Source organism: Tachypleus tridentatus, chromosome 1 (genome assembly GCF_004210375.1).
Source record: "Tachypleus tridentatus isolate NWPU-2018 chromosome 1, ASM421037v1, whole genome shotgun sequence".
In the NCBI taxonomy this organism is placed as follows: Eukaryota; Metazoa; Arthropoda; class Merostomata; order Xiphosura; family Limulidae; genus Tachypleus; species Tachypleus tridentatus.
This window is the reverse complement of record NC_134825.1, coordinates 124,300,635-124,444,813: the sequence shown is the minus strand read 5'-3', so window position 1 is coordinate 124,444,813 and position 144,179 is coordinate 124,300,635. Positions and strand designations below refer to the sequence as shown.

The 144,179-nt window shown below is 32.8% G+C and overlaps 3 protein-coding genes across 9 annotated transcripts; 2 read left to right on the top strand and 1 right to left on the bottom strand.

Moving 5' to 3' along the window:
* The first annotated feature begins 39,101 nt into the window (after positions 1–39,101).
* On the top strand, positions 39,102–40,709 carry LOC143233112 (zinc finger BED domain-containing protein 5-like). The gene is made up of 2 exons (XM_076469036.1): positions 39,102–39,166; positions 40,139–40,709. Exons 1-2 carry the CDS (start codon positions 39,102–39,104, stop codon positions 40,707–40,709), a joined length of 636 nt encoding a protein of 211 aa, XP_076325151.1.
* A 54-nt stretch (positions 40,710–40,763) lies between these two features.
* On the top strand, positions 40,764–41,909 carry LOC143233110 (zinc finger BED domain-containing protein 5-like). The gene has a single exon (XM_076469025.1). It carries the CDS (start codon positions 40,764–40,766, stop codon positions 41,907–41,909), a length of 1,146 nt encoding a protein of 381 aa, XP_076325140.1.
* Positions 41,910–44,640: 2,731 nt separating this feature from the next.
* On the bottom strand, positions 44,641–117,268 carry LOC143222641 (uncharacterized). 7 transcript variants are annotated; one of them, XM_076449411.1, is made up of 10 exons: positions 117,097–117,251; positions 112,655–112,751; positions 112,357–112,496; positions 95,466–97,347; positions 72,847–73,442; positions 72,605–72,681; positions 65,382–65,461; positions 51,890–55,590; positions 50,691–50,831; positions 44,641–46,997 (listed from the first exon to the last, which is right to left on the bottom strand). In XM_076449411.1, the coding sequence occupies exons 4-10, from the start codon at positions 97,249–97,251 to the stop codon at positions 46,941–46,943; spliced, it is 6,438 nt and encodes a 2,145-aa protein (XP_076305526.1). In that variant the 5' UTR covers positions 97,252–97,347; positions 112,357–112,496; positions 112,655–112,751; positions 117,097–117,251; the 3' UTR covers positions 44,641–46,940. The 7 variants fall into 7 exon arrangements, with proteins under 7 accessions (XP_076305526.1, XP_076305536.1, XP_076305545.1 ...); XM_076449421.1 differs by lacking the exon at positions 112,655–112,751 and having other exon boundaries at positions 117,097–117,252; XM_076449430.1 differs by lacking the exon at positions 112,357–112,496.
* Positions 117,269–144,179: the final 26,911 nt, after the last annotated feature.

The window sequence follows — 144,179 nt, the reverse complement described above, 5'->3', positions numbered from 1 at the left end:
AAGTGTTTTCCTTCTCTATTTGTCACCTTTTTATTCTTTAACATAAAAACGTATAAAACTGTAACTTAAGGAGAACCGTGCGATGTAACTTATTCTTGTTACTGCCATGAACTTTACTAAATATCGTAAACAACAGAATTATAACATGAATTATACACTATCTTGTATGAAAGCTGATTTAATCTTGGTAATCCAAACATATTATGTTATTTGCAAATGTCGAAGGTTGTTAAACTGTTAGAGGAATTTATCTCTAAGATAAAAATTATACAAATTGTAAGATGGACAATACTGATATTTCATTACGGGCCTAAATTATTACACCTTCAAGAAGTTAGACTTTATACGACTTTGTGTATTGTATTTAAATGACAAATGTATCAATTCTAGATTAAACACAGGAAAAGTCACCTGGAAGTAGAAAATAGCTTCCTACTGAACCATCAAAATATTCTGAATACATATTTAGCTTTCTATAACGATATGCAAAGTGTAAGACTGCATAAGTTTGTTTTGATGCAAAATCATTCCAGAATTAATGTAGTGTGACCATACAGTTCGACTCAGTTGCAAATATTACTCTGTAATGATAGACAGTAAATCCATGTATATGTGATACCTTACAAGTCTTTACCTACATATATTGAAGATAACATACGAACTTTAAGCTGTAGGGTGGTGATGAGTGACGGTCAGCATAATGGAGGGGGATACAAGTAGTTTCGGTTCATATGTTTTATTACCTTTTAAAATAACAAAACTTTGATTACTTGCCCCTTACGTTGCGTTTATGGTAACGCACTTAAATATATATATATATGGCAGGCGTTATTACAGTGAGGTGTATGTCATTATTTTATAAACTAAGGAGTTTTACTGAATAATATTTTAGTATATCTTAAATTTTTGTTCACAAATGATTCAGTATGCTTCTTAAATAAGTAATTTTTTACATACATACATTGGGTTATGATGAAAAATAAGTTTTTTATATTAACTAGTGGTTTGTTAGAAACTAATACTTGTGGTATGTAACTTAATCACAAAATGCTTGATATTTATTTATACACTAAGAAGACCTGAACATTTAATTTATTTATTATTTTTATAACAGATGATGAATTTAACATAATTAAATCTAAACGCTAATGCTTGTGTATTTAAATTATGGTTGAGACATGAGGAAATCTCGTGCAACATGTGTAAAATATTTTGTCATAAACTAATAAACGTTTTAATTATTGTGTGATAAACGTTTAATCATTGTTTAGCCCTCTTTATGGCAAATTAAACACAATCACATTGAGACGTGTGTGTATGTGTCATGACTGTCTTGTAATATATTCTCTGTTTCATGGATGATCTATCACTAGTTCTTATTTATTAAACTGCTAAGGATATTTATTAATGACGGTTATTAATTAACTGTTTTCATGTAAATATATCCTTAATAGACGTGAATGTAGTTCACATTGCAAAATTGATAAAAAGTAATGAAAAATAATTAACAAAGAATTATTGTATCCAGAATTTTTTAATTATATTCGTGCTACTCAAAATCTTTAATCACTTGATTGGGTAAGATATAATCCTTTCAGGACAGAAAGTGTGATTAACTAATAAATTAGTTTCTAGACCTTGCCTTACAGGATACGGTAGGCTTAGGAGGGCATAAAATTTTTTACCTTCGGTGTATTAAACGCAGGGGGATTTTGAGACCTCTTTTATTGGAAAAAAAGTGCGTCTTATACACCGCAAAATAGAGGTAATCACTCAGTAGAGTGGTCTAGCAACACACTTCTGGAAGAAAAAATAGTACTATGACGTTGTCATCTCTGACCACACTTACTGCCCTATGACGACAATCTGTGACAACATAGCGGCCTAGCAATACGCCCCTAACGACACGCCACTTTTGACAAAGCTCGAAACCATAACCTCATCTTTGGTGACATCACCCCTCCCTTCAACACGCATGAGGTGTCATGTGACTGTGTGTCATGCAAGTGCTAGGCTTACTAATGAAAGTGATTCGAACCTACGACCTCTCAGATTCAGAGTCAAGCACCCTAACCAACTAGCCATGCCAGATAGAGTAAGTATAAAAAGAATGTGATTAGGTTAGTACAAAGTGAGAAAAGAAGTAGATAAAGATGTATGTTAGATTTAGTATTCACAGCAGGATTTTATTAACCATATGATTGTTATATAAAGCAATTTTATATTTCTTTACGATTAATATTAAATAGATATATGTGTGTGTGTGCATACATTTCTACCAAAGCAGTAATGGGATATTTGCAATGGGATAAACAGTATTTGTCACCAAATGACTGACTTTTATTTTAACAGTGTAACTGCAATTGACTCCTGGGATTTTAAATAATAGTATTTCGAAAAAAATATTTTAGCGAATGACAAAGGCCAAATAAAGAATAAGTAAATTCACACGTTCAACTCAGGCAAAAAACCTAGTGCGGTATCTCATAATCCTTAGGCCACTTATATCAACGGCTATTCCAAATAAGAAAGACAAGAAAAATAACCTCAAATCGTATCAGCTTGTACAAGTATCTGTTTCAACCATTCGAAATGAGTCTGCCGTGTTCGAGAAAGTAGACGCTAAAGCGTCAAACTGTTACAAATTCCTTTGAGATAGCCGTTGCTGTATGTAAGCTTTACTCCAGTAAAGTAATTAACATATGTTTACAATATTTCGACATCCGGCTTTCGAGGATGTCATGAATACATGCAGAACGTCTACATAGATGATAGAAAAAGTACCAGAATATGCCTTACTCCAAATATATTCTATACAAATTATGGAAGAGTGAAATTAACAGCTAAGGTGTAGTTGTTGTTTATGGCTGGCTGTCATTAGTATTTTCGTCATTTGGTAAAACTATTTCAAGTTATTATTCGTAACCAGATTTGGGTGATTTTGAGCTAAACTTTGAAAAACTGAAAAACAAATAGTTGTTTTTTAATTTCATGGTATTTTAAACATGTGGCTTTCATAAACTGTATTCCAATTTTGTTGTCGTAGAAACCACATGGAATGAACTGTAGTTGTTTTAAATAAAAGTATAAAGTTTGGAATGTGAAACACAACACGTTACAGTTAAACACGTCTTTGATAAATATGAATAAATATGGTTTTATATAAGTAAAACCAAACAACATAAAAAGTGTATATCACTAACACGCGTTTCTCCAGCTGTTTCAATCCACGGTTATGTGTCCTGCTGAATGAATTATAAAAAGCACAAAAATTTACTTATTCAGTAATTGTATACTCATTACCGCTGGTATTTAAACATTTGAACAAACGTTAGCTCTTGTTTAAAGTAATTCAGTCTCTCCTGATCACTTGTAACTGAAGTTTTATTATCTGTAGTTCAAAATCTTTACGATATCTAGCTTATATAAGGATGAAACAAAACATTTCTGTTATAAATGAGCAAATGAGATATAAAAATAACAAATGTATTTTTTTAAAAAACGAGAAACGGTTTTTCACTATAAACGGTTAGGAGATTATTCAAAAGCCATTTCTATATTTCTATACGATTGCAGTGTATTATTTAACACGACTGTACTTAAATATTAGGAAAGTTTTAGCATTTTTTAGATAACGTTAGTAAGGGGTATTGCACTCTTTGTTTGCTGCTAGTAACCTGATAATTGTTTAAAATCAACCAAACATTCATTTGAAAAACAGGTTCCGAATTCTCTGGACCTGTTTGAAACCAATTCTGTTTGCATAAAATCAAATAAAGAAAATATTAACTATTTTGATTTATCTCAAAGGAATTCAAGTTTATTTAGACCAATTATCTCCAGATTAACTAGAATTGATTGATTAAAACGATCGAATTACCATGAAACAGAGAAAACAAAACTCTTGATACCCTGTTTTTGTGTAAAATCGGTCCAAACGGTTTGTTAAAACAGAGCAAGTGTCGTCTTATAGTTAGTCAGGCAACAGACAGCAGATAATTATATATGTTTGTAACAACGCTTTAAACAGCTACACAGTTTGAACATTTGAGTACGATTATCTTTACTCAGCTGTAGCAGTTTCACTTGTGCGTACCCGCGATACAATGAAGTTAGCACTAACTGCAAAAGTTTAGAGCATTTTAGGGCGCTGGTTGGCTCTGTTGCAAGGCTATAGATTTCTGAACTGACAAACTGGGTCAAAGTTAATTTTATGTTTAATGTTGTGTGTGAACGCAAAGCTGCATAAAGGGCTATATGTGGGTATCGAACCAGATTGATAGCGTTTTAGCTCTCATTTTTGCCACTGAGCCAGTGGGGGTGACTGGTCGAACGCTTAACATACCATAAATTATTTCTCATTGTATAGGTGGCAGTCAGTTCTTAGCGCAGATGGGTGGTGCTGCTGATTGTCTATTTTGCCTTTGATCAGTTAGTTCAAAAGTAGAGACTGTGGCAGATAGAGTTAGTAGTTTTGGCATAAATATAAAATACTTGTACAAAATAGGGCATTCGTAGAAAATGTATAGGCATGTGTAAAGAAACATAAACTAATCATCGAATATTTCTTAAATTGCCAGCAAATGTCATTACATGAAACAATTAGTTAATTTGTTATAAATGGTTACCTGTATGATGATTGTTTTGATTGATATTCATACTTTGTTAGTTGTGTGTATACTGTTAGTTTTTAATTAATAGTTTTCATGATCTCAACGTTATAGTTAGTACATTTGTATTAAAACGTAAACAATGAAGTTGAATTTTTTAGACTATACATTTTATATATTATTATAAAATTAGATAGATTGTTTGTTTTTTAATTTCGCGCAAAGCTACGCGAGGGCTATCTGCACTAAACTATCTCCTAGTTTAGCAATATAATTATTAGAGAGAAAGGCAGCTAGTCACCACCATCCACCGCCAACTCTCGGGCTACTCTTTTACCAACGAATAGTGGGATTGACTGAAACATTATAACGCTTCCACGGCTGAAAGGGCGAGTATGTTTGGTGCGACGGGATTCAAACCATCGACCCTCACATGACGAATTCAGTGCCTTGACCACCTGGTCATGTTGGGCTTAAGTTAGATGGAAGGAAAGCAGTAATTTACTCAGAACAACATTGTTCACCCGTAACAGAAAACATACAATTGGAGAGTGTCAAAATTCAGTTTTTTTCAGCCAATTCAATAAATTCTACCGTTTCAGAAAGAAATATATAAGAAACGCATAAACAATACTAAAAAAAGGTATATTATCGCGTATTATCCGTTAACGTACGAATGAATTTTCTTAAGTAAGTTTCCGATATTAATATATTTCCTAACATGCCACCGACACAATTTACTGATACGTATACCAGAAAAAAAAATTCTGAAAAATTTAATATATTTTTTATAAGCTCTGGGTAATAATTTCTGACTATAGCCAGACAGAGTCTGAAAGTGTTAACAGATACCTGTTTGTTTTAATTAAGTAAATTAGTTAAGTATTCTTGGTCATAGCAGTCTTGATAAATGGAAAAAGAAATTACATCAACAATTAGTTTCAATAATAGCATCTATTTAGGAAAACTATGTTATATAAGCCCTGAAAAGAGGTCACACTTTATCTAATTACGAAGTGTAGGCAAGTAAAGAAATATTGTCCTTTCTCGTCTCCAAGAATAAACATAGTTTAATTATGTTTGAGCACCCTTAATTAATTTAATTTAATTTAGTATTTTTTGCATAATTCTAGCATATTTTTCTTTTGTATTGTTTTTTTTTATTTCGTTATGCATCCTGGTAATAAATAACCGTTTATCAAGACATAAACCTTATATTTTTAAATAAAAACATAAAAAAAAAATTCATGCGATACAAGGATATGTTTTCCCTCAAGGAATGAATACACTGAAATTATTAAATAATTGGATGAGTCTCTGTAGTATAGCTAGTTATAAACCAATTATGGTGAAGAAACGTATACTACACATTTCAATAATAGCCTATTGGATCATAGATTAAAAAGTAAAACACACCTAAATGCTTTGCATGATTGTAATTTTTGTTCAAACGGAAGAAACATCCATATTATCAGCCCAACGTGCATACAGATGTATCTAATAATGAAATATGTATATGTTTTCGTTGAATATGTTAGGCAACTCTAACCATTTACGATATTTATAAAAGCCTCTCATGGCATATTTAACACACGCCATTGAACATGCTTATTCCGTTAGACCTGTTCGAAAGATCAATTTGTGAAACCAAACAAAGTAAAGTATAATCAAGACTGCAAATAAGTCACGTTTATTTATTTAACATTGGAAGGAACTTGGGGCAAATTTGTTTTCCATTTGTATTCATGCTTCTGCTTTTGTGTGAATGGAGCTTAATTTGCTTCTTCAAACTCAAAAACAAAAACTGTAGAAAAGTATGTTCTGTTAGATTTTGCTTTCACCTCGGACAATGCTCTATTCTACTCTTCTTCTTTAGTCTTGAAGAATAATATTATCAAGGAATTGCTGGATGAACCCAACATGTGTTGTTATTTTTAATAAATTTTATGAAACAGTTATGAAACTCAGAACTTTTCCATTATGCTATACTGATATCAGGGAAATGAATTTGTAGAAAAGAGGCATAAAAGTCAAGATACATTTATTCTATTCAGTTTATTTAATAATAAGGATTATTTTTGGATGACTGTTTCTTGGAAAGTGAATTGACGTTGCCGTCAGCCACTTATAATAAACAACAACAACAAAACAAACTTTTATGTCATCAGAACAGACTCAGCTAAACCTATGACATGTTTAAAGTAGAAACGTACGTATATTTTTAATACTGGCTAGCATAGCCAATCAAATGACCTTAGGCTATAAAACTATATCCTCAAAATAAAAGAGCTCTTACGCTTTTATATGTATGTATACATAAAGTAACACATTAAATTGAATGGTTTAAAGAAAAACGCAAATCCAGAACTCTATTTTTAATAGCTTTAAAGTATTACTGAACGTAGTAATTTCTATTTAAACAATCTTTCATCTCCAAATTGAAGTGGTTCTAATGTGAATATAACGAATTAAAAAATTTTAGCTACTAGCATAAAATATAGATTTTATGTCTTATATTAATGACCTAAATATATATATATATGTTTACAGAAAGAGTAAGCCAGTGCAATTATTGAGGATTCTGTCTTACACGTGCTCCCAGCGGCGCAGCGGTATGTTTCTCGACTTACAATGCTACCAACTGGTTTCGAAACTCGTGGTGGGCAGAGAACACACAGTGTAGGTTTGTGCTTAACTACAAAAAAAAAAACAGTGTCATGCACTGTGTGTATATCCTTGACGCTTTATAGTACATACAATATTCTCCAGTGGTATAAGCTATTTAAAACTAGTTCTAGAATAGTCCTTTTTGGAATTACACGTGTGTGGAATATGTTACTTATTTTAGATAAAAATTATCATTTTGTTATGCAAATTTTCTGAGTCATTTTAGTATGAATATTATTCACTCAAATGACCAACCTCATAATCCTAAAATTAATGTAAATCACATTGTTTTTTATGCAAATGTCTCAATACATTTGTATTTAATTTTCATGATATTTTAAGCTCCGTTAGAAGAGAACATCATAATTTTAATTGTTTCAAGTTTCATGTTTTGAAGCATTCCACATATCATACTTTATGTAATAAAGAACATAATAATCTAACCTTTCTAACTATTTGCTTTTATGTCATTTCATTTATGGAAAGAGTTGATTACTTGCTTGTTTGTTGTCAAGTGAAAATCCTGTAAATAGGTCATTCGTACTGTGCACATCGCAAGGATCGAACCTTGCATTTTAGCTCTATATGAATCTCGCTAGCTTAGAAATTTACTCTGTTCCACTCATTATAATATTATATCTATATATTACGTTAACCAACAATGTTTATCATCTTCATAGCATTAGTCTTTGGTACAATAAAAATTATATTTTTATTCATCCTATTTGTTTCTCGATTTTTTTATGAAGAGACTATGTGGACGAACATGAAGCATGAATGTTTTTTTTTAAAAACGTAAGTTAATGTTCACAAGAAAAATTCAAAATTATGTACTTGGAATAAGAAGGAATCATTATTGGATTGTACTTATTTATTTATCTACATATTTCAGCATTAAAATTGTTTAATGGTATTATGATTTCATACTATACCACTTTAAAGTTGTATTTTAGTATTATTTTTATATCGATCTTCGCTAGTACAGCGGTAAGTGTATGAATTTACAACGCTAACAATCAAGGGCTCAATACACTCCGTGGTCTCAGCAAATATCCTGATGTGGCTTAACTATAAGAAAACACACTCATACATTTTAATTCTACCAAAGCGCCCCTCATGGGTAATTAGTAACTTTGAAAATATATGATGTAAAAAATTGAGCTTCACTAACGGCGGCGGGCACAGCTACAAAAGGAAAAAACTGCAATAACTATAAAATATCTTTTATTAAAGTATTACATTTTAAAACAAATAATAAGGAAATTCACACATAGTTTGACAACGTTTTCGGTCGTAGCATTAATACAATGAATTTTTGAAATCCATTTTTTTTCACCTTACAAAAGTATTAGCAACATTAATTTTCATAAAATATTACAGCTCATTTTCAAACCAGCACCTGTGATTTGAAGTGGGTGTTGTAAGTTTAATAAACAGAACAATATTAAAAGAGAAGTACACTATTAATATAATTCAAAATGTATTAGCACCTAGGCCTTAAATGATGGTCCTAGTACCTAAAGGAAGTGTTACATAAAAATTAAACATGACTTTCTTTAAATACGATGGTAATTACAATAACGAATAATTAACATGGGCATAGTATAATACTACCTAAAATTGCAGTGAGTAATGTCTGTCCATGGATGTGGTTTCTTTCATATGTTATAGTGCTGCAGCTTAATGAAATTTTTTTATCGTCAAAAACTAAAGGAAGAAATGAAAGCTGATTCCTATAAACTCATATGTTCCAAGCAGAGATCAATAAACTCAACGGATTGTGTTATAGATTGGCGGCTTCATGCCGGATATTTGTGTTTTTATGATAACAGTCCAACATTCCTGGTCTAACCAGTCTTATTCACCGATAAGCATAATTTACGTCATAATTTCCTGGAAATTCGGGAAAGAAAGACATATAAAATACTTTTTTGTCGTCCACATTATTAAACAAACTATTTGTACAACTAATATGTCTCTGCTACTTGTATCCTCACGAATTAATTAAAAACTGATTTCATGTAGAACATATTTGCGATAAGTGTCTCTGTTAGTTTTTTACCGTTTCTTTTAGAGATAAGAAGTAATTATTTAGGTTAAAGAAAGAAGACAAAATATTGTACTAATTTATTTGCTTCCGTAAAGTTTAACCTATCATGGAATATATCAGCTTTTGATTATATGATTATAATTATATGATTACAATATTTTTATACCACATATGTGATATTTTTACACTCAAACCGTATTTAAAAATTCAAAATATGATATAGTGAACAATAAAACAATAATAGATTTTAGATAGTATCCATAGAGTGTGACGTCGATAGTGCTTAAAGCTTCATATAGGTTGAAAATCAAGTATAATATTGAACTTAAACCTCGAATTTGCTGTCATTAGGTATTAAAGTTTCTTACATAAAACAACCAAGCTAACGTATATTTAATTTCGTAACGTACTCCTAATAAACTATTTCTAAAAGCTTCACTATTTCGTTACCACATTTCTATCCACCCATCCTTCACAACAATGGCAGAGTCCAATCCAAGAGATTTAAGAGTGACAACTAATTGAGTGCAATTTTTTTATTTAGTAAATTAGACGTGATGACACATTATGCATCACTTGGGCTATCACTTTTTAATTATTCAATATTTAGAGCATACTAGATGTACTTCCCGTAGGGTCCCCGAAAGTATTGTGTTTCAAAAGTAAATAAAACCAAAATTCAGAGTAACAAATATTCTTATTTCTTACTTTTGAAATTTATGTCATTCTGTGTTGTAGCCTACATAGTGTATAATTCTTCGTGTGATTCTAGGCATGCACATGTTTTGTTGACGTCACAACAGTACAAAATGCAACGTTAAGCGTCCTTATGTGATTACTTATTAGTGTCTACTGACTGACTGACAGACAAAATACTACTGAAATGAGGTTTGCTGGTGAAAAAAGGTGACTCCTCGGTCTTTGGCCCCCTTTGGGGGAAATTATCTTTTATCACAAGTACGTAACATACCCAGTTAAACAGTTGTTTTTATCCCATTATTTTTTTTGGTCCTTCGTAAAGGAAACTGCTAATGACTTTATCTTAATAGTGTCCATATTATTCGTACTTAATCTGTATATTTAATGTTTTATATAAAATGTTCTTGGATTTATATAAAATGCATCTGCTTACCGCGTGCTTTCGTCGAAGTGCATAGAAAAAATTAAAGCAACAAGAATTTTCTCTTTAATTAAAATATGACACGTCGAAAAAATATCTAAACATTATATGTAATAATTCTGAAACTTCTGATTTATAAATAAGAAATACACCAGTAGTTAGGGAGCTTGGCTTGCAATCTGAAGATTGCTGGTTCAAATCCCCATTCCATTAAATGTGATCGCCTATTCAGCCATGGGTCTACCATAATGTAGCGATAAATCCCACTCTTTATTTGTAAAAGAGTTAGCGGTGGGTGGTAATGACTAAATGCTTTCGCTATAGTCTTTCACTGCTAAATTAGGGACGGTCAGCGCAGATAGCTCTCTTACAATTTTGCGCGAATTAAAAATAAACGAACAATGAATGAAAATAAATTTGAACGAAATTTTCAAAATTTGAGCGAATTACATAAGAGTTTTAAACCAAGTGTATCGTTTTGATTTTTATATGTTTTCTAGTGTTTTAACATACACATAGTAAGGAAATAAGCATATTCTCAAGTCTAAGAAGATTTATTATTACAAAAAAAAATGCTGGTGATTTCGGTCTTACAGAAAATATGAATTATTTCAGTTGATTAAATAAGAAAGAGAACAATTTATTTTCTTGGCCTTTAATGTTTAAGTCAAGTTTCTTAAATGACTTATTGTTTGTTTTCTTTTTTTTGTTACATGAATAAATCCAAAATAAGACAGATGTTTAGTTCATTTTTCAGTCTACATTTTTAAAATAATCAAATCAGAAAGTGTCTAGTTTATTTAAAGATTCTCAACTTAACTTTATCTGTTTGATATGTTTTCTATAACCCATGATGTTATACAAATAAGTAGGTTCAATAAATCTAGATACAAAGCGATAAAAACCTTATAACTAGAGCACTTTCAAAAAAGGTGGAATTTTTTCTTCAGGGACAAACTGTTTTCCACTAAAGAAGAAAGGTCCACTTTTAAAAAGCTCTCAGGTTATACTGTTTTTATCATTTGCGTGTTTGTTTTTGTAATTCACGATTAAAGAAAGAAAGTACAAATATTTAGTACTTATGTAATTGTAAACAACATTTAAGTTGTTGTAAAGATAATTTTGATTATGAAATCACAGTAGTACAAAGAATTGTGTACGTTATGTTAAAACGATTTCCAACATGCAACTAAGCGAGTCACATAACAAGCATACCTGATATAAAATTGAGGTGGAACAAAATATATGAGACATTTAGCATTATTTTGCGTTTTGTAAATAAGACGATGCCATCAAAAACTGACCACTTTTGGGAAGAAAACGTAACAGTCTTTTCCAACGCAAAATATTAATTTACTCAGATCACAAACATGTGTTAGGATAGAGTTTTTGAAACTTCAAAATGGAAACTCCTGTGTAGTTAATGTTATTGTGGAACAACGTATAAAATGGATCAACCTGGTGAAATCTATCATTCAGAAAATGAGTACTAACAAGTCGTACCTTACTCATGATAAGTACAGTTTGGTATTGTTTAATAGTTTAGAATCTATGAACACAGTGAACAGTGGCAAAAGCCATTCATGTGATTCAGGAAACAACACACAAAATAATCGTGAAGTATTTCATTTTGGAAAAGCGACACAAGTCACGTTTATGCAAGTTACAAACCTCAAGCAATTGAAAAATACAACAGATATTTATGCTATTCCGTAAAACTTAACTTATTTTACGGAATACCTGAAGATTTTATTTTGCGATCGAACTGTTGAAACAGCTGCTGGAAAGCTCTTATCTTTGTACACCAGTTGATTTATGGAAGGCATGAAAGGAAGAAGGTCGTGCTTCAGACATGACAGCCTTGTGATGGAGCTTTTTGTAATGTAATCATCAAGATTCGCAATCGTTAGACACCGTGACTGTCTGCAGTAACGTGGACTTTAACAACATAGTGATGCTCTGAAATATTTCTAATATAATATACTTAACCTATTTACTATTTTAAATGTGTGTTTTTTCTTATAGCAAAGCCACATCGGGCTATCTGCTCAGCCCACCGAGGGGAATCGAACCCCTGATTTTAGCTACTATTTTAAATACAAGAATATCTGTGTGTACTTTAATGAACTACTCATGAATGTAAACAGTTCCACTGGAAGTGAATAAGTAAATTTACTAATAAAAATCAGTAATTATTCCAATAATATTAATTTTATATGAAATTTTAACTATTTATAGTTGGAGAATTTTCTGTAACTGAACCTTAATTAGCGAGTTTAACTCGTAACGAGGATTTCTTATTTCTACTTGTGCGAAAATTTAATATGACTAAGTCTTCCAATAATTTATACAGCATAGAACTCACTACTACCACCCTTATAAAGATTTATAAAAATAAAATACAAATTTTGGATGATTCTGTTTCTACTTTTAGAACTTAAATAACTTTAAGAGTAACTGCCTTCATACATCTGGCTGCAGACAGTGAAAGACGGTAGAAGGTGAGACGTTGTCGATTTAAGCACCCACCTATTCACCCTTGTTTTGATTTTCCATGATGGTCAACTTGTTTAATTTTAGCGTTTTGGATTTTGCTTGATAGATGGAATATTCCCAATTCTTTTTTGGATGCTATTAACACAAGCTTTAATCGTTGTGATTATAGATGACTAACCAGGAACGGAAATAAATGTATTAACTGATTACATATATATATATATATATTCATAAAGGAAGCAAGTCTTAATAATATCTTCTACCTCTATAAACTTTATCGAAAGAAATGTACTTAACGAATAAGAAAAAAATTGAAGGGAATGAAGTTCTTATGATCAAAATTCGTCCCTGCTAAAAATGGCAAACAGATTGATTGATAAACTGCTCATAAAGAGAAAAATGAGTATTGGTAGAGCGAAAATGAAAATCTACTTATCTGACTTGGATATAGTTACTGATTTGGAAAATAAATGATCCAATTCAATAACAAAAAAAAAATATGTCGATATAATTAAAGGCGTAATAAATTATATAGTATAATTAGATAGGGAAAATTAATTGTAAAAGAGGATATATTTTAAGCATAGTAGACTATTTCGTCTTACGTAATTTGTGTGGAAACAGGCGAAAAAATTAATGATTTTTTATCCTGAACTATATATTCTGCAGTTTACAAGCTTTTAGTAGTATACAAAACTATTTCGGTCCGGCATGGCTGGGTGGTTACGGTCGTAATCTAAGGGTCACATGTTCGAATCCTCGTCACACCAAACAAACTCGCCCTTTCAGCAGTAGGAGCGCTATTATGTTACAGTCAATCCCACTATTCATTCGTAAAAGGGTAGTTCAAAAGTTGGCGGTGGGTGGTGATTACTAGCTGCCTTCCCTCTAGTCTTACACTACAAAATTAGGGACGGCTAGCGCAGATAGTCCTCGTGTAATATTGCGTGAAATTAAAAAAAATACACAAATAAAACCGTTTCACTAACTGATAAACAGTTTGTCATTTTAGAAAAGAAGGTTTAAGATTTTAATTACTTTAATTAAAAAATACAAAATACAGTTTATTATCTGTCAAAAAGGGACAACTAAGGAAAAATATGTAAATATATGAAATTCAGAAAGGTTAGCCGAATTATATTTTAAAAGAAAAATACACAAGATCAGTAACGGACCAAAGAGTTAATAGGTGTTAATAGTAAATAGGTGGACATTATGAAAAATTTCGACGTTTTAATTTTATGATCTGTTCAAAATTGAAATGAAAAAAATAAAATAATGTTTTCTTAGGATACCGCTTAAATACAAGTTAAGAACGGCTAATAAAACCTGCAGTTTATGTAGTTTCTATCGCAAATATTAAGCCTAATTTTTGTGTTATTTAAAGAAAATTCTTTAAATCATTTTATGATCTGAAGTTTTGGTTTTTTTGTTTGTTTAAATTTCGCGCAAAGCGACACGAGAGCTATCTGCGCTATCCGTCCTTAATTTAGAAGTGTAAGACTAGGAGGAAGGCTGCTAGTCATCACCACCCACCGCCAACTCTTGAGTTACTCTTTTACCAACGAATAGTGGGAGTGACCGTTACATTATAACGCCACCACGGATGAAAGGGCAAGCATATTTGGTTCGACGGGAATTCAAACCCGCGACCCTCGGATTACGAGTCGAGTGCCTTAACCACCTGGCCATGCCAGGCCTATGATCTGAAGAAGGAATATATAGCGTATATTTTATAACTTACATATATAATTTTAGACAATATAAAAAACTACTATTTTACATTGTGTTTCACACGTCAAAGTGATTTGCTCAGCAATTGTAATGCTATTACGGAACAAAAATACATATTGTATATCTTTAAAGTAATGAGAATATATGGCAGAAAGTGAAGGTATAGAGATAAAAATATATTTGTATTTATTTTAAGGAATAAATAATTTCAAATTATAATGAAGCTTTTAAAGAAGAAAAAAAATATCAGTTTTAATTAATAGGTTTGAATAAGGTTAATTAATAAAACAAGCAGAAATTAAACACCGAAATATTTAGCGTCAATTTGTTTAAATAAAATTAAAATTACGATAGTATCAAAATATGTAGACATTATTAATCTATACCAGAGTTGTCAATTTCATTTACGAAAAATAGCAGCGCAACGTATCTTTTTCTTTGTTTATTTCACTCTAATGTTAATACAAAACGCAAGTTACCAAACATGATAAAGTAGGTTATAGGGGTCTAAAGTAAGTCATGATATCTGACCAAATGGATAAGGCGCCACAAACGAGAATGCCGATAAAATTATATCCGTAGGTGACATAGGCGGAATGTTATTCAGGGCGTTTTGCAAAATATAAAAAAGCCAATTAGATATATTTATATCCATATTCATATATATATATATATATATATATTAACCTTATTTATCCAACTGCAATTTTTGTTTATATATTTGTCTTTGAAAAGCGAAAAAATAAACGTGTATCTTACACCACCTGCTCCTTTTAAACGTTTGTCTTGTGGTACATCCCACAATGTAAGGAGATGCTAATTTAAACTCAGGTAATGTACTTATATGTTTGACTCCAGTATATTGCTCTAATAGTCATTTCCGTTTCGTATTTTTATTCAGCATGAAGAAAACTGTATCATGTTTCTTTGTTTTATAATTTTAGGGCAAAGTTGTACAAATTTCTGTCTGCCCAGAGCCATCCTCAATTTGAAATGATATATTAGAAGGTAGCTAATCAAGAGTATACATCGCCCCTTCTTGGACCACTATCTCTTGTTTGACTGAAACATGGGACATTAATGTCATTTATATAGGGCAACAAATGCCCCAGTATGCGGTACGTAATTTGTTGAGTTAAGAAACGCGAACATGAATCCTCAGAATTACACTTTGGATACTGCATCATGCAGCTCAAAGCTTGCATAAGACGTAAAAAAACAACAACAAAGTTAGTTGGCATATTATATTGTTTCTCAGTATAATTATTTACCCAAGGTGTGAACGTGAAAATCCTTCAACGAAATTTAACTGGGATGTTATTTTTACCTCAGCAGCCTAAGATAAGGAAAGTCACCACCACACGTTAGAAAAATGCATCCTAAACGTTTCTCTGTCTACCTAATAATTTTGGTTTGATTTGTGGGGAAAAAAAAAAAGTCACGTTAAAGACAAGAACTAGAAATGAAAAAGAATGCATTATTGAGGTAATCTCTTTGTTCAGCGTTAGGCATATTTTAATATAGAGTTGATATTAGTAAAGAAACATGATTACTGACAAGGATGTGCATATTATTGCTAAACAGAACTTTTGCTAGTCTCTTATATTAACTCACCTTGTGTATATAAAGTTTGTCCCCCAGTGGCTCAGCGGTATGTCTGCGGACTTACACGCTAAAATCCGGGTTTCGATACCCGTGGTGGGAAGAGCTCAGACAGCTCATTGTGTAGCTTTGTGTTTAATTCGAAACAGCAACAAGTATGTAAAGTTGTTTGTTTTTTCGCAAACAGCTTTAAAGCTAGTTAAGTACTTAGTAGGTGGACATTATGAAAATTTTTGAGCTTTTAATTTTATGATCTGTACAAAACTGAAGTGAAAATGAAGAAAATAACGTTTTATTAAGGTACAGTTTAAATGTTGAAAGGTAATCAAGCACTGGAACCAAATAGGCCTAACATTTGCAATAAGACGTGAACCATAAAAGTGTTTTTATAGTATTTTTATTTATTTTCTCCGCTAAGGTTTTCATATTAAAGGTGAGGCCTCTTGCGCAATGACTTTTGGGAAATAAAATAGTATTAAAATGGTATTTCAGATCTATCTTTTGTCTCCCACGAGCTACTGATCTTGGGCCACATTTCTGACTAGGAATTTAAATAGACAAATTAAGAGTAATGTTTAAAAAAGTCTGCTGTTTATGTGGTTTCTATCGAAAATTTTAAGCCTAACTTTTGTGGTATTTAAAGAAAATGTTTTAAATCAATTGTTGATTTGAAGAAGGAATATATGTAATATATTTCATAAATTACATATATAATTTTAGACGATATGAAAAACTAATATTTTACATTGCGTTTTACAAGTCAGAGTGTTTATAAGCAATTGTAATGGTATTATGGAACGAAAATACATAAAAGTAATAAGAATATATGGCAGAATATGATGTTATAGAGATAAACGTATATTGGTATTTTATTTTAAGGAATACATAATTTCAAATTCTGTTGAAGCGTTCAGAGAAAAATAAAATACCAATTTTAATTAATAGGCTTGAATGAGGTTAATCGATAAAACAACCCTAAATTATACACTGAAACGTTTGAATGCCAGTTTGCTTGAATTAAATTAAAATTACAACAGTATGAAACTGTAGAGAGAAAAACAATCCACTTGTACTATTCTCATATATTAACTCACGTTATATATGTGAGTTAGTTTGTTGTCTGTAAACAGTTTTAGATCTAGCAGGCAGACCCAGAATGGCCAAGGGATATATTTATTTAACTATTACACCACGGAAGTGAGGGATAACGCGCCCACTGGAACTTTCTTCTGTCACCTTCCTGAAGAAAAACGGTTGATATAGATCTTGCCCCACATACCTGTCATGTCTCACTATACAACTGCAATTGCTTTTTTCTTTTTAATTTGGTAAATTTAAGTCTTGTCTTGGAAGTCGACATTCTTGAAAGTTAAAGCGTGGGAAACAGTGAAAAAGAAAAATTTAGAGTTTGGGAAACAGTGATCAAGTTGTATTTATTGTCAAAAATTGATGCCTTATGTTTTACAGAGGAACTTAAGGCTTCAAGTAATATAATGTAATCGTGTGACTGTTTATTTGTTTGTTTTGAATTTTGCGCAAAGCTACTCGAGGGTTATCTGTGCTAGCCGCTCCTAATTTAGCAGTCTAAGACTAGAGGGAAGACAGCTAGTCATCACCACCCAACGCCAACTCTTGAGCTACTCTTTTATCAACGAATAGTGGGATTGACCGTCACATTATAACGCCTCCAAGGCTGAAAGGGCGAGCATATTTGGTGAGACCGGGATTCGAACCCACAACCCTCGAATTACGAGTCGAACGCCTTAACACACTTGGCCATGCCAGGCCTAAACTTGTTGTTTTTTGAATAAAGCACAAAGCTACTCAATGGGCTATCTGTGTCTGCCCACCACTGATATCGAACCCCGGTTTTTAGCGTTGTAAGTCCGCAGACATACCGCTGAGCTACTGGGGGGCATCGTGTGACTGAAGTATAGAAAATAAATATATTACAATTACATGTGTTTTACGGCTAAAGTCGAGAGGATAAGTTGATAACAATTAACAATTGGTTACATTGTATGATTTATGTCAGAGAAATAAATTACAAATATTTTATGGCTAAAGTCAAGATAAAAGAAATAAATGAATAAATATATTTTGCTTTTAAATGTTTATTATGACACAACATAATTTGAAACTTTTCTACTAATAACATTTAGACATTTAGTTTATAAAACTTATGATATAATTAATAATCTTTTTTATTTCTTCTCATATTATGGCTCGGCAAAAAAATAGTTTTTTATTATTTTTTCGTTCTCTCTTTCTTTTTTTGCCAAACACTTTACAATCGGTTGCAATTTCTTCATTTTATGACAGATCAAACCCAAATTTAGTGGAATTTTTTTCTGTTTTTTAATTTAGGCCTTTTTAAGAATTTTATGGAGTCAAAGGGAAAACAATACAAAAATATATATTTTGGGCTTCTGTGGTGATATATTTACAGCCAAAAGCAAGAAAACTGGCACTAACATAAATTTAATGCCCTAAACACAAGTACATTAAAAAGGTGGAATTGCTCATATTTAGTTGTTTTTCAGGGTGTTACAGCTCACAAAAATTATTATAACCTTTCTTTTTTAAGCTAATTTTGGGATTTGGCACAAGGAATCTTTTCCACAGGTCTTGCACACTGATAATCTTGGTTATTTTTGTAATTCTAGGGTTCAAAATGCCCCCAAAAGCATAATTATAGGGTCTTTTTTTTTACAGTTACTCCTACGTATTTCAGCAAATCTGCACGTGATGCAGTACAAAGATATTGTTTACTGGTCTTATGTATACATACGTGATAAAACGTGAGATACGCCAATTTTTGGTCATTAAAGGGGATCAAAAGGTCAAATAAACGCGTAATTTTAGGAAGTTAAGTCAATTACTTAGCCTTATTTCGACTAATCTACGTGGCATTTGGTACAAAAATAATCTTTGCAAGTCTCAAACAGAGATACAGACGAGTTTTTTTCAATTCATCACAAAGGAAAGTGCAGTTTTGGGTTTTCGGGAATATTCGTTTGTATATTAACCAACTTACAAGGGATTTGGTATAAAAATAGCTTCTTGCAGGTCCAAAACATTAATATAGACAGTTTACGATCTTTTGATGTTAAAATTGGCCATGTTGAGGTTGCGTGGTGAAGACATGTTGCATCGCGCGCGAATGTTGGCCTTTTTAAAAGTAATATGACATTTAAATAACATGTTGATAAAATTAACTTACAATGGAATTAAATTATAATTTCGAACAATGTTTGTACTGATTTACAAGTTCACGACATTTCACTAGGTTAACCTATACAGGTGATTTACATGATTTGCTCTTTAAATACGTAAAAACATTTTTAAAAATTCTTTACAACTGAGCTCTTTGTATATTCTAATTGGCAATTTAATTTGTTACATAATGTCAGTAAAATTTCTCGTTTTTGTAAATTTTCTACAAATAAAGTCAATGCGTGGCTATATTATTGGTATACTTTTTAGCTAATTATTGATTTGTGTTTTTATTTTCTGCGTTTTACCCCTAAAATGGTTTATGTATTATTCAAGGATAACATTGTATTTAGTGGTACACAGATTTCTAGCCTTCATAAAAAGTATATTCCACAAGACTTTCATTGATTTCTTAAACGTTTGACCACTGGTAAAATATGTCCCACTTAAGAAAAACTTTTTTCATACAAGCGTTAGACTAGTTCCTATATGCTTTATTTTTAGATAAATACACAAAAGATATATAGTTTTTGTCTGAACGTATATCAACAGATAGCCTAAATATAAAACAATGTTAAAATAACATGCTAGAATTCATTACTGTTTATGCCTTTTCTACTTCGTCTGCTTTGTCAGCTTCTTTCTATAGGTTAACGGTAGGTTTACAGACTTACAACGCTAAAATCCGAATTTCGTGTCCCCACAGCGACCAGAACGCAAATAGCTAGTCCTATATCTTTGTGCTAAAACAAAGAAACCAAATAAAACTAATGTTTTGTCAGCCTCCAAGTTGTACAAGCTTGATATCAGTTGATCTGGTTTTCATTATATAACAATTCGTCATAGCGTTTAATTTTTAAGTGTTACTATTGAAGATTGTGAGAAGAGAAAATTTTAATGTTACGATAAATTCATAATGAATAAAATTGATTGTTGTTTCTCGTGACAAGAAGAAGGTTTGTTTTTTTTGTAATTAAGCACCAAGCTACACAATAGGTTATCCGTGCTCCACCTATCACTAGTATTGAAATCCGGTTTCTACTGCTGGAAGTCCGCAGACATATCGCTGTGCCAATGGTATACATCAGTGGTTTCAAAACTTTATGTAGTAGAGTTCCGAACTCAGCATTATTCTTCTCGCAACCTCTCTTCATACTAAATAATTTTATAAGTGATAATAACAGCAAACATACTACTTAGTGGTTTCTTTGTCTCTCTTTAATCAGTGTTTTACTTAAGTACTATCAGGCAAATTTAAAGTGTTAAATTTTTTTTCCGTTCCATTCATTGTTACTTTTGGGTTCTCAGGGATCGTGTCCCACAGTTGGAAACCACTGGCATAAATATTTCCTTTGACACCATAATAAATAATACCATTCTTGCGTATCCTCCGATGTTGGTTATGAACAAATCGCCTTGATCAGCCGAGATCATTACTTTGAGCTGCACTTAATTATTTGATTATCTGGAATAATTAGTGGAACACCGCCTATGGGAACTAGGTGAAATTTAGATATATTTGCAGTTGCTTTGTAAGATGAGTTGTTATAGCGTTTGTCAGTACTTTCCAGTTAAACAACCAAAAATTTGTTTTAGGCTAAATATAGATGGCTTAATATGGAAACAGAGCTCTAGCGTCGAAACATGACTTCTTCCTTCTAATGAGATATTGTTACCTGAAACTTTTGGTAATAAAATGTACGTGAGTTAATAGTCTCCGTCTCTTTCACTTGACAGCTCTCTCTGTGCTAACCCAATTTTTGCTCTTTCTAGCATTTATCTCTTATTTAATTGTTAACTATGGAAAATATAGTTATTCTATCAGGAACAACGTTCATGTGTGGTATCAAACAACAGTTACAACGGTTACATTTCTTTTCTATTATTAAAATAAGGGTTCGATTCCTCTTGGTGGGCTCGGCAGATGGCCCAGTGTGGCTTTGCTATAAGAGAAACACACAAATACATACTATTAAAATAAAATGTATTTTTATAGTTAGGGTTTCGTTTTAATAATGAACAAAATATACTAATACAAATAATCCGTCTCCCCAGTGGCAAAACGGTATGTTTGCGGACTTACAATGCTAGAATCTAGGCTTTGATACCCGTTGTAGGCAGAATACAGATAACCCACTGTGATGTTTTGTGCTTAACTTAAAATGATAAACAAATAATTCTCTGTTTGGTGGTTAAGACGCTCAAGTCGCAGGATTGAAACATGTGTCTAGCATCTTGCTTTTTCATCCGTCTTTGCGGCCAATCCCAGTATTCTTTCATAATGAAATCACACGATTTGCCGATGGATGGTGTCAACTATTGTCTTATCTATCACTTCAAAATTAGTGACAGCTAGCGCAAACAGCTCCAAGTAGCTTTGCTAGAAAATTCAACAAATGGAGAAACAAACAAACAAATACACTGCTTGTCATGGATCAAAATATATGTCAACTAAGTCAAAGGCATGATGTACGTGAATAGATTACCGTTTTTTCTCCTTCAGGTCGTGATAGCCAACCAGATCAGTACTTGTAGAAAGGTGTCACTTTATTTATTCAGGCTTATTTACAAAATTCTCTGAGAAATCATCCTTTTTATTGTTTGTTTGTTAGTATGCACAAAGCTCGAGAATTTATTTTCCCTTTATTTTTTACTATCAAAAGTGATGACAGCTCAATGTAAACACGTCAATCATTGTCTCAACTATCAAATGTATTATAAATAATAAATAACTAAATATATTTCCAGTATCTAGTTTGATATCTTGTTCTCATTCAACACAAAATATTTTGTAAAGGTTTCGGAAGTAATGCATCTTTATAAACAGAGAGTTAAAATGTTGAATATAACTTATGAACTCGAAAACACGAATGCTGCACCAATAAATACCTACATTTTCACTTTCATTTTTAAGTCTATTCATCAGTTTTATAGTCGTCGATGTCATAAGTCCCTCCTCCAGTCATGCAGCAGTATATCTGTGAATACAACGCTGGAATCCGGGTTTCGATACCCGTAGTTAACAGAGCATAGATAGCCCCTTATGTTACTTTGTGTTTAACTTGAAACAAACAATGTCGTAAGTCACACGTACTGTTTATAATTCCCGATGCATTTTAATTCTAGAATATGTCTGAGATCTGATACATTTTTTTTTCCAAAGGATCTCGTAGAGTGGGAAGTAGTCTTTTGTAAACAAGTTTTTAAAAGGGTTATAAGTACATGTTTCTTATCTTTCATGTATGTCTTAAGGGTAAGTAAACTTCAGAGCTAGTATTAAATATAATTGGAACAGTTTTTTTCGTTAGAACATAAAATCAATTCAACGATGTCTTATAGCTGCAAAGTAATCGAATTCAAGGATATCGCGCACGTTTATAGTAGATAGCATTGGTGGAATTTGATCTTTAGTTAGTGAAATACCAAACGAGAAATGATATACTGTGGTTAGCGTTTGAAGTGTTCGCGACATATATTGTGAGTGAAGTTTAATTTCTTGGTTAGTTTAAACTGGCTTACGAGATTATTAGAACCTAATTTCCGGACTCCACTTTCTCTGCAAATACAAGTATCAGCTTGCACAAAAAAAAAAAAAAAAAGTGATATAACAGTGTTTGCTGACGAATCATTATAACTCACAGTAAAAAAAAATATTTGTCTGATAATATAAACCCTTACACTGCTGTTAAAACATGAGTTGTTTTTATTTTTTTCCGTTTAAACGTTATGTGGTATGTAATATAACAGCATTCTGGTGAAAGCCTTTGTGTTTAAAAAATGGTATTTATATATAAACAAAATATTTATGCTTAGAAATTAAAATTTCCAATCTGACGAGACCTTATGCACTCATGAGCTAAAATGTCAGGCCAGTGACCATTACGATTAAGGTTAATCAATAGTTTTAAGCTACTGACCAAATTGAGGGCAGACAGCCGGCAATGGTTTCTATTAATAGCTATATATGTATATATATCGAATAATAGTATCAACTGCCACTTTCATAACACACCCACAATTGGGAGTACAGACACGTTCAGCAATATCACGTCTAGGGATATAGATCGAAGGGTCCAGAGCTCTAGACTCTGTACATATCAATACTCCTTTCCTTCTTTAAAGTTATCAAAATGTCCTTGCGCTACTTTATATTCACTAAAATTTTAGTTTTGTTTGTTTGTTTGTTTTATAAACAGAAAATTATTCTTTGGAAATAAAATATTTGCTATGTCTTGACGTTGTGCATTATTGATTGAGTTACGCAAGCAAATGTCATTCCTTACAGGAACTGTCAAGCGTAAAAAAGGTCATAAACACGTAGATAAATGGCACAATATTAAGACTCTCGGATTACATATATCTTTGGCAATCTACGTTTCGACTAAAAATAATTATTTCCAAGAAGCCATGCATCTTATGTTGTTTATTTACATATTAATACACAAAGGAGTCTGTTTACATTGACAGGCAAACATTGAATCTTTTAAAACTAGATAACTCTTTATTAACCTGAAGATGACCCAGGAAGATCGAAACGTTGTTCTTTGATTGTCAATAAAAATTTTATTACTCAAACCAGCCGTTCTGAGATATAAACTAGACATATAGTTCCTTAAAATGACAAGTGATTTAGCTATCGCTTAAGTTTATTTGAAGCGTAATGCTATTTACAACAGTGATATTAAACTATTGATAAAATTTCGTATTATAATACACTATTGCTAAGCATAAAATACAGGTATTAGCATATATATATATATCAAATATGATTTTAGTTTTATCTTGAAACTTTGAATAATGACTTAAGTTGTATGAATGTGTTTTACTTTATATGAACTATGGGTGTGAATGTGTTTAATGGATGATTCTAGTTCTTGTTTTTATAATTAGAGAAAATTTTGATAAAATCTGAATAAAGAACATTAATCAACATTAATGAAACATCTAGCTGGCAAGAAGGACAGATAAGATCACACAAATTATGAAGTTGAACCAGTCTTAGTTTAGAAATGAAGCCCCTGGTCTAATACCTATCGTACCCAGGCTGAGGATCCAAAAATTCATTGTTTGTGTCCTGTTGGTACAAAACGTGTTTAACATTTTTGGAGCAATAGTTTTGCTGTAAAGGTTGCTGCAAATATCACTTTTGAGCCAAACAAGTGTACACCAAGCATTGATGAAAGATATTGTTGTCTCAAGCCATTCCCTCTAGTTCATCAGTTTACAATTAGCGAGGCCCGACGTGGCAAGGTGGATAAGGCATTCGAATAATAATCTGAGGGTCGCGGATTCGAATCCCTGTCATACCAAACGTGCTCGATCTTTGAGCCTTGGGGGCGTTATAATGTGACGGCCAATCCCACTATTTGTCGGTAAAAGAGTAGCCCAAAAGTTAGCGGTGGGTGATGATGACTAGCTGCCTTCCCTTTATTCTTAAATTGAAAAATTGGGGACGGCTAGCGCAGATAGCCTTCGTGTAGTTTCGCTCAAAATTCAAAACAAGCCAAACCAAAAACCAAAACAGCTAATAGCAGCTATTCACAGATATCTCTTGTGTAGCTTTAAGCAGAAATCTGAAACATACAAACTGTTTAAGAATTGGGATTTAAAAAATATGTATAATTAAACAATTAGAAATTTAATAAATTGAGAATTAAGTCTTTTATAAAAACTCGACTTACCAGATTTTGTAAATAAAAGACCCATTTAAAAGAAATATCTATCGTGTTTATTATTAGTATTGCAGCTACAATTATAAAATAAAAATATCAAGTACACATCTAATGGGATTAGTGAAAATGTCTACTGCAAAAATAGTAATATTTTTACTTTAAACATTCTGTTAATCAACATCTAAATAAGCTTAGGTTTCTTATTATATCAAGATGCTCTTTATGTTGCTACACTGCTATCATAACACTGGATGTTATTCTTAACATAAGCAGCTTTAACTCGTTATAATTGCATTAAAAACGCGTTTATGTTGCTTTTTATATATTTTCTACTAGCACATCATTTGTGTGGTTATTTTAACAAAGCTACACAAGATAACTATAATTTGATAAACTCATTAGAGTAGACTCCAAACAAGGCGCGGCGAAGATCCTCACCGAGTTCTTATGGCTCGCTAAATATCTTGAAGAATTATTATATATGTCACCACTAAACGTAGGTGTAGTTTCTAACCCTGTTATCACGCATGCTTCCCTTTCTTTTATTTATTTAGGATATAGCATGCATGTGACATAGGTCAATCACTTCATGGTTTCCGCAAGAACTTGATCATGGATTGTAAAGAACGTTTCATTTGATTGACTGGTTCCACGTTACTACGGTGATCCTACTTTCTAGTATCCGGTACAAGTAGAACACTGTGTTCCATGCATCCAGGTTGAATTATGTTTGTATTATGTGTAAAGGGGGGAGTGAACTTCAATAACAAAAACAAGTATTTGTTTTCGTATTTCCCATGGAACGACTTTATGTATTCTGGTAGTGTGTGTTTGGTGAGGTATTGAATTTAATGACTCAGTGTCTGAGTACATCATATTTATAGTCAATAAAAATACAATAATGTATTTCTATAGTTCCTATTATTGTTTGAAATTATTGAGATATTTCATAAATTGTGGTAATAAATATCTATATACTGATGATGCTAATTTAACGCTTGTGAAACGTTATCTATTTTAATAGTTCTTTTTTACATTTCTAGTTGCTTTGCATCCAATGTATTAGTTTACATCAATGTTAATAATTAGTATGGTAGGCCAGTTTCCTTTCTTCTGATAATTTTTTTTTTTTCATGTCCTCTTAGATCTTGTTTTAGAAAGATCAAATATTTAACACAGTAATATAACTTAGGGAATGTTGTTATTTTATTTTTTAACGAGTTCACTCTAATTTAAAACAAGTTTTATAGATCAGAAACTGTAATAATATGTGACATTGTTTAATATAATATAATAAAATAAAGTGATTGAAAATATTAAAAACTGGTTTGGAAATGTCAGACCTAGAATCATATTTGAAGTATTAATAATACACAGGGAATTCTTGAATTCAAACACAATCAAAAACACTTTTGTATTCATTGTAACTTGTATTCTTGGACACAAACTCGCATCTTAACAACAATTATAACTTATAAACTGTGACATTTGAAATATATGATTTCGTAAATCAATTTATCCACACTTTACCATCTGTAGTAATTTCACGTGCTTACATTGTCAACTATTAGACATTTTTTAAAAAAATTAGCGATTTGGATAACACATTGAAGTACTGTTAAAGAAAAACTGAAAAATTCACAGTTATTTTTCAAAACATTTTATCACTTATTGTAACTGGAAGAAAAGCAGATAGCGACTTAAAAGAGTGTTTTTATGTTCAGTTTTTGTATTTTGATGCTTGCTTGTTTAAAAATTCGCACAAAGCTACTCAAGGGCTATCTGTTATCTGTCCGTGATCATGTTGTTGTTCTCTGATAGTTGAAGGTTTTGTTTGTAAATAACCACAAAGCTACAAAATTGGCCATCTGTGCTCCGCTCACCACGGGTATCGAAACCAGGATTCTAGCGTTGTAAATCTGCAGACATACTGTTCTGTCACCGGAGGGGGCACTGTTAGTAGAACAACGCTGAAGGTTGAAATATCAAAAAGGTAGAAATATCAAATGAATCTCGTTAACATAAGATTCTGATGATGGCAGCTTATTGATTTCTACACAAATACAAAATGTGAAGCGCATAAGGGATAATAATAATATACTGAACTTCAAGAATATAACATTATATAAGTCTGTATATGTACTGGGAAATTAAATTTTGTGAATAAACCATTTTATAAATGACTAGAAACTACTCTTGAAGTGTACTAGCAGATATCTGTGTTTGTTAGACGTAATTTTATAAGAAGAGATTTGAGATTGATAGTAAAATTTCCAGAATCCTCGCATAATCACTTGACCATATTATTGTACACTATTGATTATGCTGTAATGATTGTATTTGAAGTACGTTTATAAGAGTCCACAATAATCTAATTACGTTCAGCCGTAAAGTAAATTATACATTTTACAGACTTTTCTATTATCTATTGTTTGAAGTATCTTGAAACAAAATTTCTGTTTTCATGCCTCATTTTGCTGAGATATTGCTTGAAAGACCCCGTTTATTCCATGTTATAATTATATAGGAATAATACTTTTTGTTCTTTCCCTATAACAAATGAATTTACTTTTTAACAAATGCTTTGACTAAAATAGCCTCAACATTTAGTTTATTATATATGTGCACAATATTACATATATCTAGCGATTTTAGCTACTTTATTCCTCAAGAAAAACAACGATGGTTTAGTGTACTTTAAACTTCCAGTGTAGTACGGGGAATCATAGTATAATGTATTGAATTTTTATGGCGTTTGTTTTGATATTCAACTAAGTAAAATGTACATACTTGTGTTGTAATATTAGCACTTTGTATACGAACATAAGCTACAGTTGCAATACTATTCATATTAAAGGTATATTTGAAAACATAATTAATTATAATATTGTCTAATTACACATACTGAAATTACAACAGTAATTATACTAATTTATACCAACTTTATGACATAAAAGGTTTTTCCTTGATTAGATACGAATTAGAACTGTACTTTTCTAAAAGCAGTATCAGGAGCTTATTGTTTCACAATTTCCTTTTCCGTATGAACTAATTGGAATAATCAGAAAACAACATTACAATTACTGTCTTTGAGTGTTCTATTCACCATGGTCTCTTTATGAAATCTAATATTTTGTGAGAATTCGAATCTTGTTATCTTTCTAAGGCTAGCTGAGTTCGTTACTAATACTAACGAAAGTATTTTGGTAAATATTGATCGAAGACATTTGAAAGTTATTCTTCATTTAATTGTTGAAAATCTGTTCTATAATTCTAGTATTTAATCCAAGATTAAAATTAAAGGATGTTTTTAAACACTTATTTCAAATTTTGATACTTGAATTATAACAGAATTACTGACATGCTAGAGATCTTTGAAATTATTAATGCCCTAAAGGCAAGTAAACTGTTTGTTTAAGCAAAATATACGTTAACAATAATCTTTGTCCTGGGAAATTAAATATAGTGATAAATAAAATTAAATAAAAATAATAAGTTCAACGATTGATTGAATGCACTGGATGATGGAACAGGATGGCATACGTTGATTTTTACAGACGAAAACTCCTTTATCGAATGTTCTTCACTAAAAGAAATCAATGAAACCAGAGGAAAGCTAAAACAAAACAAAAAGCAGACTCAGAAAAATAGAGTGTAATGGGTGAACTCAAATTAACGGTGATTAAACGTTGTAATTTAAATGTAATTAGAATACGTTGATTTGGTTTGATTCAGAAGGTCAAAACCAATATAACGATTCAAGATGGTTTCTAGGCTGTTCTAGAGCAAAAGCAGTACTGATTTCAAATATTCTAATTTGTCTGAAAAGTGTTGTCGTCTCTGACAGCTGGACCAATGAAATTCCATTAGGGGAAGTGGAAAGTCCTTAAGATTTCCTTATTTGTGAAAGAGAAAAACATACGTCATGAACCTGGTCTGTTCCCTGCTTTTAAGTATATATAAAACTAATTTATAAAATATTTACAACCATTGAGTTAGCACGGATGATGAGAGATGATATAACTTGAAGCTATATAATTAAACCAAAAAAAATAGTTTCATATTTCACAATTAAAACATTTACACAAGAGAATGCGATCCCGAAACTTCGTTTGCTTTTCAAGTATAAATTACTTTGTTAACCTTATACTTGCTCTAGTTCAACATGCACGTTTTTATAAATTCTGCTAATTCTATTTATCTTAATATCAGTATGTATGTTTTTGTGTTTTTCATTAATAATTTGTCTCTCAGATTTATATTTTAAAGTATATATTAGTATATATATATACACCCATTACATTTAGATTAAACAGACCCTTTATGAACATAGATTTTATCTCCACTGTTAGATTCGATAGATAGATTGGACAAAATATTTATGTAAAAACGGGTCGTTATGGTTAAGAACATTTTTTACGCGGAGGAGCGAACAACGTTTCGACCTTCTTTGGTCATCGTCAGGTTCACAAAGAAAGACAAATGTAACTGACCGAAAGCTGACCACATGTTTGAAAGAGGTTGTGTAACTGAGTGTCGGAATGTAGAGGGCATGCTTAATATATGTTTGAATATATAATTTTATATTATTTATTTTATTATTATTATTTATTTTAGTATTTTTAATATAGGTACGAAGGTGTTCCTTTGTATTGGTTTATTTTGGGCTTGAGTTGTTGTATAAGTAAGACTTCTTTAATTTTGCGTTTGTTTATGTTTGTTTCTATAATTAGTATTTGAGTGTTTTCTATGGTTATGTTGTGATTACTTGACTTGCAGTGTTCGAAAACGTGTGAAGGTGACTTTTTATGTTCTTTGAATCTGGTTTCCATTTTTCTACTTCTTTCTCCAATATAGAAGTCGTGGCAGTTATCACATTGTATTTTATAAATAATGTTGGTGTGGTGTTTGTCAGTGTAGTTTTTACATAGTATAGACTTCAGTTTTGTGTCTGGTTTTTGAATAAATTTGGTATAAATTGTAATGTCACCACCAACTCTTGGGCTACTCTTTTATCAACGAATAGTGGGATTGACCGTAATATTATAACGCTCCCACGGCTGAAAGGGCGAGCATGTTTGGTGCGACTGGGATTCGAACCCGCGACCCTTAAACGCCTTAACATGCTTGGCCATGCCGGGCCGTTTTGTCAGCTATCCTACCCTTTTGCACAGTATTACATAAACTAATAAAATTAAATTTATTTCATCATAGTTAATCTTCAAAAGGTTTCTGGTCAATTAAAATAATTCCTTCATTTAGGAGTTTCGTTTAGATACGAAATTTATACCAGCTTTTTGTTTTTGTTATGAAGCTGAGTGGTTGAGTGCTGAAAGATGGTGAACCATTAAAATACAACATGATAAACCCACGACAGAAAGTAATTTCCACATTCTCCTTATTTTTTCGTTATAGATTTGTAGTTTTGAGTGTGTGTGTGTGTGTGTATAATCAGCATTTCAGGTCTTGTTTTAGTCATTAATCACGAGGTTTCCTTCGATGGTAAAAATTGTCATCTGGACTGGATTATGACAGTCACAAATCCACCTCGAATACACACTTTATGTATACAGTAAGAAATATTTAAAGTCACGATATTGAATTCTGAAAACTTCATATATAAGCACTGAAAACTGTAATATTTCAATGCGATTTTCATCATAATTAGGTTCTACACTACCGCCAGTAGTCGTTCCTATATTAGTCAGTTATTGCTCTTTCAAATACTATTTTTTTCATGCAGAATGTTTTGTTATTATTATCATTAACTTATACAGAGTTAGATTAAACCTTCCATCTAGTATCTGTTTTCTGCACAATTCTGTGAAACTGATCAGGCAGGGTCTTATTTTACAGAACAGAAAAAATAGTTTAAGAAATCGTAAAAGAGGTGGAACAACGTTCCACTTTCCAGAAAAAACTGCCGCAGTCTTAATGTCTCAACAAATGTTGTTTCGCTCAAACTTTAGAAGTTATTATATGCTTTCGTTTAAATTATGTTTTAGTTCACATTATAAATATTGTCCAACGTTTCTACTAAAATAAATCAACTAATATTAAAGCACATATTTAATGATTGAAAAATTATTACATCACCCAGTTTTCTTTCACATTCTTTGTTCCTGTAATTGCTTACGAAGCTATAGAAGCTTTCTTCCTACTTATTTCTTTCCGCTGCCCGACACAGCGCTCACAATAGACTGGTTAAATTTAATCATTCTATCCATCTGAATTGTTGAAAATCTCTCTTTGCACAAAGAAACTGCTTTTTTTTTCTCCCTATAAAGTTAACTCAGAACCCTTGGTCATAGTAGCATCACAAACATGTTATAGCAAACAGGCTTCTAATCTGACTCTCACCAAGAACCTCTATTTACAACCAAAAATCAGTTGATGCAACACCCACACAAACTTTGAGGTTGATGGTATAATAAATATAGAGTACTGTATCATCTAAGAAATACATTTACATGTACATGCATTACAGCTTCAAAACATACAATTTTTTCGCAGAAAAGGTGTGAAACTTTGAGTAATGCTATAATTATCTGCACCACTGTAATCGTCTTGAAACATTCATAACTCTTATCTTTCAGGAAGGAAACTAAAAGGAAAATATCTTTAAACGCCAGAATAAAGTAAATGTCATGCAACGCTGTACAAGCCGCTTTGAAATAATTCATCGAGAGCAATACCTATAAAATCTGAATATTAGAGAATATGTTCCTTGTTTCATCAAAACTGTAACTACATACTTAATTAGTCTTAAAGGGATTAACTTTTAGTGAATCACTGTTAAACCTCAATAAAACATATTTTCTAGATCTTACAAACAGGGAACTTTTGAAAACGTGTGGATTTTTGTTTTGTAATTTATAAACGTAAGAGCACAGTGAAGGGAAGAAATACACGTATGTGAGTTATACAAATTTTTACGGTGACATTATCTGACATAAACCATTGATTTATAAGGATTACTATTATAAGAAAATATAAGTTTGATGAATGATTGAGTTCTACACAAATAGCAATATGCGTTTATCTCAATTACACTGCATGTAACGCTTCTCTATAGGCTGCTAAAATATTACCAGCAGGGCCTAATTTAAAGATAAAAAGTTAATTAACTAAGTAGAAAGTATCTAAAGTTTTAATTAAAGAAAATTACAGTATAAAGTGGATTATGTTTCATATAATACTTAAAATTTTATTTTTCATTTTTAATTAAGTACAAAAATACACAGTGGGCTATCTGTGCTCTGCCTTACAGGTAATTAAACCCTGTTTCTAGCATTGTAAGTCCGCAGACATACTGCTTTTTCACTGAGAAGCAATACTGAAAAAGTAAGATAAAATAAATCAGTGAAGTAACTGGTGTTGAATAAAATTTATAAGTTGTCTGTCTCTATAAGATGACCTAATTAATTATGATTTTTCTTGATGAATTATTATCGTCATTAGGATGACGATACTTGATTGAAACTTGGAAAAACATAAATTAGTTAAAATTCCATTCATAATTTTGATTCCCTTTAAATAAATTGAAAAATTAAATAACAAGAAACAATATTAGTTTTTTTAGTGAATGATATTTTTAATAAATTCATTTTGCAAGAAACGTTTTTATTTTATTTTTGAAGTTGATAAAAAGAAAGATCGAATGATAATTTAATTATCTTTTCTTTCCGATATTCTTTGGTATTCAGCCCAATGGAAAATTTATCATTTATATAGGGCATATTATAAAAAAAATTATATTTTACAAATCAGAAAAGTAGATAGACACCTGATAATACAGGCACAGTAAATAAAATTAGCTTAGTAACAGTTGAATTACCCCGACTAATTAAGCCTTTAAACTCATATAGATTATAGCTGTTATTAAGAACTGTTGCATTCTAAAACTTCAAAATCAAACCTCACTTGAAGCGCATGTGTGTTGTTTTTAAAAGATAACGGTGTTGGTGTTTAATATACTTTCATGTGATATAATATTTAATACTTCAGAATCTATACAGACAATGAGCTTGGATATCATTAGAATGATTAAAAATGACTAAAATCATGTAAAACAAAAGGAGTTAATTACGTAATAAATTTAAATTAATATAGCTTTCAAATTGTAATATATACATTTATTAACTAATCTTAGACAAATAGTAAAAACCAGATATTCATCAAGTAAAATGTAAATTATCGGGTGATACATAAATATTGTATTTATTCAATTAGTTGTTACTGAATTGGAATTAAGTAAAAACTCGTCTTGTATAGAGTCATACTGTAACGGAACTCTTGCTTATATGATACTGGAAAACCTTTTTATAACGCGATGTGTAACCCACAGCTTTGCGAAATGTTTATCCTGTTTACATGTATATTTGCAGTAGTTTCGCCTTTGTTTTCAATCAATGATTTTCTCCATTTCCAAGGTGCATGAATACGTCACACGCAGGTTTAATGCAGTGGCACCATCTATTTAAATATTATTGTCTTATCTGTTATATGTCCATGTAAATACTTTGTTGGGTGTGGATGAATCTTCGCCAAAATTGGTATGGAGGTTCATTAGGTCCATGGGGAAATACATACAAATTTTCAATTTTGCAATTTTCGGTTTTATTAGTGCTTTACGGTTTTTTTTTTTGCCATCACTTTGCCCCTGTCGATGGATCTTCACCAAATTTAGCATGAAGGTTTGTTGGGTCCATGACGGTATATGCAAAATTACAGTTTCACATTTTGTGTTTTTCTGTTTTAAGTAGCGTTTTAGGGTTTTAAAAAATATATATAAAAGAAATTACTTTCCATGTCTTAAGATAAACTTTTATTAATCATGGATTTGCATAACTTCCGTCCAGGGTATGGGTATCCTAGTTAGTTATATTAATTTCAAAATTAGAATAAAAAATCCTATAAGATGTAATAAGAGAGTTTAATTGAAATATTATTATACTCGTCTTACAATTCAAAGAATTGCCATAAATCATAGGATTAATATAGTCACAATGCTTAAATTATATAAAAGTAGATAGAAATGTGGAGCAAGTTTTTGGTCAGAAATTAACCAATTAATCAGGTCTTTATTTAACTTCAACAAACGTATGTATTGATTTAGATTTAGAGCCTTTTATTTCTTTTCCTGATTAATTAATTGACATGTGTTACAATTTCATTTTCAAAATAAATGTCATTCGTTTTCGTTCACTTAAAAACATAAAGATTACAGTATTGTGCAAAAGTGTTAAGACAGAATAATATTTTGTCATTGTTTCTATTTTATGGGGTAATTTTTCCATGTCATTGGTGAATGTAAATTTCAACACTATGGTAATGCTTCACTGGACCATCTTGACAAACGAATGAGCCAGGGTAAGAATACTTATTATTCTTTAAAACTCTTATATACTTGTACCAAGAGCATGTAATAAGGGTACCGCTTGAATAGCCCCCCTCCAGTAGCACAGCGGGATATCTGTGGACTTACACCTCTAGAAAAAAGGTTTAGATACCCGTGGTGGGCAGAGCACAGACAGTCTATTGTGTAGTTTGTGCTTAATACCAAACAAAATTCTTGAATGAACGTACTGATCAAATTTAGAGTCTGAAATAATTGCCATGGTACCCTATGCAGTGTTGTAACTATATAAAAAAAAAACTAACAAGAAGCTAGCATATGGTACCGGTATATGTTAGAATAAATCAATTTAATAGCACCTAGCAAATATATTTTGATAAAAACAATGTTTAACACTACATATTAAGTTTTTTTATATTGCTACGGCTCAAAAAGCGCAAACATTTGTCAGAAGAACAGAAAGCTCGCATAAAAACTTCACTTAAAGCTGGTTGGATTCTCCAACAAATTGCTGCAGACTTAAAATGCTCCTCAAACACTGTCAAGAACACACCAGATCGTGAGACCGAGACGGTTAAATCTGATAATAGTAAAGGAATAGATAGAACACATAATCTCAATGATAGTGATGTCTAGTATCTTCGTTCATGGAGGCTTCTGGATAGAAATAAGACTGCCACTGATCTCAAGCATAAGATAAACAACCATTTACTAAATGACAGAAAAGTTTTCAGATCTACAGTATCAAGAATACTTAAAGAAAATGGAATATTTGGTTGTGTAGGTGGTTAAAAAACCTCTACTTTGATCTCTAAGTATTTTCAGTATATGAAAATTGCAAAAAAATGCAAAAAACGGACTCTTAATAATTAAAAACAGGTGTTATGGACGGATGAATCCATGTTTGAAGTATTTGGTTCAACGTATATGTTGTAATTGGGTGTAAGAAAGATGAAACATGTTTTTCTCAATGCATAGCTCATATCATTAAGCATGGGGAAGGCAGTGTTATGGGTTGGAGGTGTGTTTTTGCTGAGGCGACAAAAATTTGATTGAATAATGAACTAGCACAAGTACCATTGGATATTCATCCGTCATGGTAAACCCAGTGGTTTGCATATTATTAGTAAAGGATTCTACTACTAAGAAGATAATGATCCAAACCCTCATCCAAGTTATGCAGAAACTACTTAGCTAAAAAAGAAGCCGTTGGAGTCATTAAAATGACGCAAAGTCCCCCACAGAGCCCCATTCTTAACTTGGATTTGATAAATCAAAAACTTAACAAATCAAAAGTAATTTTAATGGAGTGTATTAGAGACATTTTGAGAAAAATTCCAGAGCATACTTTGGTTAAATACGTTGCAACAATACCTGAAAGACTGTCTTCAGTTATTAAACCAAAAGGGAAACACACAAAATATTAACTGTTTGCTAAACTTTTACTAAGTTTATGTTGTACTAAATATGAAAATTAATACAATTTTGATGTTTCACGTGTGATTAAAACTTTCATTGTTCTTTGAAAGTAGCCTGAAATCTAATTTTTGACTTTGTCCTGACACTTTTGCAATGTACTGAAATGATTTGCGTTTTTTTTAAACGTTCTAGGTGGATATGTGAAATTAATGTAGATGTGTAATGTGATTCTTATAATAGTGAAAACTTTGTATAGACGTATAAAGTAATCTAGATTAGATTAATTCATTCCGCTGATTTATAGAACTGATAATAGAGAGCGCTATAGAAGTAAGTTGCTAGAATATAAAAGGCAGAATAATTTGCCACTGTTCTGCCGCGAGCAATGAAAGGTACAATGAGATGTAAAGTATGAAAGAATATATGGTGTGCGTGAAACGAAATCGTCAGAATGGCTGTAATAATAAGCATATTTTTGTAAGATCACTTTAATTGTGGGTCACCACAGCTATTATTTGTTTGTTTTTGAATTTCACGTAAAGCTGCTCTAAGGTTATCTGTGATAGCCATCCTTAATTTAGCAGTGTAAGACTAGGCGGAAGACAGATAATCATCACCAACCACCGCCAACTCTTGGGTTACTCTTTTACTAACGAATATGGAAATTGACCGTAACATAATAACGCTCCCACTGCTGATAGTGTGAACATGTTTGGTGTGACGGGGATTCAATCCTGTGACCATCAGATTACGAGGCGAGTCCCCTAATCACCGGGCCATGCAGGGCTCACAGCTGTTCATATCAGTACTTTAGTTAAAGATATCTGAATAGCCACTTCATTCACTCCTGACCACGACGTTCTCCAAGTGTCAGTCTCGATCATTATTGTTTATTGTACAGACCCATTGATCTGTACTTTATTTTAATTAAAGTTTTAACACCAATACCAGCTGTGTTGAGAATGCAGATGTTACCTGTCTCGAGTATGTCATACTAAATAATAATATAATATAATAATTGAAAAGCTTATAACTTTATTCTAAAAGACACAGCAATATTCTAACCTGAAACTATTTAACAGACTTATGTTTTAGCCATTATGCTACTGCTGTTAGAATGTTGTACCTATCGGTGATCTTTGTTACGAAAGAACCTGGAATTTCAGAATTCTTGACACAAGTAATCACTTTATCCAATCAAAACGTCAATAAATTGATTCGATTTTTACAGGCCGCTTGTTGTAGCTCAAAAATCCTGCTAAGTGTCACGTGTAATAATTAAACATTTTATGAATTAGCTATTAAATGTTATGCATTTATTACATATTCATTGTGTCAATGAAATCAGGAGAAACAATGATGACATTCAGTTTTGACTTTAATCGATCTGTAATACAAGCAAAAAAAATCCATAGTAATAATATGTATTATTTTATTTTGTGTATTGCAGTTTTCAATGTTCGCGAAAAGCATGTAATTGCAAATTAGCATCAATGTAAAAAAAAACGGAAAGTGAACAAGTCTTAGTTTCTGAACAAAAACAAAATAAAATTTATGCACTAAATGCTGATACAAAATATCTACTCTTGACGTCTGAGGAACGATGGCTTGTTCCTCGGCCCGGCATGGCCAAGCGCGTAAGGCGCGCGACTCGTAATCCGGGGTTCGCGCCCGCGTCGCGCTAAAATTGCTCACCCTCCCAGCCGTGGGGGCGTTATAATGTTACGGTCAATCCCACTATTCGTTGGTAAAAGAGTAGCCCAAGAGTTGGCGGTGGGTGGTGATGACTAGCTGCCTTCCCTCTAGTCTTACACTGCTAAATTAGGGACGGCTAGCACAGATAGCCCTCGAGTAGCTTTGTGCGAAATTCCAAAAAAAAAAACAAAAAACGCTTGTTCCTCAGATAATACGTACTGTTTTTTAAAAAATGTTTAGAGTTAATTTCACATGGGAAGAAATATCCTAGTACTTTTAATCTGTCCTCCGCTGGGACAGCGGTAAGTCTACGGATTTACAACGCTAAAATTAGGAGTTCGATTCCCCTCTGTAGACACAGCAGATAACCCGATTCGGCTTTGCTATACGAAAACACGCACACACACACACCTTTAAAACTGAAAAAGTTATTTATGGAAATTGCCATAATAGTTCCTAGAGAATTTATTATTAATTTAGTTGGTTTGTTTTTAATCAATAAATAGATATATCCTATTTTCATCGCCTATTGTCGTCAAATTCGAGCATGAAGTAAGATTAATGGAAAACACATATTAAAAATGAGTTTAAAATGTCAGCGAAAGTAAAATGTATTTTGCAATTAAAGCCATTTTCTGCAAGTATCAAGAACATTTATTTGAAAAATTAAAGATAATAGCTAATATATGAAACATTTCGAGTAATTTCTCCCTGCGAATAGAACTAGTACGGTGGTTTTGAGAAACCTTGCATTTAATACCGTCAATTTTTTTTTATTAAAATTGTAAATTGTTGCGGTAGATTCTTGTGTAATGAGTCATGAGGAAACAAGATAACAACTTAGGACTAATTATTCAAAAGGCTATGTTCAGTCAGACACGGGGAAAGAAGCTGTGTTGTTTTTCATAATGTGTTCATGTAGGTTTGGCACGAAACTATACATTTATTGAAGCAATAATCCTTAAAAGCTAACACCACTTATTATCTTACTATATTTGAAACTAGCTTTACGTTTTTTACAAACTATATTTCATAAGACACAAAAGCACTAAAATACAAACATGTGATTTAAAAAAAATATATCAAAAACAAAACGAAGGGAATCTTCATTAGCCATGACACTTGAAATTATTTTAAAAAGGATTAGAGTAAATTAATCTGTGAGGTCTTCCCATTCCCTTTTTTATTAGCTATATTTTTGTGCGACAGCAATAACAAACGAAGAGCACACTTATACCAAACAATAACAAACGAAGAGCACGCTTATACCCAATTTGATAGTATTATTCCTCACAATCTCTATGAGTCTACTCTCAAACTCAAATTCTTTCACGGAGGATTGGGTAATCTATCAGACCTTGGGCGTGCGCAAATAACCATTCGGAAACTTTTGACCTGCTGAGGCCAAAACTGTAATGAGATCTCAAATCGGTTAGGGAGTGACAGAACTTTGAGCTAAACCATGGATTCTCAACCGGGGTCCACATGGACCCTAGAGGTCCATGGAATATTTCTGGGGGTCCACAGGCAAAACATAACAAATTGGGGGTCCACAATGATATTTTGGTGGTCCATGAAGAAAACCAACTCAGAATGGTTTTTATTATTAAAAATTCAATTTCTACAGTAATTTTGGTTGGACGTGAAAATAGCTGAAGTAGACATTCAAACGAATTTGGATGTCTTTTCTAGATTTTGAAAAATTTCCAGAAAATCGCCTTGAAAGCAATAAAAAAAAAGAAAAAAAGAAGTGATAAGAGCTGGTTTTAAATATGTGCCTCAGGCAGTCGGTTCTTTTCCTATTATATTGTCTGTCTGACCTTCGCCCTCCCATACTAATCTCCTTAGGGAATTTATTCCAGAAATACTTCGATCTGTTAAACCCTTCTAGGAGAAAATCTATTAAAATGTCGACTTGACCTAAGCAGTTCACTTTAGTTTAACGTTGAACTCCATCGTGAAAAGGTAAGAGATATTAATAGTTCCTAGTACAGACATTATTTCGTTTTTTTTTTTAATTTCTGCATTTCAATAATGAAAAAATTATTTCCCAGTATAAAAGTATAAAAAGACTGAAGAGAAAAATGGCAATTTTTTCCCGTTTTGATACAAATTTCAAATATTAATTCATATCTTGGCAGTTATCTGATATAATTATCAGCTTTGAGGAAGTTAAAAATGTCAATGGTGACCCTAATGATAATAATGAATGACTTGTATAGTTTTTTTTTAATCATTCAAGTTATTTTAACTATAACATTTCTATTTACCAGTTTTACCTTGAACATTTACCATGCACTCTGTTTCTAAATATGTGTTTTATTTGTCGAAAATTTTCTAAACATGAATAGCGATATATATAGTTAGATATTATGAAATGCAATAATTGTATTACCAGCTGTATATATATTAATTATATATATATATATGTATGTATGTACGTATGTATGTATGTATGTATGTATATATATATATATATTTTTTTTTTTTTTTTTGCAGACATCCCATGGCTGCTCCAAGTGAAAAGAAGTGCCGACAGTACTCCGTTGAATATTTGTCTTACGGATTTATTCCAACACCACATAATGAAACGAAACCAATGTGCCTCATATGTATGGATGTACTTTCAAATGATAGTATGAAACCTTGTAAACTAAAAATCCATCTAGAAAAGAAGCACACAGGAGAGAAAGATAAACCAGTAGAATACTTTAAAAAACTTCGTGATGATTTCCAAGCTAGAAAAACAGTGTTTCAGTTGTTTAATAACAAAGTGTGTAAAATGAGTGATGGTTTACTGGCATCATATGAAATTAGCAAAATAATAGCAAAGGCAGGAAAACCCCATAATGTTGGTGAAACAGTAGTTCTACCAGCAGTGTCTGTTATAATTTCGTCAGTTATGAAACAAAATGCAAGTGAAATTACTAATTCCATCCCTTTAAGCAACTCTTCTGTGTCACGACGCATTGATGAAATGGCAGAGGATGTAGAAAAACAATTGATAGCCTATTTGCAAGTGAAACAGTTTACCCTTCAACTTGATGAATCCACTTTAAGAGATAATTAGGCCATTTTATTAGCATATGTTAGATTTAACAATGATGAAGGACTCAAAGAGGAAATGCTTTTTGCTAGAAGTCTTGTGACAGACAGAAAAGGTGAAACAATTTTTAATGAAGTTGTTACTTATTTCCAGGAAAACAATATTCCACTCAAAAATATAATCGCTTGTGCTACTGATAATGCACCATCTATGACAGGCAGATACAAAGGTTTTATTGCACATTTAAAAAAAGCTGTCCCGGAAGTATTTTGTATTCACTGCGTGATACACCGTCAACACTTAGTTGCAAAGAAAATGAGTGCACGTTTGCATGATGCCCTTACTGTCGTAGTTAACTATATTAAATCAAATTCTCTCCGAGACCGCCTTTTTCATAAATTATGTAAGCAAAATGGAGAAGAGTTTGAGCGGCTTGTATTACATACAGATGTGAGATGGCTATCAAAGGGGAATTGTCTTCAGCGTTTCATTGCACTTTGGGATTCTATTGTTTCCTTTCTTGCTAACACACAACTTGGAAAACAGCTGCTTGCAAATAAATGTGATGTGTTTTTCTTATCAGATATATTTGAAAAATTGAATTCACTTAATAAACAGCTCCAAGGAAAAGATTCCGATCTGATATCTAGTAAAAGTGCTATTGCTGCTTTTCTGAGAAAACTACAGTTGTATAAGAATAATATCAGGCGTCGTGCATTTGAACAGTTTCCTTGTTTGGCCTCTGTTAGCAGCGATTTGCAAGATGAAGATCTTGCATTATATGGTGAATATATGGAAAATATGCATGAAGATATGCAAACTCGGTTTAGTGATCTACTCATGATGGTTATACCGACTTGGGTTTCAATTCCTTTCGAAGTTAATGTTGCCGATATAGACATATCTTTGCAAGAGCCTCTCATCGAATTACAAAGTGATGAAATAATGCGTGCACAATTCAAAGATGGAAAGTACAATGTATGGAAGACAAATGATGTTGCTACAAAGTACCCTTTGCTCTGGAATAAATCACAGCTCTACGTTATTGCTTTTCCAACATCTTATCTTGTTGAATCTGGATTTAGTCGTGTTTCTCAACTGTTATCAAAAGCTCGCAATAGACTTGACATTGTGAAAAGAGGTGATCTTCGACTATCATTAACATCGATGGAACCAGATATAAAGAACCTCGCCGAGCAGCATCAACCACAGGGATCTCATTGAATAAATATGCCTATCTCTTTTTTTTTTTCTTATCACACACTTAACTTTAACTGGTTTATCAAAAATTTTAACCAGTGTACATAAATAAATGCTGCAGTGAATTCAATTGCCTGAAGAGCTCTGATTTCCATGGGCTTGACCATGGAAGAAACATTATAATATTGTAATACAAGATATTGGTAAAGAATTATTATCACAATAATTTTGATTATTATTATTATTACTAATTATCATTATTATTATAATTGTTGTAGAATACTTTATTTGCATTAAATTAGTTTTCATTTAAAAATAAAGCTTAATTATATACTATTTCTTTGATTATTAAAATCTCAAAATTTATATTAGTGAAAAATAGAATATTGTCTTCTTATGACCAATAGTTATGAAGGGGTCCACCAAGAAAAAAAGAAGGGAAAAGGGGTCCATGGGTAAAAAAAGGTTGAGAACCACTGAACTAAACGTTTGTACTTGAAAAAAACTCAGAGCCATTCTGTGAGCTGTTAGGCAACAGCTAATAAGCAGCGTCGCGTACAAAGATTGGACTAATAAAACTAATAAAAATAGGGGTATCTGTGAACGTAGAGCTTACATATCCATATGAATACAAACAATCTATTGGACTTAATCTATATTCACAAGATCCAGTTGTTAATAGGTATTTTTTTAGTCTGAGGTGTTATGGACATGTGCATAACTTGTTCAGTTATGATTTCATTTTCCACGTGAGGTTTACATATTGATAAAAAATCTAATAGATGGTGGTTCCCCGCTGCTGTCATTGTGAAATATATCATCCAAGGTCAGGAAAATGTCTCTGTTTCCTTTATATTTTAACATTAATAGAACTGTTATGTTATTTTGTTAATATGTATATAGTATTTAAAGGCCAAAATGGCACTATTTCTTATAAGTAACACAAATTCACGTGTTTGGATCATGTTAAAGTCAACTAAAAAGTTAAAGGTATTTTGTTTTGTGCTGAGAAAACATTTGCGCATTAAGGATTTTATTTTCAGTGAAAAATTGATAATTAATAAGTAATAACCTTCAGAATTTCAAGTCCTTTGCTGCAAGAAGTGATATCACTACATTATTACAAAAGCGGTTAATTTCCATATGATCGCAAGGAAGGAAAACAGTAAATCTTGGGATTTGTAACCTTAGAGTCGGAGGTTCGATTTTTCACAGTAGATAGTCAGATGTGGCTTTGCTATAACAAAACACAAAATTCAACATTACATAGGAAAACAATCACCTTTTGTTCTAAATTTGATCAATGAAAAATATTCGAGGTATACCGTTTATTCACATATTCACAGATGAAGAGAGTAAAAAGGTGTGCACGTCTTCACAATGTTCTTGGAGGATAATAAATGTATGCTGTTCTTTTTTTATGAAAAGATGATCTCATCCTAAAGATGCCGGTATCTGAAGTTATGAAGGGAGAGAAGTACATAGAGTGACGTGGGTATCTTATGAGGACCGTGGCGTCATGGTTCCATAAAGTTCGCAGACGGTGGATAGATTTGCGATGGATAATTCCAAAAGTTCTCACGAGGGATGATAGTTCTAAAGTGTGTCACTAGAGGAGGATAGTCCCAAGTTAGTGCACTGAAATCATTCAAGAGGCAGAGGCAGATATTTGTAATGCGGTTCGTGAGAAAATTACCATATGGTATGACGATGCGTTAATGTCAAACGATACAATATCTTTTTACTTTTAACACGATATTAATTTCTGCTTTATCATTTCAGTTAGCTTCAAGAAAAATAATAACAATGTATTTAAATTCGTGATATAGAATACTTCGCTGTTTACGTATGCACTAGATTCTCTTATAAATACATTCTGATAATGGACGATTCTCCTATAAATATATTACAAAAAAATGTCACATTTTTCTTATTAGCCTAATTTAATAAAACTCTAGATATTAACTCAACGCATTGTATGCAGATTCATACTTTAATTCAAGTTACAATATACGTAGATCTGTAACCGACTGTTTTCGTTGCTTTATACGTAAAACCTCAATCTATATAGCTAATATTGCTTGAATTATATGAACTGAAAGTAGCGCAGTATGCTTGCATTAAATTGTTTACAACCTGTTTAGCCCCATTTTCAGTTTTACATCTGCTTTTACCCACAATTTATACACTATATGAATATTTTTGTTCCAACTAAATGAAGTTAGGTTGATACCTTAATTTGCTAATGGCTTTTGTAAAGTTAATTTATTAAAGTTCATAACATATTCTAGGAACTTTGGACAAGTTTTTCATGTCTGTTATATTATGTATAGTTTTCTTCATGGCTTATACATATAAATACCAGAATATGAATTTAACTTACAGTCTACGCAAACAACTATTTATTCAATCTGTAATGGCATACGAAACGTTTGATTGCGTAATAATTAATATTTTAGGTGTTACAGTTTTACTATCGGTATAGCATAATCCATTATTTACTTATGCAATTACACATATTTTAGTTTAACTTACAATCTACACAAAGGTTGTTTTTGGTATCGACGTTAAACATTGAAAGTCTAAACTCTAGATATATATTTATCGTATACATAACATTAACTAACTGTAATACACAATGTATTGGTAAAAAAAAAAAAGGACTGTTTATCATGTTAACGTAAAGCATCCAAACTTTAGGTTAACCTTTGTTTAATTTATATATAAAAATAATACACTATGTCAAAACGGAAAATAAGCATTACATCTTCATTGTATTTATTATGACATATATGACTATGTTTGTTTATTCTTACATCTGGTTTTATCCATAAGTTGTTAAACTATACATGAACAATATATTTGATCCAACTAAATATAGTGACACTGACTTTCTACAATAGACTTCTAACAATTGACTTTCTGTAAACTTTACAAAAACGAATTTTTCTATTAAAATAGACTAAGCGAAAACATATGTGTTAGCCGTCCCTAATTTAGCAGTGTAAGACTAGAGGGAAGGCAGCTAGTCATCACCACCCACCGCCAACTCTTGGGCTACTCTTTTTACCAACGAATAGTGGGATTGACCGTCACATTATAACGCCCCCACGGCTCGGATGCGAACCCGCGACCCTCAGAGCACGAGTCGCACGCCTTACGCCCTTGGCCATGCCAGGCCTGAAAACAAACGCAACATTTATGATTTCATTTATGTTTTACTGTAACATCCAATAGAACACCACAACTATTACGATTCTCTGAATATCTTTTGGATTTACTTATATACAAATATTTTTGTCCAAGCCATTCCTTCACTTAATCTGTTTTAATATGCTGCTAGATGACTTATACATATCACAGTAGAAAGTAGACAGTTCATTCCAGGAATAGTGGCATCAAAAAATGAAAAGTTTGGCCTTGTACTAATGTCTTTCTGTATTATACTTCCGAGCCTTGTACTAATGTCTTTCTGTATGATACTTCCGAGCCTTGTACTAATGTCTTTCTGTATAATACTTCTGAGCCTTGTATTAATGTCTTTCTGTATAATACTTCCGAGCGGCAGCAAATTAAATCAAAACGTTTCTTTTTATACCTTTATCATTGAGAAAACAAAAGTTTTCACGTACACAAAAATTATGTTTATGATAAGGTTTAGAGAAAGCATGAACTTGAAAGCTGTGTAATTAATAGCATATCGAACCATCAACATTTCTGAGGGTGATTTTAAGATAAACTGTTTTCTCAACTCGTACCTCCTACAAGAAATATGGGATCAAATTTCACCACATAAATTAAGTGCCAGAATGAGCCTGTCATAAGCTGTAAGACACCACTCGATTTAGGAGAGCACGTTAAATTATCAAACTAGTGTCTGTCGAAGTCTCTGTATCAAACTTATATAAAAGTTTGAATTTTTAGAATAATTTTATCAGTTTATCATCATATATTTTATAGCATTTTTTACTTTGACATTTGGCATTTGATATATATATATATATATATGATATTCCGTTTTATACAAATATTCTTTCAACGTTATGACGGTCCGAGATTTATTATTGCTAATAACATCACCATTGAAATACCATTTGCTTCAGCTATTACTGTCATAGAAAAATATAAAGTTTAGAACATTTTGGTACGCCTTCACCCGACGATTTTCACAGTTCCAAAGGAAAGTTTTAAATCAGCGGATATAGAACTTTCTAAAAATGAAGATTCTGACAATATTGAGTCCAAGCTAATATTATTTAAAGTAACTGTACTGAAATTGGATGTAAAAGAAATATAATATAATAATTATAGATAACACATTGCCGTTTCTTATATTTTTAATTTCAGTATCCGGTTTAAAAAAAACAACTAGACAAACGAGTTGTCTATGACTAGATGAAAAAAATCACAAATTACAAACAAAATATTGTTTATATTATTTTTTGAGAAAGCAAAATAAAACACAAAACTGCAGACCTGTTGATTATGGCCTCAGATTATACTTACTACAAACAAAAAACAAGAATATATATATACGAATTCTTTAAAACTTAAAGGTTTCTGGTGATATCACATAACTTCTTTTTGTTTTCATGTTTCCTTGTATTTAAACAACACAAAACTAAACGAACACATTTAAAATAAATCAAGCGGTAGAGATGGCAGAACGATTTTTACACTGTTATAGTCATTAATTCTGAATAAAATATTCACACACAAAAAGGGATATTAAATTATCGTTAATTCTTCCCTTGGTAACAGCTACACTGGAATTTCCAATAATTTTGGTGAGCAAAACAAAAACAAACAAAACAAATCACATCAGTTTTGGTCTTATTCCTGTTTTGGAAAGTCCTCAGTTCTGGTCCTAAATAACTTTGTTAAGTGTTTGAACAGTTCACATACACCATCTTTTCGTGTACGCAGAAGAATTCTAGATTCACGAGTCTTTAACCCAAACACTCAAGCTTCACAGCAAGAATAACACACAATGCCTGTAGTTTAACATAACAAAACAGAAGGAAAGGCACCTACAAATGTTAAAAAACTTCATAGTCAAACGCAATGATTTAAATTCCTGCAGAACCTTGAGTGAGTAGGCCAATGTTTCACCTGAAAAAGAAGAAAATCCCGACATGAAAATATTATTAAGTGAGGTATATAAAAACAAACACACACACAAACAACAAAAATGTATACTTAGCTAAAGCAGAAAAATCGAATACTGTGGTTTAGTAAAAAAAAAAAGTAGGGCGAGCATCTCAATTGATGATCGTTTCTACAACACATGACGATGTGCCAGCTGTTACTTTCTTCTCAGACTGGCCCAGCATGGCAAATTGGTTAAGGCACTCGACTTGCAATCTGAGGATCACGGGTTCAAATTCCCGTCACACCAAGCATGATCGCCCTTTCAGCCGTGGGGGCGTTAAGTGTGAACGGTCAATCCCACTATTCGTTGGTAAAAGAGTAGCCCAAGAGTTGGCGGTGGGTGGTGATGACTAGTTGCCTTCTCTCTAGTCTTACGCTGCTAAATTAGGGACGGCTAGCGCTGATAGCCCTCGTGTAGCTTTGCGCGAAATGCAAAACAAACAAATAAACAAACGAATCTTCCCAGACTACACTGTATATGTTTTGTACTGTTTTGCGGTTGAGCCGTTTGTCATAACAGTGCAAAATAATTACGTATATTTCACTTTCCCTTGTGGATCGATGGTGGTTCAGTGTTTAGAGTATCTAACTATGAAGGATAAGGGTCCCTGGTTCGAGCCTCCGTTATCCCCTCTCTCCCAACCCCAAATTAAAAAAGAAGAAGAAACCATGCTCTAGATTTCCGGCATAGTGGTACGTTAGAAGAGTGAGAGTCAAATCGTTTTGTCGGACAGAAGTAGCTAGCCCAAAAGACGGCAATAGTTAACGTGAAAAAGCTACCTCTTATTTAAAAATTTTTGGCTGTTAGCGCATATAAATCTGTGTAGTTTTTGCAAAATTCAACAAACAAAAATTATTTTAAAATGTTGAACAGAAAAGAACGTTAATGTTTTTACAAGACTCAGATGAATCCAGGCGTATTTTTTTTTTTTATTGATCTAAGTGTCAAATAAAAAATCAAACAAATACAGTACTGTGCAAAGTCAAAAATGATATTTCCCGCTACTTTCCAAGAACACTGAAAGATAAATCAGAGGTAAAACACCAACATTCTACTGATCTTCATATTAAGTGCAACACGAACACAGCAGAAGTTCAGCAAACAGTTAATATTTTGTGTTCCCTTTTTCTTTAATAACTGAAAACAGTCTTTTATGCATTGTTACATCGTATTTAATCATAATGTCCTATGGAAGTATATTTGGAAGTAACGTTTCATTTGTCAAGTTTTTGATATAATAAATCCAGATTTTCTCAATTTGAATAACTCCAGCAGTTTCTTTCTTAGCTAAGTAATTTCTACATAGAGTAGATGAGTGTTTTGAGCTATTATATTCTTGGTAATAGAATTACCAATAATACTCAAATCACTGAGTATACCATTATTCCATCTATTTTGCAAATATATTTTGTCGCCTCAGCAGAAGAACACCCCCACTTCATGGTAGGCGCTATGCATAGAGGAAAGTATCTTTCACCTTTCTTCTACCGGAAGTACAACCTATATTTTGAACTACATATTTCAAACATGGACTCCTCTGTCCACAACACCCTTTTCCAATCACCAACAGTCCAGTTTTGTATTTTCTAGTAAATTTCAGTCACTTGATGATATTTGTATATCGATATTTTTTTAAATTGCTACACAACTAAATATTCCATTCTAATTGAGTCTTCTTGATACTGTAGATCTGGACACTTTTCTGTCATTTAGTAAACTGTCGTTTCTCTCATGCTTGAGATCAATGGCAGTCTTCCTTCTGTCCTGAAGACTACATAAACACAGGTACTTAACATCAGTATCATTGAGATTAGGTGTTCTGCCTCTTCCTTTACTATTTTCAAATTTGCCTATCTTGCTCTCAGGACCTTGGGTGTACTTGACAGTGTTTGGAGAGCATTTGTAGTGTGTAGCACCATGTAAAACTTTTATGCGAACACTCTGCTCTACTGACAAATATCTACGTTTTATTGTAGTCGTGGCATGACAACAAAACTTTCTGAGTGCTGTGAAATTGACTTCGAGCATATACCGGTACCACATGCTAGCTCCTTGCTCGATTGTTTCTATATAGTTAAGACACTGCATAGAGTACCATGACAGTTATTTCAAGCCCTAAATTTGATCAGTATGTTCATTCAAACCCATCCTTTATGACATTCCTTTGGTACAATGATTAGCATTCTCAGCTTGGCTCATCCTGTATCAACATGGATCAGTGAAACATTACTATAATGCTAAAATTTACATTCACTGATGGCATGGGATAATTAGCCCCATAAAATGGAAAGATTTACAAAATATTATCTTGTCCTTACGGTTTCGCACAGTACGGCAGATTGTACCTTTCCATAAATATATACCAAATAACAGTGAGTAACTTGCATTTCTTTTAAGTCAACATTTAAAATACAAATGGCTCTAAGTGTATACTAAACTATACTCAGGTTACTGAATAACACTTGAGAAAAATTATACATGCTTCTACCTCAGTGTAAATGAATATACTGGGTATTCTCGACATGGAAAATAAATTAATGGCCGAAACGTAATTACCAGTTAGTGGTTATTAGTTGCTAAATAATATTTATATTTAGGTGATCGTATAAGCTACTAACCATTACAACAAATTTTATCTTACGCGACTAATAATCAGTCGTGAGCTCTGATGTTGGGCGAAACGCCTGGTTGACACTGGATATGATAGGTGTATATTGGTTACTACATTCTTACAAGTTTTCTTTGCTTTTTTTATGTACCTTTTTAAAATGACGGATTGTGCATATGTTTTCTCACGATAATTTTTTGTTTGTTACTTTAAACAAGTTGAAATGATGAGGTCAAATAAATTCTCATACAAGAACATTTCAAATGTAATGCCAATTCATGATGAAAATACATATAAAGTAGTAGACAACACATATTTATTAGTGCTATGATGAAACCTCGCAGTATAACGCTAATATTGTAGATCAAACACTTTATTGGCTACATTGCATGTGTTGGGTATGTAACTAATGAAACCTTCAGCTCAATTCAGAATTTCGCAAGTCGAGTGAGAAGTAAATAAAAACAACAACAACAACAAAAACACGTTCATAGTGTTAACTAAATGCTATAAAATAACCATGGATTGCATTTGAAACTGAAACTAGTGTCCCTGAATTAATAAGATGGATTGAGTCATAAATGCTGTTTTTCTCATGCAAAATGACAGATCGTTAAAAAGGGTAAATGGAAATTGGAAATCTGCAATGCAATTGATATGGTAAATACATAAATACACACTTCACTTGTAATTATATCTGTAATATCGTTATATAAAAAGTTGAAATTTGTATAAACGTTTGCTGATTTTTCTTCGTTCAAATGAGATTTTTATTCTCCTTTTACGTAACCCATGAGACAGCGGTACATTTGTACACTTAGAACCCGAAAATCAGGGGTTCAGTTTTCTGCAATAGAAACAACACATAGCCCAATGTTGTTTTGCTCGGAAATAAAGTATCCCTTTTTATATACATTTTGATAAATCTAATGTTTGGTGTGATTTACTATTTTCCACATGTAGAATAATTAAGTTCTCTGTATACAGAGAAAGATTATAATGTAACACTGTAAGGTAACCGATGGTAATTTCTGAATTCACATACCTGGCAGGGCTCTCCACAGTACCAGTTTTGTTTACAGCCAGAACACATAAATATGGCCTTTTTACCACAGAACCCACAATGAGGATTTGACGATTGGCTTTGATGATTTGAATTAAAGATGCTATGATGTTTTTCCATTACCTAGGGCAATAGACACGGGATTATGAAGAAAATATACCTTTATTTATCTTTCTCTGATAAAAGAAATAAAATTCTAATTTTGTTAAATTTTGTTAGCATATCAGTTGTAGGACGTGTTTGATAATTAGTCGTTCGAAATTGTTTTAAAAATAAATACACAATCAATCGACACATTTGCAGTGACATTAAATACAAAAATAACAAAACAAATTAAACTCGAAATTTATTCGATGTTTTGTGGTTTAACTTCATGGACATTTTATTACAAAAACTATTATTACAAAGTTTATTCCTTCCACCTTTTAGTTCTGCCCTCTGCTCAGAATTTCTTCAGTTATTATCAAAATTAATGCCAAATATGCAGAATTTAGTCCAACTCAATATTCATAATTCTGTGTAATATATATTATTAGGCTTTCCTTTGTTTAAAAGTGTTCATTTGACTATCTCTTCGATTTGATTTTCAAATTTGTACTGAGAGGTGAAATTGCTATTGTTAGGGAAAAACTTTTTCTTTTAAAATAATATTTGAAGTCTTAATCAAACCCACTTTTCTATATACAATGATTTTATTTCGTAATGTTTTGTGGGCGGAAAGTACTTTTTGTGACTGATGTATCGCGATGCATTCGAGTGCCGAAGGCGCAGTATATCTGTAATGATAGTAAATATTTTATTACCAAAGAACGTTTTGCTGCTATGTCTAAAATGGTACATATTTTAAGATTACCTAACTTTTTCATACTCAAAGTTATCATCTAGAAATAACATACTCAAAATAATCTGTAGGAGAAGAATATTGAGTTTAGGGGAAACACACGCCCTGAAGAAAGAAAACCCACATATATATATGTTTGAGTATGTGTGTTTGTGTGTGTGCATTATGTACTCATTCAAATTAAGAACCATGTCATGAAAACAAAACTGTTCTATTGATTTACACTTAGAGAAAATATAAGTTCCAGAAACGATGCAATCGTGTCTTTTTACTTGAACCTTCGCAACATGCTTCATAATGTATTTATGACTTTGAGAAAAAACTGAACATTCTATTTTACCTTAGTATCTTTGGATAGGTATTCCAGTGACTGGGAAAGTGGATAATTAACCATCATCTGCTGTTGCGGCCACGCGCTTTGAAGTGGATTTTCACTTGACAACGCTTGTGGGTTTATTATGTTTGAAACGTCTCTATATTGTTGTACAGTGTGATGAGGAAACTGTTGAATTAGTGGACGGACATTCATTCTGGAGCGATTGGAACTCATCATTGGCATTAATCTCGTTAGCGATGACACATCTGGACTTCTGCAGTTATTCATGGTTACTTCGGATCGCTGTGTCACTGGCATTCGTGATCCAATGTTCTGATTTGATGTAATGAAATTTTGATTATATGATCTATGAAGATTCTCAGGAGACGTTCTTAATTTTTCTGTACTCTCTTGTCTAAAAGAATGCACAACTTTATTTGGTTCACCAAGTGGAGCAATTAACAGAGGGTTAATTGCAGTATGGTGTGGAAACATGTTTGGACGGACAGTTAGATTCTGGTTTCTATTTTCATTTTTATGTTCGTGTCGTTTAATGCTGTTTTGATGTTGTACATAATACCTTGAAAAGCACACATCTGGATTGTGTTTATTTGCAGAACAACCGGTTATCCTCTCACACACTTCGCAGTTTGTATTTTTTTGCTCTCCAATGAAGTTGCTCTGGAAACTCGGATGAGTTGAATAGAAATTAGAAAGTGAAGTCATGTGATTCCTGTAAAATGCATGGTGATCTAAGTTAGATATAGATGGTTGTTTTACACTTGACATTTCACTCAGATTAAATGAACTGTCCGTCACTGGAACCACAGCAGTCGCGCTTGGAAAAGTTATCTTTTTTTCTATTGGGTTTTTTCCTTCTTCTCTATTAGATGTCTGTTCATGCTTTGTCCATTTACTGGTGTTCAAGCAGCTGTTTAACACTGAATTTAAGTCATTTCCTATAGAAACAGGAGGAACCATCTGAGGCGACGTAGTAGAAGCATGTGGTTGAACGAGTGGTACTGGTTTAGAGTTCAAAGGGTTGATTTCGGTCGAAGATAACATATGACTGTAAACACCCTTTGTTTTTAAATCCCGAATAGACCAAGAGAGGTTTGAAGCATCGACAACCCTTTTGTCAGAATCTGATTCCCTACTGCTTATCGTGGCATTTGCAGTTATTAAATTACTAAGGGTGTCAGTGTCTGAGGTGTGATGATTCGTAAATCCACCTTTATTAAAAATAGCAGATTTTGTCTCCATGGAATGACTTTCTATATTAAAAACTGGGTTTTTTGGTTTCTCTTGAGCTTTTTCAGGGTGAAGATCCAATGCTTTATCAAGTGTATGGCTAGTCTCCTTTGTACACTTATCTATACTTAAGGTCTCGTTTTTAATAGGCTTATTGTTTCTATGCTCTAATTTTGGTGGTGAATCATGCAGTTTAGGGAAACACTGTTCTAACATAAGAAGCAACTTGTATTTCTCTTTACGTGTGCGAAGCAATTCTTTGTATTCATTTTCCCGTTGTTTAGCAAGATTATCTAAAATAATAAGTTCTTTTTTTCGAGTTTGCATTTCTTCTTTCAGAGAACGAAAACAGTGTCGTTCTTTTGTAACAAATGAACATTCATTTTGCCTCTTGTCAAAACTCGTTTCATATGTTTCAATGAAAAAGCTAGGCGAAGTAGATCTTTTGGGTGAATCATTAATGTTTATTGGAATATTTGGAGATTCTGCCAAACCAGACTCAGTTTGTGATTTTCTATTGACACTTTGTTTTTTATTTCTATGTTTCTGAGCAAGAGACTCAATTACCAGAATTTTCTTTGGTTCATCACTGCTTCCTACTAATCTGGTAATGCTTTGATTCTGTGAATTTTCAACGCAACTAACTGGCTTATCTTGCAAATTTTCGTTTTTGTCTGACCAATTTTCCACGATTTCACATGGAGCAAGTTTTGTATCTGAAGATGCCAATTTTAAAAAATGGTCATTGTTGTTTTGATGAGTGATTTCGGTTTTATCAATTTCAAAAATTACCTGGATTTCGTTGTCCTCAATTGCGTTTTCTATTTTTTCATTGTGCAACTGAGGTTTAAGAGAAGGTTTTGTTGTATCATCAATGCTATTTTCAGTTTTCTCCATACCAAATTTTGTTTCATCTTCTTGGTTTTCTGCTATTTCTCTTTCTCTGTCCATAGCATAATTTAAAAGTCGCTTTCTCTTCAGTGATAAATAACCTGCAGAATTTGAAGAATTAAGCGAATCCTTTTCCAAACGACACGCTTTTGACTTGTAAAAATTATTTTCTTTATGTCCAGAGATTTCTTTGCGTAAATGACAAATGTTATCCACTAAAGGATTACGGTGTTGATTAGCCAATTTTTCTGGTGTATTTATTGAATTATTTCTAGAAAACTGATCGTCACTGATTACGTGTTGTATTTCTTCGACACTAGTAAAAGAATTTATGGGTAAACCTTTACTATTTTCATCAAATGTTTGGATTGCTTGTAATTTCAATTCAATAGAATGGGCAGACATGTTTGGTACTTTTGGAGATAAGCTTGTAATATTACTAGTTCGACGCAATAACTGTACAGCAGAATCTTCCTGTTTATTCATATGTTCAGAAAGGACATCTGAATCCTTCCAAATAATACCTTTAGACTTCCCATCATGAACATTCCATTGTTGGTTAAACTGTTTCTGTTGATGTTCATTGCAAGCACTCGAATCTTCATTTGACTGGGAAAAATCACTATTATTCCGAGAGTCTGATCCTGACATTGCTTCTGAGTGATAATGCTTAGAAGTATGTTGATATGTCAAATTATTTCCTTGACTTTGGACTGGGCTACTAAGCTCTTTCCAAGACTGGTCGTTTTGGGGACTAGATTTTGATTCGAGAGTTTGATTTAAGGGACTAGATTTGGTAACTTGGAATCTACTGGAGTGTTGACCTGTTTTCTGTTTAGATTCAGAGAAGGTAATTTGTTTAAATGAAATATCATCGTGACTAGTAACTGGTGTTTTGAATTTATTTGAGTTAGCAAGAGTATGACTAGCAGTGTGCTCATTTTGCTGTAAAACAACAGAGCCTTTAGTACTTCCCTGAGCTACTACATCGTATGTAACTGAAGGGCAAATATATTCGTGAAGATGTCCTTTAGAATTATCTCGAGGTAAGTGGCCATCAAGATCTGTCGTCTTCACGAGTCGTTCTGAAGACAAGACTATATCTTTGGAAACTGTGTGATTTAACTTAGTATCGTTTTCCATTGTTTCTTTACTGTAATCAGTCAAATCGTCAGCAGTAGGGGCTTCAATTTTATTTGAACTTGGAAATGATGTAATACTCTTAACACTTGAACAATTTATGTAACTAGTATTTGAATCATGTTCATAGAGCCGTAAAGAACCCAATTTATGGCTTTCTCTTTCATAAACATCATCTTCTGTTAAACTGCTGTCTTTTGATCCAAACTGAGAATCGACCTTTTCTCCTTGTTTTGAAACTGAGTCTTGCACTGAGCACATAGTGTTTATTGAACCTCTCTTTCTTAAACTCTCGAAGCCATTGAATTCTTCTGTTGCTAATTTGGGAATGTAATACTCTGCTTCTGTAGGTTTTGTAAACGAGAAAAACGGTTTTCTTGAAATAAAAATGGGATCTATCTTAGGTCGGATGGATCGAAACTTGGAGGAACTGCTCCCTAAATCTGTAAAATCGTAAAAGAACCCATTAGCTTTATTCTTTTTTTTTTTTTGCAGTTGTTAAATCTACTCACTGCCAAGATCGATGGACTGAATGCAAAAAAATTCTACTCGCAATTACCACATATTTATTAAAGTAGTCTGGTAATTTACCTCATTGTGTCTTATAGCATTTCTGAACATATCTACTACGTTCATGCGCTTTAAAAACTTGCCATTTCAAAAAGCGCAATGTGCGTAAATAACCAATAAAACAATGTATATAGTTGTGCACATTAATTGTATCGAATAATAACAGATAAATAATTAAACAATTATAATGATTATAAGATACTTAGCTCAGCTAATAACTCACATTAGCTACGTCAACAAAAGATTAAGGTTGTCACAAGAACTACCAACCCACTAAGGTTGTCACAAGAACTAACAACCTACGTTGGTTACGTTACAAATGAGTAAGGTTGTAACAAGAATAATTTATTAAACTTATTAGTTTAAAATTGTCATTAAATATATATCTTATTTTCTTAAGCGATAAAACGTACTTAAAAAAGTAACAACTATTTTATTTTCGAGGATGAAAAAATAAAAATTCGAAATATCTTCAGCTTACGATAATGCTTATTTAATGAAGAAATATTTTGTATAGGAACTTTTCAATAGTGTCGCAAGTTTTTTACAAGTCTCATTTACTATTTTTAATCAGAAATTATGAAGAAAAGCACATCATATGATAATATTAGTCTAATCTTCCACTTAAAATGCATTTACTAAACTTACAATTGCTGAGGCAAAGTTACATTTTTATCAAAGTTAATAAATATTTACTAATTGAAAATAATTACTTATGACGAAAATAACATCACGTAAGGGGCCTTGCAAAGCCTGGTGGCTGGAGCGCTCCACTCATAATCTGCTAATTGCAAATTCGAATCCAGTCACCGAACATGTCTGCCAATTCAGCCCGTGTTGGTATTATAATGTGCGGGCAGAGCACGGGTAGCGCATTGTGTATCTTTGTGTTTAACTACAAGTAATAATATAATAATTGGTTGTGCAGAGTATTAGTAGCTGCTTTTGTTTTGATCATCACAATAGCTGACAAATCACAAAACATGTCTTTGAACGATATCACAGGCCTGCGATGGTTTTTACACATTCTACAGTAATTCCTGTAAGTTGAATCCGAAAATTATATTTATTTTTCACCATCACGAACAGATTTTTCACAAAAAATTTCATATTTACTTTCAAATACGTGAATTATTTTCATTGAAATCTGGTCACATTTTGTTATGCTTAAAATTTTGACAATCAATGGCTATAAATTTCTGTTAGCCAATCGCGGCGTGAGAGTCTTATCGATCGTTCTAGAGCCCAAATACAACAATAAAAAAAGCACGTTAACTGTGGTAAACGAAATAATACTTTGATCTAAGCAAGCGTATTTCCTTCCCGATTCGTAAAAAATCCTTACATGATAGAAAAACATGAATATTATTTTCGAAATCTATGTAGCTGAATTATGGAAATTTCGTTATTTAAACCAAAACAATTTTTAAGTGTATTTTAGCACTAGAGTTTTCTAACATTATAACTTTAGTTGTAATCAAATTGATATCGGGATATCTACTGTGTCCACCGAGCGAAATCGCACCCATGATTTTAACGTCGTAAATCCGTATTTTTACCGCTGTTCTAGTAGGGAACAGTTCTAATCGGCTCATTTCTTTTCTATCGCCAATATAGACTAGTCTGCAAAATCTGTAGATTTACCGCTGTTCCAGTAAGGAACAGTTCTAATCGGCTTACTTTTTTTTCCATTGACAATATAGACGAGTTTGCAAAATACCAGAAGGCACTAAATTTAAATAGATTGAAAAGACAGAAGGTCCAAAAACGTTAGACTCCAAGGAAAAGAGTACAAGAGAGCGTCTAAGGAGAAGGCACAGTAAAAATAAGATTCTATATTTTACGTTGAAACCAATTTAATTGTTTTAGATCATTCTGTGACTGACATTCGTGAATATGATTGATCAGGTCTCAACCAACCAAAGTCTAGAAACAAGTTTATGTACATTTATTCTTGTTCGTAAAAAGTGCTCAGAGTGTCCTAGATACCGTGAACAGGTTGTAAATCATTCTTACAGAGCAAGTCAAGGTTAAAAATGGAATAACATTAAGCAAATGTAGCCTCACTTTAGTGATACTTTCTACCAAAACTGAAACAATATTGGGAGTTTCATTGTGTTTTGTGATCGAACAATGATCTTATACAAAGTTTTCAATCAGTAAATGTCCTAGAGAAGTTTCCCTTATTCAAAGTTACTACAACAACGCAACGATTTTTTTATGATTATGAATGACTCACAATTTTAGATTAAAAACGGAGACAGCTGACCTAAAATAAAATTCAGTCTCTTCCTTAATAAAGCTTACAGAATCAATACTTTTTGTTTTTATTGAGTTTTCCAATTTAAACGTTGTGTTTTCAATGCAAGACAAGGAGTAGCTTTCAAAATGTAAAAGTGCAAATGAATTTCAAATGACTCTGGTTATTTAAATAAATTATATTTTTAAGCGTCCAGTCTTTAATTATATGCAACATCTGTTTCTGATAAGCATTGTAATATGCTAATATAAGCAAAATATCTTATTTCGTTGATGAGATTAAAATACATGAATTTATATATACCAGCATAAGAAACAAACACGATAAACATGTCAAGGTAACCTTCTTTATACAGTAATACAATATCTTTATCACATTATAATTACGAAACACGTAGTGTTGATAAAAACAAGGCCTCAAACGATTAAATAAGCAACTAGGGCCGTCCCATTTAGCCCAATTTATATTAATGAAATGAAGTAGATAGGAAAAGCTTGGCAGATTTACTGCAAATTACCGAACTAATTGAGCATTGACATTTTATCCTAACTTCCTACTCTCTAATTTACAGATCTAATTTATCTTGTTATTTTTAAGCAACGTGGATGAGATGTTATATTTCTTAATATCAAATTATAGGAGAGGCATAATTCGGTTATACTATTGAAGTATTAAGATCGTCATTGAAGTGATAGGGAAGTGCATTTTTTATTCAGAAAACACGTAGAGATAAGATTCATATTATAACTTGGTTTTTAGATCTTTCTAATTAATATTGTGAGATTATTAAAACATTCACAACTAGCCTCGGATGGTTACTGGAAAGTCGTTTGTGTCATTGTTGTAAGTTTGTAAGCGCTGAAGTGTTACCCGTCATTATGATTGTTCTTCAATAGTCGGTACTAGAGTTATTCTCTATGGTCCTAAAGTTAAATGGATAGAGAAGATATACCCAATTCCTACTGGCTTCTATCGCCGCAATTATATGTCCCGAGGTTACACCTCTTGCAGCTACTACCCAAGTGATCGAATTTTGTGTTCATGTACTTTTTTATAATTTTTATACATTTTTATAATGTGCACACACACACACACACAAATTGTTGTTCCCAATCTAAGATGACAATTTCTATATATCTTATCATCTTACCTTAGACTTATCTATGACCTGTGACTTCACAGGTTAAAAAGCCCTGAGTTATGTTGCATTTCAGTTAACTGTGGTGATCTGCAAATGAGACGATGCTTTAAAATTGTCACTTCTGGTAAGTTTATATCATAGGACTTTTCGACCAAAAGCTGAACTATTCTGTGATTAGAAATCCAAGTAAGGCACGAAATTTCAATGCTTCCCAGAAGGATATAACTGTTTGAATTGTATCGGTGAGACAATAGAGGGCGTAATTCCAAAAGAGAATAACAGTGTGTGTTTTCATATAGCAAAGCCACATCGGGCTATCTGCTGAGCCTATCGAGGGGAACCGAACCTCTGATTTTAACGTTGTAAATCCGAAGACTTATCGACGTACCAGCGGGGGACGTGAGTAACAGAGACTACTTCACGACCGGTCACCAATTACACATTGAAACAAATTTGGTTTGTTTTCTTTTGAATTTCGCGCAAAGCTACACGAGGGCTATCTGCGCTAGCCGTCCCTAATTTTGCAGTGTATGAGTAGAGAATAGGGAAGTAGAGTAGGGAAGGTAGCTAGTCACCATTACCCACCGCCAACTCTTTGGATACTTTTTTACCAATGATAGTGGGATTAACAGTTATATTATGAAAGGGCGAGCATGTTTGGTGTGACGGGGATTCAAACCCGCGACCCTCAGTCGAGTGCCTTAACCACCAGACCATGCCGGGTCGCTGAAAAAAGTGAAACAGCTTGTTACTGAAAATCATCAATCATTTGAAACCAATCCAAGAACGTATCTTGGAACTATATATGTGATAATTCATACACGACCATCACAAGAGGCTTGCATCCACAAGCTTCTACTGTTGTATCGAAGATAGACCAACTGTTTGAAGCTATGAAAGAGGTTTCTAGTATGGAAAAACCAAAGGATTTGATGAAGTTGGACGAAAAATATGGCTATATGTAAGTGTCTCTATCAAGATATACTATGTAAACACCATCATGCAGCGATAAAAAATATATTTCTACATAACGGTTATTAATAAGGCACAACTCCATCAAGACAAAGCACCTAAATATCATCATACAATCATAAAGCAAGTTTAGCCACATTTCTACAGGCTGGTTACCAATAAAGGATGGCTCCATCAAGACAAAGCATTTAAGCATCATCACATACAGCGTGTTGAGCCATATTTATAGACTTACTACCAATGAGACAGAGTTAGATAAAGACAAAACATCGAGACACTCGTCGAAGAAATGGAGTACGTTGTTCCACAAAACGCATAAATAAACAGGGATTCATGCTATAAAATTCTTGAACATTTTTAAGAGACTTATGCACAGTTAGGTATTTCAAAACTGTCCTTTGTAAGCCGTCGTTGGTGTTTGGATTATAGGCTTCAAAAAAGCACGTGAGCAAAATCAACTTCAACATATTATGCAAAAAAAAAAATTCTGCAAATGAAACTGCGCTAAAGAGCAATAGTTATAATAATTAGGCCAAACACATAGAACATCACTGGTGTGGAAGAAACAGTTCTAAAGCTTAGGAAGTGATTTTCAACTGTGAAACTTCCTTCTAACTATTTATACTTAGGCTTAGATTTAGGCTTAGATGTATTCAACTTACTGGTAAATCGTAAAACAGGATAAATACGTTGTTTTATTAAATAAATACAGTCTAAAATGTAGTTTATTCTCTCTTGGCATTTTAAAATTTACCTTATTAAATTCTTTTTTTTTAAGTTCTATATAATTGAAGATATACTTCATTACTTTTGTGTAAATACAAAGTAATGATAAGAAATAATATAGTTGATTTTTAAACGTTAGGTTTAATAGTAACCATGCTAACAAAAGGCTATTGGTATTTGGTATTAAGTATAAATACAATAGCTAAGACTAGTTCAGGAGTTAAGCGTTTATAGGTTTTTGGAATAATTGGTGCAATAAGTGGGTTTTATTTGGGAATTCGGGAGTGACATGTAATTTTTAAGAAAGCTTGTAATGAAGATGTGCAATTTTTATGTAGAGTTTGTACGTTGCAGAAGTATTCTATCGCAATTCCTTGTTAAGGCATCACAGGAGATTATAGGTGACTCCTTAACAAGGAATTGGGATAGAATAATTTGTGAGGTAAATAAGGAGAAAAGAATCAGATTATGCTATGCAGAAGCATAGGTGAAGGATATAATTAACAGAGCAGAAGATATTATACCTGGGTTAGCAGAGTTGCAGTTTATGTGGTGTATGTACGGGCTAATGATGTAGAAAAAGATTGGTGAGAGCTAATTAATAGGTATTATTGGTTGATAAAGGGATTTACGTAAAAGGCCATAGCTTGATTTTATCAGGAATAGTGCCAAGAATAAACTATGGGAATGAAGTTAAAAGTAGGTAACTAGGACTAAATGTTAGGCTTAGGCCTGTATGTAAAGATGAACAAATTGGCTGTTTGGACTTGTGGGATCCTTTTAGTAGAAGAAAGGAGCTTTTTAGAATGGGTGGTTTACAGTTAAGTAGGGTGGAGACTGGCTTGTTTGCTAATGCTATTAACCTAGTTTTAAGGGAAGTTTTAAAGTAGGACTTGCCAGAAAAAACTAAATGTGAAACGAATAAGAGGCAAAGAAGAGTAACATAGCAAATTATTATAAAAGTAGTTATAAGGATACACTTAATGGTTACTATTGTAATGCTAGAAGTATAAGAAATAAAATAGGTGACTTTAGAGCATTGGTAGGAATGGAGAATTATTACATAATGGTTATAAATGAAACATGGTTAAACACAGATCATTTTGATGACAGAAGTTTCTGTACAGAATTACAGGCTATTTAACAGAAATTGGGTATTAAAGAGGGGGAGGAATGACTTTATAAAATTTGAGTTACATTCTGTTGAATTTGAAGATTTAAAAGTTAATAGTTAGAATATGAAATCTTTTGAGTTTCTATTGGTGAATATAAAAGGAAAAAGCTGGAAATTTACAACAGACCACCAAATAATACTAATTACATTAGGGAGAAACATTACAGTGAGATTAAGATTTAACTTGTTTATGAAGTCATAATTATGGATAACTGTAATTTCAAGCATATAGATTGGGAAATGTACAGAAAAATCATGAGGGAGAAGTGGTTTTGAAAACTGTTCAAGATGGCTTTCTTCATCATTCAGTCAAGGAACCTACTAGAAACCGTGCTATTTTAGATTTATTGTTAACTTGAAACATAGAAGTGATCAAAAAGGTGGAAATTGGAGACATCTGGGTGCAAGTGATCACCACTATATTAGGTTCGATATTTTGCTGCACATGGAAATAAGGAATAATGATATTTTGGTTACAAATTTTGAAGGAATGTAACGAATTATCTGTTATGAATTGGGAAGCTAAGCTATTTTCAGACTGATCAGATGTGGAAAGGTTTTACAGATAAAATTTTGAATATGCAAGGTAAACATACTCCTTACAGAAAAAAATGGTAGCTGCAAGTAAAAAATCAGGTTTGCTCACAGAGTTTAACAGATGAAATTTGAAAATAGCACACTTTTTTAAATTTAAATTGATTGGTATGACGTAAGATTAAGGAAGAATATAGAAGACCAGGAAAGTTGGTGAAATAAGAAATTAGGTGTGTATGTGTTTTTCTTATAATAAAGCTGCATCGAGCTGTTTGCTGTGTCCACTGAGGGGAAACAAACCCCAAAATTAAGACGTTCAAAAAGATATCTGAGAAAATGTTGGTTAAAAATGTAAAAATAAACAGTAAGAATTTCTTTAAATATATTAAAGGTAAACAAAATATTAGAATAGGGGTAAGACCCTTGAGGGATGATAAAGTAAAGCTAGTATCACATTTGGGAGATGACTGTGTTGTTAAATTTTACTTTTTCTTCAGTTTTTACTAATAAAGGTTTAAGCAGTATTCTACATCTTGAACAGTTGATAAATGGGAAATGAGATCAAACAATGTGACTGAATTAATTTAGAGCTGGCTGAGAAAATATTAGGAAGTTTAAAGACCAATAAGGCTTGTATGTGAGAGAAAATTTGCCAAAGGGTTTAGAAGAAAGTTCAAGATAAGATGTGTGAGCCACTCACTACTATTTTTTTGCCAGTCCTTAAATATTGGGCAGGTACCAGAGTATTGAAAGTTAGCTAATGCAACTACTCTTTTCAAGGGAAGTGATAAAAATTGTTCCAATATTTACAGACCCATTAGTCTTACATTAGTTGTGGGAAAAGTTTTTGAATGTCCGTTAAAAGATATTTTGGAAAGTCAATTCACAAAGTTAGAATTTCATTGAATAAGCAACATGGTTTCCCTAGGGAATATCTTGCTTTATAAATATTGTGGTATTCTTTGAAAAGGTTACTGGTTTGTAGTTGAGAGTAAAGGTGTAGATTTGGTATATCGGAATTTTCCAAAAGCATTTGACAAGGTGGCACATAAAAAGCTTGTACAAAAATTATCTTTACAGGTATGAGGGATGATAAGTTAGTAAATTGGATAGATGACTGACTGCATGGAAAAAGCAGATTATTGTTGCAAATGAAGTTTAGTCAAATTGTATTAATGTTACATGTGGGGAACCTCATGGCTTAGTCTTATGACCTTTACTTTCTGATTTATATCAATTTACATGGATGAAAAATAGTCAATAAATGACTTAAACATGCAGATGATATTAAGGTTTTGGATGTTGCTTGCTCTGAAGAGAATGCTATTGTTTTACAAAATGATTTAGATTATTCAGTGAATTGGATAAATAAACGGCAGATATGTTTTAATTATAAAATATGCAAGATATTGCATGTATGTTATCATAATTTGGATAGGAACAACCTTAAAAGTGTTATGAAGGAAAGGGACCTTAGTGTAATAATTGATGAGCCCTAAGGCCATACAATCAGTGTGCTGTTGCTATTGAAAGGACAAATAGGATTTTAAGTTGTATCTGCAGAAATATTAAATATAAATGTAAAGAGGTTATAATTTCACTGTACAGATCATTAGTTTGACCAAATGTAGAAGGAATAACGTGTTCAGTCTTGGGCTTCTTACCTTTAAAAAAGACATTGAATTGTTGGAAATGGTTAAGAGAAGGATTACTAGAATGGTGCATTGGTTGAAAAAGTTATAATACGAGGAGAGGATGAAATCTCTCAGATTGTTTTCCCTTGATAAAAGGATGAGTTTGGCCACATCCGATTGACGTTTTAAGATTATAAAGGAAACTGATAGTTTTGATGCATCATATTTTTTTCATATTCAACAGTGAGAATAGTAAGACTAGGGGACACAAATATAAATTTTGATAGGGTTGGAGTCATCTTCAGCTAAGATACTTTCTCTTTAGCAGGGTTGCTGGACTTTTGAATGGGTTGCCTACAGATTTTGTAGAAGCAGTAAATATAAATGGGTTCAATAAAAAGCTGGATGTAGTTAGGGGCTGGAACAGCCAAGATGGACGAAGAGGTACCATATTGTTCTAAAATGCTGTGTTATATAAACACAAATATTTACTCGTATACATGCATATATGGAAGTTTATATATAACATTTGTAATATTCTAACTGCACAGCCCAGTATGGCAAGGTGGGTTAAGACTCGTAATCTGACTAGAGGGAAGGCAACTGGTTATCAACATTCACCGCCAACTCTTGGGCTACTCTTTTATTAACGAATAGTGGATTTGATCGTCACATTATAACGCCCACACGGCTGAAAGGGCGAACATCTTTGGTGTGACGGGGATTCGAACCCGCGATTCTCGGATTACGAGTCGAGTGCCTTAACCACCTGGCTATGTCGGGGCGACAGTTTATAACGTATTGTAGTTACTTGTACTGGGTAGATAGAATATGATGTATTAGTATCCTAATTTACGCATTTATGATGTATATTTGTTGATTTCTTTGAAAAAGGGAGGCTGAGGGTGAAGAGCAAACACGTTCTTAATATCTAGGGTTCATGCCCTTCAAATTTCGAAAAATACAGTTTTCCTCACGTGTCAGAAATAATAGCTTAAAAGTCATTAAGGAGTCAGAAGTTTATCATTTCACTTTGCTTTACTTTATTACAAGAACAACATTTATATTATTCGTTGGAACTTTCTTTCAAGATCAAGATAATAAATCGGTGACTATTATTAGAAAGAAAAAGCAGGTTAAGAATATGGATTCCAAAGGAGGTCGTGGAAAAAATATTAGACTCTTGTAAAATTATGTTTAAAATGAGAAACAAAAACCATTACCTTTATGTACAATTGATGTTTCTTGCTGAAGATCTTGATCTAGTGTTGAGATCATCGCTTGAAAATTATCCTTAGCATTCCTAAGTCAGGAAAATAATTGAATATAAATTTGCCAAGACAGTAAAATAGTTTGTTATAAATTTCCTAAGTCAGGAAGATACTTGAATTTAATTTTTGACTAATATTTACTTAGTTTAATTATATATATATTTGGTTAATATGTTGTTTAAGCCGTGTAGCAATTAAAAATAGAATTAAATGAGAAATTTCCACAAGCATGGTACAGAGATTGAAGTGGTAATTTAATGACTGAAATTTGTATAATTTAGAAAATATACACTGTCTTATAAACTGGCTCAAGATAAAAGAAATTCGACAACAAGAAAAAAGTCATAATTTTTGTTTTAAAAACAAAGTGTGACATATGCTGAGAAGAAATTATTAAGTACAGGAAACACATATGATCTTGTGTCACGACACAAAATTCATATTAATTCTTTATTTCTATTTCTGGTCCGGCATGGCCAGCTAGGTGGTTAGTACGCCGGACTCAAAATCTTAGGATCATGGGTTTGAATTCCCATCATACTAAATATGCTCGCCCTTTCTACCGTGGGGGTATTCTAATGTGACGATTAACCCATTATTCGTTAGTAAAAGAGTAGCCTAAGAGTTGACGGTGTGTGGTGACGACTAGCTGCTTTACTTCTAGTTTTTCTCTGATGAATTAAGGGCGACTAGCGCAGACAGCCCATGTGTAGCTTTGGGCGAAATTTATAAACAAACAATTTCTGTTTCTGTATTTTAGAATGGTTGATATGGGTATTAATACTTTTATTGATAAACAAAGAACAATGTTTCGACTTAGGTTGTTCTCTGCTTGTCAATAAAAATGTTAATACCCATACCAGTCGCTCTGAGATACATTTTTATTTCAAGTGGGTTTCTCGTCATCAAGAACTTCTGTTTCTCTTTTATTTTCGTTATCAATGCTATCATAATATGAGAAATATCTTTAAAATAAATACGTGCAATACAAGACAACTAATAATGCTTACTAACTTACTAATTATACTTAAAAACTGCATTTCGTCAAAGTGATTGTAGTTACTATCTCTTACATATGTTTGAAAGAGATAATACATGTAGTAGGTAATAATACAGCAAGCAAAACTGTTTTTATGTGAGCAAAATTGAGATAAATATTATGAAAATAAAGATTTTGATAAATAGGTGTACAGTCAACTTAGAAACATTTTGTTTTGTTCGGTGATTTCTTCTTACAATAATGTTTTTACTATATCTTTAATAACTGATTAATTATTTCTGTTGAAAAATTAGTGGTTCTTCTGTCTTCATAAATTGTTTTTAACTTTCATTTTGGGGAATAATTCATGATTCGCTTATATATGTACGTTCGTATACATATATATATAGACACACACATCTCTAATGCTACATAAATAAAAATACAAATATGCCCATTTCATAGACAGATAGAAAAGGGTGTTACAATTAAGAAGTTTGGTCACAAATAGACTGAATCTGTAGTATTATATTTATAGATAGTTTACCATGTGAAAACTTTTCCTTCGAAATGGAAAAAAAAAAAAAATAAACGAGGAAATATAACTGTAAATGTACCTGATATGGAAAGAAATTAAATAAAGAAGTTATGTTTAAGTTATAGAAACCAACGAATAAGAACGCTATTAATGCTTTTTTTTATAAGTAGAACTAATTTTTCTTCTACCTTGAGATGAACCAAAAACAAATGAAGTAACGTAAAAAAAAAGTGTTGTTGTTGTTTTGATTTAAGCATAAAAAGACACAATAGGCTATTTATGCTCTACCCACCACGGATATCGAAACCCGGCTTTTTGCGTTTTAAGTCCGCAGATATACCACTGTGAAACTGGGGGGAGGAATAAAGAGGATAAAATGATGTTTTTAGTTTAACGATGTATGTTGAAACTATTCTTCTATATATTAGCAGAAATTGTCGTATATTTACTCAAAAGTTTAAATCTGCGAGAAATACACAAGTAAACAATTAGATATCTAGCTAATTACATATATACTCCATCATTGTAGTTCAAAAGCTGGCCTCGTACTGTTTCCTTTAGAATGAACATAGACTGTGATCTAGATTATTGTCAAAGAATCCAGTATACTGCTCTGAACAATAGAAAAATATAAATAGAAGTAGCATATACACTGAGATAAGAGTTGCAACAGTGTGGGTCTAGACGTGAAGCCAAAAGCAATATTAGGTCACTTTAATGCACTCACTGTTTAAGTAACAATGTTGCAAAATACCAGTCGAATAGCATTGGACTGGTTGGAATTTTATTCTTGCCAACGTGTTTTTGTGATTCTATTACTGTTATGCAAAGTGATAGGATATCCTGTGCAATATTTTCACGTGAAGCACAAAATCATTATAGAAAATGTGGCCTTGCTTCTTGGTACTCAGCAAAATTTTAAAATATTATTGTAGCCTGTTGAATCTCAGGAAGTTAGAAAGGAGGTTAGTATTAGTAGGTACTATGTAAATTTCCTTATTTTGAAATAAATTCACTTTGAGCGTTTTTTTTTAACTGTGCGTTTTAGAATACTATGATTACCACTGAAATAAGCACAAACAATTTTACTATACAATTTCCCAGTAGAGTTTGAAAGCAAATTCGCTGTCTTTGTACATTTGTGGTATGAAACCATAAAATATGCATAAAGAAACTCTCAAACTGTAACCACATAAAAATGCAAAAACAAAACAATATGTTTTGAAAGGAAAAGCTACTATATATAGTAAAGCTACTTATGCCAATCCTATGCTTATTTTTAAAATCTTGCAAACTTTATTATGAGAAATAGAACAGATACTTAAGTGGACAGGCGAGTAATAATTTAAACAAAGCCTTTTATCCATTACGCGTCGTTAAAAATGCAAACATAATGGGAAAATTTGTTTTAAATTTCGCGCAAAGCTACTCGAGGGCTATCTGCGCTAGCTGTCCCTAATTTAGCAGTGTAAGACTAGAGGGAAGGCAGCTAGTCATCACCACCCACCGCCAACTCTTGGGCTACTCTTTTACCAACGAATAGTGGGATTGACCATGACATTATAACGCCCCCACGGCTGAAATGGCAAGCATGTTTGGTGCCACCGGGATTCGAGCCCGCGACCCTCTGATTACGAGTCGCACGCTTTCACATACATGGGATAAAATATAGATAAGTGAATTTTGTTATGACAGTAAATACTTTTTGTTTTATTCTCAAAATTTACTCAGGCCGACACCAGATAGCTGAAATTTATGTAGTTCATTCAAGTCACAAATTCTATGAGTCTATGAACTTAATGTTGGAGTTTATATATTTATATTCATATATTAAATTATATAATATGTATCACAAATAGAGTAAAAAATGAAAATGATTTTAATAAAATTACTATTTATTTGAAACATAACCATCTTCCCTAAAAGCATATATTTCTATAACTTTAGTCTAGTAAGAAGTATTCTGGTCAATTTCTTCCATGAGGAAGGAGTTACTAAGTATATTATGGTGATATTTGATCGTTAATATTTCTTTTATTAACGCATAGTCCACTGTTATTAAAATTATTTTTCCAATGAGAGTAATCTTTGGTTATAAATAAAGTTTAATATATCCTAATAAAGACAAGATATTTGTATCCAAAACGAAAAGACAAGTGTTACTTTGAAGCTACTTTGTCGAGCGTGGTCCGGCATGGCCAAGCGTGTTAAGGCGTGCGACTCGTAATCTGAGGGTCGTGGGTTCGCATCCCGGTCGCGCCAAACATGCTCACCCTCCCAGCCGTGGGGGCGTTATAATGTGACGGTCAATCCCACTATTCGTTGGTAAAAGAGTAGCCCAAGAGTTGGCGGTGGGTGGTGATGACTAGCTGCCTTCCCTCTGGTCTTACACTGCTAAATTAGGGACGGCTAGCACAGATAGCCCTCGAGTAGCTTTGTGCGAAATTCCAAAACAAACAAACTTTGTCGAGATCGATCGATATTTGTTCTTATATACAGACACAGTAAAAAATAAATACTTTCTATGTGAATAACGAATTTTGATTTCTAAAAACTGCAAAAAATTCTTAAGTAATTTGTCTTGGAATTCAAAAAAATTGTTTTCTAATACTTAAAAGAAACCGAAACCAAGTGACTGAATAGTGCTTCGAGTCACAAAATGCATGAATGTATCAACAGAATTTTGAAGATAATACACTTATATTCATGTACAAGTGAGTAAAAAAGGTCTGATACCGTAAACAATTCAATAATATATAGGCAGTAAAATGAACACAATAACAATGATGAGGAATTGTTTAGCAGTTAAAACTAAGTATACATCAAATAAAATTAATTAATCATAGTATTTTTTTTACGAATTTCATAAATAACTATTTAAATAAAACAATTAAAGTCAAGACATTTCTCAATAAAACATAAAGATACAATTTTTAAAGGAAAATGTTTGGTTTCATAGCATCGAACGTGCTCTAGATATTTCTTCCGTAATAAAAAACGCAAATGAATAATGAGACAAATAACCTGAAAATTAATCAAAGAAAAATGAAATAAAAGAACTGATTCCCCATCTTTCAGTTTACTATGTTTATATGAAATTCTGAAATTACACTAAACGCCAATAAGTTTAAACTTATTACAAATTCAATATATACTATCCCTAAAGTAGTCTCTATTGTACTTAATAAAGTTCCAGATGTTTTAGTCACTAAAATAATTAAATATTTCAAAACTTGTATTTTATATTTAATGATGCGAATCATTATCCGATAATAATTTTATTTTCATGTATTTCAGCATTTGCTGAAAAAGAATCAAAGATGTGGTTAGAGTTTTTAATAGTTTAACTGAACAGATTTCAGACATAAATACAATGACTTCTAGATATACGTTCATTAAAAATCAATGCAAAAATATATATCTATATTTGTATATCTAACTATAACATTACTTTTGGTGAACGGATACATAAACACATAAATAGGATTCCTACAGGAACCAATTTTTACTGAAACATGCGGCCAAGCATGGCCAGGTGATTAGGGCGCTCGACTCATATTCTGAGGGTCGTTGATTCGAATCCCCATCACACCAAATATGCCCGCACTTTCAGCCGTAGGGGCATTATAAATGTACGGTAAAAGTATTGGCGGTTGGTGGTGATGAATAGCTACCTACCTTTTCTCTAGCCTTACATAGATAGCCCCAAAAAAGAACTACTGAAATATGGTTCAGTGAATCTGAACTTCTATGAAAATACTTTTTTTGAAACACGTGCTTATACGCTTTTACTTTCTGTTATATTAATGATTTAATTTACATTAATAATTCAAATTTTGCTCTCGCTTAAATCTGTTATAAATAACTTGAATAGAAAAGAAGTGAAAACGGTAATCATGGAGCACGTTATTCAGGTTTAGACATAATTTTCCTAAAAGGCAGGGCGCAGTTAACCATTTTTTTAAGTAATTTTGTTTTTCATACATAAACTAAACATTCAATAAAATTTAGGGAATTATTAATTTATTATATATATTTTTGTAATAAACACTGTATATGATTAAAAATAAAGTTCTTATAAAAGATGTTGTTGTTTTGAATTAAGCACAAAGCTACACAATGGGCTATCTGTGCTCTACCCACCACGGGTATCGAAACCCGGTTTTTAGTGTTGTAAGTCCGCAGACATACCGCTGAGACAAGAGGGGGCCTTATAAAAGAAATGGTTATTTTTATTTCTATTTTGTGATCATAAGAGGACACTAATATTTCCAGGCTTTCAAAATCATATAAATACAAGCTTTAAATCTTGTGTGTATAACAAAAGTAGAAATTGAAGGTGGCTTTTAGCAACAAAATTTCTATATGATGTTAGTTTTAAAGTCTTAAACTTTTTAAGTTTGGTTTCTTTCGAATTTCGCGCAAAGCTGCACGAGGGCTATCTGCGCTAGCCGCCTCTAATTTAGGAGTGTAAGGACTAGAGGGAAGGTAGCTAGTCATCACCACCCACCCCAAATTCCTGGCTACTCTTTTACCAACGAATAGTGGGATTGACCGTCACATTATAACGCCCCAACGGCTAAAAGGGTATGTTTGGTGTGACGGGATTCAAACCCGCGATCCGTGGATTACGAGTTAAGTGCTTTATCTACCTGACCATGCAGGGCCTTTAAACCTTTTAAGAGTGACTAACATGTTCACAACTGGCTCCAAATTGTAATGCACCCATTACTAATAATTATACCATAATTATTTCAAAGCTTACTAACGTAAAAACTATAACAACAAAAGATAAAAGGATACCGATGTTATCAAGATGATTATGTTATATAATCACATCTGAGATAGAACTTTGATCTCATTGAACATACACCTTACTGCCTTATCGTGTAAACATACTCAAGTTACTTAGTTTTTTTTTAACTAAAATATGTCATTTGTAAGATTAAGTGAAATTAATATTTAGTTCTTTTAATCCTCGTTTCACTATGAATCGTTGAATGTAACCACAAACAGCATCACAGATCCTGGAATAATTTAAAAGGCCGTATCATAAATATGAGCTGGTAATCCAAAATAATTAAAGATTAGAAACAACAAATTGTGCTAACCATTAGTGTTTTATTGAACACAATAAACTTGTTAACGGTAAGCTATATTTTCTGACAAGTTTTCGTGGACAATAGCTTTGTGTAGAAAGTTGAGAGTAGGTTAGCAACACATTCAATATATTTTCATAAGCTATACAATCCTTGTGGAAATTTGACACTGCCAGCTTTATTTAAATATAGACGATCGCAAACTGCTTTACTGATAACAAGAAATGTGCTTAATTCTATTTGATTTCAATGTTTGCAATCTAACCTTAAATAACAGTACCACTGCTTCTTGAGTCTCATCATGGACTGACGAGAACCAGAATGGAATAGTATTTTGGGTTACAAAATAATCATAGCATAATGTAGCAAGTCACCATATTTGTATTTATACTGCCTTAGTATGTGTAAACTGCCAAGAAAGGTTTTTTCAAATAGCTTAACAATCCTTTATTGACTTTGATATGACAACAGATTAGAAAAGGAGCAGCAATAAGCATTTAAAACATCAGAAAGAAACAAATAAACTCTAAAAATAAACTGTAAATATAACTATACATACTTCGTTAAGACTTCATCCATATTAAGAGTTTTGGAGTTTGTAGGTTCCATTGGATTCATTGTCAGCTCCTGTTGAATCTAGAGAAGTGTGACATTTTAAATTATTATTTTAGAACATTTCATGTAATTTCTTCATTGTTACTGTCAACGATATAACCTAAATATAAATTGAACCTGCACCTTCTACGCTGAAATACGTATCATTTAACTTGCATAACTGTATTATAATTTTTTAAACTCTACCTTTAACACAGGACTTGGAGTGTGACGATATAATAAAGGAGGAGGAGAGATTATCGATTTTTCTTGCTTTTGATCATCAGATGGAACTGATTGGTCAGAAGGTTCATAAGGCAGTAGCTGATTGGCTGGTAGATTGCTACTTTTTTTTTCACAACCCGTTTGTGGAAGAACATCAGTTTCTTTATAAAAAGTTTGCCATTGTTCACTTGTGTTTTTTTCTTTATGATCACTCCCATTTTCAACTGTTTCCATAGATTTTTCGATATCCTTGAAGTTGCTTTTTGTATCATATGTTTTCATATATAAACTTCGACTTTGTGCTGCCCCAGATATGTTTTCGTCAAATTTGCTGTTGGAGATAACCTTTTTCTTGAGTACAGAGCTATTATCCATGGTTTTTACTGATTTTTCTGTTTTTGTTTCCTTTACTAGTTGAGAAGAACATGTTTGGGAACTGTTTTTTATTTTGTCTTCAAGCCAGTTAAATCTAGGTATTTCCCGAGCCAATCTTTTCAATGGGGCTTCGTCATCGTTCATTTGCCACCGTCGTTTTTTAGTTTTCATTGAAAGACTAGCTTGTTGGTCATGACTATGATCTGAAATTAGAAGACAGGGAAATAAATATTTATCATGAGTTAAAATAATGTCGTCATAAATTTATTTTCTTAATAGGTGTAAAAGTATATTACCTGTCGTTTTACAATAAAAGATCCAGTAGCTCTTTAACAGTTATGTAAATTTAGAAAAACCTCACATAAATTGGTGAATAGATAAGCTCGAAGTACGGTTGATGTTAGATCCATCCATATTTCACTTCATTAACACAAATTTTATACGTAATCGTTAGCAACTGATAACATAAACCTGAAGCAACTTGAGTTAACTCAATTTTCAAGTAGTATACACTGTTTTCTGTTTCATTAAAATGTCTTTTCTTTGCTCTCTCTCTCTCATTAAGTTATACATACTCGAAAATACATTTAATTATATATCAGTAACAGAAATTAAGAGAAAATATTGAGCTACGCAAAACGAACACCATGAATAATAAGGAATGAGCTTTCAACCAAAGGCCAAGTATATTAATAAACAGATTTGAAGTCAACATTTATATTTTTCATTTGTAAACCACCATGTCATTGGCCTAGCACCCATATTTATAAGACACGTGCAACTCTTCTACACTATACATACATAAAGAAAGATTATTGGAATTTATTGTATTTCAAGTGTGTAAAGTCAAAATTACTTATGTGAAATAAAATGTCCTTTTCGGTTTATTTTTATGCAAATCTACTACGTGTACTTTCCTATATATATATATATATATATATATATATATATATATACATATTCAAAATATTCATATTGAGAGTTAAAAGAAATGGGAAAATTCGTCTATTAACAGTCCTTGTTATCACCATTAAATTAAAATAGAAAATGTGTGTCATCCTAATTCCTAAAGGCGTTGTTGGTATTCCATCTATCAGATATGATCTAAACGCAGATGTCAAACTAGTTAGCAGCCATGGGAAATCAATTGGAGATTAGGAATTGAGAACTCGGGCCCACAACGTGTTAACTCCTATACCTTTCGCTGATTACAGCCAATCTTTAGACAAAGAACAGCGTTGTAGTGGGAGTAAACCACCCTATATTTTTAGTTTTAAGGCTCACAACCTCCAACCTTTTAATAATCATCACAAAATTATATTCAATAGTGGTAACTAGAACTAAAACCCTTAACTTAATAGTCGTATAATTGTTTAAGCTCCCACCCTCCTCTTTCCTTTAAAAATAAATTGTTCAAGTATAAACTGGGTTAGATGAGACAATCTAAATTATATGAAGTTGAATTTTGAAATCATTCCAGTGGCACAACAATACGTTTGCTGACTTACAACGCTAAAATCCGAATTTCGATATCTGTGGTGGGCAAAGCTCAAACAGCTCATTGTGTGTAATTACAAACATATAAACTTGGAATGACCTTAAGAAAAAGACAACCTCTTTGTGATTTCCCCGGAAATAAATTAACAAAAAATATTATTTAAATATATTATTATATTTATCATAAAAGTAGTTTTTTTAATTTGCCACTATTTATTAACACTATTTTTATATTGTTTGTTAATAATTGAAAAATTATCCATTAAGGAGTCAATATGTCTTTTTAATTGCGAAATAACATTTCGCTTTAATAGAATAAATGGAACTACACTATTGAGGACAGGCAAACCAATTATTGGAAAACTAAAATCACCTTTTTTTTTTTGTCAAAAACAGTAAACTGTATTACTTTTATTATTATTTCTTTCTATTGTAAGTTACTGTGGATATGTTTAATTTGAATCGAAATAGATCAGCAGAGTAAGGATTGATGTAACTATATAAGTTAGGGTTTATTACTTGCTCCAACAGTAAAGTATCAAAGAAATACACATAAAGTTAGCCATGTCTGTTGAAACATTAGCTTCCACTTGAATATTAACTATTTGTTTGAATAATTTTTATTAACAAATAATTTAACTGTTATGTATATAAAAATAAAGGTATATTTTTACTTTGATATTTAGTTAATTTAAATGTAGAATTAATTACTTCAATATTTATAACTTGATTAATTAAATAATTAAGAACCGTGATTAAATTTTTGAAATCTATTTGGATATACAATCGAGTAAAGTCATAAGTAGTAATCAAATTAACTGCTTTTAAATCATTCAAACTAGTTAAGCATTCCTGAATTGGAATATTATTTTCAATGATCAAAACTGGTGCTTTTTAAAATCGTTAAGTGTATTAGAATCGTTTAATAACAGTATATTTTTGAATAAACCACCAAGAATATTATTAAGTAGAATAGATACGGATTTGTTAAAGATGTTTAAATAGTATGTAATGAACCTAAATTGAACATCTGTTTTATGCAATTTTGGAATTGCATACAAAAATGCTAAATTAATACGAGTGAAATCTATATTTGTATTACATTTTTAATAGCTTCTTTTTAAATTAGTGTTCGCTATATTTTTAATTAATGTACTATGGTAAATAATTTACTTATATCAATCTCATTAACTAAAATTTGTGCATTTTTTTACATACGACTACGACTTGCTTTGTTAATACGACTAATGATACATTGTTCTTAGATTTTTTTATTTTATTTTTTTAAATAGCAAAAATAGTATCTATTTTATATCTAGATGAAATTAGTGTTTATAACCGTTTGTATAGAGCTAATAAAATAATTTCCATTCAATAAAAAAGCACGGTAGATAATTAGATTTTTTTCTAATTTTTATATTATAATCAACAATATTTGTTTCATTTTCAAGCATTTCAAGTTTTGTCTTACAAATCTAAATTAATTAACTATTTCTTTTAATTACGTTTAAGTCCTCATCTTTAATAACATCTAATTAGCTATAGCAGTATGCTTATAAAAATAATATGTAAAACCGTTATTGATACACTTACAAGGTAAATTATCCATTTCTTTGAGAGTAAGTTTTCGAGTGTGTGTACGTTTTCAGTAAAGCGACATCTAATTATCTGCGGTGTCCAGCGAGGGAAATCCATCCCCCGATTTAAGCGTTGTAAATGCGAAGACTCACTGTTGTCTCAGCGTGAGACTTATGATACGGAATATTGTTTTCTATAATTAGAAATGAGAAGTCCTAGTTCTTTATTGTACGTAAAACTAACTGTAAGTTTGTAATGATTTAATGGAAAAAAATTCTTATTCAACACGTTGGTGAATTAAGGGAAGTAGAGAAACAGTATTGAATACTTTATATTCTTTATTAGTTTCCGTGAATTTATCTCATTTTAGCAGAATTTTCGTAAATATTTATACTTAACTCGTTAATATCAATGTATTTAAATTCGAGATATATATATTTTGACAAATATTTCAGTTTTTTAACATTTAATTCAAATAACTGTTTCCTTATGAATTTCAAAATATTAACAGATTTATCAAATGAGAATCTACGTTGTTATAAAAGTACTCAAAATTATTTCATTTTTGTATTTTTATCTTTATCACTTTTATTATATTTACAAATGTTATAAATAACATTTTGAAATAAACATATAATACTAGCAATTTTTTCTGAAGACTATGCAGTTTTATCTTTAAAATCCCCGTTTAAACCTTAAGGAAAAGTTTTTTTAATAATAGTATATTTTGTGTCCGTTAATAAATAAATATTACATACTCTTTAAAATAGCAGCTTTATCATTAGCAACTGATTTGTGACTATAATATAAATCACTTTCACGAATCAGCCCCCAAATATAGTCAGTCTCCCATCATATTTTCGTTATACGCTCCTTGGTAGCGGCGCTCAAAGTCCAGTATATCTTGACGGAAGCGCTCGCCTTGCTCCTCTGAGTATGTTTCCATGTTCTCCTTGAATTTATCAAGATAAGCGTTAAGAATATGGACTTTCAGAGACATCCTGTACCCCTTTTGCCGTAGGTCTTCACCAGAGCCTTAACCAGTTCCATATAGTTTTCGGCCTTGTGATTGCCTCAAAAAAACCCAAACCACTGGAACAAAGCTGCCCAAGCTTTTTTCCCTTCCTACTGAGCTTCTTGGGGAATTTTGTGCACTCCAGGATCTTCTTTATTTGTAGTCCAACAAAAACATCAGCTCTGACCTTTGTCTCAGACAGTTTAGGAAAGAAGTCTCGAAGGTACTTGAAGGCTGCCAGACCCCTTATCAAGAGCTGTGACAAATTGTTTCATAATACCCAATTTTATGTGCAATGGTGGAAACAACAACTTCTGAAGGTTCACTAGTGGCTCACACTTGACATTGTGCCTCCCCACAGAGAACTCAATCTGTTGTAGCCAGTGCTTCCTGTTGTAGTGCGCTGCGGTGTTCCTCCTGTCCCAAGGACAAAGATAACAGGGAAACTTGATAAAGCCTCCTTGAAGACCCATAAGAAATGCCACCATTCTGAAGACTCCGATAACCTACCAGCCATACTCATCATATTTCAAATCTTCCAGCAAAGTCTTGACTTTGTTGTATTTCTCACTGAGGTGCACCGAATGAGCCAGGGGAAGAGACGGGTACTTATTCCCGTTATGAAGCAGCACAGCTTTGAGGCTTCAAGATGAGCTATCAATGAAGATACGCCACTTGTTCGGGTTACAGGCAATTCCAATTGCCTTGCACAGACCGGATACATTGTGGCAGAAGCGGAGCCCATCTTGAAGAGTGAAGAAGCTTGAAAAATGTCGGTTATGCTTCCTCTGGCTTGTGACTTGTACAATTTAATCTAACAAATCCCTTAAGCCTAGCTGTAAAATGCTCGGCATTCGACTTTGTTAGACCAATATCTCTGATCCAGTTATTGAGGTCTCTTTGGTTGTGGTAGTATGGGCTTCTCTCACCAGCTACACTTCTGAAATTGTAATCTGGATCTTCAACGTCTACCTCTTCTTCTGATGTGCTGCTCTCTTCTGAAGATGGCTGCTTTCTCTCTGGCGGAGTGGGTACATTGAACTCAGGGCAGTGTGGCACTTGGACGATGGATGGTGGGAGGTCCGGATAGCAGATGTATTCTTGCTAGCTCGACGTTTGGAAGGGTCCACCACGCAGAAGCAGCAACTGCTTGAGTGGTCAGTGGGTTCACGCCAAATTCTTGGAATAGCGAACTTCGTGGCTTTCTTTTTCCCTTCTGTACCATCATGCAAAAGAGCAAAATAAAATTGTTATTATGAAGAATAAATTTATTTCATTCGCAACTAATGTGTAAGAGGTTCATGCAAATTATTTTATATGTGATATTTTTTTCTATACTATTGGAAGTTTAAAAAAAATTAATTAAAAGATATTTAAATTTTTAAATATCTAAAGGTCTAAAATTTGTATAATATAAAATCTTGCTATTCAAGCAAGCAAAAATTGTCCGTCTTACCTTCTAGAGTTTTTTTTTTTTTTGCAGTGCTCGCAGGTAAAATGACGTGCCCAGGGTTTGTCTTGATCCCGGAAAGACATGCCGAAATATGCCTTGTAGACTTTACATATTTTAGCGGATGCTGTCACAGAGTACTTTTTCGCTCTTGTCTTGATAAATTGACCACATACATAGGAGAATGCTTCTGGAGAACGCTTGCAGTTTCTTGTTGCTATCTTTGATAAAATCAGATAGGTCTAGGTGTTCACTTAGGCAGCTAAAACTAAACTGAAGCGATGAGTGGTGAGTTGTGAGTGATATAAATATTACTATGAAAAGGTCTAGAAAATTCTAAAAGGTTCTTGAGGTTTCTTGTAAGTTCGACAAAATTATCTATCAGCTACTCAGTACTGAATCTACCTGAAATATTCTGGAAAATGGATAAATTTAAAAATTTCATTACTCAGGTCACAAAAACAATGTTTGAAGAGAAAAACAGGTCTCTTTTTACTTTAGGCACAAGCAATTGGGAAATAACACTTTCTGCCCAGTAACAAGAAAAAGTAAAAATTTTGTTATATTGTGTAATCTTTTTATATGGTGGTATATTCTGAGGTAAATACTGAAAATCCGTAACAGTCGAACTATTCAGACAACTTAGAGTATTTCATGTAACCTTTAAACAGATTAAAGTGATATATTTAGAATTCTGATAAGTAGCTAGTCAATTCATGTAACTTATAGTACTAGAACTATTTATTTATTCATACAATTTACGTGGGGGGACAAAAAGTGGTTTCCCTTGAAAATATTGTTAATTTGTTATATCTTGTATTAGATAATAGAAAAATATGTTAAACTATATGTTTTAAAACACACTCGATGAGATCTGTATAAATATGATCTTAAATCCTAATTTTAACACTAGATTTCTCATATACCTGAACGTTTGATTATTTTAGTTACATTTTATCATAAAAAGTGCTGTGTTCCTGGTGTAGTTTCTGAGATCTTCTCATTCAAGTTAGCCTAACAAAATGATCAAAGAAGTTTCGCTACAATGGTGGAGTCGTCCAAAGATATGTTAGTAATAAGAGAATTGATGTTATAGAATGGCCAGGTCAATCACCTGATATCAATCTAATTGAAAATTTGTTAGTTGAGTTCAACTGGTTAAAGAAAGATCGCAAGCTAAACACGGAAGATGAACTTTTAGATATATTCAAAGAAGGATGGCAGTCAATCACTCAGGAATATCCGCACAAACTCACTTATAGTATGCCACGTCGTTGTGAACTAGCACTGAAATTCAAGGAAATGCCGACTAAATATTATAATGTGTTATTTTGAGTTTCATTTTTTACGTTCGATTATTGCAGATAAACTTCTTTGATAATTTTATAGGCTAATTGGAACACGAAGGTCTAAGAAACTACAGCAGGTACAAAACACTTTTTCCGAGAATATGTAACTAAACTCATGAAAAGTTGAGGTATTTATGAAAACCAGTGTTAGAATTAGGATTCGTGATCATTTTGTACAGATCTTGTCGAGTGAGTTCGAAAACATAGTTTTACATATTTTTTTCTGTTATGAAATAAAAGATGAAACAAATTAGCAATACTTTCAAGGGGACTACTCTTTTGCGCACCTCCTATATATTTATATTATGTTGCATAGATTTACTGACCAATCACTTATCTTCGAGTCACATATGTGATTATTAAATAGAAGTCTCATGTGCATACCACTAACTTGTGGAGGTAATTGTATTATCTATGTGAGTGCTTTACTCTGTTATAGTTGTAGCATTAACTCATTATTATGTTCTAATTGATTAACTTCGTAGCACGAAAAGCACGACAACATAAATTTAAGCTTGTGTTAGTTATAAGATAAAATGCATCAGTTGAAAGGATCATTTTTACCAAGCTTTCTTTGGCAATGTTTATTTTCTAACTTTGATTTACGTTCATGTCAGAAGTAGACCAGTACAAAGCATTTATTTAAAGTTTATTAAAGCTAAAAAAGTTTGAAGTGAGTTATCCCTTTCTTTTTATTTTACTGGACAATATAACTGTAATAATGTTTCATGAAAAGTAAAAACAGTTAGGACTGTGTCTTAACAATGAAATCTTGAAATAAATAATTAATTTTTCGCTAACAACAGTCTAAACAGACAGTATGAGTCTTTGTGGGCACCATAAACATCGTACCAGCTTGTGATACAGATTACTTAGCGTCGTAAAGACAAGAGAATTAAACCTCGCACCAGTTATTACAAGTGAAGCTTTATTGCGTCAAAAATACAAAAACCACACATCACCTATATTTGAATGACTGAAACGTTAACGTTCTTTCACAACATGCATTCAGTTCTATCTTATGTAAACACATGTTGTACAGTGATGATAAAAATCATGGCTTTGGTATGTAGTTATTGATTTGTCGACATAGAAATGTCATAATAATTACATTATGTTACCATAGAAATGTGTGTTGCTTTAATAAACATTGGACAAAGCTCCCTGCTTTACTGTTCTTAAAACTTGTTTAATTTCCAGGCAAGTTTTATTTGCGTCATCACAGGAAAACGTTTTGAACATTAACTTGTGAACGTAAATGAGCGGCGAATTTTTCTATAAAAAAGTATATTTTCTGTAACTACTATAGTTTTCCCATTTCGTTTTTTTCTCCAAGAAATAATTCGTTACCAAGTATATTTAACGTTTTATGATGAGATGGTATATAACAATAAACGTTACTATCTTATATTGAACGCCCATAAGGAAACTAGTTGCATAATTTTCACATTTGTATTCATTGGTATACATTTTGCAGATCCATTTAAGCTTTCCTTTTACTGAAAGCGTTTCACGAGTTAACATAAGATATTGGTATATAAATTGATTTCTATAGGTACTGTGAAATTGTAACTTATATTTACTAAAACAACTTACGATAAATTGTGTAGCGATGTATAAATAGCATAAATAAGCTTAGTGAAGTATGCATAGCTGGAATGGTTCGGTAGATGCTCTGGCAAATTTCCTGATAAACGACATTCATATTTTAAATACATTCAAAAGACTAGCTGGTAGTGTTACCTGAACAAACACTTGTAGTGCAATTTCATATATTTGTGATGTATACGGCAGTTTTGGCTTTTAGCAAACTAAATTACACACGAGTAAAAAGAAATATAAAGTGTTTAAAAGAGGCACGCCGTTCATTCTAAATGTTAAACATGCTTTGAAGAAGAATTTGTTTTTTTCTTTATGAGAATATTTACGCTGACCTACCCGAGAGCTGTTTGCGCACATACGTCGCTAATTTTGAAATGACAAACTAGAAGGTGTGTGTTTTCTTATAGCAAAGTCACATTGGGCTATCTGCTAAGCCCACCGAGGGGAAGCGAACCCCTGATTTTAGCGTTATAAATCTGAAGTCATACCGCTGTATTAGCGGGAGGCCAAACTAGACGGACGGTAGTCAATTCATCTCTTGAGTTGCTCATCCCTGACCAAAGAGTGGGGTTTAGTCACCATGCTTACATATAAATCACGACCTCAATCAATCAGTCAGCGAACACAAAGTGATTAACACGTTTTTACTGTAAAAGCACGCGGCCATAAATCTGGAAGAAAATACGTTTCTTTTATAGTAAATCCACATCGCTCTCTTTACTGTGCCTACCGAGGGAAATCGAATCACGGATTTTAGCGTTACAGTTCCGTAGACTTACCGTTGTCCCACCGGGATAACCTGAAGAAAAGGAAGCAGAGACCAAACAGAACTCGTGCGTGTTTTCAGTCTGCCATATTCTTAACTATCTAAATTCTCCACTGTATAGGGAAAATCTAAATTTAACACTTGAACTTTTTAGATCCTACACCACATAACTAAACTCTAATACTTCAATTATGCAGGTACTTCGCAATATAGCAAACATCTAAGCTTGACTCTTCAATAATCTAATTATCCGTCGTATAGAAAAAAACTATACTCAACACTTCAACCATCTTGATTCCCCATCACATAAGGAAACTCTAAACTTAACACTTATAATTATCGTATGTTATGAATTTCCAGATTTTCATTTTGTTGTTTGAAATGGTTATTATGAAGGAGTTTTGCAGTGTTCTTAATATATTTCAATTAGATTTTCAAACACAAATATTGACACTCGCGATGGAATGGATTTCGAACCCACAGTCCTGCTTGCAAGATAAATTAATATATCAGACTTCAATTGCAAGTGTTTCAGTGTTTGTTAGAGTTTACAGCATTCTTAACTTCCTGTAAAAGCTTAAAACAGTTCTAATTACTTGATACCATATTAAATTTAGCTCACTTTCTATCCCTATAAGAAGTAAAACGATAAATTAACACAGTGTAAGAATAATCTCAGTTAATGAATGAACGTCAATCAGACCTACGACATTCTAGCTCGATAGTTGGTTAAAATATCGCTCTCAACAAGGAGGGGGGACGGTGATTGGAATTCCATTTGGTCTGAGAACTATAATGTCATTGTTGTTTGAAGTTATCCAGAAAGCTATACAATGGGCAATTTTTGCTCTGCCAATAACGGTTATCGAACCCAGCTTCTAGCACTACAAGTCCATAGACATACCATCGTGCCATTAGAAGCAGGAGAACTTCACTTTTAACAGGCTCTTCGGATACAATAAACAGGCAATACATTTATAAAACAAGCACATAAAAGTACTTAACTACTTCGAAACTACTGAAGACATATGCAAGCCTACATGTTGGAACGGTAGTAAAGAAGAAGGGGTGGAAAGAACTGATTAATTTGATGGTTAAGAGTGTGTGTTTTCTTATGGCAAAGCTCAACCCACCGAGGGGAATCAAACCCCTGATTTTAGCGTTGTAAATCCGGAGACATACCGCTGTACTAGCGGGGGTCACTAGTCAGATAAGACATTTGTACTTTTTGGCAGTAGTACCACTGAGAAACATAACAATTTAGTTGTTTATTGAAATTATTAGAAGTTTCAACTAAATTATACTTTTACAAAAATCTTGGTGTTAAGTCACTGTACATTATTGAAACATCTTATTAGTGAAATACACAAATATTACAATTATTTAAAGTATAAATAACCATATTTGTTTTTATTTTTCACAGCATCTATTACCTATGGTTCTAATAAGGTCTAAAGAGTGAAAGTAACAAATAAATATTGCAAGATATAAGCTTTTATTCATAAAATATTATTGAGTGGCTGTGTGTGTCTTTCTTAAAGGAAAGTCACATCGGTCTATTTGCTGTGTCCTCCAAGAGGAATCGAGCCCCTGATGTTAACGTTGCAAATCCGAAGACTTACCGTTGTCCCAGAGGGAAGAAATCTTATTGAAACATCAAGAGTATATCCATCACCCATACACCAATTACATACATCTGTATAAATATACGTAAATATGTGTATGTGTGAGTGTATCTGTTCCACTTTTCTTGATCAGTCAACACGAACCTCAACACAATGATACAGAAAGCCATGGGAAAGGTCATGGGGTAGGGTGAAAGTTAGATCCACCATTTAATTTCATATCTAATTTCAGAAAAACTACAAACGTTTTATATCCATCTCTCAGGATTAGAAAAAAAACACACTATGTAACCACTACTTATAGGATTCTTTAAAACAGTATATTTTTATTTTCAGGATTAGTACCTTTGGGTAATTTTAATGCACTTTTGATGTTAATTATGCTAAGAAAAAATTCCTATTTCTATCCTTTGCTTAAAACGAGTTTTTATTTCAACCATCCAATTGACATGTATTCCAACCAGTAAGTCTACAAAGTTTATATCTCATAACTTAAATAACCACTTTTGTTTTGATATCTTGTGATATTTTATCACCTGCGTACACTGTAGCTTATATCTTATCAAAACATTTTGAATGTCCATGAAAATACAGAAATCAGAATAAATAGATCAGCCATATAAAGATGTGATATCGAAACAAAGAGCAAACCCTGTGAAGATGTGATATAAAGGTGGGTAAATTAAACACAAAAATCTCGGTCGTACTTGGTCCCAAATATGAATTGCAACTGGAAAAAGAAACAAAATCAGTATAAAAAAAGGGACAAAGTTTCCCCCACTTCCATTTGTTTAAGTTTCTTCTCTAAAACAGATATGAATATACTGTTTTGAATATAAGAGTTGAGGTTATTTACAGTTGATAAAAAATACAATTGTAGAATTTCAGCGTTTATAACAGCTATGATGTAACAACAGCTTCTACCAAAGTTGTATCCTTGTATTTAAAATAATAAAAATGATAGTTTATTTTTGTAACATGGTTAGAGTGTTAGCGTCACCTATGTGAATGTATATGAAAAATTATACTAATTCTTAAACAACTACTTCTTCTGTCATTAATAAATAACCATTACTCATCTGAAATCTCTCTCAGCAACTGAGCCGCTTATCATATTATTTTCAAAATTTTCGCAGAGGCTGTGTTACTGCAAACTCTAATTTGTTCCCTCAGTTAGTACTTAAAATATATAAAAAAAAAAACAATGTAATTACTTAGAAATCAATAAAACTAGAAATCTGTTGCAACTTAAGAAGTTATATTGATTCTATCTTAAAGTCTACATGAAAATAATAAGTGATGTATTATTTATTCAGAGTGTCGTCAGGAGAAATAAATGATAGTAGTTACGCAAGGAAGCCAGCTATCCACTATTCGGAACTTGAATCTCACGAGCCTGAAACACAACTTTAACTGAGCGTTTGCGACGTGATATTTAAATTTTTTTTACTTGAAATTTAAACGATTCTAGAAATTAAAGAATTAGAATTCGTGAGATAAAAAAGTCATCTATGAACACGTCAAGCCTAAAACAGGATACTAAATAACCATTTTTTTCTAATATTACTGAAAATAAAACATTTTAAGAATACTTAGTGAACATGCATAAAGTTTGTTTGTTTGGAATTTTCGCGCAAAGCTACACAAAGACTATCTGTGTTAGTCATCCCTAATTTAGCAGTGTAATACCAGAGAAAATACATTTATTCATCTCCACCCACCGCCAACTCTTTTAGCAATGAATAGTGAGATTGGCAGTCACATTATAACACCCCCACGACTAAAAGAGCGACCACTTTTGATGTAATGGGGATTTGAACATGCAGATTAAGAGTTGAGTGGCCTAACCATCCACTTGGCTATGCCAGACCTAACACCCATTTCAAGTAAACCAGATTAAACACTTCAGGAAATGTTTAACTTTTACAAGTTTGAATTTGTTTATCCACTCTTATGAAATTGCGAATATAATTAAAAACAAAATTCGTGGTGATGATAAACCCGCTTGAAGTAAAAATGTATTCTCAAGAGAGCTGGTATGGGCATTAAAACTTTAAATAAAATAAAGTACAGATAACGTTTTGACCTTTTTAGGTCATCTTAGGTTAACCTTCAGTTAACCCTCCGAAATAGATATCTCATATGAATACATTTATTCATCTCCACCCACCGCCAACTCTTTTAGCAATGAATAGTGAGATTGGCAGTCACATTATAACACCCCCACGACTAAAAGAGCGACCACTTTTGATGTAATGGGGATTTGAACCTGCAGATTAAGAGTTGAGTGGTTAAAAGTGGTTTTCGTAGAGAATGAATCAAATAGTTATATTTTTAATAGAAAATACTGATTGCGATGATGATACAACTACACAATTACATGTTTGGATGGAGTAGCTTGATTTTGAAGACCATTAGTCATAGAAAGAAAAGGCTAGATCTACATGAGGTATGACTATAAGGTATATATAGAAAAAGTATATTTAAATCACAAGTGGTTCCAGTCAGCTATCACAGAAAGTTGAATCACCGTGTGAATTTAAGTTGAGTGTTGCAGGGTGAATCCCACGCAGATGATTAAGAAGGTACAGCCAAATATTTAAATGTGTTAGATAATTGTAGAGGAACATAAGCTGTTCAAAATATTAAAATAGATCAAGATTATGATAAATTCGGTCTTTCCTTTTGCTTGAACCAAATACAAAATATTAGGATTTATTCAGTGATGTCGAGAAAACCCACTTGTAGAGAAAAATATATATGTAACTGACCGGTCAGTTACCTCTTTCTTTCTTTGTGAACCTGACGATGACCGAAGAAGGTCGAAACGTTGTTCGCTCCTCTACGTAAAACATTTTCTCAACCCAAACGATCTATTTTTACATATATATTAGGTTTTATTGTTTGTTTCATTAATTTCGCACAAAGCTACACGAGAGCTGTCTGCGCTAGACGTTCCTAATACAACAATGAAAGAACAGAGGGAAGACAACTAGTCATCACTACCCACCGCCAACTGTTGGGCTATTCTTTTACCAACGAATAGTGGGATTGATTGTCACATTATAACACCCCACGGCTGAAAGAAGCAGCATGTTAAGTGTGAAGGGGATTCGAACCCGCTACCCTTATATTGCGATTCAAATGCCTTAATCACCAGGGCATGCCGGGCCTTTGGTTTTATGGTATTGAGTGTAAACTATCATTGTCTGCATACACAAAGAAACGAGTCCCTGATGTTCATAGAAACATGTTTAAAAGTGACCATGGTTGATAAGGCAGCTACTTTGACGAGTTTTTATAACGTTACTTCATTTCAATCTCTCGAAAGAACTGGTAAGACATCAGGGCGTCACACCCACCTTTTGGGCAAAGAGAGTGAACATTTATTCTGAAAGAGATGTGCATAAAATATTGAATGCAGAATATTTTACCTGAGATAGCAAGGAGATTTAGTAATAATAACTGTGTGAGACAATGTGAAGAAGATTTTGATAATAAGCTAAAGTAAATTTTTCTTTTTTAGCTCAATAAAGTTTGCAAAATAATGTGCAAAAGCCATTCAACTCTACGTTGTCTGTTGACGTTGCTCCGACGAGCAATTAGCTCAATACCAGATTTCATCGTGCTGACTGGTTTACGAAGTGAAAAGTCTTAACTGAACATTATCAGTTGTTCATAAAATGCCTTTTATAATATACGACCTTAGAAATGGTGGATCATTAGACTTTTTGTAATTTTTTAAAAATAATTTATTATTAACTAAGATACAATTTATTATTTCAATATAATTAAATAATTATATGTGCAATGTGTTAGATCCTGCATCCCCAGTGGCACAGCAATATGTCTGAGGACTCCCACCTCCAGAAATCGAGTTTCGATACCCCTAGTGGGTGGAGCGCACAAATAGCCAATTGTGAACTTCTGTGTATAAAATTCAAATAAACAAAAAAATTAGATTATTTCTAATTATGTAAAAACTAACAATATGATAAAAGTTGACCTTCGTTGAATTACAGTAATGACGTCTGTCACATTTTATATGGCATTGACTTTCTATGATCCCATAGTAAATATTTATTTTGTCTAAAATTACTATAATTTTATTTTGAATAACTATTAAGCACCAATGCTTTTCAAAGTATAATTACTTAAAATAAAATAAAAACTAACTATTTCAAGTTAGAATTTAACGTCATTATTCTTAAATTAGAATATTTTGTAAAGGTTGCTCTTATTATCTATTGAAAACTGTTGTCAGGTTATTCACTATATAGATTTACGTTTATAAGTAATTAATACGATGTTTATATACCTTGTGGTGTTTCTTATTGCATGAGAAGTAATAAAATATATCTTGATCAAGCTGGAGTATGAATCACTCAAACTTTTCTCTTTCTTGCTATAACTGCTTTGTAGTAATATGACGCAGTTAGAAATAAACAAATTCAGTATTCCGAAAAGTGTTTCATTTCAAAACCTAAGTTTAAAGGTGGTCCAGTTCAGTCTACACTTTGATCAATGTGTGTTATTAAGTTACAATAGTTTCGAAGAATTCCACTCCTCATCATCCCTAATCAAGGCTTATCCAATATTACGTAACAGGGCCCCCAGTAGCACAGCGGTGTGTCTACGAACTTACAACGATCAAAACTGGAGTTCAATACCTGTGGTGGGTAGAACACAGATTGTGTTGCTTTGTGCTCAATTTCAAACAAACAAATATTAAATAACAGATCTTTTTAGAAGCCCATCAAATGTTTAATAATCAGAAGATGTTTAGTGCAAACCAACAACTTTGGGTAGGATGAGACCAATTAGGTAACTTCAGATTTACTAAGAAAAGAACTTAATTCTTTATGTGTGTGTGTTAGGGGGTATTTTGAAGTTTGTTTATCCCAGGTATGTCTGCATGGATTATCTATATAAGAAGTTTGCACTTTCTTAACTTTTTGGCTCAGAATTAGTATAAACTGATTTAGCTAACTCTTTATTTTCTATTCTTTCATCATTACCCCTCGATACGGATTCCTGTATATGGTGAAAAGACCTCCAAGAGAAAGGTTCTGCCTGTACTTATGAAATTTTAATTGCAATTTTGATGACATTAAGGCTTTGATTGAGTTTTACCATCCTGTATGTCTCTCTTATAGGAGCTGTTCCTGAAATCTGCCAATGCTGTCATCTTTTATTATAAAGGAAAGACAGATTGTGTGATAGACAGTTAATTAAATGGGGATGTGGTGCTCTTGGTTGAACAGCATGCATCTAGTCTGAATGCGCCACCTAATACGTACTGGAAGTTGTTGTTATTCGTGCCTTAATTGGTAATATCATCACAATTGTTCCCTCTACCTGTAACTGGCAGAAGGTTATGATCAAGCACACACTTATGGTCTAATTGAGCTGGTGACTTTTCTCTTCTTCTTCGTGAAATGTTTTAAAGGATATAGCCCAATCTGGGGTGGTGCTGATATTAATAGGAAGAGTAGTTCATGGATTGTATGCTTTAAAATCCCAACCATCCTTTCTTCTATTCAGGATCATATAGATATTTTTACACCCCAAATCAGTCTTTAACTGCCAATGATATATCTATTTATTTTCCATCATTTCTTTCTTGTTCTTCATGAGGAGTAAGCATTATTCCGAGAGCACTGTCCTATTATTTTAAGGGAGTTTGGCATAGCACATGAGTCATATGACTATGTAGAACCTAGAGCAGGATGACTGACTTTCCTTCACTAGTCTGTTGGAATTTCATCCTACTGTCGACAACTTCCCTAATATTAATCATTGTGCAAAGGCAGAAATTGATTGTATTGTCCAAACGACTGTTTGTATAACCCCTAAATATTTGACACATTTGCTATGGCATACTCATCAACGGTAGATCCCTGACTGCCAATGGGCAAGAAAGGCTCGGAAATTGGCTTAAGATAATTGTAGCAATTGTAGAGAGGCTAATGTCTATCTTACGGAGGTCAGATGTCAAAGCCAAAAGAAATATTAAATTAAGTTCACTTTCAATATTTTTCGATCACAAATTGCAAGGTCGTTTTGGACTAGATTCGAAAATCTAATGAGAATTTATTCTCTCTTCCTCTTTTGAACTTGGATTTCCATGGTGAGGAGTTGCTGATTTACAAAATATTGCCCACTCTCATGTGGAATATTTTACACACATTCCAGCACTTTCACTTTTTCCTTCCCCTACTTTTCTGGCCATTAAGTTATGGGATAAAAATCATGAATACCTATGAAATAGTAGTCTTCATTAATTTAAATGATAATTTACATTGGCGGAACTTAAGGTTATGCTATATCAATCTAACAGTACATCAGTTGGAGTTGATGATATTCACCAGGATATGCGATGCTATTTTCCTGTTGCCTCTCTTGTTTTGTGTTTTTGTTATTGCTTCAAACCAATTTGGAAACGGGAGAATTTTCCACATGCGTGGTATAGGGATATATTTTCATCCCTTTTTCAGAAATCGAGGAGGATCCCAATATTTCTTCTAATTATGGACCAACTGCTTTAACTAATTGTCACTACAGAATTATAGAGAGGAGTGTTAATTATTATCTTGTTTGGTTCGTGGAGTTAATCTCCTCTATTCCTACAAATGTGTCTTCCACAGGGAGTGCTTTATATTCGACTTGAAACATCGATCCTAAAAGCCTTCCTCAAGAGGGAGCATCCTTTTTCGATTTTTTTACCTTCAGTTGGTGTGTGACACTACACTAAGGTTTCGCATTTTATAAGTTAGATGATCATTCACTCATTTTTATTTATAAGTTTTTAAATGACAAGTAACTTCATGTCTGTGTGGGCTCAGTATTGCCACGATTCTTCACGCACGTGGAGTCACTTAGGTCTGTGTCTTGAGTGTCACATTTTTTCAGTATTAAGATAAATATTATTACAGAACACTTTTTCTAGCGTTACAAACAGTGTCTATATCGGTGACTTTCAGATTTCCTGTTCGTCGCTGTATATGAAATTCATCGAGTGGCAACAACAGTCTGCCCTTACCTGTTTCTTAGAGTGGACCATAGCAAAATGTTTTATGTTCTTGTTATTTATATTTATTTTTACCATTACCAGGGAATGCACCTTGATCCAAAGCCTGCCTAGGTAGCGTCATTATCCATGAGGTGGCTGAAACGAATTTCTTATGGTTTTTCTTTGACTGTAAACTTACATTTATTTCAGACATTAAGCAGCTTCATGTCATGTGTACAAATTAATGACCATCCTCCATGTCTCCGCTTCCGTTTATTAGGGTGAGAATAAACGTTCATTGTTAAATGTCTATCGTGATTTTATTTGCCGTAACTGGACTATGAATTCAAGATTTATGTTTCAGTCAGAAACTCTGCTTTGAAGATCTTGGGACCTGTTTATTATCAGAAGTCCTGATTTTGCACGAGGATTTTTCACACTTTTCTGGTCTAGCATTTGCACATTAAGTCCTTTGAGCTATCACTTTGGTTGTGCTTTTTGCAAACAGGCGGTCTGCTATTCCTACATTTGGCCTTTGTATTCAGTCACAGTTAACCAAATTAGGTCTGATATTGGATAATACTGCTGAAGGCAATGGTGAACCTACACACCATGACTTGTTACCATCCTCACTTGTGACCTATCTACGAGGTATCTAAAGAGGTCCGATAACACTCATGATTGGAAGTAATGACTTCTCTTTAATTACCACCTAGACAACCAATTTTTCGCTTACATTTTTATGGACAGCTCGAAGTCAGACGACAGCTGGCCTCTGCCATAGTTTGCCGTACCTCTGCCGCTGCTCTCTGGATCCTCTCCACAGATATTATGTACATTGTAGAGTTATATGCCCTTTCACTTGTCTTGGATTATGTTGAAGTTAACATAACTTCATACAATAACAGCACAATCTTTACTCACTCACTTAGCCCTTGAATTGCTCAACATAATTTTTCATTTGATTCTCTTGAACATACAGAAGAACCTGCCAACTTCTGTTTATCGTACATCTCCGTTCATTTTGTTTTTCGATTTTTGGCCATGTTGGTATTTTTGCGGAAGATATGGTTACCACCAATTTCACAACCCTGCCAATCCCTTATGCGGAATTCAGGTCTATCGTCAAGGCGAAGCTTCACGCCAGTTGGCAGTTGATTTGGGGCGAACAACATCACAACAAACTTCTTCTGTTCATCCTTTTCTTGTTTGGCCGTCTAGTTGACATCAGAATCTGATAGAGCTATTTTGTGTCTTGGCTCCGTATTGACCATAGTTTCTTTTCTCATCTTTTACATGGGTCTAGCTAACCAATGTGTGTCCTTTCTAAAGCTCAGGACATAATTGTCCACATTTTATTTTCGCACTGTTGTTACGATTATCAAAATCAGGTATCATTTTCATCATATTCTGTCTCGAGGTTTGTTTTTTACTTTTTGACGTTCAAGAGTGTCACTGGCGACGATCCAGATTAGACGTATTTTTATCTTTTTTGCAGACTAGTGGCCTTTTTAATTCTAGTTAATTTTCAATATTGTTTCAAAACTAGAACATTTAGGATAAAAACACAATAACTAAATAAGAAGTATGAGAAAATATAGAAAAATAAAATAGTAGGATATTCTTTTATTTTTCTACATTTTTGCATATTTTTTATTTAGTTATTTTTTTTCCACATTGATAGACTGTTTGGTGTTGTTATTCCTGGTGCTTTGCGCCATAAAATCTTCAATAACTAACCATTCAAGTTCATCACTGTATCTCATAAAAATCAACAAGCTACCAAACTTTAGGACTAATTTTCTGTTAGTCTTTTGGAGCATAGAATGCCACTGTTCAAATAATAACATTTATCTTTTTTGTTATTATTTCAGCTTTCACAACATGAATAGTATATTTACTAAACATTGCTATACATAATAACTTCTAATGTTTATTGCATCAGGCGATACGAGTACTAGTGAACTACTTGGCTTTAGGTACGTAGGTTGTGAAATACAACTTATGTTAATGCGCCAAAACATGGGGTATGAAAATTATTGACAGAAAAAAAATACAAAGCTTGAAGCTCATTAAAAGGACAAGACAATTTAATATTGATCAAATTGGTGTTGTAACTACCTTTGTGACAAACATAGTGAACGTCTGAACCTCAAACACTTTTTATCATTTATGAAGGGAAAACGACTGTAACGACAAAAAGTATAAATCTTTAAGGTATATACTGACTAGAAACAAACAAAAATATTAAACAGGAATGTCTTCTGTGACGCCAAAATCTGAACAAGGTAAAAAAAAACCTAGTTTTCTGATAACAGCAAGCATCGAATCAGCGATAAGTTTGAGAGCTAATAACTAAAAATCCGGTTTTGAGAACCGTGTGGACAGAGGACGGATGGTCTCTTTCTGTAGTTTTGTATTTAACAGTAAATAATATATTCTTTTCCATAAAAAGTTTTACAATATTAAGCTGTTTTAACAAAATTTTACAAGCTTTTAGTATAGCTGAATCCATGCAAGAATCTGATATTAACAGACGATTCAGTAATTAACTAATGAGTTAATTTTCCGTGTTAGGGTTCTGGTACTAAATGTAGAAAACTGTAGCAACGTCACATTGGTATGATACAAATTGTATGCTAGAAATTCAATAACATGTGTCTGACTATAAAAAGACAATTTTGTTGTACTTCTTTGCTGAGTAAAGTGAATCACACCTGAACTTCTTAAACGTAAAACAAATGATAAACTAATAATGTTTGTTATAAAACATCTTTCATAAGATTAAAGGTGTTCTATAAATGAGAGGTAGTTTCATGTTTTAACTTCACGTGATTACTGTTTTAACTTAAGAATAACCCGAGATTTTCAAATTCGTTTTTTCTTAAAATATTCACCATATTGTATGATTTCACGTATTTATTCAATAAATTACGAAGAAATTGTTTGTTTGTAATTAAGCACGAAGCTACACAATGGGCTGAAATTATAAATATGTTACAAATTATTACCCCTTATCTAACTTATTGATATTAATTTGAAATTTGTTCGAAAGATGACCACATACACTTACTTTTTCAGTGGTGTGATTGTTTGTTTTTGAATTTCGCACAAAGCTACTCGAGGGCTATCTGTGCTAGCCGTCCCTAATTGAACTGTGTAAGACTAGAGGGAAGGCAGCTAGTCATCACCACCCACCGCCAACTCTTGGGCTACTCTTTTACCAACGAATAGTGGGATTGACCGTCACATTATAACACCCCCACGACTGAAAGGGCGAGCATGTTTGGTGCGACCGGGATTCGAACCCGCGACCCTCAGATTACGAGTCGAATGCCTTAACTCACCTGGCCATGCCGGGCCTCCAAAATTATAGAAAAACTAAAACTCAATATTGTAACCTACACAACTTATTTGAATCAAAACTATGATGTGACTTACATTATTTGTTGTTCGTGGAACAAGAGATCCCATTATTGATCCCACTTGTTATCGGATAATGTTTAAGCTTTTAACTTGGTTTTGGAAGTCATCCAGAAATTTGTCACATAAATCAATTATTAGCTAAGAACACAATACAAGGAGTGGTCTTCGACAGCATAACTGTAGTGTCCCAGAAAAACTATGAATTAAGTTGTAATCACGTGAACTTAATCAAATTTGTATACAAGAAGAAAAACGTTCACACGTTCAAAGTCATCCCTCCTATATTTATGAAATGAAACTCTTCGACAAAGAAAGCTATAGTGATAAAGCTGGGTACATCATCTCCTATAACCTTTAATAACACAATAAACAACAATTTGTAGTTGAAGAAGGCTCACAAGCTTAAATTTCGCAATATTTAACAGTTGTTATTAGAAAAACAGGTCAAAGAAACTGGAATCGCAGCGCCTAATTTGATGCATCTGTAACGGTATTTTTAATTCTTAAACGTGACCTAAAAACTCAGCATCTTCGTATAGTGCACTATCTATGGAACGTTTGTCAAGACTGACTTCGCCATATTATTTTATAAACTGGTACTGCTGCAACTACAGTTTTGACAATAACGCTAATAATCATGGCAGACCTTCTCAGTACGATCAAAGATGGTGTGGTACGAAAGACAACAGATTTTTTTTAAAATGTTTCTATAGAATGCATTAGTCATCACTATACGGTTAGCTAAAAAAAAAAGCCAATTTCTTCTGACTTTTACGTTTAATATGCTTATGCAAATAATACCATGTTTTGATTTAGCCTCCAAAGTAACTGCGACAGACTACCTGTCTACAAGTAAACCTTGTTTGTTTAAAAAAAATTAATGTACATTTTAATGTATTGTCGTACCTGGAGATAAGCCTTGAGAAGCTACTTTATTTCCTCTTTTGCGGTGTTTTCTTTCTCTTCGTAAACCTTGAGAAGATCTCTTCTGAAGGAAATGAGTCTCAACAGAAAAACTCTTGTCATTCTGTGTTATACTAGAAAGATCCAGTGATGTTGACTGAGGCTTAGCTTCTTTTGGGCTATGTGTCAATTTTATACTTTCAATAGATTCCTCATCGCTTGCCAGAGTTTTCTTGCGTGAGCATGTTGCTGTCAAAGAAAAATTTATTTCTTTTTCTAACTTTTGAAACACTGCTCTCATACGAGATGCTTTTGATGTATATTTTCTTTCTGACTTCAGGCTACTGGATGATAGTTTGGTATCTTTAAGATTTCCTTTACCTCCTATTTTTCTTTCATACGTTTCATCAGTATGTACTTCATCATTTGTATCGAACAATACAATTTTAATGGGTTTAACCTCTTCATGCACATTATTCTCGTGTGTGGCAAGTGAATCTAAAACAGTATTTGTTCTTTTCTGAGTAATCTTATCTCCACTATCAAATCTTTGTCCGCTCGAAATACCTAATTCTGAGCGCTTTCTATACTTGGAACACACTGCTGTTTTTTTTCTTATTTCTTTCATAAAAGGCGTCAGATTTCTCGATTTATTTCTACGACTCTTTTTGTGCGCTTTGTCCATGTTGTCAAGTAAACAGTCTAATAAAAAATCGTCAGAATAATTCACTACTCGGTGACATTTTCGTCTGCTTCTCAAGTGTTTTCTACTGTTGAGTTTTGGTAATAGGCATTTATCAAAGTTATTTGAATGGTTATCTTTTGCCACAGACCTTTCATATATTGGACCTCTGAACCGAAATTCCGAGTCTGACACTTTGTCCACTGAACAACTGACCCCTGACACTGGAATGTTTTCAGTAGGTAGAGAACATTCTGATAGCATCGTACTAGTTGTTACACTGGAGGTTTTCTTAGAAGGTGAACTCTGGGAAACTTTACTTGCTGTGTGGTTATTACTTTCAATTGCTTCTAACAATGAGAAGAAAGGCTCAACAACGTTACTGTCTACAATATTTGAATTGAAATAACTTGCGTTGTCTGACTGATTGCCTTTTATAGGTTTGTTGTCATAGAAATTATCTTTAGCATTCCATCGCGCCTCTGAAATGACTAATGGTAATGCTTGGTCTTCGTTCTCATCCACTGATGAAGTTGGTGAACAAACTGGAACAATGTCATTTGTATCGGATCTGTCCAATGCACTTTCTGACATCATTTCTACTTCAATTTTTTGAGGTAAAAACATATTAGAATCTTTTGCTACATTTTCAGAAAAGTGCATCTTGTCTGGAGATGAAAATTGAAAGTTTTCTGCAGTTTTTGTGCTGTTGTTATTATTTATTTCCACAGAATTCATGCAGATTTTATCGAAAAATAACTGTCCAAATTTTTCACTATCCAAACGCGTTAATAAAACAATTGGGTGTCGCTGAAGGCACTCGGTTACTTTAACAGCTTCATCTTGTGTCTCCAGAATTTCGCTGTTAGTCCTAAAGACTGTTTTTGTGATGACATAGTCTTGCTTGAGACAGTTTGTTATCAAATTGTCACCTGCGTATTTTTCTTTATTGATTTGAAATTTGCCATTTTGATACTCCAATATTTTGTTGAATTCTAATTTAGAAATTGAGTCATTAAGAACACAAATGGGCCCATCCTTCACAGAAGAAATTCTAAAGTTCTCTTGTGCATTTAGGTAAGACCTGTCGATGAAATCTTGTTTCATTCCGTATGCTGGTTTTGTTTATTTTTCTTCTCGTGAGTGCTGCAGTTCTAGAAACACATGACCTCCTCTTACGTCACATTCACAGACGTTTTAGTCCTAAGAAAAAATAAAAATATATATTTAAAAAAAGAAAAAACAATTTAAATAAATGTGGAAATAATTGATGTAATTAAGCTATATTTCTAATACGCTTCATTTAAAACTGTACTGAAGGCAGTGTGTATCGATAAGATTAAATTTTAAGTTTTAAATCTTCATATAAAAAAGTGAGTGAACTGTAACTTCAAATCTTACCGTTAAGTTTGTTTATTGAATTTCGAGCAAAGCGACCTGAAAGCCGCCTGCTGTAGTCGACCCTAATTTAAAAGTAATAGATTAGAGGGAAAGCAGCTACTCAATACTACCTTCGTTTCTTAGTCTGGTCTTTACCAACGAAATTAGGTCTGCTTGTCACATTATAAACATGAGGCTGAGAGATCGAGCATGTTAGGTAACGGAATTTGAAGCCGTGGCCAGCAGGTTGTAATTCGAGTGCCCTAGCCACCAGGTCATAATGGGCTCGTAATTGTTATCTGTATGAAATATCGGTAGGGGTAAGAAAAGATGATTTCATTATTTTTCAAAACCTTAAAGATTTATAGTTGTTAATAATTCTTAAGAAGTTTATATTATTTTACAATGACGTGTAAGTGCCTCGCTGTCAAATCGCCATTTTAAATTCATAAAGCGCTAATGGAAATCATTTTAACATTTGTGTTATAAGTATTTTTTAAAAGTAAAGCACCACTTTAACTATCGTACTAATGTAGTTTAGTTTTTTGCTCTACATCACTAGAAATATGGACCAGTTTGCACATCGGACATTTACTTAAGTTACAATATAAAGAAATTTATTTTAGTCAAAATATTTTATATTTATTCATACATTTTAGAGGTCCGTCCTATAGATCTTGCACCATGAGAAGAAACTGTTTACTAAATAATTAAAACCTATGGTTGTAATAAATGTTTTGGCACGTACCTAAAACGCTTAGGAGCGATAAATTTCGATTACTCAACGGCCAAGAAATTAACCAACGTGACTCCTCACGAAGATTTCTTGGATATTCACAAAATACTCATAATTTTAAAAAATGCAATTGAGGAAGTGTTTGTATACTTCTGTTCAGACCTCTTCGTTTTCATCGTGTAATAATTCTAAGCTTTGCTTCCACAGCAAAAAGTACAATGGCCAATATATTATACGTATTTGTTACTTGAAGATGGCGCATTGTATGTTTATGTGTTGTTGGTTTTACTTGGCGTTTTGTTACGTTGTACATGTGTAACAGATAGTACTTTCGCAGCTAGACTCGGCATGGCCAAGTGTGTTAAGGTGTGCGACTCGTGATCTGAGGGTCGCGAGTTCGCATCCCCGTTGCGCCAAACATGCTCGCCCTTTCAGCCGTGGGGGCGTTATAATGTGACGGTCAATCCCACTATTCATTGGTAAAAGAGTAGCCCAAGAGTTGGCGGTAAGTGGTGATGACTAGCTGCCTTCCCTCTAGTCTTACACTACTAAATTAGGGACGGCTAGCACAGATAGCCCTCGAGTAGCTTTGTGCGAAATTCAAAAACAAACAAACAAACTTTCGCAGCTGGTGTTACCTCTCTGTACTAAAGTGCTGAAAATATAATTCATATGATATTTTGGACTAAGCAATAACTTGTTCTAATGCATCTACAGGACCTAAGTAGCTTTTAAAAAATAAACACCATGTTTATATAATATATTTTTATTATTGAGAAAAAATATAATAATGTGAGTTGTACTTACAAACTTATATCAAACGCAGACAGCTGCATATACACATCATTAACAGCGTATGATCGCTAGGCCGAGCGTTAAAATTAGGGCATTGTATTGAAATCACAACTTCAAAAATAGCGCGTAGCGTATGTGTTCTGTCACAACTGATGTTGTAAAGCAATTCAAAGTGTTTCGCTGAACAGAAAAACCGTGGCAATGCCAGGCCTTTTCCAAACAACACTTTTATTCATGTTTTTTCTTTAAATTCTGAATGTAGGTTTGAACTTTTGCAATATTGGGCATCTGAGCTGCCCACCAGCGTGGCCGAATTCACATCAGTTTCCAAGTGAAGGGAGTAAAATCCCCCCTCATCCAAATTCCTCACAACACACAGTGGTAGACAACATGTTGCGCAATACAAGATTTGGTTCCTCATCAATATAAAAGCCGTTTACTCTGCACGCTTATCGAGCATACACACTTAAACTATTTTGTACAACATTTAGTATGCTCTACCTTAAAACGCAATATATTTATGGCCAAACATTATTAAGAAATAAGTTCGTCTGGTAGAAAGATGCTTTGTTATTGTTTTTTGGTTAACAGATCAAGACTATTCTAATATTAAATTTACGATTTTGGCTGAAAAAGAAATTTAAAAGTTCAGCATGTTCTTGCAGTCAGCACTTGTTACTGGTAACTAAAGTATTATATACCGTCTTCTGGAAACAGAATAACGTTGTAGGTTAAATAGTCCAAAAATATTGTTTGCATAATGAAGCAACTTACGAGGTCGTTTATGTAACATCTTGTGTGAGAAACAATGATTGCGCGTAAGCTGTAACTATGACAACTTAAAGAAAATTGTTCACATTATGAAGCAATTTATGAAATGGTTTATGTAGCATCTTGTGTAAAAAACAATGAATGCGCAGTAGCTGTAACTATGACCATTTAAAGATTATTATTTTCATAATAAAGTAACTCATGAGGTTGTTTATGTAACAATAAATGCGCAAAAGGTGTAACTATGTCCATTTCATTAGCTCTGTTCAGCTTCACTAAATTCTGAGAATAATTTTACAAACGGAGTAGAAACTTCTTGATGGCCAGTAAACTTCATACTCAGAAATACAAAAATTATAAATATATGTCTGATAACTTCACCACATAAATATGTAAATGTTCGTAGAATTCCGCATTCAAGCGTCAGTAGTTTCAGATTGCTGGGGTGTACAAAGTCATTTTTATTACTCCTCAAAGCTGCACTTCTGTTTCCATTGTTAGAATCTCACAGCTGATGGTCTCATTATGCGAAATGAGAACGGAACCTATTTGAAACACACCTGTTTTAATTACTAACCTTACATCAAACTCACTAAATTGTAATTTATTCGAACCTCTCCTTTAAGCATTTATTTACACAATTAGTCTGGGATAGATCATATTTATTTGCAACGTGTTCGCTACAATTTATAAGTGTCCACCGCGCTAAGCTCTATTTAACCTTGTAAACTTTTTTCATATTTTTTGTTCTATTCAAGAACGTTTAACAGTTCCATGTGATGAATATGTAGACCTCAGCAGTCTTTGTGTTCAATACGTTCAAAAATCCTTACAGCCTTCCCTTATTCACTGATGCCTACTTTTATCTTTATTTCACCTTTTGGTGAAAATGAGTTTCTGTATTCAAAGTTCTGTTATTGTTTTTTATGGGTTTTATAAATTTACAAAGATTTCTAGGTGCATCACCTATTCATTTCCAGCAACAGAAAGTACACTTTCAATTTTTAATCAGTACTGCTCTTGAACACCAGATTAATTTTCTCATGCAGATTTCTTTTCTTTCTTTTTTTAATTTCGCGCAAAGCTACGTGAGGACTATCTGCATTAGCCGTTCCTAACTTAGCAAACTGGAGGGAAGGCAGCTAGCTAGTCATCACTGTCCACAGCCAATTCTTAGGTTAATCTTTTTTTACCAACGAACAGTGGGATTAACCGTCATATTAGAAAGCCCTCACGGCCGGGCCCCTCATATAGATAAACCTATTTAATCTAAAATACGAAGTCTTTAACCTTATATAGGATTTTATTGACGATGTTTAAATGTTTAGAATTAGGAAACGAAAACAAAACAAACATTTTCTATAAATATCAGTACACCGAATCTCACAACATAGACGATAGGATCATTAAGAGTTTTCGTTTGTAGGGCTTTTAGAACTTTACACAGCATGCTTAACTAGTAACCATCATAATTTGAGCTATTTACAAATTCGAATCAAGTCTGTATTTTTACAATATTCCCTAGCAAGTTTAGCAGTTTCACAGACATAAATAAATAAGTAGGCCAAGGGATTCTCAAGGCTGTCGGGAAGACGTTCCTCCTTTCACTGGATGCGTCAGAAGAGTTGCAAATCCACTGTTGTTTTTGTTTTTTTATGTGAACGAAAAATTATTCCACGATGAAAGTTCATATACTTTTAAAAGGCAGTTTTTACCTATATACACACACATTTTGACGTGTTTTTTGTTTTTTTATGTCGTAAAACATATACAAAAGATAATTTTTTCCACAGCGCTAAATTTGTTTTTATGGAATTACGTCATCTCACTTCAATAATTATAGTTGAACGTAGATTAAATGTCTCTGTCCATGCCATTAAGCTTGCTTACTTTACTTGTTCAACTTGATTACGGTCACAGCCCCTCTTGAATCGTGCATGAAATTCTGACGTCTAAAATAACTGAGCATATTTTTTGTATGTTTATGCGTTTTCTTATAGCAAAGCCACATCGGGCTATCTGCCGAGTCCGCCGAGGGGATCGAACCCCTGATTTAAGCGTTGTAAATCCGCAGAGTTACAGCATATTTCATGAGCAAACCGTTCTGTTATTTTTACATACGTATATAAACGTCTAGTGGAAAATACGTTAATGATCCGAGTGAAAGATGTTCAAGGTAACAACAGTACAGTCTGCAAAATTCGTCCGGATCTTTCATCGATAATTAAAACAGTGTTTTTTATGACTTTTAATCTAGCTATCAAATGTGGTTATGACTAGCTGCCTTCCCTGTAGTCTTACACTGGAAAATTAGAAACGGAGAGCCCTTGTGTAGCTTTGCGCGAAATTCCAAACAAAGAGAACAACTCAAATAACATGTTCTAAAGCTTTTTTTTATTGACAGCCAAATTAGTTTTATTTATAAAAGTTCTGATATTTACATTTAGCAACAACAATACATGTTCAGTTTATTTCATTTATTTATTTTCTTACATTGCGTACACTGTCATCTGTAACGGGAAATTGTGCTAATGAAAGGCACTAGGTGAGAAATTATGTTAGCAATATAAATCACTTTTTTTAACTAAGTATCATACATGTATGAGCTCATACAGTCTAACATTACAGATTATTGATATTTTACAGTATAATCTGAATTAGGCTACTGTTATTAATCGCGTCATTAAAACTACAACAAACACTGATATCAATCGGCCAGAGTTGTAATACACAATTTGATAAATAACAGGAAAAAATATTAGTTTTTACGAAATAAACTGTATCTTCTCAAACTTCTTAAGATAAACAGTTTATAAAATAAAAATATCAAATGCTACTTACTACACGTGATATTTTTATTCTATAAATTGTTAAATAATATGAGGTTAAAGACGTAAATTTCTCTGCTATTGACACACCTATATCTTATACACTATACACGATGATATATAACTGAAACATAAGTTATCAATACTCAGACAACTTATTCTAAAATTGTTATAATTAGATCGATCCAATAGTATCAGCAACATAAGTTCAAGCACTAATATAAAGGTTACACAATAAAGATAGTCCGATGTGGCTTTGCTATAAGAAAACACACACACAATAAAACCAAAGTCTAAATTCGTTGAATATTTTGAATGATTTAATGTGTAAAAATGAGTCAAAGCTGAAAGCGTTTAAAATTTTTTAAAGCATGTTTAACCTACGATATTTTGAATTATTACCACACTGAAAATCACTGCAATGGTTTACACACTCTTGCGAACCCTGGGTGTGTCTTATCTAATACATTAGAATAGCAAGTCTACATTACCATGGTTAACTCATTTTTTACGTATTGTGATTTATCCTGGAATAATTTCCAAATTTTATGTTACGTATTACAATTTAAAATAGCCTGAGAATGAGTTAAACTTCATTTAGATTCAGAAGTTAATTAAATATAGAGACGTATCATATTTATAATGTTGCCAACTACACTGACACACGCAATTTTCTTTCGTAATACAAATATTTTTAATATACAAACAATAATACAATTTATAATAACAGTTATTACGAAAAACGATTTATATACAAAAGTTAATAAACTTATAAACAGTATTAAGTCTTCCATTGGAACTGAATATTTTATCTACGGTTCACGATGAGCAAATAAATTTCAAGTTGACATCGGCAAAATTCACTTAACGGCTATCTAGCTTGCTCTCAATGTTCAAACGTGAGTTTTTTACAGCCAAAGTTATACAATATCTTCGTAGAAATATAACGTACGATGTTAATCCAGCGAGGTTAAACGGTTTGTAATGCTCGAAAACTATAAATGTTTTTGGTCAAATATCTATAGTTTTCCGATTAGTAAGCGTTAATCACACTGAGATTTATATTATACCAACTGTAGCAAACTTACAATATATCGGTCTCTCGGCACGTATGTCTATAAACGTTGAAGGCGAGGTTCTAGAGCATTTGTATGACGACAATACGCTAGGGCTTTCGCAAGACACATTATTGATTCTCACAGTAGAGAATCATCTATATACTTAGAGAATAGACAGGAATTTCGAAATACAGATTTAATAATGTAAGTTACGTGCATTTCTAAATATAAATTTAACTTACACAAACGTCGATATTAAAATAAATATATGATAGCAAATCTGTTACAAATTAGATTTTAAAAAATGAAGAACATAATGTGTTACATCGGATTTGCTATCAAGCAGCTGTTAATCTTCAAGTGCTATACAAGCTAGTAAAGATAATCTAATGCCAACGCTTGGTATACTTCAAGTGAGTATTACACTGTCATAATTATAACGCACTTAACCCCTTACGCATGGAAATAACAGACCTTTCGGATCCACAGTCTGACTTCTGAACTTTATCAGATTAATAATGACTGATCAAAAACATAATATACCGAAATTACTATAGAAAGTTTTAAAGTGAAAGACGCAGAGGTAAAATACATATAGACAACTTCCGTATGTAATCATATTAACTGCAGCCTATCAGACTGTAATATTATTTGAACAAATCTATCACGGTACATTGCAAGTGTAGAGACAATAAGTAATTAAAATCGTGTAGTCACTCACTGATACGAAGTCGCATTTTTATGAATAAGGTTCACGAGACGCATAATATAGAATGTATTAAATATTTAAAAATTTCCACCAAATTTACGAAGAACTGGTTTGGAAGACACGCAACCTGCGCTGTGTGACGATATTCCTCACGTATATATTTTCACAGAAAATATTTTTAAACCACTGTGTTCAAAGTTTTTCTAGTTGTCACATTGCCTGAAGCACTTTCACATTTTGAAATGAAAGTAATCACTTTACATTTAAAACTGACACAAAGTATATTTAGAGTGAATGCGCTAAATTTATTCAATGAACACATCAAACTCGCATGTTTTCAGTCACTCAAGCACCCCATCTGACGCTGAATAAACATAATTTCTACAACAGAGAAACATCTTTTTAGACGTGTTATAAGAGCTCGTAGAATAGCTAGCTCTTTGTTTTCCAAGAACAAACTTCTAGCTTAAGGCTTCGTCGATTTGAGAAATAGTTTTGATCTCAGGAGGTCAAACCCTTTCGAGTAATATATTTGACCATGGTTAATTTACTCTAATCCTGCCTAAAGGAATTTCAATTTGAGGGTAGGCTGGTAAAGATATCGGTGAGTAATAAAATCGGACTTGTTATACGCCTGTCTTATGCTTGGTGTTGCTGGCGCACAAAAAAAATGTATCTAATAAAAAGGGGAGGATATATCAATGTTTAATTTGTTCTATTCCTGCCTAAGAGAATTTCAAGTGCCGCAGCTGTTGATAATTCCCTCTTATTTCATCTTACTCTTTAAGATCGAAAAATTCTGACTGATTCAATTAATGTTTTAATAATCCATAATTCAAATAAATATTATTGCTAACTCAAACAGCAGAATGGTAACCTTGTTTGTTGAATTTCGTGCCAAGCTGCACGATCGCTACTTGCACTAACCGTAATTAAATATGAAGTGACAGACTAGAGGAGCCGATCAGCAAATTAAATATTTTGTTACTCTCACAACGTATAAACTATTTGTGAATATACTATAGGCGTCAATTTCCTACGTTAACTGCCGTGAGTGTATTACTCAACAGAAGAGATATCCGTAGAGTAATTTTTAAAACTTTATTTTTAATTTGTACTTTCAGATGTAATGTATATGCTCCTATGGTCACAATTACACCCCATAGTTAGCGTACAACTGGATTAGAGTAAAAACAGTTAGTCAACACCACCCACCACCAATACTTTAACTGCACTTATACTGACTGGTGAAATATATTACACTTGTATAAAATGGGATTGATGATTAAAGAAGTGCTTCGGCATACTAAAAAAGCTTTTCAGATGTGTTCTATTAGATACAATATTTCACTTATTAACACTATTGGCCAATACTTACTACTAATAAATATAATAGGAAAATTCGTAATATGAAACGTACAAGTTTCAGTTTTCAAAGGTGTTTTAAATGTATTTTATTATATAATTACAAACTGCATCACAGATGTTACCAAATTTAAAACAGACCAAATACAAAACAAATTACGTTTCTGCCAAAGAACCACCATGAAGTAATGATTATATATCGGTCGTTGTAGACATGTTCATGTACATATATGTAATTTACTCATAGTTCACAACCTTTACTGAAAACTTATTCACGCTAGATAAAATGGTAAGTGTCGTGATAATAAAGAATTGTTTCACTATTTATTGTGCGGCAACTGAATTAACTTAATCTAATTCAGGATATTTCTGTGACCACTGGATGTCGATTCAAGCATATTAAAATACATGTGCGTGTTTGTTTGAGCAAAGCCACATCGGGCTATGTGCTGAGCCCACCGAGGGGAATCGAAACCCTGATTTTAGCGTTCTAAATCCGTAGACCTAGCCCTGTACTGGTCACTGGACTAGTTTTAGATGTTAAAGATATTAAAAAGCAGTCGTGAGATATATATCAGAAAAGCTGCTGCTTATGTTAAATTACCTAGTTTCCAGCATCTGTGCCTTACTTCGTCATACAAATAAACATGACGACACATACGCACACAAATAACACGATCGACAATCCGATGTTCGACTCTTAGATAACGGTTTTTTACTAACTTTTCCAAATCAATTTTATCTGAAAAACATAACATTTTCTTAAAATATAGAAGTAAGTTACGAATTTGATGTGAAATGAATATTTGTTCGACAACCAGCACTATTCTTCTCTAATCTTTATATTGCCTAGTCAATCTGGTATATCTTTATATTACCTAATAAATCTGGTATAACTCGCATTCTTTTTGTAATCTATTTGACAGTTATTTAGTTCTATAAACAATCTTTGTTATATGTTTCCGCCCCTCCCAAACCACTAGATAAAATGCAAACTTTAAGAAACCAAGGTTCGATACTCGCGATGAACAGCGCGAAGACAACCAAATGTGTAGCTTTTCCCTTGAAAAAGTAACACCAAAGAAACAAATGAACCCATATTGTTCATGTATTTTAAAGGAAACGTGTGTCGATTGAAGTACTTATAACAACGTACGCTACAGTTCCCGCTAAACAAAATCCAATTTAAATCCTGTAGTTGTGCTCTGGAAGAAAATTCTGATTTAGTTTTTTTGAAGCGATCTATGAATATCAAACAGGCGAATTTAAAGAGCGACCTCTCGGAAGATTCCTCCATTTTAAATTTAGTGGAAGAAAGATCGATCGATTAAGTAAATTGAATTTTTTGACGGAGAAATGAGGAAAACAAGTCTGTGGTAAACTGAAATATATATATATCACACGTAACAAAAGTGTTTCTTTCAGGTTTTAAATAGGAATTAACATTTTAGTATAACGTTTCTTATAGCAATAATATAATAAGCTCACTGTTTCTGTAAACAACGTATGAATTATATAGAACTCTCACGAGGTTGGAAGAGAATTATATCAACAAAAGTTTAATGCTTTCAAATTATCTTCGTGTCACAAACAGAGAAAGCTTTATAATAGCTAAATCCTTGTTTATTCTAGTTTGATTCAAATTCGAAACGTTTGGCGTAACTGCAGAAATAATAATAATAACTCTTAAAACAAGTTTATTACTGGTTCTATCTTTATTTGTCCCTTACTGAGAATTTCAATGAATATTTAAACACTTGAGCGTTACACCAACTAATAATGAGTGAGAAAAAAATGCATTTGAAACGGCTTTGATATCTTTACAATTTCATTAGTTGTTAATGATTTCAATAAGTATATAAAACATAAAACTTTTTATCAGTAAAAATAATAACTCTTGTTTGCATTACTCTGCTTATTGCGAATATTGAAAACATATTTTTAGCGTCAAGCCTTCGGGTTTACCCGCGAGCCAAAGCGAGAATACAATGAGATGGATAGTTTAAAGAGCTTTAATGCTTACAATCTATTTTTCCAATAAACATTTAATGTGTTGTTGTTGTTGTTAACCACAAACCTGTACAATCGGTTCTTTCCCACTACAGATATCAAAACCCGAATTTTAAGAACGTACACCTGCAGACCTATCACTTGTTTGTTTTTTATTCCTGCGGAAAGCTACACGAAGGCAACCTGCGCCAGCCGTCTCTAATTTAGCAGCGTAACACTGGAGGGAAGATAAGGAGTCATTACCACTCACTGCTTTTTTAATAAACGAATAGTAGGATTGATTGCCAAATAATAACGTCCAAACGGCTGAAAGGGAAAGCATGTTTAGTGTGACGGGGATTCGAACGCGTAACTCTCAAATTAGAAGTCGAGCGTCTTAACCACCTGGCCAGATTTACCGCTGAGACAAATAAACTTATTAGTAACATGGCATTTCTTTATTTTTAATTAAGAACGACACTTAATGACAGTTAACAATATAGACTGTCGGTATAATGTTCCTAGTCTTAACTTTAAATGCGCTTATTTACTTAATTAGTTTATCTGTCTTTGTACTTCGTTTTAAGATGCTTTCTTTGATGAAGCAACAATAACTATAAAGTCCTCAGTTTCTGTAAGCAAAAAAAATTTTTTACCTATTTTTACTTTAAATAATATGCTAAAATACTTTACAGAGTTATCCATGACAGCTCGGCTCTTTGATGTATTTAATATAACTATTCTATAGTTAATAGGTTATTATCTTATGAAAAAAAAATTTAATAATTATTTTGAGCAATGTTAATGAAATAGCTGTACCATATCTGTGTATCTACTTTTTATGTCTCATTTGTGAATCATTCAAATGCTTTAAAAAGTCCTAGATGGCCTTGGACTGAAAATACCGAAGGCAACCAAATAACTTATACAACTGATAGTTGAATCAGTTTGAATTTTTTAATCAGTTATCGAAGTTCGAAAATCTTATATTGTATAAATAATATGTATGATAAAGTAACAGGTGATCTGTTTTCCGAGGAATACGGGTGGTAAATCAAACATTGACCAAATTAAAATTATTCACGTAGGGATTTAACTGTATCGCTTTGATAAAAGGATATATATGATTAAAATCATTTCTATTTACAAATTTAGCCTTCTCATAACACTAATACACACACACACACACACACACACACACATCGTTTTGATATAAGAATGACTCGCTGTGGGCAGAGCACAGTTAGCCTATTGTGTAGCTTTGTGCTTAATTCAAAACACCATAAGAACGACTACGTTTAAATCGCTCATATATATATATTTAACTTTCTGAAACCACGTCATACTAAAATACACACACTGTACGCACCTTTTATTAAAAAGGTGCTTCATATAAGATAAGACTAAGTACGTTTCGTTCATTAGTCTATGTGTATGTGTGTGTAAATATAGTTTTAACAAAAGACTATTACCTTATTCACAAAAGCATTTAAAAGCCAGACTTAACAGATGTAAATGATTTAAGTAGAGATTCACCTCATCACTACGTTTAGAATAATGTTTATGGGGCTCATTGGATTTCAAGCTTCAAATGCAATCTTAAAACTGGAAACAAAGCTCTCCCCGTATTTTTATTATGTATGGAATTAATTAGGATGATGTGTTATAGTGACTTCATTTATCTATAGATTTCAAATTAAAATATTAATAATTTTAAATGATTGTGGCACAGTAGGAGGATACCAATTCAAAACAATCTATTTATAAACATTCTTACGTAATAATACATAGATTTCCTTCAAAATATTTTTTTAAAGTTTTCAGTGCTCATTGAAAGATAGAAACCATTTTCAAAAAAGATCAAAACATCTTCAGAGATGATTTTGTGTTGTTTTTATCTTTCCCGATGTTATGGCTTACGCCTTTAACTTATGACGTCAGGTACAATAATAAAAAAAAGTAATAATAATAATCAGCTATTGAAGTTGTTTGTTGTGTTCCTTGAAAATACTGATTGTGATTTTTTAATTTATTTGGAATTTTTTTTGTTTAAAATTAAGCACACACAAAGCTAAACAATGAGTTGTAAGCCCGCAGACATACCGCTGCATTTCGAAAATATAAAGTTTATCAGCATAAAAGAAAACTACAAAAAATCGAAAAAAAGTACAATAGATTCTAAGAAATAATGCATTTAATATTTCACCCATATACAAGTTTTATTGGTTCAATTTGTCTTGAATTTGGCCCGACACGGTGAGTTAATTAGGGCGCTCGTCTCACAATCTGAGGGTCGTGGGTTCGAATCCCAGTCACATGGAACATGCCTGCCCTTTCAGCCGTGGGAGCGTTATAACATTACAATCAATCCTACTATTCGTTGATAAAAGAGTAGCCCAAGAGTTGGCGGTGGGTGGTGATGACTAGCTGCATTCCCTCTGGTCTCACACTTCTAAATTAGGGACGACTAGCGCAAACAGCCCTCGTGTAGCTTTGCGCGAAATTCAAAACAAACAAACTGTCTTGAATTCAAGGTAAATCTATTCGAAGACTAACTGCACTAGTCGTTCCTACTTTAACAGTCACAAATAAGGGGAAAAAAAAGCCACAACACAACACCAGTTCTTGTGCTATTCTATTTCCCAATAACAAACAGTGGGACTGATAAACACGTTATAATGCCTCCATTGTTGACAGGACGAGCTTGTTACGGAGAGAGATTCGAACCCACAACCAGCAGTTTGCGAGTGAAACGCCTTAACCACCAGGCCATGCGAGGACTTACATCCTGTTTAACGAGAAGAGAAGTTTTTACACTTTTGAACACAAAATTTGCATTTTTCACTATTCTTCAAATCTAATTTGTTATTATTTTATTTTAAAGTTGAATAAACTTAGTCATTTCATTAAGTTCTCTCAGTCGTTATTTAAGCCGGAATCCTAAAAACTAATGTAGTTTTATACAGCGGGGCAAAAACTCTTAACGTCAAAGTACCTAAACACTAAATAGTTTCTTCTAACTCGTTAAATTTAATGACTACAATTTTTTTTTTCACGTAGAATGAACACCACCTGACATTTTTTTTTAAATTAAACTACAAGTTTAAATAACGAAAAGTTCACTATGCCTTGTACTCAAAAATATTTATTGTATTATATTTGAGTATATAGCATATATATATATATATATCTGAGCCTAAAATGGATTTGGTTTGTTTTGAGTTTCGCGCAAAGCTACATGAAATATGTTTCCTTTAACATCTTTTGTTGGTGTTGTTCTTGTTATAATACGTGTTTTTATTCCCTTTTTTTCTTTCCATAAACCTGTTTATTTCACAGTAACATTCACATATAATGATATCGTTATCTATTAATAAGATCTTCTGAATGAAAGTAAAGACGAGTGAATAATAATCTATCAATAACACTATATCTGATATATTTAGTCCCGACGACAACTTTCGAATAATACCAGCACTTCCACTTTGTTTCTTTGTATTGAAGTTCGTGCAAAGCTACACGAAGCCTATCTGCACTAGCAGTCCCTCATTTAGCAGTGCAAGATAAAAGGGAAGGCAGCATCACCAACCATCGCCAACACTTAGGCTACTATTTTACTAACGAATAGTGGGATTTGTCATCGCCTTATAACGCCCCCACGGGGAAAGGGCGAACATGTTTGGTGTAATGGGGATTCGAAGACGCAACCTTCAGGTTACGAATCAAAGAGCCCTAACCACCTGCCCATTCCGAGCCATTCCATGACGGCTGTGACACAAGAAACAGTACAATCGTTGAGACGCTATTTATAGTAAATGTTAGCCTAAGTTCAGCGCTTTACTAAAATCGCGCATTGTTAGACAAAACTTTAAGTAATATAATTACTAACTTTATACAGTCGTGCAACTTATAGTTCCAGAAGAGGAAGCTCCGGAAATGGATGATTTCGAAAATGGAAAGAGAAATGTAAAATATGGATGTAAAGTCCCTGGTATACTGGATAGCCACTACAAATATTTGCTTGTACATTCATTCTAGCTATGCAAATAGTATACTAAACACACTATGTCCTAATATATTATTCTATTAATATTCATTGCTATTACACACATAACACAATGCGCAAAAAATGTAAATTTGCCATGGATAAAACAATAAAACGTATAATGACAAAAATAAGGCCTCATTGTTAGTGTAGTGTTAAGTCAGACAGTGACACAATTATTAAAACTCCATACTTCAAGTGAACGTCCACCAGTTATTTAATTTGATTTCCAGAACGAGTCCTGTGTTAAATACCGAGGTTCAGAAAGTTAATTGAGTAAACGAAAAGAGATGTAATTTTGGTGTTCAGTTTCCTAACTGAACATCCTAAACAACGTGTCAGTACTAAACGCTACTCAGTTCTGCGAAGTTAAAGGGTGGATGTACTAAAATGTAGAAAAAATAAGTGTAATAAATATTAATTTTACTGTTAGAACTTGGACTTTCTTGTGCAGTTTGATATTTGCATGCCTGTAATTCGTCGCGTGATAAACTCCATTGTGGTCGCCTGTTCATCACTATACGTTATATACTTACGTGAATGAATATTGAAGAAATTTCTTATTTAAACGTCTTATCTGTGACGTATATCTTTCCCTTCTTCGAGATATATTTTAAATGCAAGATAATCATTTATTTTCGAGAGTGTACAGCTGTAGCAAAGGTGTTGCGTCTCCCTAGAATTTTAGGAATGAGACATTATTAAAATAACATTATGTATATAATTTGAAGATTTCATTTAACAACTTTTCAAAACAAGAAAATTATAAAGTTACAACGTAACAGTCCACTTAGTACTAGCAGTGCATTCCTTGGTATTTTAAAACTTACTTACCCCTTCTAGGCATGGACTCAACGAGGCGCTAAATGCGAGTTATCTATCCTTCAGATTTCTTTGTATTGTCTTTAATCATCAGATTTAATTCGACATTCTGAAATACAATTAGATAAGCCTAAGATAGTGTAAAATATTTGGTCATAGCCATTGGATGAGACACGTCATTGAAGACAGCGAACTTTATATACATTCTTTCGTTAAAAATATACGTGCATTCGATGTTGTATGTAACGTTAAATAATACAAATATGCAAAAATTGAGTTTGTTCGGCATGTTATACGAAGCACATCAAAATATATTTTGTTGATTATTATGTAATGTGTGTGGAGATATATATATTAAAGTTTTATGTGAAACATAATTTATCATCTACGACACGTTACTTCATTCTGTTGAATATTCAAATATTGCTTAGTTGTAGTGCGTTTTGAATTTTGTATCAAAGTGTTCGTCCACTTGCCAACACGTTCCTATCTATCTTTATAGGTCAAAAACTATAAATTTACATAAATTCACAGTGCTGTGAATGAAAAACAAATTATCAAAATAAAGACAAACTCAGCCAATAAAAAAACGTTAATTATTTGTTTTAATCATAAATAATACATTTTAACAGTCTTTACAGCTGGAGAACCTTTTAAAAATCTTTACGTGCTTTTCTCTAAGGAGGTCTTGAACTAAAAATCAAATTTCATTATCCCCCCATCATGCACACGTGGCGATATGACACATTAAAATTAAAATGTTCTCCCAATGTTTACAACGATGTCTCTTGGATCACCATTGTAAATCATTTTATTCGACAAAAAAGTGGTATACAATCACTGATGATAAATGTGGATATGTGAAATGGAAAATGTTCTATTATTTAGCCCATTAATAATGAAGCTTAGATTAAATGAATACTGTGGTTCTTGTTTATAACTTTTTAAATCACTTCCTATCTTAGAAACGTTTCTCCACAATAATGGGAAGGTGTTTCAACTGAAAATAAATTATCTAAATATAAAAAAAAACAGCCTTACAGAATCATGGAATATTTGTTTTACTCGTGAAAAAAAATCATTTTAACAGCGTGAAAAACATATATTGAACCTCTGATAGATTTTGAAAATAAATAGAAACTTCTCCATTGCAATTGTGTTTGTAATTATGCACAAAGATACACAAAGAGTTATCTGTTCTTGATGACGAGAAACCCACTTGAAATAAAAATGTATCTTTCCTTACCAATAACGGTGTTAATACACATAACAGCCGTTCTGAGATACACGAGTTATCTATTCCTTACTGTTGTGCCACCGGGGTCAATGCACATATATATATATATATCATTGTTCTCATTATCAGAAAAATTATACTAGCGAAATCTGTATCTAATAACACTATGTAACCGGAAATTAAATACCAGTTAAAGCCAGACAATAACTACATTCAATTGACTTACTACACAGTCCATTTAGATACAACAATGCAGCAAGGTTATTATTTACTATTCTAATCGATAAAAGAGTATTTTACTTTTACAAGTATCTCGTGTTCACAAAAAAAAATTGTTGTCACTTGTTTTGAACATTCGACACATACTTCTATAATGAAACAAGCTTTTCTAATTTGTTTTGAACCCTCTCTGCCTGTCCATTCGCCAAACTCCCATTCATTTTCTATTCACTCAATCTTCGTCTACTTATATTTCACGTGAACAAAAACCATAAGTTTAAATATATCTTGTGATATCGTATACCGTTTCGTTAGCGGCTGAGCTTGTAACCTTACTTTATATTGTGTCACATTGAAGGAGTATAACTTGAAGTAAGTATTATCTAGTGTGACGTTACAGCCAATAAAAGAGCGCTCGTTTTACTGCTGATAAGTCTTTTAGTTGTTTATTTACAAACATTTAACAGTACATTATAGACTCTGTATAATACTGTGATTTTGAGAGGTTTTTTATTCAGTGTGTAATTAGGCTTTTGAACAGTTTAATGCCTCCCCTCCCTTATTAACAGGCGAAACATACCCAAAATCATACAGATCATAAGTATATTACCTATATATTGTATTAATTCAAGGATAGAACTTCAGAGGGCAGGACTATCAATATCAAAAAGATCAAAGCAATTTTTTTCCAGACGTTTCTTCACTTACTTATTATTAATAATACACTAGAAAACGAAGACACTAAATCCTAATATTATTGTTTTGGTCTCTTGTAAATATACCCGTTTTTTCATTTCTATAGATATTCACTATATACCCATAAACATGAGGAGACAAGTCATACCCTTCACTTATTACACTGAAACTTATTTTTTTTCAATATTCATAATAACGATATTAATAAACAAAAAAAATATCTCGAAAATTATTTGAAAAAATGGAAGACGTGGTGGTTATTTTAATAACATTCGTATTTTTACAAATAGCTATAATCTGTATATGTTGCTGTGGTTTTGAGACACTCAAATAGAAATGAGGCGTAAATTTATTTGTTATGATTCATATAGGCACTTCCTGAAATTTTGTATCCGTTTTCTAGGTACTTCACCTGGCACTCATATATTTATATATATATCCGATAAAAAGTCGAAATCAGACTTAATTTCATCTTGCAACTTTGCTAACATCTAAAGAGCTAATATCGCAGGTTTTTTATGTCATAGATCCAACTGTCACGAATTTTCAATGTTATGAACATTGTACTTACTTGATTCGCGCCGGTTGTTAAGTAACAAATCTCAGAATTTAGGGCTGATAAAGTTCAAAGGAATTTACTATTTTCTGTTTAGACCAAGAATTTTCGAACACGACGAATTCACATTCTTAGTTGGGAAGGACAGGTAGAATTTCACTTAATATATGCTATGCATAATTTATTATAATATTTGGTTCAACTGATTTTTATTCGTACCATAACTTTTTCATAAAGAAAAAATTTATCTAAGAAAAAAAAACAACGAAGAAAAGCGTAAACTGGCTTCCATGTAAACTTTTGTTTGTGTGTGTGTTTTCTTATAGCAAAACCACATCAGGCTATCCGTTGAGCTTACTGAGGGAAATCAAACCCTTAATTTTACTCTTGTAAATCCGTAGACTTACCAGTATACTAGCGGAGTGCACTTTTATACTTAATAATATCTCTAAAACCTGTGTCCTAAATACTCGAACAAAATAAACACAAACAACTTATTTTCATTTGTCTCACAACGATTAATATTTTTATTGTTTTAATGCCCAAGTGTGATGACGCAGATTTTTCAGTTTTGGTAAACTGTATTTCTACGATCAAGTGTAGTATTTAATAGGTTCCGGAATAACAACAATTCTGGTATCAAGTTTTTAGTAAAAAACACACAGTAAACAATTAAACCTGATACATTGTATACTGAGCAAACCTAATATATTAGCGATCCCTTTACATCAGTGGAACATTAACTCATATTTGAAAAATGTATCAGCAGTACATGTGTAGTGGAAGGATTTCACAATGTCCCGTGACCAAGTTAAAAAAAAAAAAAAAAAGAAAGGAAAGCAGTCTTGTATTAAACTCGCCTTCTTATAGATATGCACAGAGGTGTAGTACATAATGTAAATTAATAAAAATAAAACAAGTGCAAGTCCATACTCACCAGCATACTAGTAAAATACAGCAAAAATAAATGATGTAATACGGGTGTTGGAAAGTCAAGGACAATACAGAGTGCGAGTATACTGAAGTGATATATGTTTTCTTGGCCGAATGCCTAAACACAAATAAACATACATATCTATACATACACACTGTGTGTTGTATGTAAACGCCTGAAAAAGTATATTTGCTGATAATATAAAAAATTAAACAACGTACATTGATGACATATACTTGCGTTCTTATGAAACTGTTTCACTTTCGGACAAATAAAGACATTAACGATATAGTAAACAAAGAAAAACACGCAAAAAGCAAAATCAAACGCTTTATTCTAAAATACATTGATTTACGCTTGAGTTCCAGATGTTGTATTATAAATAAAAGTAACATAAAATATTTTTGAAAACAACCTCTGATACCAAATAGGTTTGCAATATGCCTAAATAATACACTTATTAAATACAATAAATTTCCCTACTAAATACTCATGAACATGTTCATCTCCAACAGATATGTTGGAAACATTTTTTTGTATCTACTAGAACAAATACTTCTTTACATCATGTTATTTATTGTAGTGAGTTTGTTTAAGCGAAAAAATATAAAATGGGCTGAATGCGCTGTGCCCGCTGCGGAGATCATACCCTGCATTTTAGCGTTATAAGCCTCCAAGTTTATCCATGAGCCGCACTATAGGGGAACAATTTATTTCACTTTTGATATCACCGAAGAATGAACGCCTAAGGCTATATACGTCACTGGATGACAAATAAATTTCATCCCACTATACATCTAAAGTACTCTTACCTGCTAAGGTCACGACAACAGCCATAAAGGTTTCATTTCTCAGTCAACTGGAAAGTTTGCCTTTTATATACCGATAAATACAAAGATAGAAGAAACAGTATTAGTCATACTCCCCTTCCTGCAACACCATGTTTAACAGATACGGTTATTACTGTGGTGCATTCGGCCGTTTTCTCTGTATTTATATAATGTGACGTCATTTCCTTTAGCCCAATCAGCAGCTCCTACGTGTTTAGTTCTGTCTGTGATGTCAAGGCCAGTAGAATGTGATAGTGAAAGCTTCTTACTGCAAAATACACTCAAACCAGACATGGTAATATTGTTTGTAGATATATTTGTCGCCTTTGCTCTACGACATTATTAAAAGTAAATTTTCTAGCCTAGGAAGCTGCATATTTTTACGTTCGGAGACAATTTTTATATATGGTTGTATTATGTTTTGCCTTTCGGTGAATTAATAGAAACTATATGAAAATTAAAATATATTAAGTAAGTAGCATTTTAAGCGCAGTGTTAGAAAAAACAACATTCGCTCCTTTTAAAACAAAATAGTTATTTGAATTGCGTGTACATAAGCGTACATGTGTCTGTATGCACAAACAAACACACATACGTGTGTTTTGGCCACGTGTAAAAGTAATTCTATTTGTAACAGCTGCAAAATGAGAGTGTCCTGGATCTCTTCTGCTATCGCTGTTTTCTTGTTTTATTTTGCGATGTACGTTTATTTGTTTTTAACTTAAGGTCACATATGCATTTACAACCCGTTACGTTCATACATATAACTCCAGATTAGGTCATACATGTGAATTTCCTTATCTTAAGAATTCTATAAAGTCCTTAGAAACTTTCTTGTGAGCGAAACACTTGATCATGAAGAACTTCTATTTTCTTTCTTCAAAAAATATTATTTTTTATAATAGATTTGTTTGTTTGTTTTTGAAATTCGCACAAAGCTACTCGAGGGCTATCTGTGCTAGCCGTCCCTAATTTAGTAGTGTAAGACTAGAGGGAAGGCAGCTAGTCATCACCACCCACCGCCAACTCTTGGGCTATTCTTTTACCAACGCAAAGTGGGATTGACCGTCACATTATAACGTCCCCATAACTCGGATGCGAACCCGCGACCCTCAGATTAGGAGCGCATGCCTTATCGCGCTCGGCTATGCCAGGCCCTTTCATAATAGACTTCTAGTTGCATATGTCAAAACAAGTATCATGAAATACTACACAATTAAGTTATATTCTTTCATAGCTTTGATTTAAAACAATTCAAGGTTTATTTTGTGGTATTTAAGTGTTTTGTTAACCAATTGTGATGACCTTTTAATTGGCATTCACCGACTTAAGAAAATAATTCTGTAATTGTATTTTTAAACTATGAATGTTTGCTCTAACGCTAGAGTTACTGTCATGTTTTCCAAATATATTTTTTCTGCTGTTTTGCCGTTATTATGTTGTTTTACTAACTGAAAAACTCATATACCTTTTAAATCAACCATTAAGTCATGCACCGTAGATTATGCTAATTCTGAAGATGCGAGCGTTGAAACAGTGTAATATTCTTTTTTACCCTGGTAATTATACATGATTTGGGAAACTTTGAATCTGTATTTCACAACATTGTGTACGAATTCCAACATCAAATATCTTGTTAGTAATTGAAAATATTATCTCGAATGTGCAGTTTAGAAAGCGAGATGTTAGGGCCACCAAGTTTTGTTTTTCTACTAAGTCATGTTGGAAAAACGCATAGAGAATAAATAAACATTTTTAGTGCTTTTGTTTTCTATTGGCCTAAATACCTATGACAGGAAAATGGAAGTGTGCTTAGTTCCAATAGGTGGTTGAGCGCAGCACAACACATACTATATAACTTGTCTCAAGCCCAGGCACGTCTGCTTGGCAACCATCGATTTTCCAGGGAAACGTTATACTTTTCTAAAAGATGAGTCTTTATGCGAACACGCGTATGTATAAATTTCTGCTTGCACACACTATGCATATGGAAGTATAATTAATATTTTAGTGCGATATTAATAAAACTCAACGCATTTCTTTGATAGAAGTGGATAGCAAACACTTGAAATGTTGTTGACCTCTGAATTAATACCTTAGTAGATCATATCATTTATAGATTTTTTTGCTTTTTATTTATACTTTATTTTACAATTAATAATATATGTGTATATATACAAATAATCTCAGTTGACCACCACTAAACCTTATGGATAAACGTGCGTAATCAAACCAGTAATATCAATAATAAGACGAAGGATACTATCAAATAAAACTTACACACAAGTGAACACTTTTCAGTACGTTTCACTTACGTCTTTACCAAATGATTAGGACCTCGGTGGTTAGTTTGCCTTCTTTTATAGTTGTTCAGTTATTCACCAAGAGAACACAACTGATAAGAAGCGATTGTGTTTTAAATTATAATTTAGACCGAGAGAAGCACTCGTTATTAAAGTTTGTATGTTGTTAATCGCAAGGCTACACAGTGAACTAACTAACTGTCTAATGTGTCCACTTCGAGTATCGAAATTCGGTTTTGAGTAGTTTGAGTCTTCAAACTTAATACTGAACCACTGAGATATGATTTTTAAAATTATTTTCTGTGGTCAAACAGTTTCGTGTGCTAAAAAGACAAAAACAAAATTATCTGCCTTATTCGATTTGAAATACTATAATAAAACATTATTTAATAAGATTATTTAGTACCTATTGTTTAGTTCGCTTAGAAATAACACAATAAAACTATTTCTAATATAATGATTTAATGTGTACTGTTTTGTTTGTTTTTTAATTTCGCGAAAAACTACATGAGGGCTATCAGCGCTAGCCTTTTAATCTTACACTGCTAAATTAAGGACAGCTAGTGCAGATAGCCATAGTGTAGCTTTGCTTTCAAAGCAAACAAACAAACAAACCGATCAGAGCAAAACATATAAAGATAAGATTAGAATGATTAAAATGTACTTTTCTGTTTCAGAACCAGTTGTTTGGTAAAATAACTTAATGTAAATTGAAAATGGTGCAAAAAAGCTATTATTTTTTGTTAGATTGAGTTATAGTTTTTTGATTTAGTATTCATTTATTAAACTGATTCAATAGGCTAACTCTTCTTTCGGTTGCTACACAAACTATAACGTTTAGCAAAATACAAACAGCCCGATATTTAGATTGTTATTCCAATCTGAAGCCTACTTCGTACAAACTAAGTAATTGTTTAATAAGATATGGCATGTGTTTCCCTAATTTCAAGAATGACGTAAAAATTGTTCTATCTACTGTAATCTCATTTAATTACCATTATGTGTGTTTATGTTACTAATTATAGTAATTTAGGTTATTTCTCAATATGTTATACTGATGCAGGCATGGTAATGTCGAACTGTGGTAATTAAAATTTGCATGCTTACAGTGTTTACTGTTTCATTTTGTAAATATATTGATACTTACACCGTCTCTGTTGACTCTAAGTGTATTTGATAACGTTACAAATATGAATTTTAATTAGTAAATTGCGAATAAAACAAAGAAGGCGCATATGTAGATTAAAATCTGAGAAGGTAGACATAAAAATAGACTATATTTATGGCAAAACTACGTTCATAATTTTATTTGTTTTGGAAGTTATTTAACCGTAACCTTAAGGACAATCAGATTAAGAACTCTAGGCTTTGAAACAAGTTCTACATGTGTATACATGGTACAAATGTTTTCTGATTGAATTGTCCACTGTATTTGCTGTAAGAATTGTAGAGATTTCGTACTTTTAGTATTTTAAATCAAATTTCTCACTCTTATCTCATGACATTGCTAGCTATGGATTTTGATTAGTGAGTTAATGTTCTGGAACGAATTACTTTAGAAATAAATAAGTTAGAAAGAAAATTAATGGCATGTATGTACGGTAGATAAATCGTATAAGATATGAGAAGTAGAATGGTAAGTACGTATGTGAGTTTTAAATCATTTACGAATCTTTTAATTTGAAAATGCAAATTATTGTTATTCATTTGTTTGTTTGTTTTGGAATTTCGCACAAAGCTACTCGAGGGCTATTTGTGCTAGCCGTCCCTAATTTAGCAGTGTAAGACTAGAGGGAAGGCAGCTAGTCATCACCACCCACTGCCAACTCTTGCGCTACTCTTTTACCAACGAATAGTGGGATTGACCGTAACATTATAACGCCCCCACGGCTGAAAGAGCGAGCATGTTTGGCGCGACCGGGATGCGAACCCGCGACCCTCAGATTACGAGTCGCATGTCTTAACACGTTTGGCCATGCCGGGCCTATTGTTATTGATTTGTAATATGTTATGGATTGTAAATAATTTGAAATTTCATAGAAGGAAAATTATGAACGTTAATCGTAAAATGTAAATATATAATATTTGCTAGCGTCTTATACTGTGTTTGAGAACTGCTGAATCAAGTTTGACCACACTCAGTCCATAGTTAAAAAAGGCCGAATGTGGCCTAGTGGTTAGCATGAAAGGCTAAAAAATCAAAAGATCAAAGACGTGATTTAAGTTTGCAAACAAGCTCAGAGTTATAAGTGTGATAGTGAGTTTCGCACCTGGCTTAAGAATGAGCAGCGTATGCTTACGATTTTTTTGGATACAACTCCAAGTTAGGAACAGCTATATATATATATATGTGTGTGTGTGTGTGTGAAATTGAGGATTTCTCTCGTGGGTAACTTTCTCATCGTGCTGTAGAAGCTGTAGTCCAGGTTGATAATACCAAAAAACAAGTATTACAGTTAAAGACGAATTAAAATTTCTACTCTCAAAATATTGAGTGATGAGGTAAGCATGTTACAAAATACTCCACGAGTCAAGCTAAATCACTCAGTTTATTTGGAGTTATGGAGTTATTAGTTAAGAGGAGTGAGTTTAAATTTTATGTAAGACGAAATTCTAGGATCCTGCTCATGTCACCTTTTCTGTCAAATGCATTTGCTGGAAGTTTCTAAGAAGGACGTCCCTTTATTTACTTTAGATCAAATTATTTTCCCTTGCAATCTTTTATTTTTATCGAATGCCACGTGGATATAGAGTGAGTGGCACATAACTTATTCTGTAATAAATACCTGAATATAAAAGTAAAAGTGAGAGACAAGTGAATATATTATATCACATGTCTAGCAGTGTGTTTCATTTGCCAAGTTGAAACACACACAAACTACTCCGGCTTATTTAATACAGGGAATGCTTGAACTATACAGGTAAAGAAAGTTATTACTAATTTTACATTAAAGATATGTCAATATATAAATGAATCTGTAATATAAACAAAACTTTTCAATGTTAACTATATAGTTAAACAAAATGGTAGTTTGTTTATCAGTTAGGGTACCACAATTTTAACATTACTGGGCATAAGATGTTTTACTGTCATATATTAGAAAGTGCTCACACCAAGGCTAGGTTAGCTCCCACCCCTTTCTTTCAAGAAATATCAGCTCATCCAAAGTACAGTTGTAACGTGGGTTAGAGGATCATAATCATACTGTGTATGCTTATCGTGTTAATAAGAAATTTTGATACAGGCCTTCTCTTAGGAGGAGACGGTAACAAAAAAGGGGGGAATTTTAGTATCTGACGCAACTGAACAGATAATTTAAAACATTGATATTTTATATTTTATTTTATGAAATAAATTAACGAAAGTGTCAGCTCTTGAAAGCGTTGAAATTACTAATTAATGTAGTATAGAAAAGTTTTTATATTATTACCGTCAAAAATAGTATCTTATAAAACGTAGTTCCTTTATATTATGATCATTAAAAACTAACAACAAAACATTTGCACTTAAACCAAACATAAACTTTCAGAATAAGATAGTTCTCGTTTATTTGACGTTGGAAGAGATTAGTTTAACCGATAAGTTAATTCTTCTAAATAATTACCATTTCCTTGCACTAACACTATTATTAATAAGCTGAAATGAAGAGAAATCCGTTACATAAAAGTCACCTCAAATAGAAACGGTACTTAAACAGCAACTTAAACATTAAAGCCGTAGATGCATAAAAGAGAAAACGAAGTCTGGTGGCCAATACAGAGATTGCAGGTAAGAGGAAAATTGTTTTTATTTACACGTACCGAAAGTTTTGTAATACACTTATCCCATTCTCAGCCAAGTCTGAAAATAAGTCGTAATAATTAACATTAAATTTCGATCAGAACAAACTATCTACACAGAACGAAAGTAAAGGTATCTTAAATTATATGAAGTCCAAATGGACATTAAACCTACAGAGCTTAGAACGTATTGAAGGGAAAAAGTGATAATAAATATATCTATATATATTTTATTATGAAATGTATAATTCGAAAAATAACCCAAGTTGCAAATAAAGATTATTATGCTAGCTGGAAAATTTAGTACAGGAAACTAAGATTATTTCTCAATATACGAATAAAAGTAGTTTGAACTTGAGTTAGAAACTTCCTGTAGATTAGTTACACCCAGGTGTGATTAATTCGTTTTATTTTTCAAGAAGTTAAAGATTGTACACTCTATTTATAATGCTGGTAAAGTTCTTGAGTTTTGACGTGTTGTCTTTTTTTTTTTGGTTAGAAACAGGATTTTATTCGGTAAAGATCGGTTATTCTGGATAGTTAAGTTTTCATACTCTGCTCTTTTAAGTGACATTATTATTAAGTCCCACACTTGACCATCCATAATTGCCTGTCTCAGGGAAGGGGGATTGTAATCAATGATAAAGACGTCATAATTCCAAGAATTGTTACCAGAGGACCTGTCGTCATAAACGTGTTGCAAGGTGATGATTATCTCAGAGTTCAAAGAAGTGCCACCAGATGGGCAGCTAAACTTATAGAGGGGTATGTGTGTTTCTTATAGCAAAACTACATCGAGCTATCTACTGAGGCCACAAAGGGGAAACGAAACCCCGATTTCAGCGTTGCCAATCCGGAGACTTACCGCTGTACCAACGGGGGACTACTTACGGAGAGCTGAAATTATAGTTCAATACCAAAAAGATGGCTACAATGGATGATTACCTAATAGCATCGAAAAATAATGAACCTGTTTTTAGACTGCCATCACTCACACAATAAGTCTCATCATGATATTTGTTGATCATTAATTAATTAAGTTATTTTTAAATGAATGCTTCACACTAATTCATTAAATCATTTATAAATAAATCAACATAAAAAGAGTCTTAACACTAATCAATGAACTTATGTAGAAAAATATGACAACATTGCTGTTGAATTTGGTTAATAAGAGCTACTAAAAGTTGTTTATATTGCTCTTAATAGAAGAATAGATATCATAAATCTGTTAATATTTATTTGTATAAAGCTGTTAATAAAGGATACTTTTCGAAACTAGTTTGAAAAAAAATGAAGTTTCAAAGTAGCTCGCTTAACTAGTGTGTTAAAAATACAGAAAAGTCATAAATATGTTACAAATTATTACCCCTTATCTAACTTATTGATATTAATTTGAAATTTGTTCGAAAGATGACCACATACACTTACTTTTTCAGTGGTGTGATTGTTTGTTTGAATTTCGCGCAAAGCTACTCGAGGGCTGTCTGCGCTAGCCGTCCCTCATTTAGCAGTGTAAGACTAGAGGGAAAGCAGCTAGTCATCACCACCCACCGCCAACTCTTGGGCTACTCTTCAACGAATAGTGGGATTGACCGTTACATTATAACGCCTCCACGGCTGAAAGAACGAGTATGTTTGGTGTGACCGGGATTCGAACCCATGGACCCTCGGATTACGAGTCGAACGCTTTAACCCACCCATCAATTTGTTTAGTTTTATGGTATGTTTAAAGCAAGTGAACTATGGATAATATATTTACTGTTGACTAATAATAAAGCTATCTAAGATGCAATCGGTTAAATAAATTATTTGAACACTAGTATTCCACTTACTGTGAAATATACATGCATCACAAGCTTTCAATCACTTTTGAGTTATATTAAACTAAACCACTAACTCAAGTGAAAAATGATTGTTTGAAACACAGGAAAACAATACAAGTGAGGCACGAGAGTATGTTAACAATACTGTTATGAATTATAAAAATGAAAAAACAGCAACTGTACTGCAATTATTCAAGGATTGAAGATTATTTAATAATCTGTAGACTTACCGTTGTGCCAGCGGGGCACTGTAATTTAGTAAAGAAAAGGTGATATACGAGTATATATATGCGTACATAAATAAGTTTAGAAACAGGCGTAAGTACAATGGCGGGAAATATATCGCTAATTATACTTGATTAGCTAAAATAGCATTGCTCGAAACGAAATCATAAATGAAAAAGTAAATGTAAACCAGTATTCCTCATCACTTTACCAAATAAAACAGGTAATAAAAACTGCACAACTTCACAATGCTGTACAAATAATAAAATTCAGACAAGTTTTGAGAATGTTACTGCATGTAGAGCCTTTTTTTCCATTTATCTGACAAGAATGCCTACAATGTTTTTATTTCTTTCTCTTTTTCTATAAGAACAATCTGTGTTTCACGATTGCATATAATGGTTACTTTATTAGTGGAGCATCTTGTTATTTGTATTCGTTTACTCTGATGCTAAAATATATTGTTGGTCTTTCTAAAGCTTTTTTTTTTTTCTACACAAATGCACGACAAGAAGGCATAACGTTCATAATTCTTTTATAACTTGTTTGATAGATATAGAACCTCACTGATTAGAAGGTGACATAAGGAGAAACGAATATACTGATTCGTTAGATGGTGATATGATAAGAAGTAAAGATACTGGTTAAATGGTGACATAAAGAGAAATGAAGACACTGGTTAGAGAGTGACACAAGCATAGATGAAGATACGGACTGGATGATGACGCAAGGAAATGAGTATACGGGTTTGATAGTGACACAAGGAAAAAGGAAGATACTGATAGTTGCGTATCAGGTTTTTATTTATGAGATTTTGACAATTTTTTTGTGACTGATGTATCCATAAGTGGAAGTTATCCGTTAATTTCTAAACCTAAGGTAACGTGGAGAAGGAACGTTGCTAATTTAGATTGTTAAAATATTACTTTTTTGTTGTTGTGCAGGTGACAAAGATGTCGTCAACGAAAGCTGCACTTGAATGTTACGTGTGATTGCGTACAGAATATCTCACACATAACAGTGGATAATAGGATATCATCTGTTATGTATTAGATAATGTCTTTTCAAAGAACCTTTGTTGTATAGAAAGAGACGTTTGAAACAGCTTTCTTATAAAATAACTACACGTGCTTGTTCAAATTACAAATGTGACATTATTCTCAACCTTCGAAAAAAATCGATATATATGTTTCTACGAGAACTTTGGTAAGTAATGAAACTGGGATAAAACCAAATAATAAATATACCATTTGACTTTCACGTCTCTAAATTTGTTTATAAAAATCTTTGAAATTATGGTTATTGACTTAATTAATTAAAGCCTTCAGTGACAGACAACTATGTTATTTATTCCACCTGAAGAGTGCAGATAGCTTGCACAAAATTTAAAACCAATCCATCTGAAGAAGTGGTTGATAGAAACTAACTCAAGTAAATCTCAGCATATACGTGGAGTATTAGTGTGAAATTATCAGTCATTTGAGAATTCTTAATCGAATTTGCGTGTGTGTGTTTTATTTCTCATAGCAAAGCCACACCGAGGGGAATCGAAACCCTGATTTTAGCATTGTAAATCCGCAGACTTAACGTTCTACCAACGGGGAACATTCGAATTTGAAATGACTTTAAATTGGTATAAAAGCAGGATGCCAGTGGGATATGTCTGACGTGCTTATCTGTTTTAATCCTGTCTTTGTTTTTTATTATCACATTTGTTCGAAATTCTTCTCGAGAGATTCACTGGTATGTAACATGACAATTAACGAATGAGACGGTATAAATACGCAAATGACAGATTGTAAGTTCCCGTCAACAATAGGATTCCGCTGACTGTTCTTAGAATTAATTGGTAGGACATCAAAGTTCTGCTTTAGATGTTATCCTGCTAGTACACTTGGAAAAAAAAGGTACCGGGAAATAATTTAGAGGCAGCATTTACAATTGCCAAACCTATATTCATTATAAGAAAATACACTCTACGTTTACAAAATAGTCGTCAAGATTACAATGGCAGTAATTCATATGATAAAATTTAATATTACTTTCAGTTACCTCAACTACGGAAATTCGATATATAATACTATTCCAATAATAGAACTTATGTGAAAAAGCAAGTTTGTTGTACTTTTGTGCTTTTAGCCAAACTTTACTGGAGTAATAAACTGAGAGTTATTTTGACTCGACATAGCTTGTGGTGAATGTTGTTACGTGCCTACAGCTTGGCGTGTGGTGGATTATTATTATGTACCAATTATAAAGTTTGTAGTGAATGGTTTGTTTGTTTGTTTGTTTTCAAATTCGCGCAAAGCTAACTGCTCTAGCCGTCTCTATTCTAGTGGTGTAAGACTAGAGGGAATACAACTAGCCATCACCGCCCACCACCAACTCTTGGGCTACTCTTTTACTAGCGAATAATGGGATTGATCGTAACATTATGACCTATCAAGGCTGAAAGTGTTTGTTTTGACGAGTATTCGAACCTGTGACCCTCAGATTACGAATTCAGCGCCCGAACCATCTGACCGTGCTGGGCCTGTGGTGAATGGTGGTTACGTGCCATGTGCATAGCGAGTGGTTAATGATTGTTACATGCGAGCAGCATAGCTTGCGGTGGGTTGCTGTTATGTACTAGCGACACGGCTTGTGATAAATGGTTGGTATATGTCAACTTGAAGAGTACGACTACGGAAGTTTTAATTGGAAGGAAATACAAGTTCCCTTGCTAACAAAAAATACATTAGTATTAAAAGTCAAATGTTTATTTATGCCCAGATGGTTATAATGGTTTGCTAAAACGATTCCTGAATTATGATATTTTAATGAAGTTTTTCCGCTAAGGGTACTGCAATGATAGCTTCCAGTAGGAGGTCAGATAACAGGGCCAAAGCCCTCCCTCTATACATCGATAATATCGACTAATCAGGTATATCTGTAATTAGAAAGGTTATCAAATATCATGTTGGAGTTCATCTTTAAGAAATAACAATAATGTTTACTACAACTAAACATCATAAATAGTGAGAAACATTTATGATAACAATGCTAGATTTTGATATTGTTGTCTTGTTTTAGGTTGCTTAAAAAATTAATATCTTTTCAATATTTTAAGGCCCGGCGACGGCCTCGTAATCTGAGGGGCGCGGATTCGAATCCCGATCGCACCAAACATGGTCGCCTTTTCAGCTGTGGGGGCCTTTGTTGGTAAAAGAGTAGCCCAAGAGTTGGCGGTTAGTGGTGATAACTAGCTGCCTTCCCTCTAGTCTTATACTGCTAAATTAGGGACGGCTAGCACAGGTGGCCCTCGTGTAGCTTTGTGCAAAATTAAAAAAAACAAACAAACAGTATTTAAAACAATTTTTTTCAAAGAATTTTCATGCAAAACCATCAGTATGATTTCGCAGAAAATAAAACTAAGAAACAATCTCACACGAAAAGATATTAATGATATATTTCATTCTTTTGTTTCCATTGCGTTGAACATCTGGTCGGTATTCAAAAACTACACATATATATTAATATTCTGAGTCATATTAGTCATTTTAATATGCCTTCAAATGATCTTAAGTTAAATACGATAATTAAAACTGGCCTTTATATGCTTTGTTTTTAATAATAACATTTACTGGGTACTATAATTCTTTCACAGTAGTCCAAGTATTCTGAATTTATTGTTTTAACTGTAGTAAATGACTTGTTCTACAGGTCTTAGAAATATAGAGAAACCACAGAGACTTTGAGAAACAGTAGCTCAGAGGGTCTTTAGTTTATTAGTAGCTAGAAATAACAGGTTTTATTAGCATATTCTGGTTGTAAGTATGTCCAAATGCACGTTTGAAGACTTTCCATATGCATTTGTACTACCCCTATTTGGATTTTACGTCACTCGGCCAAATAATTACAATTTAGCATAGAAGTTAGTTTGTTTTTTTCTGCATTATAAAGAAGTAAATCGTTATGATGTAATTTGTTAAGGCAATAAAATACGGCTTTACCGTCCCTGCTGAGTTAGCAATGTTAACTTATCAACTGTTATTTAGTATTACTCTTACTGACCACAACTACGAGGCGTAGACTATCAGTGATTTTTATTGTACTTAAGTGTCTGCATATCAACGCAATTGCACAGAAAAATAAGTTATGGGTTTTAGAGAACTAACTGGAAAAACCCGCCCGCATCTTTCGGTTCACAATTTCAAAACTATCCATTAGTTTAATTGGTTTAATTAGTTTAATCCCTCTTCTTCTGTCATAAATAAATATCACCTACAAGTCTATTAACAAGAACGTTTAAAAAGTCGTGTACACTCAATTCTTATAAGATTTTTGTGCCTGTAAACATAAAACTTTCATAGAAATTCGCAAGAATAAATATGATGCATTACGCAAGACAATCCTGTAACAGCCCATGTTGTTTCAAAATGAAACGTGTTGGCTGGTAAAATCTTTACGTAATTGATATAAATATTTTCTGCGTTCGATTATAATTTAGTTTTCCACGCAGTACACCTCAACACACGTGCACACATATCTTTACTAATATTCTTAAGAATGTATCTACAGTCATCTGTTATTTAATACTTTGTAGGTCGATTTGAAATTTCAGCCAAAGTGTTACAGAAAAAAAAAAGCGTTATTGGGAAAAAAGTGTTTGATGTTCCTAATTAAAATATATTGAATTGAGAATATTTGAGGTTTAGTAGTTAAACATAAATTTTCTATAAAAGTGGGTGCAAAAGAAATTTCTTTTGTATACGTATTCCATTATAAAGAATGTTATTTTATCAGTATTTAATATATAAATGCTGATGTTTCGAATATAAATCAAACACCATTGTGCGAGTTTGCTAGACAAGTTATGACTTATATTTACAATTCATAATAATTTCCCGGCGTAAGAATAGAATGAATAGGAAAATTGTAATTAATGTGAAAGAGAAATCCATTTGTTTTTGTAAATGTAGACCTTACCTAAGTACTTTTCTTTCTTTTACCGAAGTAATGATACAAACATGTTTAATTATAAGACACAGTAGTTTAGTCTGTAGAGTTAAAAGAGGTTTTGGTATCTGTGGTGGGAAAATTACAGTTACCTCACTGTGTAGCTTTGACCCAAACAACAAACTTCTGTAAGATACATTAGTGTGGGCAAAATCAAATTCATTACAAAAGCATAAGCTCTGTGCAAATGGTTTATTATTCGTTAACTATTTCAGTACTAATAGAGCCACATCTGAATGACTCTGCCGTTCAAACTAAACTGAATAATAAAGAGAAAGAGTAATATAAGGTCTTATATATACACACACACATTACAGAAAAAAGATTTTTAACAGGATGAAATACGGAAACAAAACTAAATTGGTTAAATTTGAGTGAGCCTGCTTAGTAAACTGTTTATAGCATGTGGCAGTTATTAAAGATAATTTCAAGAAATACTTACTCAGGAACTGCAAAAGACGTAAGAAATGCGTTGATTAAGTTAAGATACTTCATAGTCTTAGGAGACCCCTAACTGCTAACTGGAGCGACGTAAAACATTATAACAATTAAAATATTACATTGCACAACAGTTTTTTTTTAAAGTTTTGCTTCCTGAAAAGTTTTTGCTGATTGTAACAGGTACCTGGTGGGTATGCACAAATATAGTTTTGGTTTTGCTACATCACGTAGGAACTCTGAGAAATAGGCAGTTAACTGTTTACCGGCAATAACGTACTTAATTGCGTTTATGTTTCTAATACGCTATTAAGTTCAACATAATTAAAAGTGTTTTGCTTCTGATTTTCATTTGTATTTAATGTCTGGTGCATCACGTTGCAGTGTCCAATCGTTGTCAGCAAGCATTGATGGATTCCAGTTGCCCTGATATTGTTTTTCCATTGTAGCAATGTCCTGGTGAAATTGAAGATGTCGATGAAACGGTACAAGATGAGCAAATTTCGATGTGAATTTCGTGATCAGCAGCTGAAAATCTATAAGTAACACCAAACAGTGTTCAAGAAGGAAAAACTTTGTTGTGCAGTGTTATTGGAGAGACAATTTAAAATGTTTCATACCATAAACTTGTCACTGAAGCTACTAAGTCAATAAGTGATTTTTATGACTTTGGTTAAAGTCCCAATATTTATGTTATCAAAGTATTAGAGATTAAAGATGCATGCATTAAAACAAATGCTGTAGAAATGTAAAATAAAGAAATATACGGTATAAAAGTTGTTATCTTAGTACCTTTACTTTTAATTATTGAAAAAACAAAACGATTTAGAGTATGAAAGCCACGTGTAACTTATTTTATAACAAGAAAAAGGAAATAAAATCATGGGTGCCAGCAAATTCGAAATGAAACTATACGTTCAAGGAAATCTAGAACATTAAACCGCTATATCTCAACCACAATCAGCACGAAAAAACTAATAGATCTCGTGTTCAAGGTGCAGGTGATTTTTGACTACACTGACAGCAAGGTCACCTACTGTCAATCCTACACCAGTAGCAAAATGTAAAATTTGCATAATAAGAACAACGTAAGTGCTAAAAAAGAAACAGGAAAATCGGATAAAAGGTAAAACGTTAAGGAAAATATTTTATTGAGCAAACAATAAATTAACTGACAAAATACAAGCAGAAACAAAAGAGAGATAAATGACACGTAAAGCATCGGGGTCAAGTTATTCAGTGTAAAATCGTATATGTAGTGCAGGAAAATAAAACAAATGCTCTAAGGCTTCTTATTTTCTGTGAACAATCACAGATCATGCTTAATAAATAAAGATAACAGCTATAAAATCTACTAGTCACTTATAATCCAGAAGCTGCTTATAACATATGCTAAATGACAAGTACTATTGTTTTCCTTCAACGTAGTAGCAGCAAAATAGTTCTTATTCTCTATAACTATCTTCCAAACGTATTAAAAGCGTTTCAGAAGATAGGTATGACTTCAATCACATGATTAAAAAATCGTAGTTAATATCCAACTAGTGTGCCTTTTTACACATTTAACTGGCTGTCCAAGTTTAAGTTATACGGTGTATGGTGATATAATGAGGTAGTATGCGTAATAATTATTAAAGTTTTTAACAGATTTACTACTATGTATTTACTTTAATATGGAGGTTTAGTTTAGTTAAATATATATTTAGAAACGCATGTAGCTAAAAATGTTAAATATGTATTGCAAAATTCTCTAAATTTGTAGAAGATTTTCGTGTTTAAGAATTGACAATGTACTATGTATGTAAAATAATTATGATTACAAGTATTATTTCCAACTGAAGTTTCGAGAAATTCATCTTAAAGCATATAAAAGGTAGTCAACACAACGCGGACAGACAGTTTAATATTGTTAGTATATTATAAGCCTCGGAAGCTATAATTGTGATTAACGTTTTTTAATCTAGGATGTGCAGATACTTAATCTGGAACGTTTATGGATTTCGAACATTACAAACCGCTTAACTTTAGTGAATTAACTTCAGGCCTTAATATTTCTACGAGCGTATTATCTATCTTTTTCAATGAACAACTCGCGTGTGACCAATGAGAGATAGATAGCTCCGGTTAAGTGAACTGTACCGCTATAAACAGACCAAAAAGAAGAATCAGTATTGTTTGTAAGCTTGTAAAGGTTTTTTATATAAATCATTATTTGTAATAATCGTTATTATAAATTCTACTGCTGTTTGTACATTGAAATACATCTGTGTTAAGAAAGAAAATTCTGTGTATTAATCTTATTGGCAAATATCATAAATTTGATACATATATTTATATACCGACATTCAATTAACTTCTAAATTAAAATTAAAATTTTTGGCTATTTGAGATAGTAATACTTAACGTACGTAACATAATAAATCGGAGACTCGTCCGAGATAAATTATAATACGTAAAAAAAAAAATGAAATAAATTCTTGTAAACAGACAAACCTACTAAGTCCATCAACCATGAAACTACCAGTACTACGTTTAGCGACACAAGACACGAAACTCGAACACTACGTTACCTGACCTGTATTCTTTTTAGCTGGAGACAGAGGAAATAAATAGTTTGTAAAACAACAACAACAAAAAAAACTCTAGCAAATGTGCTATTTATTTTGACCACCTGTTCTTTAATGTCATCTAGACAAAAAGATATTAATACAACCTTAACACAGAATATTTCATCCACTCGTGCTGAAAATATTCCATTAAGATTGGGAGAAAAAACAGAGTCGCGCGAACTAACCTCGACCTGGTCTTTACCTGAAACTTGTAAAAGTGACTTATGTACTTTGAGGCTGATGAAAGTGAAGAAAAATTTGACCACGATAGTGACTATTAGTCATTTTTTGGTCATCTCGTAAGTTGTGATTTCAGTATGTTTGAAGTTAAGTATCTGGTGCAGTCAGTTAGTTTTTCTTCTAACATATCCTTATGGTATTTTATGTTTGATTCTCCAAATAGAATGTTTTAGAGTACTATTGCTAATAACAGAAGTCAAGAAACGTTGCTAGTATAATAAAAAGAATGTGTTAAATAAATAAAGTTAAAAAACAACAACAAACAAAACAATTTGTAATCAGTCTTGATCGAATATTTCCTTTATTTTCATGGTTATAACAATGTGTAGTCAAACTTTTCTTGAATATATTACAAAACCTGATAACCGATTTGTTTGTACGACTAAAAAAATATGAAAGCTAATTAATCTATCACTTGAGTTACCACTTGCGACTTAGCTCAATAGGTTTGGGAAATTCTAATTCTCATCAGTAGCCCAATATCAATGAAAATTGAAGCACAAATGAAGCTTTTTTAAAGACGATTCGAATATTTTTACATGTAGTTCTTTTTACTCACCACGTTAAACTTACGTTTAAATATGCTTTCAAAAATATGTAGCATTGATGCCACTAAATTAATCTTCTGGGCTATTTAATAGACACACTATTAAAAATATCGTGTTTAAAAATCCAACCAAAAACAATGCAAAGAGGTTGGGCAAAACGTAAAGTAGAAATAATTTATTGCAAGAAACGAATGTTCGTTCGAAACTTTTCTTTATATATGCAAAATAAATTTCCTTATAATAACAGTGCAATCATATGCCCTATGCCCAGCAAGATGGATCATCACTACTAAAATACATTCACATGTATTCATTATATATGATATAATTCAATATAATCAACGCTCTTTCAGATTCTATTTCATATGCCTTCTTTTCACGAAATAAATTAAATGTACATTTATTTAATGTTTATACGTCTTAAAATTACTTTCTAAGTTTAGATATTATTATTACACTCAGCTCGTTAATTTGAAGAGCGATGATTGAATTTGTTTAGCAGGTGATAAAATTGGTACATGGGTTGTTTTCCTTGTATATACAGTCATGTGAAAAAGTTAGGACACCCCCACATTTATTTCCACTTAAAATAGCTCAACTCACACACAGGTGTATCACACCAGGTGCACATGATTAGAAGATCGTTACTCGGCATTTTTAAAGAGGCTTGCTCTACTTAAATCTCAGACATTTAATTTGGTGTGCTCCTGACTGTTCAAGTGAGAGTGAGCACCATGGTGAGAGCAAAAGAGCTGTTTGAAGCCTTCAGAAAGAAAATTGTAACAGCTTATGAGACTGGCAAGGGATTTAAAAGGTCCCAAAATATTTTGAAATCAACCATTCCACTGTCCGGGAAATAGTCAACAAGTGGAGGGCTTTCTAAACAACACCCAACATGTCCAAGTCTGGTTCTCCAAGCAACTTCACCCCGAGAGCAGACCGCAAGATGCTAAAAGAGGTCTCCAAACACCCTAACATGTCATCACGGGACCTACAGCAGGCTCTGGCTACTGTTGATTGTGAAAGTGCATGCCTCTGCAATCAGAAAGAGACTGCACAAGTTTAATTTGCATGGGAGGTGTGCAAGGAGGAAACCTTTGCTCTCTAAGAGAAACATCAAGGTCAGACTGAAGTTTGCCAGAGAGAATGTAGACAAAGACCAGGACTTCTGGAATAATGTTCTTTGGACAGATGAGTCCAAAATTGAATTAATTGGACACCAGAACAGAGGACATGTTTGGCGTGAACCAAATACAGCATTTCAGGAAAAGAAACTCATACTAACTGCGAAGCATGGAGATGGAAGTGTCATGCAGCAGAACCTGGACAGCTCACAATCATAGAATCCACCATTAATTCTACTGTGTATCAGAGGGTGCTTGAGGACCATGTAAGACCATCTGTACGAAAATTAAAACTGAAGTGGAACTGATCCTTGCAACACGACAATGACCCAAAACATATCAATAAATCTATCAACAACTGGCTGAAAGCAAAGAAATGGAGAGTCATGGAATGGTCGAGTCAAAGCTCAGATTTTAATTCTTTTCGTTTGCTGTGGGGTGACTTGAAACGGGCTGTACGTGCAAGAAACCCTTCAAACATCTCACAGCTGAAAGAATTTTGCATTGAGGAGTGGGGCAAACTTTCTTCAGACCGATGTCAGAGACTGGTAGATGGCTACAAGAAGCTTCTAACTGCAGTTATTTCAGCTATTAGTTTGCCAGATGGGTTAAGGCGTTCGACTCGTAATTCGAGGGTCACGGATTCTAATCCACGTCGCACCAATTATGCTCACCCTTTCAGCCGTGAAGGCGTTATAATGTGACGCTCAATTCCACTATTTGCTGGTAAATGAGTAGCCCAAGAGTTGACGGTGGGTGGTGATACCTAGCTGCCTCCCCTCTAGTCTTACATTTTTAAACAAGGGACGACTAGCGCAGATAGTCCTCGAGTAGTTTTGCGAGAAATTAAAAAAGACAAAAACAAACTATCAGGGAGCAGAATTCTTTGAGTCATCAAGAAGACAACATCTTGAAGAGAAGCGAGTGAAGAGGAAACAACGTCAGCTAGTACTGAAACCTCTCTTTCCCTCTGAACTGAACTTCCCTCACTGCTGAAAGGATTGGCTTCATTAGCTATCTCCAAACCCATGCATGAAACTTGAAGAACCATCGTCCCTGACTCGAGGGATCGCCACGACGACGATTATAATACATAATATAAATTAGCCTATATAAATCTCTACCAGTCCGGCATGGCCAAGCGCGTTAAGGCGTGCGACTCGTAATCCGAGGGTCGCGGGTTCGCATCCCCGTCGCGCCAAACATGCTCGCGCTTTCAGCCATGGGGCGTTATAATGTGACGGTCAATACCACTATTCGTTGGTAAAAGAGTAGCCCAAGAGTTGGCGGTGGGTGGTGATGACTAGCTGCCTTCCCTCTAGTCTTACACTGAAAAATTAGGGACGGCTAGCACAGATAGCCCTAAAGTAGCTTTGTGCAAAATTAAAAAACAAACAAAAAATAAGTCTCTACCCTATATAAAACTATGGTCCTAAGCTACATTTTTTAAAACATTCTAATGTTAATAAATATCATTACACTTACGTGAAGAGACTTTTGCGATAGTAATATGTTAGAATATAGAACCGATAGACTGTTTTTAAGTGATATTTTTCATCAACAGTTCTTACAATATGTCATGTGAATACTTAAATTATTAATTACTCAGCTGTAGTTTCTAGGTTTGTTGCTTGTCAGCACACCGACCTATTGCCGTTTCAGTGTTAAACTTCTTAAGTCAAAGCTTGAAGTGTGGAAACTTTTAAATAATCCTCTACTGGGAAAGTTGTTTAATCAAAACTTCACAATCTGGTGAAATTCTCAAGAAAAAGATTCATGTTAAAATCCATATCGATTTATTCAACTCTATGAAAAAGTGTTAAATCGGTTATTGAGTCGATATTCAGAAAGTGAAATGGAATTTCTTTCCATTAATTCTGAGAAATGTGTTACGTGTTAAGAACTTCTTCAACGACAATTGAAAGTGAAATCTGATATTGGTGTGCGAGAAGACGAGTTTGTTAACATCAGATATGATAGCTCAAATACTTTTTATTTTTAATTTGAGGTATAAGTTTTATTTTTAACAGTATGACGTCAGTTGCTTGAAAAGTAACGATTTGTTTGTTTTGAATTTCGCACAAAGCTACTCGAGGGCTATCTGTGCTAGCCGTCCCTAATTTAGCAGTGTAAGACTAGAGGGAAGGCAGCTAGTCATCACCACCCACCGCCAACTCTTGGACTACTCTTTTACCAACGAATAGTGGGATTGACCGTAACATTGTAACGCCCCCACGGCTGGGAGGGCGAGCATGTTTGGCGCGACTTGGGCGCGAACCCGCGACCCTCAGATTACGAAGCGCACGCCTTAACGCGCTAGGCCATGCCGGGCCCGAAAAGTAACGATGTATTTTTGGCTGCAAAATGCTAATGAAGTAAATAACAGTGTTAATACCTTTTCATTACAAAAAGTATCTCCATTAATATGAAACGATTTAAATGCAAAAATAATTCTTGATTAGGAAACTAATGTTTGTAACTCTTTTTTTTTTTTCAAAAGTGAAAGCCCAAGCACTGAGGATTGATCTACAAATAGCTGTCTAATGTTCTGCTACTATTTATATCATCTTCACTGGGAAACAATAATTGTCTTGTTCAGTGAGACAGTGTATCTCGATTGTTCTCTCGAGTTTGAGTTAAATGGCTTAGAAAATCGCACTATTAAAACTTTACCATAGATTTTTCCTTCGTGTCATCTTCTGAATCAGCGAATTCTATTTCCATAATGAGGTATTCCACATCTTTCTATATCTGTAAACAATTCTTCATAATGGCTTGTGTTGAGGATATCATCTTATCTTTAAAATAAGCTACAATTATTTCTGTTCTTGAATGTGTCTCTGTTGCGTTTAGTCTAATATCAATCTTCAAGTTTTAACACAAATAGCTTGCAAGTTCGAGCATGGAAAAATCATGTGAATTGCTCATTAAGTTATAAAGTTAACATTCTTGGTATCAACGTACTGAAACTCATTCCTTACTAATTGTACATGCTGGTTAGAAAAGACTAGAGTGCGTTAAGCTAGAATTTTCGAATAACTGTTACTAGTATTCCGTAACATAAAGACAACCCATATTAGTGTTCCTTAACAATATACCTTAGCATAATGACAACTCCTAGTCGTTTTACTAAACAATAAAGGCAGTCTTTATTGTTCCTTATCACAGACAGCTTCTACTCGTATTTCTTAGCATAAAGACGACTTCCATTTGTGTTCTTGAGCAGTTCGTCCCATTCTTGGATGTGTGCAGCTGATATAATTGCTACTCTTTTGTTGAACATATTCTACAACAAAATGCTACGAGTTCATCCAAGGTGTACTATTTACTAAAACTAGTTTGTTCGAAAAACAAGCAGAAAATGGAAACCAATTCAAAGAATAAAAAAAGAAAGACGCCTTCACATGTTTTTGAACACTGCAAATCAAGTAAACACAACATAACCATAGAAAACACCCAGATACTAAGCAGAGCACAAATATAAACGAAATCAAAATCAAAAAAGCCCTACTTATACAGCAACTAAACCCAAAATTATACCAATATAAAGGAACATCCTTATACCTATACTAATTAATAGACCAGGCATGGCCAGGTGGGTTAAGGCGTTCGACTCGTAATCTGAGGGGCGCGGGTTCGAATCCGCGTAACACCAAACATACTCGCGCTTTCAGCCGGAGGGAGTTATAATGTGACTGTCAATCCCAATATTCTTTGGTAAAAGAGTAACCCAAGAGTTGGCCTTCCCTCTAGTCTTACATTGCAAAATTAGGGACGGCTAGCACAGATAGTCCTCGTGTAGCTTTGCGCGAAATTTAAAACAAACTAATTAATAACCTAACATCTAACTGTGACGCCCCTTATAATCCCATAACTATTTATACTCTCGTCCCTAAACATGTGCCCGGCAAGAGTCAGTTGCAAACTCTCTCTTTGTTAACCTGAAGATGACCTAAGAAGGTCAAAACATTGTTCTCTGATTTGTTAGTAAAAGTGTTAACTAGCCGTTCTTTTTACTCCAAGCTGGTTTCTCGTGACTGTTAATAATATTGTTATTATTACTTTTCTTTTCGACAATTTAACTCAAATTTTTTTAAATAAGATGTTACATTCTGTCGATTTGCTTTCGTGTAAACTATCCATCAGATCTTACAAATGTCAAAGTTCACGTGCAAGTAATCACATACACCTAATTCGTCCTCCAATGGCGGTAAATCTATGGATTTACAAAACTAAAATCAGGGGGTTCGATTCCCTCGGTGGACCCAGCAGATAGCCCCATGTAGGTTTGCTACAATACAACACAGACACACACGCCTAATTCACTAACTTTGCTCCTGTCGATGGAACAGAGGTAAATTTACGAAGCTATAATGTTAACATTGAATTCCCACTCAGAACCCAGCAGACAGACACAAAGTTTTTGAGACATAAAAAGAGAGACTTTTAATGTTTTTTTTTTTGCATGAATCTTTTGACAACGTTTCAAATGCTAAAAGAAACAATAAATGAATTAGATTTATCATAAATAATAGTTTATCTTTTCTTGTCTGTTTGAACATGTAAACTTTATTCCTTTTGAATATATTTCAGTTTAATTTAATGATATTAGATTTAGGTAGCAGTAACGTGTTATGATATGGGCCGCAAATTTCATGAAACGTACTAAGACGATTAGTAGATTACAGAAACCTAATGCAATTAAAAATGTAAGGCACTAGGTGAAGCTCATTTGATTAATAAGAAATGAATATGAATTTTTATCTATATAGTGGAAATACGTACATGTACGTATCAGTCGAATTAAGCGAACTTCGTATTAAGTAAATAAAAACCTTTTATTCTTTAGTTTTCAATCGAGACTCTTGCTGATAGTTTAGAAGGTGTTTCTTGTTGGGGAACAGTACGTTAGAGGAATTATAACGAATGTTACATTTTCTACTGTGGAAAGAATTAAGATAGCCTATTGTTTCGCTCTGCGTAGGATTTTATGGCCGTTAGCGCCCTGTTTTGAAGTAATAAAGCGTTAACCTTTTGAAGGAGAAACAAAAAGAAACGATTGAAACAAAATATCTAACATTTGTCAAAACATCAAGTACTTAGACATTAACATAAAATTATCTATATTTATGGTATCTATTTCGAACCAGTTTTTGTGATTAGGAACTTCACTATGGTTCTTCCTGTGTAAGATTAGTTAATTAATTATTTCCCTGATTGCCTTGGAAAGAGACCGGTGACACAGACGTTTTTTGAAATAATGAAACTGGGTTTGAGTGTTGAAGTAAACTCTCAGTTCTAAGAGCAGAATTTATTTAGGAACCTTTTCAAAGAAAGTTTTATTTACGTTTGATAGAAATTTCTCAGTGGCTCAGTGATAAACCTAAGGGCCTTTCCTACTAAAAACGTTGTTCGATATCTGTGATGAGCAAAGATTGCGCTTGCCAGACAAGCAAATAAATACAGTAGAAATGTTTAACGGATAAAACAGCGCCACAACTATAGCATTATTCATGTTGTAAATTTTTACAGTTTATGATATAAAGTACTTTTATTTGTCAAATCTTTTGATACATTATTAATATTTTAACGATTTTTTTGTGCCTGTTTAAAGAGTTAAACTGCTACTATTGTCGTATACACAACTCACAATTCAAATGAAAGATAAATGAAAAGAGCATACTCCAACAATAAAATATACGTACCAGTAACAACTGAATATGATATAAAGTACAAAGCGAAATTAACCTAACGGAAGAATAAATAATGTGGAAAATACACGTATAAAAGCGTGAGAAATTAGTTGAAAACAGGGTTAAAACAAAAAATCTTGTTGGTTAATCTTACTTGTATAGTAGGTACTTCTGTCAGTGAGTTTCTTTTTTACGTTAATACATTCACGTTTAAATTACATAGAAACACCCTTACACCAGAGTTACAATGTGCAAGACAATAGAGAGTGGTAGCAATCAATCATGGAAAACAATAAATTTTCATATTGAAAATTAATAAAATGTATTGTTTTAAAATTAATCGGTTAAAAGGGTGTTCGATAAATTAGTTAATTCTAACAAATTCAAAGGAAACCTTTTAAGTAGCACCACCCCAGTAGATCAGCGATAAATCTGTAAGTTTGCAACGTTAAAACTCAGGCTTCGATATCTCTGGTTGGTAGAGCAAAGATAAATATTGTCATATCGATTCTCACACTCACTTTATATATATAGTGTTCTCGAAAAAAAAAAAAAAAGCACCAAACACCTTTGGTTGTGGTACCAAGTAGTTCGATAATAAATAAACATAGAGATGAATAAAACATACAAAATATTTAAGTAGTACTAAAACTGAGTAATTAATACAATAAAAAATAAAGTATTTTGGAGCCTATTTCTCAGTCATTGCTTTTACTTGCTTGATCTGGCCCGGCATGGCCAGGCAGTTAAAGTGCTCGACTCGTAATCTGACGTTTGCGGGTTCGAATCTCCGTCGCACCAAACATGCTTGCCCTTTCAGCCATTTGGGTGTTATAATGTTACAGTCAATCCCACTATTCGTTGGTAAAAGAGTAGCCCAAGAGTTGGCGGGTGGGTGGTAATGACTATTAGCCTTCTCTCTAGTCTTACACTGCAAAATTAGGGACGGCTAGCGCAGATAGCCCTCATGTAGCTTTGCGCGAATTTCAAAAACAGACTTCCTTGACCTTATTTTTTTCCCTTATTAGTGCGGTACTTCAAACGCTTGACCTCATTTAATAAGCATGATTTATTGCATTATTTACTCCTTCCCACATTTTTTGTTCTTAACTTCCATGATAAAAGCTGTATGTGTATATAAATTTATTTAAACCTAAACTACTTCGAACATGAAACAATGGAACACAGTTTGTAAAGGTCAAATCTACGGGATTATAGGATGTAGATAACACTATGTAACAATATTTTTACTTTTTCTTGTTCCTGGGCAGAAAGTGTTATTTCTCAATTGTTTATGCCTAAAGTAAATGGAAAAGACTCTTTTTTTTCTCTTCAAACTTTGTTTTTGTGACCTGGAAGCGTATAACAAAAACATGATGGGAGACTATATTTGGGGTTTGATACATGAAAGTTATTTACATTACAGTCGTAAATCTCGAAAAACTACTCACTTCTAAACATTTTTGTATAACTTTAATATAAATACATGTACATCTTGATTCATATATTGTTTTATTCAGACCTTCTGAAATGAAAATGTGCAAATGTGTCCGTTTTTACATAGAAAATAGGTTAATTTCTAAATTTCATTATCCAGGTCACAAAAGCAACATACGCAATTAAGAAATAATACATACTATCCAGCCCCCCCCCCCAGTGGCTCAACGGTATGTCTGCGGACTTACAACGCTAAAAAACGGATTTCGATACCCGTGGTGGGCAGAGCACAGATAGCCCATTGTGTTGCTTTGTGCTTAATTCAAATCACACACGTACTATCCAGGAACAAAATTTGTGTTACATAGTGTAATTCTTCTAACCTTATTAAAAACTTGTGTCTCTGGTATATCACGAGGACGATTTGAAACTCGTAAATATTATGAGATAATTATAAACCACTTAATGTGAACAGATTTTTTAAAGAATATTTTCACTTGACTTGTTTATTTTTATACTGTAAAAAAAGCCTTCATAAGGTCAATCGATACCAACTAGTTTTGTTTGTTTTTTGGTTTGTTTGTTTAGACGTCACGATTCTACCATGACCCTGAGATGAACGAGAAAATAAGTCGACGTAAAATCAGAGATCGAACATTATTTGTTATTCTTTTCTTCTTTACACCGATCTATCGTGAATTGGTGGACATTACCTCCATGTGCTAAGACATAATTTTTAGTACAGTAAAATAGTAGCTATAAATGTTGGTACGGAGAACACGTTTCACAATATACTATGACTCTACGTTCTTGAAGTTTTTCAGGTATATTGTTTGTAAAGATAATTCATATACTGTGTTTGTTTCAATGTATATATATATATACTTCTTTTCATTTTATTACATTAAAAGCCCACATCCCATTCCCTTATATGTATTTTGAACTTAAATTCTAATTATAAGAGCTTGTATAAAATTCCATTAACTATTAGTTAGAAAAAGTAAAGAAACTGTAAATATCCTTTCAATAATTGTAAGAAAAAATTGATTATATAAAAGAAGGTTTGAAAAACTATGGATAGAGTTTGGAGTTGAAGTTTGGGTCACCAATTTCATTTATTTGGTTGTCATAAAATAAAACTTGGTGAGATAACTCAATGTTTAGATTATAAAACTGTAAACGAAGAAATAAATGATAAATTTTGGATCATTTATACTAATTTTAAGCTGTATAGAGGATGTTAAAACTAAATAAACGAAATATTCTTAAAATAGGAATATAACTTCATAAAGTTAAAAAGTAAATCTCATATTTCAATTAGATTATTTGTAATTTTTATTACAATTTGTTAAACAAAAGTAAATTAAAAATTTCCCATGTATAACAAAATTATTTTAAAAACATGAAATAAGCTTGTATTTAAATTTATAAGTAAAACATATTCAGTTAGTGACAAAGTTTTTCAGAGACAGCTCAATTTCAGCTGTGATGGAAATATTCCGAAACACGCTCAAATATTACAAATACTCCCCAGTAGCACGTATGGGAAAATATACTGCTAGAAACTGGGTTTCGATACCCATGGTGGGAATGAGCACAACTAACCCTTTATGTTGTTTTGTGCTTAGTAACAAAATAACAGCTGTTTCATCTACGGAAATTCATGCGTGCAAAGTAAGTAACTTGGATGATAGGACTTCATCCGAAATTCTTTTATCTCCGCGATTTTTTACAAGTACCAGATATTTACTGCTTAATACACAGTATTAGCTTTGGTGTCAATGTTTCGTAATTTTGGAAAATGTAACGTGGAAAACATCTAATTGCCCAATGTTACTACACCT

Excerpts from the sequence above, each read along its gene's own strand:
- LOC143233112 (XM_076469036.1), top strand. The coding sequence starts at position 39,102 with ATGGATTCTCAACCGGGGTCCACATGGACCCTAGAGGTCCATGGAATA. Across the intron at positions 39,167-40,138 it reads ATATTTCTGGGGGTCCACAG|ACATCCCATGGCTGCTCCAA; the intron begins GCAAAACATAAC and ends TTTTTTTTGCAG.
- LOC143222641 (XM_076449402.1), bottom strand. The coding sequence starts at position 97,251 with ATGAAACAAGATTTCATCGACAGGTCTTACCTAAATGCACAAGAGAAC. Across the intron at positions 73,443-95,465 it reads TTCTCAAGGCTTATCTCCAG|ATCATAGTCATGACCAACAA; the intron begins GTACGACAATAC and ends TTCTAATTTCAG. Across the intron at positions 55,591-65,381 it reads AACATCAATTGTACATAAAG|ATTTAGGGAGCAGTTCCTCC; the intron begins GTAATGGTTTTT and ends ACGATTTTACAG.
- LOC143233110 (XM_076469025.1), top strand. The coding sequence starts at position 40,764 with ATGCTTTTTGCTAGAAGTCTTGTGACAGACAGAAAAGGTGAAACAATT.